The sequence below is a fragment of the Acomys minous genome, assembly GCF_964271855.1.
Source record: "Acomys minous genome assembly, chromosome: 2".
Lineage (NCBI taxonomy): Eukaryota > Metazoa > Chordata > Mammalia > Rodentia > Muridae > Acomys > Acomys minous.
In genome coordinates this window covers 68,668,760-68,812,938 of record NC_140484.1, presented here as the reverse complement: position 1 = coordinate 68,812,938, position 144,179 = coordinate 68,668,760, and the positions used below count along the sequence as shown (strand labels likewise).

Genomic DNA, 144,179 nt, shown 5'->3' with positions numbered 1-144,179 from the left:
TCCCCTGTAGCCAACCTGTCCTGCTTGCCTGTCACCTGTGGGGGCAGAATAAAGCCTGACCATGGAGTAGCTCCAAGCTCACACACCAAGGCACGCACACACACACACACACACACACACACACACACACACACACACACACACACACACTTCCCTCATGTTATCTTTCTCTGTCTCTGCCTCTCTCTCTCTCTCTCTCTCTCTCTCTCTCTCTCTCTCTCTCTCTCTCTCTCTCTCTCTCTCTCTCTCTCACCAAGTCAGAGTCAAAAGCACAGAAAATACGCTTCTTAAATGTGCTGGTTCCATCTCACAGGCCTGACTTCTGTGAATTCTCTCTTTTCCCTTTATCCTTTCTCTAGGGTGGTATCAAAGTTCCTAAATAGCCCATCCAGGCCTGGGCAGGAAGTGTAGATCAGGGTTATGACAGCCCATGACCCCCAAGGGCACTCTCTGCAGTGTAGCCATTAGTAAGGACTCTCTGCCTAAGGCCCTCTGGCACGTCATCTGTTCCTTTGTCACACTGGAACTCAGCACTACAAGGACTTAGTGTTTAGTACTATAATAACTAAACACTATGAAGCCTCAACACTGAACACAAACAAAGCTGTGCTTCGGCTTCTCGCTTTTTTAGACCCTAGTCGAACCCTGTAGCTGGATTTCCTTTTTGTGGCAGGGGTACAACACCATACCCAGCTACACACTTTTGTTCATTTGTTTTAAGACAATACTGTTAAGATTCATTTTTATTTTTAATTACCTCTCTCTTTCTCCCCCCCCCCCGCCCTCCCCCCGAGTGTGTGTGTGTGTGTGTGTGTGTGTGTGTGTGTGTGTGTGTGTGCATGTGTGTTCGCTCTTAATTACTAAGCTATCTCTCCAGACCCAAATAATGTCATTTTTCTTTTTGAGATCTAATTCACATGCCTTACCATGTATTCTTTTAAGCCTATCATAAGGGCACATACTCATAATCCCAGAACCTAAGAGGTAGAGACCATAGAATCAAAAGTTCAAGGCCAGTCTTGATTACTAGGGGAATTTTGAGAACCCAACCTACAGAGATCCTATCTCAAAAAAACAAATATAAAAAATAAATCACTTTTGGCAGATTTCTGTGAGTTCCTTGGCAGCCAGGGCTACATAGAAACTGTCTCAAACAAAAACAAAAACAACACACACATGCACGTACATGTACATACACACACACAAACACATCAGCCTTTTGCAGTACAACAGTAGTGGTTTTTCGCGCATGTGTAAAGGTGTATGATTGACCCAACCCCAGTGTATTTCATCAGCTGCAACAAAGTCCTGCTTTCTTCTTCTTCTTCATCTTCTTCTTCATCTTCTTCCTCTTCTTCTTCTTCTTCTTCTTCTTTTTTCTTCTTCCTTCTCCTGAAAGAAGATTCATTAAAGAAAAGAGTCTATACAAAGGGAGTGACCAAGGTTAGCTCCCTACACAGGGGAGAAAGGAAGGGAGCCAGTCAACTCCTAGTCCCTTCTGTGTCAACAAACGGGGGAGGAGGGCTGGGGTATGCCAATCTAAGTTTAAAGTCACCAGTAAAAGGTGATGATGGTGACTTGGTCAATAACCATGAGATTAGGCAGGTCCCCTGTACTACCTACAGCCACTGCCGAGTCATTTACATGCAGCTGTTGCCAGTCTCTGCAGAAGGGCAAGGCTACCATTTAGGAGATGAGGGGAACCCCGTTAGGGAGATTAAAAGGTTTTATCAGGGCCATACAACTAGATATTGAGAGTGGACAATTTTTACCCCATCTGGCTCTGGGCTCTGCTTTCCTAAAAGGGTTAAGGCATGGATAGACTGTCTGCACAGTGGTGCCTTCCCAGTCTGGACCAACCTGAAGTGGGTTTTAGCTAACCTTGGGCCAAAGCTAAGCTTACCCTGCTTTGTTTGAGGTGAGAAATGGTGGCTTTCTGACCTGATGTGCAACTACTTCGGTAGGACGCGGTGGCTCACCATGTCTGTAATCTCAGCACTCAGACTGAGGCGGGAAGATGCTCACCAGTTGGAGGCCTGCCAGCAGTAATGAGTTCTAGGTCAGTCAGGCTAGGCTACAGTGCGAGACCTTGTCTCCAAACGAAACAAACAGGGCAACTACTTCAATTATCTCACTGAGAAAATGTATCACGGCCTCATACTGTATTCCATCTGTAGCAACAGTGAAAATAGAGCATTGAAATCATAAGACTACAAGGCCAGGATGAAACAGCAGCAGTGCCGTGAAGGGCTCCTGTCACCTCAAAAGTCTTAACAGACCGGAACACTCCACAGATTACCTTTGTTCCTGTGAAGAAAAAAAAAACATTATTTAAGAAGCCAAAGGACAAATGAAAAACATATTATAGATACATACCTCCTTAACTTCATAAATATCTCCTATGAAATAAATACCAGACGTCCAACAGAACATACTGGTTACGGCGATGAAAGGGCCATAGTGAAGAAGTGATAAAAGTCTCTTGACAAAATTCCTAATGAAAGCAGACCATATAGTTGGCAAAGGCCTGCAAGGATTAGTAAGAATGTGGGCAAACACATCCCGAGCCAGAGCTGCAGGCCGTGCATGTCCCGTGAGCCTCCAGCGGGAGCCAATGCTTGACTCCACAATCCTGCTTTTAGAGACTTAATACACAGGTACTGACATATGTAGGAAGCAGTTATGTACACACATGATATTGTCTCATTGTTCTAAGTAAATAGAATAGTATAGGAAGAAAACTGATGGTGTGTGTGTGTGTGTGTGTGTGTGTGTGTGTGTGTGTGTGTGTGTGACGGGTTTGTATATGATGTAGTATGCTTGTATGTAGTACGTGTATGAGATGTGTGTACGATAATGCTTGTGCGTATTTGTGCTGTGCTTCTATATTATGTGTGTGAAACATGGCATGTGTATGTTGTCATGTGTATGATGTATTTCTGGGTGATGTGCTTGTGTGTGTGTTCTGTGTTTCTGTATGTTGTGATATGTGGTGCAGCTCTCTGTCGTGTCTATGAATATGATGTGCTTGTTTATGATGTGATGTGTGTACGAGGAGTGTGGGGTGTTTGTGTGTGATGTATATATGATGTGTGTATGTGGTGTGGTATGTGTACATGTGGATTGAGTGCTTGTGTGTGTGTATGTGTGTGTGTGTGTGTGTGTGTGTGTGTGTGTGTGTGTGTGTGTTATGTGATGTGCTGCATGTGTTTGGTGTGTGTGTTTGGTTTGGTGCAGTGTCTTAGTCAAGGTTTCTATTGCTGTGATAAAACACCATGACCAATAAAAGCAAGTCTGGGAGGAAAGGGCTTATTTGGCTGACACTTCCACGTCAGTGTTCATCATCAAATGAAGAAAGCCAGGACAGGAACTCAATCAGGGCAGAACCTGGAGGCAGGAGCTGATGCAGAGGCCACTGAGGGATGCTGCTTGCTGGATTGCTCCTCATGCCTGGCTCAGCCTGCTTCCTTGTAGACTCCAGGACTCCCAGCCCAGGGATGGCACCACCCACAATAGGCTGGGTCCTCTCCATCAATCTCTCATTCTGTACGGTAACAGGCAGGCACTCTACCACTGACCTGTTTCCCAGCCTCTGTGATACCATTTAAACATAATATGGAAGTAAAAGAAAGGTCTGCATCCTCTGGCAAAGCCACATCACGACTGCAGAGCAGGGTGCCTGGGCCTGCTGCACAGATGGAGTCTGAACATCATGGACCTTCCTTCCTCCTCACCCAAGGCTGGGCACCCCTTGCTGTCAGTCAAGACAATCCAATTCCATTAAGGGCTGGGCAGGCTCCTTCCTCATCTGTTGAAGGCCTAACCCCAGAAACATTAAGAGGTAGGGCCTTTGAGAGGTGATTAGATTTTAAATAAAGTCCTTGCATGCATTCTGAGAAGAATGTGTTCTACTTGAGTTTAAGGTAGCTCAGGTGTAGGCCTCCCAGCCTGTCTTCCCAGGATGTTGTCGGCAGCTGTTTTCAAACCAGGAAGAGCCCTCATCAGACACCAAGTCTACAGGGCTTGTTCCTAGATGGCTGGCTTCCACAACTGTGAGAAATGAAGTCTGTCCTTGAAGCCAGTCTATCTGCATGTCAGCTTTGCAATACTATGACAAAGAAACCGAGGTAAGCAATTTATAAAGCAGAAAGGTTCACTTTGGCTACCTGTCTCACTACATTATAGCACTGGGTCTATGGTGGGGATGAGACATCATAGCAAACATGTGTGACAGAAGAAGCTCTCGGTACATGCAGTCAGGAAGCAGGGAAGTTAGGGAAGGGGCCAGGGCACCTTCAAAAACACATCCTCCAGGAACCTTCTTTCCCTCTGTTAATCTCCTTGTCTTAAAAGTCCCACTACCTGCAACACATGGGGGAAATCAAACCACAGCACCATAGGTGGTGCCTTATGACAGACTGTTCAAGCCAAAGAGAGGGGAGGGAGGGGGAGGGGCAGGGAGAGAGAGGGAGCAGAGGGGGAGAAAAGGGGGAAAGGAGAGGGAGGGGAGGGGGAGGGAGGAAGATAGACATGGAGGGAGGAGGGAGAGGAGGAGGCAGGGGAAAGGAAGGGAGGGAGAGGAAGGGGAGAGGGGAGAAAAGGGGGGCAGGGAGAGGGACTGGAGGCAGAAGGAGAGGGGAGGAGGAGAGGGGAGGGAGAGAGGGGAGGGGATGAAGGAGAGAGAGGGAGATAGACAATAAAAGGTTTTCAAGTCTACCTGCCTAGCACAGGTACACAGCCAGCAGTTGGGAGCTTAGTTCTCTGCCTTTGGCTCTAGGGTACCCCCAACTGTCTCCCCCGCTGAGAGCATCCCACTGTTTATTTAAGGACCATTTTGTATTTTTAAAAAATTAAACATTATCATCTAGCATTACCCCAAAAAACACATCACCTGCCGTCCCTGGTGCTCAGCTCGGAGGAAGACCAACCCGTCGGTCAGCTGCAGCAAGGGAGGCTCACCAACTGAGAACTTCTCAAAGGACAGCATGGTACTCTATTTTGTGCATGATTTCTGGGATTTTTCAAGGGTTATATCAACCATAGGTTTCCTCTCAGGTCACGTGCCTGCGCCGGCTTTAGCCTCTCTCCTTCTGAGTCAACTATGACTGCACGGGCGGGCAACTTCTCTCTTCCAAAAGCAAGATCCACCATTACTAGGAGACTACTCTCCCAGCAAACCCCTCTCCCCCCACCCTCTGGCTCATACAGTCTGTCTCCTAGTGCTGTCAGAAGGACAGTCACAAAGCCTCAGCACTGAGGCCCCCTAAACAGGAGCTGAACAAGGACAGCAACAGCAGTCATGCACGGTAGAGCACTGGAGGGAAAGCCAGTGAAGCCTCAACCCTATGCCACAGGCAACTAAGAGATGAGGAGAGGAGGAGAAAACAGTCTTCCTGGGGGATGGCTGCACCTATTGGTCATCCAACACCAAATGGCACATATGAGTAATACAGACTGAGCAGGGATATTTATCTACATAGGAATATATGTGTATATATACACATGTGTGTGTGTGTACACATACATACATATACATATGTAACAACAATTAATGAAAAAAGAGGCAGTGAACTGGAAAGAAAGCAGGGGTGGGTATATGGGAGGGTTTGGAGAAAGGAAAAGGTAGGCAGAAATGATGTGATTATATTATAACATAATCTCAAAAATAAAAGAACCAATAGAAATAAAAGATGCAGGGTTAGTTGTATCACTCACTCCTATCCACAGTGCCCCCAGATGCCTCACCTTCCGCCCCCTAATGTCTGTGGCTCTATGTTTGTTACATGGCCATACAAGACGTACAGGTCCTCTGAGGATGACTGCACATCTCCCCCCAAACTGGGGCTTAGAAAAGCTACAATGATTAAGCCCTGTCACATGGATGAGATGGGGGGGCCTGGGTTGGGAGTGCGGCTGGACTCCACATCCCAAGTTTCACCCACTTCACCACAGAGGCTAAATCCCTCTCCTCAGCTTTCCTCACCCGACTCTGTTCCCCCAGTGCTAATTTACATCTTCAGTTTGCGTCCAATTTAGCCCCCTGTACTCAGGCATCTTCCTTGCAGGCAGATTCCCATGGGGAGGCCTTAAGATGACTCCTGCCCAGAAATGACTGCCTTCAGCCTGCACACACGTGCCCAAGGCATTCCTCTGGGTCCTGAATCCACCCCATAACAGCGCCAGGCACCTTTGCCAACAGCGTTTCACGGGTCCACTGACATTTCGAGCCCCTCTCTAGCCCCTCGGTGGCACAAACACGGCTTGCTTCTGTGGCTACCTGCAGCTCTAGTTATTTTCCTGTCATTGACTTCGTGCTGGGCTTCCTAACCACCCAATCCAACCGCCCTGCTTTCATTTCTTTTTCTGTCCTTGGAATCTGAAGCATCTCTCGATTTACTACCATCTGCTACCTTAATTAATAGGCTGTTTACCTCCTCTGTAGGACCTCGCAGAGATTCTCTTGGACGCCATCCCTGACTCTGTAGAGTCGCAGCCTCTCATTAGTCTTGGTTTATAATCCAGCCTTCAATCTATCTGACAGCTCGCATCTCCAAGCCAATTTGAATTACATTTTTCTCATAGGATTTCATAAAACACAAATACGCTTTATTCAAACCTGGAACAAATTACAGTTACAAGGTTCCCTCTGTCCAGTCCTTTTATAATTTGAAAGGAACCAGAAAAGTGGGGAGGGGTGCAGGCGGGAAGGGGGACAAAAAAGAGCATTAATCTAGTTTGTTTGAGATAAATTCACCAAGTTCTTCTCTGCACTGGAGTCTCAGGTTTTCTTGCAAGCAATTCTCTTTCTACATAACCCAGTTGGGAGTCTCCTGCCTCCGCCATCGGCACCCTCATGAGCAGATTGACACTATCCCCAGTGCAATCACACACAAGTGTATGGGCAAAGAAACAAATGAAGAAAGTGACCTTTTAACCCTGAACTGCCAACACTCTTCACACTCAAAGATGCTTGACTTGTCTGGAAGAGAGTACAACCTGCGATTGGTCCTCCTGGTTGTTGAGCTGAGGCGATGCCTTGGCAGATTAAACACTTACACACTAGGCAAGTTTGAGGCCCCATGTTTGGTCCCTAAGACCCATATAAAAGCCAAGCTTAGCGGCATGCATCTGGAGTCCCAGTCCACTTATGGCGAGATGGAAGGCAAGAGTCAAGGGGTTCTTGAGAAGCCTGCATACGCTAGAGAGAGGGAGAGAGCCTGTCACAAAGTGGAAGGTGAGGCCTGACACAGTGGTTATACCCTGATGGTCACAGGTGTGCCATGCTGTGGCATGCTCATGCCTACCCTTACACACACACACACACACACACACACACACACACACACACACACACACACACACTTAAAAACAATTTTTTGAAGAATTCCTGTCAGCCAGACAGTGGTGACACATACCTTTAATCCCAGCACAGGAAGCAGAGGCAAGCGGATCTCTGAGTTCTAGGCCAGCCTGGTCTACATAGTAAGTTCCAGGACAGCCAGGGCTACACAGAGAAAGCCCTGTCACAAAAAAAAAAAAAAAAAAAAAAAAAAAAAAAAAAAAAAACAAGCAAAAAAACCCCCACAAAAACAAAAAACAAAACAAAACAGAATTTGTTCTTGTTACGTGTCACACCATTAGTGCAAGTGTTTCTTAGCTTCTTGTCTGTGCTTTCCACAGATGAGCGAGGGGAAAGCGATGGTGTAGCATCTATAAATTCCTTCTGTGGGCCAAACCCTGAGGGAGGGGTTTCCTCCTCTGATCACAATGATGAGTTCAAGCCACCCTCATCCACGTCTCCTACAGACTCAGATCAAGCTGTGGGTCCCCAAGCCTCACTACTGCATGCTCTGGGTAGGAGTCTGAGAACGGAGCTCGAAGAGGTCTGCTGGGTATTTCTTTGGTGGCTAAACACATTTTTGGAAACATCAGAGTTTCAAACCACCCCCAGAAATAGCAATTCCAGCCGTTTTCTGTCCGCCGTTTGTCAGGTGTAATGCTCAAACAGCTTCAGTAATCTGCCCAGCAGATCTCAGAGCCTTGAAGCCATAAGCCCAGCGCTGAACCATAAACCCAGCACTCAAGAGAGGCCCATAGTTTTCTGGAGCCCATGGCTTCTTCGTGACACCACAGAGCCTGGACTGTGATGGAAAGCTTCCTTTTCTCTGTAGTTTTTTGTTGTTGTTGTTGTTGCTGCTGTTGATGGTTTTTGTTTTGTTGTTGTTTTTTATTTTGTTTTGGACATATCTCAGAATCGTTTTTATAAGAGGAAAAACTATTTTCAGCATGCCCAAAGATATTCGTGCACATCAAAGCTCACATTAGCTTTCCTTGTCATAGGCAAGGTGCTGGCCCACCCAACACCACAGCAAGTGAATGGATAAACAAAAGGAACATGTATATGCAGAGGAACATCGTTTATCTTTGAAAAAGAAGAAAGTTCTTTCTTTCTTTCTTTCTTTCTTTCTTTTTTCCTTTTTTTTTTTTTTTTTTTTTTTTTTTTTTTTTTTTTTTTTTTTTTGAGACAAGGTTTCTCTGTGTTAGCCTTGGCTGTCCTGGACCCGCTTTGTAGACCAGGCTGGCCTCAAACTCACAGCGATCCACCTGCCTCTGCCTCCCGAGTGCTGGGGTTATAGGCGTGCGCCAGAGGAAAGTTCTTATACACTCTACAGCACGGAGGAAATGTAAAGTAAGATGTAAAAGATAGCTATTGAATAACAGACAGCACTTTTGAGATGCCAGGGACAAGCAGGTCCATAGAGACTGAATATAGACCTGTTTCTGCCAGAGACTTGGAGGAGGTGAGATGAGGAGCGATTGTTTAATGGAGCCAGGGGTTTCTGTTTAGGGTAAAGGGAAAGTGCTAGAAATCGGTTATGATTCTAGAGCCCGTGCTATAAGGGCTTCTGACACCTGCCACACAGGGCTTGCCTGACTAATAAACCATGTCTGATGCTAACACATCTTCTGCCCCCAGGTTTTGTTTCAGAGAGACTCTTGCTACGTAGCCCTACCTAATATTCCTGCCTTGGCTTCCTAAGTGCTAAAGTTGCATGCACACACACCTTGCCTGCCTTCTGTTGCTGCTGTTGGTTTTTCTTGGTGGTGGTTTAAAAAAAATAATTACAGCCAGCAAGATGACTCAGTGAGCTAAAGTACTTGTCTTATAAGCCTGGTGATCAGGATTCAATCCTCAGAACACACATGAAGGTGGAAAGGATAAAACCAACCCTACAAAGTTGCCCTCTGACCTCCACATGCGCACTGCGGTATGTGTTTGCCCACATATGCACGTCAGGCTCACATCATGATGATGATGATGATGATGATGATGATGATGATGATGATGATGATTTTTTTTTCTGAGACAAGGTTTCTCTGTGTAGCCCTGGCTGTCCTGGACTCACTTTGTACACCAGACTGGCCTCGAACTCACAGCAATCCACCTGCCTCTGCCTCCCAAGTGCTGGGATTAAAGGTGTGAGCCACCACGCCCGGCCTGATGATAAATATTTTTAAAAGAAATGTTTGATGCAGAGAAAAAATGACTATAGGGAGCTCACCCCCAGTTGCTACATCTGCAGTACAGCCCCTACACTGAGGCTCGGAAACATAGTGGAAGAGGAAGCAGAAAGATTTTAGGGCCAGAAGACCAGAATAGCTACCTACCTTGAGACAGTGTCATCTAGCTATGACAGGGATCCTGAATCCATGAAGTCTCAACGGTATTGTTGCTTAAACAAGGCATGTATAACAGTGGCACCAGTCAACATGCCACCATGGATGGAGGAAGTGTCACAAGCCCGCCCGCCCCCCCCTCAGTGAAAAGATACAGGCAATCCATGGATGCTAAGGGAGGGAGAATCTGTTTTCTTCAAGCAAGAGTTTCTTGAACAGTAATCAAACCCCAAGTGGTTAGTCCTGAACACATACACACAGAAGCAATACTAGACAGACTCAGTAGGGTGGGTGTGTGTGTGTGTGTATATATAATAGTGTGTAATAACTATAGAAAAAGTCACAAATTCAAGAAGGTTTAGAGGGGGCACATAAGAGGAGTTTGAAGGAGAGGGGAAGGAGTAGAAATTATATAAATGCAGTAGTTATGTATGAAATACTCAAAAAACACATTAAATTTAAAAAGAAATATTTTTAAGAGTTATTTATTATTCTGTATACAGTGTTTTGCCTGCATGTACACCTGCAGGCCAGAAGAGGGCATTAGATCACATTATAGATGGTTGTGAGCCACCATGTGGTTGCTGGGAATTGAACTCAGGACCTCTAGAAGAGCAGTCAGTGCTCTTAACCTCTGAGCCACCTCTCCAGACTTTGGGTTTTTTTTTTTATTTTACTTCTGTGTATTGGTGCTTTGCTTGCATACATGTTTGTGCACCATGTACTTGCTGCAGAGCATCAGTTCCCAGTTGTAAACCTCAATGTAGGTGCTGGGAATTGAACCCAGGTCCTCGGGAGGAGCAGAGGGCTCTTAACCACTGAGCCCCAGAAATGATTTTTTAAAAAGAAGAATGAAAAAACAAATGCAAATGTAAATCTTTTGACCCTGAGACCATCATCCTAGACTACTTGGGCCAAATGAAAAATTTCCTTTTATGAACAAAGCCTCTCATCTGATAAACTAGTAGCTGGCTGACCAAGAAAATGCTAGAAATCTTTCAGGCTGTAGTCCTCACATTCAAAGAGCAGATGTGAACAGGAGATAGGGCAGAGAGAACCATGGAAATTTAAAATAATTAATGTATGCCTTAACTGTGGCTGGAGGAGTTATTTAAGAGCACTGTTGTCTCTGCTACGTGATCAGTATCTTCAAGAAAAATGTGACTTCTTTTTTTTTTTTTTTTTTTTTTATGCTTCAAATGAAAGCTGCTCCAGCGGGAGGCTATAAAAGCTGTAGGTACCCAAAGGTTAGGAGACATCACAAGAGAAAGATGTGGTAGGTCTGTTGTGTCTGAGAAGGGAAAGGAATGAGGTGTTCACGTGGTATTGAGTTCTGGCACAGGGAAGAAATGGAGACCATGATGGGGCTAGGGATGCAGCAGAGTCCGAAAGTTTTCCTATGCATAAGCACAAAGACCTGAGTTTAATCCCCAGCATCTGTGTAAAAAGCTGGGTGAGGTGACATGCACTTGTCATCCCAGTGCTGGGGAAGTGGAGACAGAAGCATTAGTTGCTGGGCCTCCCAGACCAGCCAGCCTAGCCTTCTTGGTGAGTTCTAGGCCGGTGAGAAACCTGAACTCAGAAAGCAAGGTGGATGATGCCAGAAAAATGGGAGCCGCCAAGGTTGTCCTCTGGCTTCTACATAGATGCACAAGCTCCTACCCACGCCTACCAGACTAGACTTTGATGATGTCCTATGGCTGAAAGCCTTCTGGGCCATTGCTTCTGGAAGGGATAGACATCCATTCCCCTGCAGAAAATGAGGCCATGCTTACCCATCACAAGTAAGAAAAAAATGCCACTAATCTTTGCCTGGAGTGAACTGGCAATAGCACTCCCGAGAGGCAGGAACAGACCTGGAGGCTGAGCGAGATGGACCCGAGGAAGAGGTGGAAGGGGCATGCCTTAAATAAACTGCAGGCTTTGTTAGACATACTTTCTGCCCTCTTTTAATAGTTAACCTGACCCCAGCTCAGGAATCCAAGATAGCAAGGCACCTATTGTGCCCCTGGAGAAAGCTTTGCAAACCTGAATGCCTTACAGTCTTGGCTACAGCCATTGTCCCTGTGCCTGGGGTACGGCCCTTCCCTACTTGGATCTTACAGCCCTCCCGAGCCACACAGGGCTTATCTCCAGCAGGAGACTCAAGGCTTTATGGTTTTAAACCATAGCTTGAGTATGTCTCCATCTTATCTCGGAATGCGTTTTCCCCTCTCACTCAGCGTCCCAGCTGCTTCTTGCCGCCCAGCCAGACTCCTGCGGAGATAAAAACACAACTCATTTAGGTAAATGATTAAATTGAAAGTTACAGTATTACCAATTAAGTTTGAACAAAGAAAGAGGGGGGGAAGAAAGCAAATTCTTTGAGAGGGTCAAGGGAGTGCCTGTCCTCCTATATGACCCCCCCACCCCCGCAGGCAACCCTCACCCTGAATGATAAGGCTCTCATGAAAGCTCTTGGGGTAACCTCCCTTCCCCCCCCCCCCCCCCCCCGTGTCACTAGGGTCTACCCTTTCAATCTCAGAACAACTACTTATTGTCTCCTAAGTGCGAGTACGTGTCTGTGAGTGTGTGTGTGTGTGTGTGTGTGTGTGTGTGTGTGTAGGGGGGGATGTGTGTGTGCATGTCTCTGTGTTCATTGGACTGTGGAAGGAACCTTTCAGAGTCAGACATATGAAGTTGATGGGGAAGAAGATGCAGGCTTTGGGTGATGATAACACACGGTGAATTATTTAGAGTAGTAAAACTGAATGCAATGAATACAGGTAGCAGACAAAGACACGTTAGCTACTCAGGTATTTGCTAGGACAGGTCTAGGATGGGGGACACACATGGGGTGAAGAAAGGTACTTTGAACACCAGGTCCCACATTTGCATAAACCCAAGCCCAAGAATCAGTGTTTTCTCTATACCAGAAATTCTGGATATCTCTTTACTATGTCCTCGTTCCAGCCCTCCTTCCAGATTCCCAAAGATTAAAAGTACTCTCCATCCCCTACCTGGATTTTGTATGGTAGGTGATAGAGGAACATTCTAGCAAGCTAAAACTCCTTTGTCCATCATGGTCATCCACCAACAGTCATCACAACTTCCTAGTCACAGGAAGCCCCAAGTAGCCAGGACAAGAAGCTCTGGGGCACCCTCCAGATCCCTACTGAGAATAGAAGAAGCCATGAAAGTGACATCCATTGTTCTTGCTTCATTTTGTCCTAGAGGCCAGCCCTGTGGTGCTGCCGGGGATGGGCAAAGAGACGTGCCTTTGTTGAACAAAGCCAGCAGCCAGCTGTCATTCAACACACCTCTAATAACTGGTCACACACTTTAACTTTCACCACTGTTGACTCTGGGACGCTAAGGCTGATGGGAGAAAAGATCTCAGAAGACATGGCTTCTGGGGGAACAATGCATGGCAACAATGATTTATCAGGAGAACGAGGTGCAAGCAGAGCCAGGGTTGGGAGTGGAACAGTTTCCTGTGCGGTCGCCCACTCAGAACACTGGGCCGGAGGGTTGCATTGGCCCACACAAGCCCTCAATCCACCCAGGGCCCCTGATCATGATCCAGCTTGACCTTAGCCTTGGGAATTTTGTTCGATTTTTTTTTTTTACAATGTTTTCTCAGGGCCTTTTGTTTCATTTTGCTCTTTATTTACAGAGAAAAAAAAAGTAGACAATACCAAGCTCTCTTAACATCCCATGTCCTCCATTGCATTGAAGGGGTATTTTTTTATAATGAATAAGACAATATAGAGTCATAACTATTAACTAAAGCCCATTGTTTAAACTGGAGTATATTCTCGGTCTTATATGTTCTACAGGTTTGACAAATGAATGATAACATATATCCACCATTATAAGATTGTATAGAAAACCCCCAAAACCTAAAATCCCCATGTTCTACCTTATCATCCTCCCTGCCCCTAAACTGTCTGAAGCACGTTATCGCCAACTTGCTGAACAAGTATATATGGTCTTCTTGTTCTTTCCTCTTTAAAAATGATGTTGGTTGACAGAGGTTACCCAAGTACAGCCAGGGGCATTCAGCCTTCATACTCCCTGAGTCTCTGAATAGAACGCAGCACTCACTGGTCCCTACTGCAGCTCTCTTCTAGGATCCTGCAGCAGAGCTGAGCACAGTGGGTGCGCTAGGGCGGCCAAAAAAGGATGAGGACGGAGGGTGGAGAAGCCATCATCTTGGACCCTTCGCTGTGACTGAATAGGTTGGGTACAGTTGCTATCCGTGTTATGCTGACCTGGATGGGACATAAGTGTGGACAAGTGATGAGAGCTCACGAGAAGACAGGGAGTAGCAATACCAAGCAACCATTCTCAAAGTGTCACCAAGACAGCCACTGGGGACTCCCAGGACCTTTTCCAGGGCTCATGAGTAGTTTATAATGGTTTTCATAGCAATACTGTGAAATACTGCCTTGTTCTCATTCTTGAAACAGCATATAACCAAGTATTCCTGTCTATAGGATATGCCGTCTTTCAACAGATTAAACACATAAGCAGTTATAAAACCCCAGCTGTCTTCTGTTAAAGCAGTTTTTAAAAGCCATTTTCCCTTTTCAATATACTTTATTATACTTATGTATCTTATATACACACATATGTATGTGAGTTGGCATGCACATGACAGGTGCCCAGGTGGAGATCAGACAACAAAGTGAGTTTGAGGGATTGAACTCGGGTTGTCAGGCTTGGTGGCAAGATCCTTCACCCACTGAGGCATCTTACCTGCCCCTCTTCTCTTTATAAGAGGCTGAATGAAGCGGAGAGGAAGCAGTGGGCAAAGTGTTTTGGACAGGCTACCAGCTGGCAAACATCAGGTGCACGCCGGACACAGCATGCACATGGGTCCACAGTGAGCAAGGGCTCACAGGGACAGGTGGTTTCCTTTGTATGTGAAAGCAATTACACCCAAAACGAAGCTACTCCAGTGATCATGCTATAATTAGCCAGAGTTGCGCATAGCACATAACTCACTGTTATCAAGCCCTTGCTGCTGGTCTCATCCCAGGCCCCACCCCGGGATCTGGGCTTCCACATAGCTGACACTAATGCTGGCCACCGTTCATTCATTGATTGCTCAAGTCATGCTTATTTCTTCAAGCCCTGTGTGACCAGAGGCGTAGAGGGCTCCACAGAGATACTGAGAGTCCAGGTTTCTTGCCCTGACAGATGTGCAGTACAGTGGAACATTCTAGAAGGTTGTTTCATCATAAGAAACGGTAAAGATTTCAATCCTACATCTCAAATGTGGTGGAAATAGTGGGAAGCCTAGTCTGAATGCTTTTCATCCACCTTCACACCAGCGGACGCAAAGCATGCATCCTTGCAGCCTCCTGGACTAGCCCTCCTGTTGCCTCTGCCTGCTTCAGCCTCCATCAGCCTTCTTTACAAACTCCAGCACTCGATAGCTGCTGGCCCCATCCTTGGGCCAGAGACCTGGAGTGACGCCACTTCTCACAACACTCTCTCTTCATGTGTTTGAAAGCACTATCATTTCTTTAGAAAAGAATCAGGTTAGGAACGAATTCTTCTTTCATTTATTTCTCTGACTCTGCATGCGTGTGCATATGCATGTGTATGTGTGTGTGTGTCTATGTTTTCTTTTGGTTTTTCAAGACATGGTCTCATCTATTCCAAGTTGGCCTCGAACTTACTATATAGGTGACCTTGCACTTCTGATCCTCCTGCCTCTGCCTCTCAAAATGCCAATATCACAGGGGTGCACCACCATTCCCGGTTTGTGCAGTGCTGGGGCTAGAACCTGGGCCTCCAGGCATGCATGCTAAGCATTCTCCCACTTACCCACTTATCCCACCCCCACCTCCCGAACGCCTCATCTTTTTCTGGGAAGGCAAAGTCCTTGGATCTCCCCTGACCCACTGGCCTCCTCAAGTCTCCCTGCACTGTTTCTGTCTCTGGGTCTGCTGTCCTGGCTGCAGGCCAAGGCTCCACAGTTTCACTTCTTGCCCTTGCAGCATGCATCACTGAGAGATAACAGGAGCCCTGGCAGTTCAGCTAGGTGGCCAGGCTGCTGTGGTTGGGGGGCACTTACCAGGAAAGGTCGCCGTGGCTTTGTTAGAACAGAGATAACTCTCCCAAGTAGGGACCATCCCAGCTATTTAATCAGTTGGTTTCCCAGGCCTTTCTCTTGGACTGTATATGCATTTGTAAAAGAAAACAGCCAAGAAAGGATACTACATTCCTTTCTTTATTTCCTTTTCCTTTTCTTCTTTTCATCCTAAGGATTACGTCTGGACATAGTGGATCCTTCATCTTTTTTTTTTTTAACCAAATAGATGTATCAACGATGTTCAGATTACGCAAAGTGGCCCAGGATGAGCCAATATCCTGAGCTGGCCCCAGGCTGCATTCTACACTATCTGTACCAGGGGCTCCTGGGACCTGTGTGGGAAAGGCGGCCAAAGTACGCATGATAGGGAGCAGAGCAGAGCAGGACTCCATGCTCTCCATGCTGGCGTGTGGAGGATAAAAACACAGCTAACAGGGCTGCAGGACAGCAGAGGACCTGGGCCCAGGTGAGAAAGCCATTCTGCTAAGACATTTTTGAAGTTTTACATACACACATACACACACACACACACACACACACACACACACACTCCTCTATGCACACATACACTCTGCTACCTTCTGAGGCTCTGTATTTCTGTTCCTCTACTATGACCTTTTGCTCTTCGCATCCCTAATTCTCAGGACACAGATGGAAGCGTGGGTCCAAAGAAAGGAGGAGACACCTGAGTCCCTGATGCAGAACCTTTCCCTTGCAGTCTTTGTGGTGTTTAATTCTTGCCTTTTCTTCTATTAGCTGTACATTCCCACAGCAAAGTGTTGGTCTCAAACCCAGGACAAATCTCACTCAGTCCCTGAAGCTCCTCTCAGCACTTCTTGCCCCCGCCCCCTACCCCTACCCCCAACCTCTCCTTCCCAGGTCCTGGGGTCTGTTTCCCTTTCCCCCCACATGATCACTGTATAACTCAGCCATCTTGGCCTGGCTGGCTCCCTTGGCCAATGGCTTCTCTCTTGCTCTCCCTCTCCTGGGCTGGGTTAGTCAGCCATGTTCAGCTTCTTCCCTTACATCTGCAATAAAAATCTCCAGTATGGTGGCGCACGCCTTTAATGCCAGCACTTGGGAGGCAGAAGCAGGCGGATCGTGGTGAGTTCAAGGCCAGCCTGGTCTACAAAGCGAGTCCAGGACAGCCAGGGCTACACAGAGAAACCCTGTCTCAAAAAACCAAGAAAAAAAAATCTTCTCCATACTTTTGAAGTAGTTGTGTCCTTTTCTTTCCCCCCTCCCCCCATTCAAGGAGTGTGTTGATTTCCTGGGTCCTGGTATGCTCACAGAACCGCACACACAGTAGATGCCTAGTAAATGGTGGTTAATAGTCTGCATATAAGGACAGGTGATGGAATGATGAGGGTAAGATGGTACACCTGCAGAAATACAGAGGTTCCATGTGTTCTTCCGGTCAGTGGGTTATCAATCCAAGGCACAGGTTCCCTCTCTAAACTAATAATTTGCTGAGAACTAGGACCTTGGGTTTCCTCTGCCCCTCCGCATCTCAGGACCACTTGCTGGCAGCCTCAGAGAGGACCTTGGTTGGCTCCTAATTTTTAACTGCAGCCTTTCCTGCCCCAGAGCATCAGTCAGAGTTTGGGAAGCAGGGAAGTTCTTAGAAGTGCTACCCACAGCTCCCCAAGACCAGCGCTGGGTGGTCCCTGGAGACCTCAGGTAAACAGGCCTGGGGTGTCAGAGGCCTCACTCCCAAGCTCTAGGAGATGGGATTCAGAACTGCAGTTTGTTTTCTCCGCATCTTTATCACCACCTGTGGAGCCAAGCCATGTCTCAGAAAGAGCCCTTAGCTCTGAACAGGCTAATGTTTTCAGGCCTGTGCCACTTAACACTGCATCCCTGGCTCTGAGATGTTCAAGAGAAGTGTACCACAGAGAGAAGCTCAGAAACCTCCAGACACCCGGGCAATTCCAGCACCACTGGCATGTCCGGTTTGGGGGCCCTTCAACCCACATGCCCTCTCCTCTCCTCTCTTTAAGCAGTGCTACCCTGATTTCCTTCTGCGGAATGAGCTCTTTGTCACTCGAACACAGTCTAATGGGATCGTCATTCAGGACATATGTCCTCCCCGAGTCCAGCCACAGACCCCTGAGCCCCAGCAGAAGGCCCACAGTCTCCCAGGGACCTGAGGCATAGGCAGAACCAAGGCACCGGTGGCTGCTGCTCCTATTCTTGCAGCAGCAACGTGGCCACCTTCTATCCCTGCCCATCAAGGGTACCCTTAGGGAAGCCACGCCTTCGCACATCTGCCCTGACACTTCAGCCTTCTCCATCATCCTTCCAGCTGTCCCCATGTTTTCAACTTTCTATTCTGTGGCACATAACCAGTGGGCCCTCACTGGCACGCCTGCATCCTAGAGCAAATGCAAGGAGCTCACACTTGGAGCCGCGGTGAGCGAGCTGAGCCATACTCACGCTACAGTGGCAGAGGTACAACTGTGGCACAGCCAGAACTGTGAACCTGATACCACCCCCAGCTGCACAGCCTTGGTCATGGGACTCCTCTGCCCTGAGCCTGTCTCCTCATCTCTAAAATGGCAATGTGTTCTTCCCTGTGGCACTGGAATGTCTATCGCTAAAACGCACAGAGGAAGCTTTGGGGTAGTGGCTGGTGGGTGGCCCGTGTATGGTCCTGATCTGCACATTCTCCCTGCTCCCCACCCTAGGAGGCATCTGGGAATTTCAATCAGCCCTGCTGCTGCTGATCCAAACACACCAGAGTCACCTCAGTGCTTTTTGGCTGTGCAGAAAGATGGGGTGGCCGAGCACAGTCCTCCAAAACCCCTTTCAGGAAAGAGCTTTTTGAAATAAGAAGAGATTGGCTGCCAAGTTGAAACAGCACATAAACCTTAGAACCCACAGATTTGAGGGAATTCTAATCTTGGCCCAAACTGGCAGAAGGAGGGGGTGGGGGAGGGGAGGATGAGTCAGAGATTCCACCCCTGTGAGGGGGCAGCCTAATATGGCGTTGGGGAGCCAAGGGAGCCGACTTAGGTATGCCTGGATTTTCAGACTGGAGCCATGACTCTGGCCAGGGACCAGCTGTGCACCCCCACATGCACTCACACACCTACCTCTCAGACAACACAGAGCAGAGCAGAGCTCAGGCTAGCAAATGAATCAAAAGCGAAGCCCGGATCAGCTTGGAAGAAGCCAGCTGACCTACTTGCCGCTTGACACATGAGGTAACAGCAGCCAGCCTTCACCCAGAATGCACTTGGGCTAGGCCTCGCGTGGTCCTGTGTCTTCAGGCATAGTAAAGTCCCTGGGTGATGCTAAGGTCTCCTAAATGAGGCTGCCTTTGGTACAATGCACATGCTATGGGTAAAGGAGGCTTCCTCCCAAAAGACTCTCAGCAAGGCCGGGCGATGGTGGCGCACGCCTTTAGTTCCAGTACTTGGGAGGCAGAGGTAAGTGAATCGCTGTGAGTTCGAGGCCAGCCTGGTCTACAAAGCAAGTCCAGAACAGCCAAGCCTACAGAGAGAAATCCTGTCTCAAACAAAACAAAACAAACAAAACCCCAAAGGACTCTCAGCATATATCAACACTAGGAGGGAGGGGCTTCCAGAGGTGAGAATTTTTTAGCTCCCACCATACTCTATGGCTTGTAAAAACACCACAAGTTCAAGATGGCTCTTGAAGGAATGGCTCGGGCACCAGCTTAGTCTGATGCTGACTAGGCTCCTCATATGACTGTAGGCACGTGCTTTGACCACCTATACACTGATGGATGTGGTCCTCACACCCAATATTACAAAGATTATCTGGAAGGGAGTTTTGCAGAGCCCGGCCTCAGCAGACTAGGGAGGAGCCTAAGAATCTGCATTTCCAACAAGTCTCTAGGGATAAATTAAGAGAGGGAAATTCGAGTGCTTATCTTGTGTCCACATCCCAAGTCCTCTAGTTAGACCAACTGAGATCATATGACCACTTCGGCCAACAGTATGTGGCCACCTGGCCTCCATCCCTGGTGTTGGGATTAATCAAGATCCCAGAAACACATCCAACAGGAGTAGGGTTGTTGGAATGAGTCACAGGAGGGAATCACACCAAAGAGGTGAGCAGTAATTGCCTGGAGGGAGGAGGCAGAGATGAAAGAGCCATGGTGGAGCCCAGTGAGGCTCTGTTCTCCCCAGCACACCTGAGTATTTCTGTTTGGATCCTCTGTTAAAGAGGTCAGATCTGGGTGGCGTTTGCTAGATGGAGGCCTCTGACAAGGGTGGGAAAGCTCTAGAACGACACTTTCTTCTTCCTCAATAGGGACAAGGCCTAAGTGATAGAGTCAGAGGAATGTATCCAAATTCTTCCAGGAGGGAGGTAATTACCTCCACTCCCATGAATGGTATTCCTGAAGAAAACCTCCATAACACTCCCTAGTCACCTGGGCACTCCAAGTACAAACCTGTGCTCTGCAACAAATGTTACAGACAACTGTAATTCAATCTTGGACACAAAGACATTCATTGTTTTTTTGGTTTTTTGGGGTTTTTTTTCCCTAAGAAAATGTAGATAAACATCTACCTTCCCCACAGAGGGCACCAAGAACAGACCAAAGTGCAACCACTAAAACCCACCTTAGCAAACCAGCAAGGTTATTTGGCCTACTTAAAGAGCATAGGTGAGGAGTTACTTCCAGGAGAATGGGTGACCCCCAAAGCAGTAGCACCAGTAAAGAGTCTTACCCAGCATGGATGACAACTTCTGCACAGCTGCAAAGATGGATGTTCCTCTTTAACTAACCTGTCATACTCGGTGCACACTATCCCCTCCTAGGACCACGAGACAGAGTACAGCTGGGGCAGAATTCCATATGGCTGGGTGGGACATGGAGGGAGTGGCTGGAATGTGTGGTGGGGATCTGATGCTGCTCTCTTAGCCTTTCCTTCCATGAGGGAGCATCAACAGGTATTGTCCTGAGAGCAGTCTCCAGGTAGTCATAGGAGGCCAGTGTTCTACAACAAGTTGAGGCGTAAAGTCTGATTCTCACCTCAGAGAAACTCCTGAATAATGAAGATAATAAAACAACAACAGCAACAATAACAACTAATAATAATAATAATAATAATAACAACAACAACAACAACATCATCATCATCATGATGGTGGTGGTGGTGGTGGTGATGTAGTTGTGGCTGATAGTGTTAATATGCCTCTCCCTTTGTCCTTGGGGCTTTAGGCACAAGGTGCCTACTGGGCTCAGAAGTTCAGGTTTGCAGTGATTTGCTCTAAAAGAGATCATCAATTTGTCCTCCTTCCAGACATAGCCTACACTGGCTCACCCAGATCCAGTAGCTGAGGAGATGAATAAAGATCACAGAGACTTAGCGTTTGGTCCACCGCCTGAGGTGTAATTCTTGAGCCAGGAGTGGCTCTCTGGCTTAAATCTCAATTGTATTCACAGATAATTGAGTGACTTGAGACTCATCTGCTGGAAAATGGACTAATGTTAGACTTCAACCAACTCGGAGGCTCTGTGCTCAAGAGGTCTGAATTCAATGAAACAAGACAAGGGACTTTGTGTAAGTCCTGTTCTCTCTCTCTCTGTGCTTCCATTTTCTCTGCACCAAACATAATTATAATCATTTATCTCTCTTAGGTGCTGCGAATATTAAGATGGATAACACACTCAAATGCTTGCAGATGTCTGACAAGTACAAATAGATATTAGCAATGATTATTTGATTCATATGACATTGATAAAGCTCTTCCTATGGGTCATGAGCTATCAGATCAGTTACACATCTACAACCTTGTCCTCCACGTGACCATAGTCTTGGAGAAGATAAGACTGAAAGAAGGCTAACCCACAATGTATGCTATCACTCAGCCTTGCATGAAATGGGAACTCTTCCTAGAAGAAACCAGGAAAGACTTCCAAGGGCCATGATGTCTGACAAAGGCCTTGGCTCGCTTGCCACAAAAGGGCAACTGGAGGGAGAAACAAAAGGTATGGTATGAGCAGGCCTGCCTGTCAGCAACAGAAATGTGAAGTGCCAAAGGGGAAAGCCTGGAAAATTGATTTTATAGCATACATTGTTTTGGGCTTTGCCCCGAAGCAGCAAGAGGCAAGAGAAGTTCTAAACAAGAGAATGGAATGGAAGTGTAGGATTTAAAACAAAACAAAAACAAACTGAAACTGGCAACAGAGTGGAAAGTGGGACAGAGAGGTCAATTGGAAAGCTGAACCCAGGCAGCGTACTACAAGGATGCAGGTGAGGCCTGACAGTGGAGATGGGAAGGGTAGCCCGGGCGTAGGACATTTCATAGAATCAGGTGGCCAAATGAATATTGAATATGAGAGAGAGAGATGGGGTGGGGGGGGGAGGGAGAAAGGGAGAGAGAGGGAGGGAAGAAGAAGAGGAGGAGGGAGAGAGGAGAGGGAGAGAGAGAAAGAGAAACACAGAGAGAGAGTCAGTCTCCACCTAAGGAGACTGGGTAGACATCTTGACAGATAAGAAAGTAGGAGCTCTGTGAACAGAGCTCATGGGCAAGTATCAGGCCTAGTCACATTCTCTGCAGGCCACCACTTCACACTCCCTGCTTCCTGTTTCTCCAAACTTTCAAAACTTCCCCCAAGAGACTACCTCCATGAGGCCTTGAGCTCCATTTTCAGATCCTGCCTTCCAGATCCTTCGAAGTGCATCCCTAGGCTCACTTAGAGAACAAACAAAGCACAGCCACAGAGGCAAGTCACTCCTCAGGGAGGGCTGAAGCATGCCCAGGTAGTCTCCTCAGCTACCATTAATCAGCACAAGAAACATTAGCTACTTTAGGATTCTGCGAAGTCCGGCGTCTGTCTCAGTTCAAACTGGAGTCCCTCCTCCTTTATGTAACCCCGTCCTCACTTGGAACAAAAGAGAAAATACCAATCTTAGCCACGGAATAAATATAGGGGATGATGGCTTTAAAATTAGAGGGTTGGAAGAATGGCGTACTGTGAAATCCCAAACCGCAGGCATGGTCCAGGGAGCCGCAAACCACATGGATCTGAACTTCAAGAGGAGATGAGGTTTTTCAAGGGCCTAGAAATAAAGAGTCCCAGGTTCTGCTGGGGAAAGGATGGATTCTCATCCAAAACGCATCTTTATGGCTGGGCTTTTGGGGCCGGAAAGTGTTCCTCATGGAAATGCTGAGCAGTCTCCCCACATCCTACACCAGCTCGGGCTTGGCGCTGAGAAAAATCAGACTTTCCCCAGCAACGAGGTCAACTGGATGGGCAGCAGGAGATTCCCTGGAAGTTTGCCTTTTCTAGGACTTTAAAGAAAGAATTCCGTTATGAACAGGAATGTCTTTTCTTTTTTCAATGTATCTATTCTTTCATCATCTCATACATACATGCGAGATGTGCTTTCATCATACCTTCCTCCCCATCATCCTCTCCTACAGCCCTTTCTTCCCAGCAAGTTCCTCCCACTTTCATGTCTTCGTTTTTGTGGCCCACTGCATTGAACTAGGGCTGCTTGCTTGAGCACGAGAGGTTATTTACGTGAGTAAGGACTGTTTACTAGTGGCTATGCCACTGAACACTATGGCCCACCTCCTCCATCAACTATTAACAATCAACGTAGCTCCTTGAGGAGCAACAGAGGCAGATGAGCTCTCCCTAATCTGTGACGAGATGTCGGTGATGGACTCAGCCTTGTGCAGATAACCGCTGCCTCTGTGGGTTTGTGTGTGCAGCAGCCTTGCCAGTGGGCTGAGATTTCTCACTGACTTTCCCTCTATCTGAATTGCTTGTGAGAATGAAGAGGCAACCAGACAAAAATCTAGTGTTGTCCAGAGGCATCGTTTGTGAGACCTGTATTATCAAAGACCCTGGACCACTAAGCTCTACTTGAGAGTCAAAGACTCAGGTGTCCACAAAGACTAGAAGTCACTTTCAGGATTGATGTTGGGTGGCCGGATGGGCACTAGTCACATGAGATTTTGTGCCCAGTCAAAAAGGAACAACGTCTTACACACACACACACACACACACACACACACACACACACGCATTATGGCTGTAAGGTAAATTGAGCCAATGGCACCAACATCGACATTTCTAAAAAGACTCATTGAAATATGCACAACTTCTTGAAACTCTCTCAATTTTAACATCGAGAACAAGTTCCAAAATATCTGAGACACAACGCGGGCCAAGCAAAGCACAGCACACTGGCGCCCTTCAAAATCTGGGCTCTGTTGCCTCCCAACTTTATCAAGACAGAATTTCACCACGTCAGTGGAAGGAGAAGGAGTCCTTGCAGCATGCAGAATTTAGGGTGCAGCAGTCCTCAGCCTGAGTCCCTTCCACAGCTCTTCCACCTACCAGCTCCTGCGTAGCTCAGGCTCAGCTCCCTCATCTGTGAGGAGAAGGGGAAGGGCAAGGTGAACGTCAAAGACTGTCTACAACCAGGATTCTCGACCTGTGGTCAGTAGAACCATCCGCTGAATTAAAGTATCGAGAAGCCCTTTAGCTGCTGATGGGTCAAGAATTAGGATAGGTGGGAGCCCTGGGTACAATGGGTACCACATTCCAGGTCTCAGGTGATGGCTGTTATCACCTGATGTATAGTTATCAAACCAAAGTCTCTTTTTCATCCTTATCTTTAAGGGAGGCTCAGAAGACAGGGACCTTATCAGCACCTCGGTCTACATTTGGACGATGAGGAACTGGAGGCTCAGAAGAGCTAAGGCAGGCAGGCCGGAACAAGAGAACCAAGGGAAACACAGGGAAACACAAGCCACTTATTTACAATTGAATGGTGTCTGGCTATTTTCCTCTACCAACAATGGCTAGTATACTCAGGAGACTTCCATTTTAAGATTGTCTTAGGTCACTAAACGGAAAGGGGGAGGAAGACCTTAATCAGGGAATAAATATAGAAGATAGCAGCTTCAAAAAGGTCAAGGCCAGCCTGGTCTACAAAAGGAGTCTAGGACAGTCAGGGAAACCATGACTGGAAAAACAAAACACAAAAACAAAAAAAAAAAGGCAGGTCTTAAGGAAAAGCCACCCTTTCTGTGCAATAGCTCCCAGCTTTTATTGGAAGAATGGGGCCCACTGTGGCCTACTGTTCCATTTCAGGCCCATCTACAACATCCAAGAGATGAGGAGCTCTGCATTCTAGTTCATGTACCAAACTCCGCCTCATCCTGGACTCCATCTCTGTTTGTTTGTTTTAAGTTCTCATACCATGTAGCACAGTCTTCTCCTACAGCTCAGTTTAAAAACAAATGAGTCAGGTCTAAAATGAGTGAGGTTCTCATTTCTCTCTCTCTCTCTCTCCTCTCTCTCTCTCTCTCTCTCTCTCTCTCTCTCTCTCTCTCTCTCTCTCTCTCTCTCTCTGAATGCAGAAAGGATGAAACTCTGCCGTGGTCTACTTGATATCTGTGGGAGACAGGTCTGCTGGACCACCCTTCCGCCTGGGTGTCCTGATATCAGGGAGGATGCAGTGGATGTGTTTTCCATTGCCTGCTCCCTGAAAGAACAAGGGTCCCTTACTCTGGCATTTACACTTGGGGAGCTCCTGTCTGCCTCCAGCATACGCACTGTCCCAGGAATCTAAGCTATTAAGCGAAGTCTTGGAAGGGAGCTTGGATCCGGGTCACAGTAGCCTTTCCATGCTCCATTGTTGGCAGCTTCTTTTATTGGTACAGGGCCTCATTCGGTAGCCCAGGCTAGCCTTGATCCTTCCATCTTCTTGCCTTCGAGTTAGAAAGTGCCGCAATTGCAGATGTGTGTCGCCACAGGCAGCCTATAAAGTTGTTTGTCACGTGTGTACATCTGTTTGTTTTTCATGCCTGGGGATGAACCCAGGACCTTGCAGCTGAGCCATGTCCCCAGCTGAGCTACTCGGGTTTCTTATTTGCACACACCTATGTTTGAGACTTGAATAGTGTTTTGCCTCTTCCCAGGCATTTCTCAAGGTTACCTGAGAGCAGGCATCTAGACAGCAGGACCAAGGGTTGTGAACTTGCCCTTATGCTATGCTTGAGAAACCTGGGAACACAGGGCCTGAGTGTTTCACCAGGGTCATCTGGATGGGGGGGGGGGCTATTGAGATAGGTTTGAAGTCCAGTTTCCAGACTTTATTGATGATGTTTCCTGGGCTACTGTACCATCTTTTCTCAGCCTTCCTTGACATCGAAGGGATTCCTTGTCCCCCGCAAAGCAAGTGTCAGACAGCGGAGGCAAATGCTGGCTTTGAAGCTACCCCCAAGGCCTGGGAGAACAAAGCTACACACACAGCTCCTGCCTTGGTCCACGAGGAGATCTAGTTTGTATAACTTCAGTGGATAATATATCTAGGACTAAATATGACAGCAGGACAGAGAGAGAGAGAGAGAGAGCGCACATTATAGCATCCTGTGTTATACTGATATGATAAATTGTCATTTGTTATTCAAGCACACTGAGAAGCTGGTTCTGCAGCTGGGGCTGTCCTCCTCCATTTCAGACCCAAGCATGTTTATCTCAAAGTGTCTTCCAAAACCTCTTGCCTAGAGATGGGCTTTTTCTCTAATTCTGTGACAGGAAGGAGAGAGAACAGCAAAGGAGCTTAGAGTGACAACACGGCATTGGCATCGTTAACAACAGCCAGAAGGTGAGCCCTTTCCCTTTCCAACAGGGGTTACTATTTTTGTTTTTGTTTTGTTTTGTTTTGTTGGTTTTGGTTTTTTGAGACAGGGTCTTTCTGTGTTAGCCTTGGCTGTCCTGGACTCACTTTGTAGACCAGGCTGGCCTCGAACTCACAGCGATCCGCCAGCCTCTGCCTCCCGAGTGCTGGGATTGAAGTCATGTGACACCACACCTGGCTCTTCTTTTCTTTCTTTCCTTCTTTCTTTCTTTTTTTCCTTTTTTCTTTTTTCTTTTCTTTTTTTTTTTTTAATGCAATCTAGGACCCTGGCCTAGGGAATGGTCCCACCCATTTTAGGGTGGGTCTTCCTACCTTAAGTCACGTAGTCAAGATAACCCCTTACAGGCATGTCTAGAGATTTGTCTCCTTGGTAATGTTAGATCCTGTCAGATTGATAATATTAGACATCACAGGCCTAATCCAGCAGGAGTGATGTCCCTATAGGAAGAGTCTCTCTCTCTCTCTCTCTCTCTCTCTCTCTCTCTCTCTCTCTCTCTCTCTCTCTCTCTCTCTCTCCCCTCCCCCCTCCCTCCCTCCCTCCTTCCCTCCCTCTCTCTCTCTGTCCCTCCCTCCTTTTATCTCTCATTCTCTATGTTCTTCCCTCCCTAACTTTATGTTTAAGCAGTATTAAAAAAAAAAAAAGACCCCATAAGGACTCAGAAGCACATGGCTATCTGTAAGCCATGAAGAGGCCTTGCCAGACCTCAGCAAACTGCTCCCTGAACTTGGACTTCTAGCCTACAGAACTATGAGGAAATAAGGTTCTATCACTTAAGCTTCCCAGTCTGAAGTATTTTTATCCTGGCAGCCAGAGCTAGAATTACAAGAACAAGCCTAGAACATGAGGATGAGAAAGGACAGACTTTGCAAAGGCCAGGCACCACCCAGGGGGCTCCCTGCCTAACACCTTTCTCCTCCCATGATCCCTTCAACCCTCATGCCTTTGTAGAAACAGGCTGCGGCTACCCATATACCAAGACCCTTGGCTCTGCCAAATGGCAAGGCATTCTCCTGGCAGGGGCTCCATTAAGCACACACCTAAGTCTCCCGTCACCTCTAACTCTGAGGTCGCTTTAGTTTTGCAAGCCTCATGCTATCTGTGTTCCCCTGTGGAAGCCCGCCAGACGCTCCCATAAGGCAATGCGAGGGATGGAAGCAGTGTGGGAAGAGCACCTCTTTTTTTCTTCGTATCTGCAAGAATGGAGAGAAAGGGTGGTCAGCACTTGGATGTGACCTGGGAGAAGGACTAAGGCCCAAACTACTCAGGCTAAGTTAGACTCCAACACATGGAAGGGTTAGAGTGGGTAGTCAGGGGAGCCATCCCGCTCCCTCTCAATCAACCCCAGCCTAAACTATGTGGTTTATCTAAAAACAGTGTGCTCTGAGTCAAACTTCCAACCCCCAAACCGCCTTTATTCAACTTATCCCTAAAGAAATTCTAGAACCATCCATGTCTCCCCTGATCCTGTACCCCCACCATCCTTTCTCCCTAGCTGCTCTGCTCTCCAAGCCCACCTGAACTCTCCTGCTCCTTAACAGGATCTTTAAGTAACCAGCTGGCCCTACATGGTGTGGCCACTGTAAGAATCTTGAATGTTCTTATTGTTCTGAGAAGCTGTCTACAAGAGGGCGTGAGCACACGCTCACACAGACAACTACAAATGCCCCTTCTCAGGTTCTTCCCGGGGTCTTTTCGCAGCCCACAGGTGCCCTGTAAATCAGGGCAGGCCAACAATGTATGCCTTCACTGCGCCCTCTACCTCATCACCTTCTCTCTTGAGCCCACCCAGTCTTTGAAAAGGGTCTAAGTTTCCACCCCGGGAGATCTGCACAGGGCTCAACTTCCCTAGAGCGGCTGTGCACCCAGCTTCCTTTATGAGGGGGTCACCCCTTCATCTCCTAACTCCTGCACTTGACTAAATTTACCCACTGTCCGGTCAGTAAAATAAGAGCTAAGGGCTCGATCGGCTTTCAGCCTCATTTGGAGGACAAGGAGTTGTTGAAACTGGATCTGATGATCAGTCCTCATCACCTGTACACATTTATAGCACATGGAGGCTTTTCTGTGGATCTGCTCACATGGGGGAGTTGCGTGGGGACTCACAGGGCAGCAGTTCTTGACTCATTTCAAGCCTTCAGCCTCTAGAGCTTTGTGCATACTTTAAAAAAAAAAACGTGGTTGTTGAGAAAAAACAGGAAAGAAAGAAAGAGAGAGAGAGAGAGAATAACAGGAGGAGGTGGTCCCTCTCAGTCACAGTCATAGGGGAGGGAAGTAAGGGGAAAATGGGAGGGAGGGAGGGAGGAATAGGAGGATACAAGAGATGGGATAACAATTGAGATGTAATATGAATAAATTAATAAAATATATTAAAAAAGAAAAGAAAAGAAAGAAAGGAAGGAAAGGAAAGGGAAACCACTCCTAGTGTCCAGGTGAACTGCAGTGGCTCCGATATAGCTCTATCCTGTGTGAGTTTTGCATTCTGAAGGGAAGGCAACAAAAGTCCTCTTAGTCACAGAACCCTGAGTGCACACAACAGCACCACAGTGATGGCAACCCCAAATGGGCCAGCAAGACCATGAGAGGACCATGCTAGTCCAGACCAGTCAAAGGAAGATGGTGTTACAGGACTAGGTGTTCCCTCAATGGACAGCCCTGGTTTACTTCTTGCCAAACAAGCATCCCTCACAGCTACAGGTGTACCGCTCTCGCCCTTTCTTCTTCTGGTAGGACACTATTTACTTAACCTTTGGATCGCTGTGACAACCCTATTTGGAAGAACAATGGCACGTTGCTGTGTGGCACTCCAAGGGCAGACCGGTGTCTCGAGAGCTGAGTTAGACATATGCATGGGCCTGCTGCTGTCTCCAAAGGACCTTAAAAACATTTGCTTGGTCAGACAGCATGCTTCTTGGAGTTCACCCCATACCCTAGCTCTCTCTCTCTCTTTTTTTAGACTTTTCTTTTTTATGTGTATGTATGTGGCCTGCATATATATATATGTACATCATATGTACATTGATCCCTATGGAGACCAGAAGAGGGCATAGGGTCCCCTGGAACTGGAGTTACAGACCGTTGTGAGCCATGTGATACGAGTACTAGGAACCAAACCAGGATTCTCTGCAAAAGCAGCAGCAAGTGCTCTTCAGCCACTGAGCCATCTCTTCCGCCCCACCAGCTCTCTCTCTTTCAATCAGATCACATTCTCGAAGCATCTTCCACTTTCAACAACATGGAACCGCTGAAGTCCTTGCCTACGAGCCACCTTCAAGAGCCCAGCAACTTACTGGCACATCCTACCTAAAGAAGGGCCATCATGGTATTCCCACACACACAAACAACAGTGGCTGGGTGGTAAGCATTCTCACGCTCAGCTTTGCAGATCATCTCCGCTCAACCGCTCCACACTGCCATTATCCCCCAAAGCGGCCTTAGATGTTATGTAAATGAAGGTGTATGGCTAGGTCCCAGTAAAACTTTAGTCATGAACACTGAAACTGGAGTTTTATATACTTTGTATGTATCACACATACATATTTTTTTCATCTGTTTAAAAAGTAAGTGTTTCTTAGCTTTCAGGAAACACAAAAGCAGGCAGGAGGTCCAATTGGGTCCGAGGGCCTTGCTTTGTCACTGTCTGATCTGAGCATGACCAAGTAAGCTCTTCCACCACACCCCCAGCCCTGTGATGTGCTGCAGGTTGTCTAGGCTAGTGTTTAGGATTCATCTTTTCCCCTCGCAGCCCTGGCTGCTCTCGGGTGACAACAGCAACACACGAGATGTCTTCTGCATTTTGGAGCTAGAGGAAGAGGGCAAAGGAGAAGGGAGGAGAGGAAAGAAAAGGTGCAAGAGAGAGGGAGAAAGGGTATTTGTCTCCGTTGGGGGTGGGGCACCAAAGGACCGCCTCTGGATAGAGAGGAGATGGATGTGGCCCCGTAGGAAAATGGCAGTCTATAAAAGTAAAAGAGAAAAACCCCATGTTAGGATGTGTGTTTAATTTCGACTGGGCATGTCAATTAGGTGAGCCAAAGGAGGCTTTTGGTTGTTGGACTTCAATGTTTTGATAGCTGAACCTTGGTTGTCAGCCTCAGAAGGAGGAAGTGGTCAAACAAGGGAACAAACCTTGGTGGCTAGCTTCAGGAATGCAATCTAATGGTTTTTAGCAAGGCCGAAGGACTCAGGGAGGAGGGCAAGGCCTGCCAAAGCCATATGCTCCAGTGGGCTGCTGCCCCTTCAGATGTGGGAGAGACGTCATCCTGGTCATACCCCCAACCAACTAGTGCTAATGATGACAATTATATATATGCTCTTTTAAAATCTGTGTATTTGTTTCAATGCATGTGGGGAAAGGGGACAGAGGGAGGGAGGGAGGGAGGGAGGAGAGCTCTAACGTTTGAGTGCCATGTAGCAGGGACATTTTGTTTCATCCCAGATTAAATCTCATTTAAACCAAATTTCACTTGACATGGGGACCTGTCATTTCACATCCCAAGGGAGCCTGGGCTTGGTCAGGTACTCTCCTAGGAAGCTCAGGCCCCTCAAGCACAAAAAACAGAAGTGCACATACATTTTCCAGAGCAGAAAACAGAGAAGCACAGGATTGAAGGAGCTCAGGGCTCTGAAACCTGAGCCAGGGGGCAACCAGGGCCCAACCTTAGTTGGGCAAGTCAGTGGCTGCTTCATGAGCAGCTGGTAATAGCGGGTCGCTCAGAGCTCTGAAACCAAGAGAGGCAGAGGAAAGAGTTTTTGGGGTTTTTTGTTTCGTTTTTTTTGTTGTTGTTGTTGTTGTTTTGTTTTGTTTTTGTTTTTGTTTTTGAGGCCCATTTATTTTGTGTGAAATGGGCTTACAAATCTTGGGCAATGGAAGGGGTTTTGAGGGTGGATGTGTTTGCTTTGCTGGGGCTAGGAGCACCAGGTATACTTGATTTACATGTAGCAACACAGCCCTATCATAAGAGGGGAAAGCAATGCTTAATTATCCTATGGGTGGGGAAAGAACTCCAGATATCTCATTAGCATAGGGTGGGTGTTTCAAGGAATCTCCAGGTGCCTGCTGAACCAGTTTATCAGGAAAGGGCTGGGTTTGTAATCTCTCCAGAGGGCTATGTGATGTTCCTTAGAAGATCTGGGGTTCCCAGGTCAGGTGGAGAGGGAACCCGGCTGAGGAAAAAGAAAAAAAATTCCATCATCTTATACTGAGCTCAGAGGCTAGTCGGAAATCCCAGACTTTGACCTTACAGCAGAGTCCCACATAGACCGCTTATTATACCATGTAGATATCAAGAAAACTTAATTCTTTTTTAATTTGGCTTAGTGTTTTTAACGTGTGTGTGTGTGTGTGTGTGTGTGTGTGTGTGTGTGTGTGTGTGTGTGCACGCGCGCATACCTGTGCCACACATCTGGAAGTCAGAGGACAACTTAAAGGAGTCGGCTCTCTCCTTTCACCATATAGGTCCTGAGGAATGAAGTCAGGTTGCCAGGCTTGGCGGCAGGCATCTTTACCCACCAAGCCATCTTGCCAACCTTGGGCTTGTTTCCTGTTTTGAGATAGGCTCTATGTGGGGTAGACTGACCTCACATTTGAGATAGTCCTACCTCCTGGATGCTGGGATTATCTCCTTCCTAAGCTTTTCCTTTATTTTTGATGTATCATCTGATGTGTTCTGACTATTTCCAAGCACATCATGATACAAACTTTCGACTTGCAAGGGATACAGGCAAAATTCACCTAAGTACCCCCAACAAAGGAACTACAAGAGGGCTAAGAGCCTGAACAGACATGCCCAAAAGAACGCAGGGTTCTTTGGGGGAGAAGCAGAGTCATTGCACCCACATATAATTTTAAACCAAATTTTATCTGTGAATGACTCCATAGCCTGAGGATTCACTTTGGAAATGATTGACATGAACTGTCTACAAGCTGACGGTCTGTGCTGTGCCTCTCGTGACTCCTGAGTCAGAACTGCAAAGCATTTTAAGGTGCCTGCCTGTTCAAAACTTTTCCCGAAGCCCCAGGAAAATGGGAACCAAAGGGACCCTATTGAGAATGCCATGTTTGCTGTGGAAAGCTCCTCCTGTCCTTGGCCAGAACAGACTGGCAGGTCCCATGAAGGATTCTTAGGGTGAAATGTGAAAAGAGATAAATTCTGCTTTGATCATTTGGAAACATCAAAATAATAAATGAATAAATAAAAACATCAAAATGCAGGCTCCGGTGTGCATACATAAGCAATGCCACCTTTATCAGTCCCCACAGGCTGCCCAAGGTTGCCAGTCTACATCTGGAAGAAAACTGGGCATTGGAGGGAGAGATGAAACCAGAAAATCTCTCCCCACTGTTGTCAAGTGCTGGCTTCTTCCTTCATCTCTCAGCCAAGACAAGAAGGATGGAATCACTTGACGTCTCAGGGTTGTGTGACTTTTCCCAGGAAGACACAGCCAATGCCTCCTTACCCCCAGAGACGCCACAAACAACATTCACACCCGAGTCTGGCCTGGCTAACCACAGTCTACTTATAGGAGCATTGGTAAAGGTTTACTTACAGAAAATTGGGTGACCCCCAAACAGCTAAATCACAGACGTCACTAAGAATGGATAGCGACTTCCCCATATCGGCAGAGTTCCCCCCCCTCCCTTCAGTTAACCTGCTATATGCTACCAAGACCATGCGCAGCTGGGGCGGAACTACACACAGCTGGGAGAGGAGCACAGGACAGAAGGGGGAGGCAGAAACTTAGGTGAGTCTCTGGGCAAGAGGGGTAAGCCACAGTCACTCTGGTTAAGGTGGTAAGGGCTGCTACATTCAGAGGACAAAGTCAGCAACACTCAGCCTTTCCATTCCATGAGAACTCACAAGACCGCTTCATTATTAAAGCTACTTTGCAAGGGTCCAAGGCAGGCCAAATCATGAGGAAGGCAGCACCGTTTTCTGAAAAGGCCAGTAAGGCAAAATATGCCTCTGACCCAAATGATGTGAGTGGTACCCAGCTTCTCAGCTATGAATTCCATAAAGCAGACAAAGCAGACCTATGAGAATGTGATAATAAAAATATAGACACAGCAAGTGTTAGTGAGGATGTGGAAAAATTAGGACATTGTTAGTGGGAACAGAAAACAGGGCAGCTGCTTAAGAAATGAGGTGATTAATTCCTCAAAAGTTCAGACATGGAGTTATCCTGTGACCCAGCAATTCTACCCCTAGGCATAAGCCCAAGAGCAATAAAAATATATGACATCCCCCCAAAAAAACCCTATAGATAGATCTTAAAAAGCAGTGATATTCATTCATAAGATCCATCAGCAGATGAATAATGCAAAATATCCACACAACAGGATATAATTTGGAAATAAAGATGTCGCATTGATACATGCTGTAATACGGATGAACCTTATATTACCTGAATGAAACCAGACACAGAAGGTCAGCTACTGTAGGACCCAATGTATGTGAATTGTCTCATCAGAGAACAGTTAGGTAGGGATCTGGAATTGGCTGCTGATGGATACTGGGCTTCTTTTTGGAGACTCAGAATTAAATTTGAAGACATTCAGGTATTATGGTAATAATGGTTGTATGACATTGTGAATATACTTTACAAAAACCACTAGCGTGTGTAAAGTCCTCACAGGAAGAGAGGAACCATCTGCCAGAGGCTAACCTCTACAGGTAATCCTTATGGTTAAGACCAATGGTGAAATGTACAGATAGAGCCTGGGACTTGCCCAGCACAACCAAAGCATCTCAATCCACTCCATCCCAGCTTGCCCGCCAGATCTTTCTATGGCACCAGGCAGGGCCACAGTCTTAGCTGTTTAGGCCATTTCCCACTTGGGTGATGCTTAGAAACTTGCAGTTCAGTTTTAAGTTTCTATCTGCACTAGCTAAGCCCTCTGGAATGTTGTAGAAACTTTCACTAGCCAAGGCAAGCGGGCAGCCCAGACTGCCGTTCTCAGAATGGCGCTGGGTCCTTAACCTAAAGCTGCACACATCTGTGCGGTACTCTACCGTGAACTCGGTTTCATTTCCTGGGTGTGAGGGTCAGGAACATTGCCCAACATCAGATGGTGAGAAGTTCCCAGAGGAACGAGGAGAGGCCGAGCAACGGATGGGAGACCCCTTTGTGCCTAAGAAGCCCACAGAACTCTCCCAAAGGGGCTGTCTTTGCAGCCCGACTGTCTACCTTTCTCGTCAGCATCACAGGCCACAATCAGCGAAGATGTAGAGGCAGCCTTCTGAATATGTACCTCTAACTGGAAACACCAGGGTTCAGGACACACCCAGGACACCTGCCATCTTTGGCTTCTTCACAGATAACACTGATTTCCTGACTCGCTGAACAATCCACATCCCAAAGCTTTCCTTTAGGCTGAGGGAGCTGCCCTATACTCCAGGATTATCATCAGGCTCTGTGTATTTCTTTAGGGTGGATTTTTAAAAAATATATTTTCTATATTTTTCATGAATTTCCTGTTTTCTTTCCCTCCATGGGGGGGCGGGGAATCTCTCAACATAATTCTACAATTAAAATCGCCAGTAACTGCTTTGGGATTCCTGCTGACCCAGCTTTCGAAATGGACAAGAAGCACGGCAAGTTCCTCCTCTCTAATCTTCATGGTGGAAGCCACCACGTCCTTTGCGATGTGCAAGGCTCATCTGCACGGAGAAGGAGGATTATTATTAGATCCTGCGTAAATGCACCTGTAACAGCAGCAGGTCCATTCCGCCCAAGCCAAGGACATCCAATAGATGGGGATGGCCAAACAGCAACATAATCACCCTGCACCCAGGTGACTGTTTTCACACCCTTCCTTAATGCTCTGCAGGAGATGGAACCCAGTGCCTAAAGCTTATAGAGCAAACACCCTACCACTGAGCTACAGCCCAGCCCGCATACTTTTTTTTTTTTTTACTCACATTCTTTCGGTGGGGTCATTACCTTGCTTTGCTAATAAGAAACAGAAGCATAGACCAGATGCCACCCTCCTGATGCCTAGTGAAAGCCTTGCTTCACCCACGACCCAAGCCCAACGGGGACAGAGGGACAGCACTGTTTCGTGACTATCAGTCCCGCACAACTGCAGCTCCAGTGGCCTCTTTGCATCTCCCTGTCTCGGCGAAGCTGCTTCTCCTCAGCAGACAGAACAGAGCCTTATAGGTCCTAGATCTGCATGTGCGGACAAGCAAAACACTCAAAGAGTTTTCATGGCAGGAAGTGAATTCTCTCATCACAAGGAGGGCAGCCTGGAAGGTGGCAGATTTCAGGACCCAGACAATCTGAGACTCTTGTCATTGAGACCTCCTCATTCATAAGTCACCTTTAAGGTCTGTTCCATGCTGCTCCAGGAAGGACCCAGGAAGAAAGGATGTGTCCCTCTGTTGAGATGTCAGCAAGGAAGCTACTCAGGGATGAAGCTACTTCTGATTCCCCACTGACCAACCTGTCCCCCAGGCACTGCTGTTCCCAAGCAACCCCTCTGGCAAATCACCCCACGTGTGGCCTTTCGGCTTTGCCGTTTGGGCATCCACACCGCCAAGTACCGTCCACACTTCCAAGCGCAGGAAACCATTTGGTAAGACACGAGTATTAAAAAAATAAGCTGCGTGACATTTATTTTGTCTTGTTAACATTAATATCTGTAGAAACATTTTTATTGTCAGTATAAAAATTAACACATTTTATTAAATACTTTCTCCAATTTCAAAAACACATAAAATCAGTGTAATCTGCATTCATGTCACATGACGGTAGCAAAGTGAGTGGCTGTATCCAAGGCAAAACACAGTACTTGAATACAGAGACGAACAATAAGCGTTATCTTGTCGGATGTAGGTATCAGGCCAGAGCTTTTGGTGAGGTCTTGTCAGAAGCCAGAAGCAAACCCTAAGATGAAAGGAGCCCCCTAAACTCTCAACAGCAGAATGCTGGGCTTTTGGTATTCTATGAGAGGACAGAGATTTCCCCCCCTCGAATAGTTTTTTGATGCTGCAGAGGCTGAAGCCAGGAGGAGAAGCAAGGCAAATGTGATGGATGTGTGGCTCAGGCAGAGGGCCAGCTGCCAGACAGAACCCACCCTGCTATCAGTCCAATGGAAGTCTGTCCCCAGAAGAGTGGATTAAGGCATCTTGGGATGAGGACGCTGGTACCATTTGTCTCGGAAGGTCTGGTTAAATGTTACACTCAGGTGACAGAGGTTAACAGATTTCTTGTAGGGTGGGTGTGAGGCGTCTAAACACAATCATCAGACAGCAGAGTTGAAACACAATAAATCAAAATATCATCCCCCCCAAATTAGTCATATATCGTAAATATTTCTCTTCCCAAAGGATCCGATAACCAGTTAAGTCCAAGCAATAGATTAACTAGTCCTCTGTGCTGCCTGCATAGAAACGCCACTTAAATTACAAAAAAAAAAAAAAAACCAAAACCAAAAAACTATAGAAGATTAATTGTTTCGTATATTACCAATTCGTTAATAAATTAATGTGACACCATTTTCCCTGAAAGCAAAAAATATTTTCCCACCTCTGCTCGGTGAAAATTAAGAAATTCTAAGAACAGCATTTAGCAAATATCTATTTAAAAAAAAAAAAGAGAGACCAATTTTCTAGGTGCATCAGGACATCCATTTAAAATCAATACAAAAAATAATTCCTTGTAAATATATAATATATATTTATACATAATTTGAATATATTTACATACATCCAGCACCTATATACTGCATTTGTGCTCTGTAAGTATGTGCTGACATATATTTTCTCCAATTATTACAAAATTAACAAGAAAAGGCAGGACACGTGTCTGCCTTGAGTCCGACTGGGGCACAGCCAGTACACACAGTGGGTCAGAGAGGGTGCCCAGGTAGCTTGCGGCTGTCCACTTATCAGGAAACATTCTTCTTTTCCTGGAATGGTGACATGTTTCCAACTGTATAAACCTTTACACGTGTGCCAAATATTTCTTGCCATTATTGATTGACTCCTCTGATCCATATATACAAGTGGAGGGGTATCGCGCGCTCTGGAGGCACAGCCTCTCTGCTCAGTGTAAATAGGTTCCCGGTGTTGTCCCGTTTGGGGACAGGAAGACACGTTTCGCTCATGTTTTAACACTGCCATTGTTATGTGGATACTGAGGCAGGCAGGGTTCATAAGGCATAGGGTCTGGAGAAAACACAGAATCGTCCCCTGAAGAACAAGAACTCCTTGTGTCGGGGTAACTAGGTGAATACTGTTCGAGAGGCTGGGTGAGGTCCAAGTATTCCTGCAAGAAGGGAAGAGAGACGTTTTATTTCATCATCTCGGTTCAGGATAACAAGGTGAATACGGTTCGAGAGGCTGACTGAGGTCCAAGTATTCCTGCAAGAAGGGAAGAGAAGAATCTCATTTTAAACCGAAGCCCCTGAGACATCGCCATCAGATTTGGGAAGGGACGGGGAACCCCCAGGAAGGTTTGCAGAGGCCCAGCTCACCCCACTGCACAAAGACCTCCCCGAGACCCCAACTCCATCCACTCCAGGCTGCCCTGAACTTTTCTCTTACGACGGAGCATCAAGGAGCAGACAGTAAAAACGTAGGGAACTGCTGGTCCTAGGCAGCCAGATCCGCCTGCTCTGCCCACCGGACCTAGGTGACCTACGACAGCCCTCCTCCCTGGAGCTCCCAGTTGGAGTGTAAGGCCCAGCGAAGTGAAAAAGACAACAGGACCCCTTTAAATAGCCAGGTCATGAATATGTATTTTTTCTGAATCACATTCTACAGTTGTTGTTTCTAGGATCATCTAAGAGGAAGGGCTTCTTCACCACTTGTTGCGTAATCTACCAGATGTAACTCATTACTCTCAGAAGCTCTTGGAGTTAACAGTGTAAACAGGTTGGGGAGAGGCTCGGGTGCCCTCGTGGATGTTAAATCCATAATGGGTTGTTAGAAGAAAGTCCCGGGAAAGGGAGGCTCGGTCTTGAAAACGTGAATGTCATAAAGTTACTCTGTCTTCCCAAAGCATCCCAGGCTGCTCTGAGGTCCTCCAGCTCAGGGCCCGGTGCAAGCCCATGTATGTTTCTGTTGGGACCACGAGCTAAGGCTACTTCTTAACATTTGTACATGGGTAGTAGAAAAATCAAATTAAGAGTCATATCTTACGGCAGCCAGGGACATGAAACGATATAAATTCATATGAAATTATATAAATTTCCCAATTTCAGAGTCCATAAAGTTTTAGTGGAACACAGACCCTCATCTATTTACATAGAGCTGTGGCTTTCTTCATGCTAGTATGGCAGTTTCGACAGAGACCATATGGCCTCGAAGCTGAAAATGTTTATGCTCTGGGTCTTACAGAAAGTACTGGCTGATCCTGGTCTGAAATAGGAAAAGGTTTTTCTCTGTGTCTCTGTGAGTCTCTCTCTGTGTATCTCTATTTGTGTCTGTCTCCTCCCTCCCTCCCTCCCTCCCTCCCTCCGTCCCTTCTTGTCAGGGTCTCAAGAATTCCAGCCTGGCCACCAAAGCTATGTAGCTGAGGATGACCTTGAACTTCTAACTCCTCCTGTGTCTACCTCCCTGAGTGCTGGGATTACAGGTGTGCACCACAATGCTCAGTTTATGTAGTTCAGGGGGACCGAACCCAGGGCTGTGTGCACACAAAACTCTTATAAACTGAGTTACATTCCCCAGCCCTGAAAAGACTTCTAAGCAGGGGCCTTTCTTGTCTCACTGCCTAACGGCACTGGCACAGTGGGGTGGCTGTGCTTACATACCCAGAAGCCAGCAACTCCTCTGTGACGTGCGGTTTTGCTGAGAGGGGGCAAAAAGAGCAGACTACAGCATAAACAGCCTCAGCGTTATCAGCAGAGAGCCCACAGAATGTTGGCGACCATACGGTTTAAAAGACAAAAAACCACTATAATTCATCACCAGAACTGGCAAGAGAAAGAGTCGCCATGCAAGAAGGGGGATGTGTCGGCTCCAACAACATCAGCACTAACCGCACAGCCAGAAACAAACACACCCACCACATCAAAAGAGGACTTTTTGCTTACAATGATAAAAATGAAATTTTGTCCTAAATGGAACCATTTTTCTTGAGCATGTGGTAATGATTTTAAGAAGGAAAGAAACTTCGATCTTTATATCCGTTAGACAATATGGCCTTCTGCTTTCTTATTTTAGGATATGCGTATAAAGTTCAGTAGGAATGGGTCCCCTCTTAAGCATAAATATATCAATTCGTAACATTGAGTGCGGACCTGGGATCATTAAATGGAAACCTTAGTGCCCTTCCCAGCTTCTAAATGAAGCTGTAACTTTCAGATCTGATGGAAGGGTGGGGGGGGGGGGGTGGAGGTCACTGGATTCCAAGCCCAGGGTTAAAGGAACTTAGGCTAGAAACAACAATTTTGGCAGGAGAAGAAAGTTGGCTTTTTTTCCCCCTTCCCCCCTTGAACTATTCCTTTCCTTTCAACTTCTGAAGGTCAGCTGTGTTCATTTAAATGCAAGCTCTCCCTTTATCCAGCACAAGCCACAGCCAACAACACAAGATAAAATTGCCACATTAAGGCTTTATATCTCTACGTTCGACTGGTTTTTTTTTTCTTTCTTTCTTTTTAATCACTCTATTTTTTTAAAAATCAGAAATGGACTGTATTCTTCTCCTTTTCTTTGTGAGGGGATGTTGCTTGGCATACTCAGAGAGACTATCTCAAAAGTAAAGTATGATTTTTTATCATGGTTTCCCCGAGCTGTGTGGGCCTATCAGGTTTTCTGCTCGCAGAATATCCTTTCTAAACCGTTAAAGGCCATTCAACTTATGTTGAAGCCAGAGACATGCCTGTATTTAGGAGAGCATGCAAAGAGTAACAGAAAATGGTATCTTTGGTTGGCATACATTATAAAATATTTTATGTATGTATTCACATGTGTGTGGGTTGGACATGCATGTGGAGGCCTTGTTTTATGAGACGGGAACTCTCACTGGGACTTGAAGCTGGCCACTGAGCTCCAAGGACTTCCCCCACCCCCAGTCTCTGTCTCCTCAGTCCTGGGATTACAAACACCATCCCACGAGGCTTTCTCTGTGAGTCCTGGATCTCAAACCCATGCTCGTGGGGCAAGCGCGCTACTGACAACCCACTCCCCACCCCCCAAGCCCGACCCTAAGATAAATACTTTAACTACAGGCACCAACTGTCACTTAACAATCCCGTCACTTGTAACAGAATTATATAATGTAAGTCATACATGATATGTGTGACACACATGTCACAGAGAAAGATCCAAGCCACCTGTCTTTCTAGGCAGGCTCACATAGGGCAAGTGACACATGGAAACCGCATAATGTCACTGCCTTCCATCAAGTTGCTCAGCCCCTGAGCACAAGCAGCATTCACACTAACCACCAGGACACAGAATCCAGGGCTCGTGTTACATGCCAGAGCCTTCCCACATACACCGAAGTGCTACCACAAAACATCCCCACCTCTGCCTCACTCTACACACACACCCTGGGATACAGCACTACCAATTGCCATAAGGGCAGCTCAGGAGGGCCTCAGCCTCCAACCTTATGAGTCAGAAGTCTCAAAATTCAGTTCTGAGGTGCGGGGGGGGGGGGGGGTTGGGGGGAGGACCTGGAATGGAAAGGAACACACAGGCTTAACCATGCCTAAGCCTTGTCTGAAAATGATAAGCATTACACCGACTCCAACAGCGGAGTTTGGGGCTAACGAATAGGGGTCTCCCAAGCCGAGCAGGGTCGCCAGGCTTCTGGAAGGAATCTTTTACCTCATTGGTGGTGAGAGTTAGAATTCGATCCAAGTCTTCGACCAACTGCTTGAACGTGGGTCTCTGCGAGGGTACAGCATGCCAACAGTCCCTCATCATCATATACCTGGGGAAAAGAATATCTCCGGTGAGTTGATGTCGTTACGCACTTTTTATACAGATGCGGTTGGTTTTAACAGGTGGCATGGAGACATGCCCTAAATAATGAAATATAACTACACTGACACTGATACTCCAGAAACTTCTCTGTAACCCAGAAGGCTTTAGGAGGGCGACTCTGGACCCAGAAAGATACAGCTATGTGTTTTACTATCCTCTCTGGGACAGTGTGACCTACCACGATGCCGGCACACTCTTCAGCTAGCTCAAGGGGATGGAATGAGACACATTTACAGCTTGCCTCTCTTCTCCTTCCCAGAACATTCCTGCCTGAACTACATTTAGAGTTTTGTCTTAAAAGTCGGTTGACAAACGTTTCTCAGTTAAAAAAAAAAAAAACTAAAAATTACACACACACACACCCCAAAACTTGAAGGTTTATACAAACTAATCTGCCACCACAGAGCTTTGCGCCCACTTCCTGATTAACTTCCCACCTTATCTTGGTTATGAGTTTCGACAGACCCTCCATGCTAGAAAAAGCAACAGGAACACGGGGCACACAATAAATGCCTTTATATAACGCGTTATAAAAAGTGGCCATTCATCAGCCCTCCACCGTACAGCACAAAGTGCTCATGGGATTACTGCTCTAAAATCCCCCTGAAGAAGCACACAATAGAAGGCAGTCTCTGGGACAATCGCTTTCTTAGTTTGCCCCAGAGGAGGGGCAGCACCTCACTGCACAGGGCACGCGTCATTAACACAACACAATTTCTCTTACAGTGTGAGGAAGGCATTCCTAGAAACCAGCTCACACTTTCATGCTCAGAAATGGTACCCTAATGACAGCACCAGGATAAACTTCGAGCCCCTAATTTGAGATATGGGTAACCAAACACACTAGTCCGTTCAATCTGACGGAATGGCACTTTTCTTTTCATGTGTGTGTGTGTTTGTGTGTGTATACAGGTAGGCATGTATGCACATTTGGAGATTGAAGGTCAACCGTGGGTATTGTTCCTCAGAAGCCATGCACCTTCTTCTTTGACACAGGGCCCCACAAGGAGACCTGAGGTTTGCTGGTTTAGGCTAGGCTGGTTGGTGAGCAAGCCACAAGGATGCCCCTACCTTCACCTCCGCAGTCTGTGGGATTACAGGCGCACACGCTCCTGTATCCAGCTTCTTAGGTGGGCGTTAGGAACAAACTCAGATCCTCATGCCTCCACAGTAAGCACTTTACCAAACGACCCACCGCTCCATCCCTATCACTTTTTAAAAGTTAACTTACTTTCATCTTATTTTATCGATAATAGGGTTTCATTCTGAGGCCCAGGCTGGCCTCAACCTTGTGGGAACCTTCCTGCTCCAGCCTGGGATTACAGGTGCGGGCTGCCCTGCCTGGTTGTCATGACAATTATTAACGATTGAAAGCGCTTTGGAAAGAGCCCATTTCCTAATTGTCACAGCTAGTGCTGTTGAGCAGCCTTGTGCATTCTTCAGAGGCAGCCCTGGAGCATCCTAGCTTGGTACCTGACCTCCAAGTGTTCATGTCACCATATGGCTCTCTCTTCCCATGGGCCCGCTCCATACACTTTGGCAGGCCGTACGTTCTTTTGGACCAGCCACAGTTGTCTGTGTAACTATCTATCCCAGTGCTGGGGTTTCTACCCAAACAGCTTCAACAATCCTTCTTCTTAGAGAATGTTTAGAAAATGAGGGGCCTGAGGAACCCAAGGCATGTCTGGAGAGACAGGACAGATCTGGCGAGCCCACCGCACTGTCAGTATGGGTGGCCACGGCCCTTACAGCTCATTGGTGCAGTTGGCAGGCTTGTCCATCCTGTGTCCCTCCTTGAGCAGCTTAAAAAGTTCCTCCACGGGAATCCCTGGGTAGGGGGAGCCCCCTAAAGTGAAGATCTCCCACATTAACACCCCGAAGGACCAGCTGCAAAGAAAAGAGAAACCGTAGCATTAACAATGCGCCCAGATCGCAGAAACCTAAACATGTCAGTTAAAAAAAAATAAACACCCACTCACTTCTTACATCCACAGATGAATGAGCCCTCCCGCAATCCATCCCACATGCCCTCTCCTGACCCTCAAGGAGCCTCCCTAAATGAGGACGACATGCGGACAGCCTGATGGAATTTTCCATTGATAGACAAAGAGCCACACTGCCAGTTCTTTGTCTTTCATGTGGTGATAGTAATGTGGGGGTGTGGGGAAGGGGGGTGTCTAGACTCCTTGACTTCAGGCTTCTTCTGTCTAAATCACCCATCTCCCTTTGTGGCTGACCCAAGAACATGGATCTACAGAGGACAGAATAAGGCCGGAAAGCTGACTCTGTGACAGGATGCCTGGCCTAGCTGGCCGGTGGAGCACCCCGTGAGGCAAAAATTCTGTGATTTAGTGTCTTATGAAGGGAGCCAGCACAGGGCTGGAAGAACTGCATGCCCCCAAGAGGAGCGACTCCTCTGGCAGAAAGTGAGGCGACCTCACAGGGTGCCTGCTGCCTAGACTTGATTTCTCAGAGAATCACATCTGGGTTTCCCCACTGAGTGTGGTGGACTCAAGTCTACAAGATAACCAAGCAGAGAATCACAGGTTACTAGTGTCCTGCAGTTCTGGAAAATCACGCACACCGACTCTACGAGGTCAGTGTCAGCACTGGAGCTCTCCCTGGTTTTTCTACCAGGTAGAGGCCACAATATAGGCGAAACCAGTCCAGAGGCCTGGTGTATTCACGCAAAAAGAACTGTGCCTCCTTCCTTCTAGGAAGGCTGATGGGAGCAGGCAATGCTGGTGCAGAAACAGCACGTCCATCAGAAAATTTAAAAAATACAAATACAAAAACAAATGAACAAAAACCCAGACCATTCAAATTAAAAACAATACAAAAAACCTTGTCTTTTGGAATAATCATTGACCCACAGGAACTGGCAAAAAGTAGCATCTTTCACCCAGTTTCTCATGGTTACATCTTTCAGATAAATTTCCCAATCTACAATATCAGTTGGAGCCTGGCTCTAACAGTAGTTTTCATGAGTCATCAGAAATATTATGTAATTTCTACTGTATTTCTAGAATGCTATTAGAGGCTAAGACAAGACTTAAAATATAATAATCACAGCTTCCAGATGTGGTGGTCAATGGAGCCAACCACGTCTCACCCACCATCAACCTCAGAGTGTGCATGTGCACTTCCAGGCCTAGCTAAGAAGTTCCTTTAAGGGTGTGAAGAGCGTGCTACCCACTTGACAGATGAGGCAACAGTGCGGTGAGTGAGCATCTGCCATTTGTGATGGGTGGAGGATGCTTCCACTGTGGCAGCAGGAGGCTGGCGTCTCCACCTCCCAAAGGCAGACAGATCAGTCACCAACACTGGGTACCAACCTACCACACATCCCTGCCATCAGAGACTCCTGGCTCCCATGTAGTCTATGAGCATGTGGGACTTGCAGTGTTTCTGAAACTCAACCCATGTAGGAACCAAGGACAGAAGTTACTTACACATCACTCTGATGAGTGTAAACTCTATCAAATAGGGCTTCAGGAGCCATCCACTTGACTGGAAGTCGCCCCTGTAAGGAAATATAAAAACCCGTAGGTCTTACAAGGGTACCGCCATGGATCCTATGGAGCCAAGCCCTATGTAATTGTACTGCCTTGTTTTTGTAGCCCACAACTTACAGTTAGGTCAGGGTAGGCCTGGTCTCTTGGCAGTCCTCCTGCCTCAGCTTTTGAGCTCCCACACCTGGCTTCCTAATCTTGTCAAAATTTAAAATAAAGGACCCAAGAACTACATGGACCGAGTACGTCCTGTAGGGCCTTCCTGCAATGTGGAGAGAAACTCTGAGTCCTGGGAGACAAGTCTGTGCATTTGATGGGAGGTAGAAGAAATGAGTGCAGTGACATGCTTAGGGCCCCTTGTTTGCTTGTTTATTAAAAACACTAAGGGGCTCTTTCCACCATCTTTCCGCACCGTCACCATGGTGCGCATGAACATCCTGGCAGATGCTCTCAAGAGCATCAATAACGCCGAGAAGAGAGGCAAACGCCAGGTGCTCATCAGGCCGTGCTCTAAAGTCATTGTCCGCTTCCTGACTGTGATGATGAAGCATGGCTACATCGGTGAATTTGAGATTATTGATGACCACAGAGCTGGGAAAATTGTTGTGAACCTCACAGGCAGGCTGAACAGGTGTGGCGTGATCAGCCCTAGATTTGATGTACAACTTAAGGACCTAGAAAAATGGCAGAACAATCTGCTCCCGACCCGTCAGTTTGGCTTCATTGTACTGACAACCTCAGCCGGCATCATGGACCATGAAGAAGCAAGACGAGAACACACAGGAGGGAAAATCCTGGGATTCTTTTTCTAGACATGTAACACATAAATAAAAAGCCTTTGTGGACAAAAAAACAAAACAAAACAAAACAAAAAAACACTAAGGGGCCAGATGAAGTCCCAGGACTTCCTGGATGGTTCAAAGAACCAGGTCTGGAAAGTAGATTTAGGTTCCTGTCCCTTCCTCATTTCCAGCCTGTCTTGAATTTGGGCTCCACACCTGCGCAACCATCCAGCACCCAGTGCTAGGCAGCCCAGGCTCCCTCCCACACCATCCCCAGATAACCACCTTACCCTCTGAGTGAAGTGATGGCTTTCTAATTGGTTTACCACTAGGGTAGGAATACGCTCCAACCAGCTCTGTGCATACTGGCTAAGATGCATAGATGTGGTTCTTTGACTAAAGTATCAAAGTGACACTTCTTTGTCCTCATTATCATCTATCTCCCTAGTTCCCAGATACACCCTGATCAGACTCTAGGCAAGAAAATGAACCCAGCAAATTTCCAAGTTCTAGTCCTTGCTACAAGAGCTGAGCCATCTAGCCATCCCCTCCCTAATTAGGAAGATTTTTAAAGAGAGCCTTGGAGGTCATTGATTGTTATTCTGTATAAAAGAATATTCCATATACACCTGACCTATCTCAGATATAGCTTACATTTGCCGATGAAGAGTTAAGCAAAAACAACACAATATAATGTGGAGGCGAGAAGGCCCATGGTTCTCCCACCGATAAACTTGTGTCATTCTGTAACCTCCTTAACCCCACCCCCCGCCCAGTGTTACATCACATACTCACATTTGTGGTCTTTTTGTAATAGTCTATGTTGTTGATATCCCTGGCCAGGCCAAAGTCTGCTATCTTCATCACATTGTTTTCCGTTACCAACACGTTTCTGGCTGCCAAATCTCGATGGATACACTGCAACCGAGGAAGAAGAGAGAGAGAGAGATAATCCCAACGTGTTTGGAGATGAGAAGACAAATAGACTCTTAAGAAAGAAGGCAAGACAGAAAATACACCCCCAAGTCGAAAACTAGGTGCAGAATTCTGCAAGAGCCATGCTGGGCTGTAAACTCAACCGGATGAGTAGCGTATACAAGAGCCCCAACCATGAAGCAATGATCACTCATTCTAACTTGAATAAATAAACAAAGGCCCTAGGCCTCTTAGAAAGTAAAGGTTGGTTGTATAACCACGTTCCATTATCTGCAAGTGTCAGTCTCCTGCAGCTTCACACGAAGTGGACATTAGATACCATATTCTTTAGAAACTTTGAGCTCAATCAACCCTTGCTCTTTCCCACCCACTAAAGCGCGACTTTAAGACAACTAAATTAAATTCCAGCTGTCTTCCTTATCTCACGGTCACTTCTCTCACAATGTGACCTCATGTCCTACAAACACTTGGTCTCAGCAAGGTCTAGTTCAGTCGTTCCTGTCTTTCCTTTCCCAGGCTTGCCTTCTAGGCTGTATGAGGACCCTCCTCACTTCCCCTCTCTGCAGTTATGGACACTCTTGATGTCTGTTTCTAGAAACGGTCCCTTCACTGAAGCCTCCCCCAGTCTTCTTTCTCTTGCTTTATTCTCTTGCAAGTCTTTTGGGCTGACTCCCTTCTTCCTGTATCCCTAAAAAGCAAAGAAGCTGCCACAGACGGTTTGTGTTGTCTCTTCTATCCTGTGGCACCAATTCTTAGATGCGGACAGCAGTTGCAAACCCCTCCCTCCAGCCTGGCCTGCGCTGAGACTCAGGTCACTCTGGGACATTCCTGCAGACAGCATCGCCCTCTTCACATCTCAAGGCCAATATCTGTACTCTGACCTCCTATCTTGTTTGGTCCTTAGTCTACACTCAAGTCCTGACCATTCATTCCAGCTTCAAGACGGCTCCAACATCTGTCCCTTAAGGCCAGGCCACGGTCACTGTCCTTCCCCCTGTCTCTGTGGACTGCTACATTGACTGTACAGATGCTTTCTTTGCTGTGAGTTTGAGGCCAGCCTGGTCTACAAAGCAAGTCCAGGACAGCCAAGGCTACACAGAGAAACCCTGTCTTGAAAAACAAAACAAAACAAAACCCACACACACACACTCTCTTGATTCCTCCTTTACACCTCACACACTATCTGCTTCAGACACAGCCCAGCATGTCCTCTCCTGGCACACTGCCCAGCCAGAGCTCTTCTGTCCACATTCTCAGCACAGCCTATTATGACACCCAGCCAGTGCAGGGACTACACTGTGTCTGCACATACATCAGTGCCTGGCATTGCTGGGCCTGTTAGGATGCACATGATGAAAGGATGCAATGTCCCAACAGTAACTATGGTCTTGGGAAGGTCTGGCCATTATTGTTTATAAAGGCTCTGCTTTCCCTAGCTATTGTGTTTCAGGGGTACTTTAGCAGCCTACGATTCCATTAAGGACACAGTAAACAGAACCCCTGATCACCCACCTCTATTTTTAGAAGAGCACTACCCTCAAATGCCTCCATGTAGGTTACGAACCAAGGTTAAGTTTTCACATGAAGCAGGGAAAGACTTCATCTACTGGATGAGCGAACTGCGAAATGACCTACTGTAAACTCTCCATGAAATGAAATGACCAAATAAAAATGGAACAAGCCTAATTGCTTCTGAAACATGAATAAGGAATTATTTTAACTCTGCCATCACCACACCCAAGCATCATCCCCTGTGTTCGCTTGCATGTGTGGGTGGGCCAAAATCAAAGACGAGGAAGCTGGCAAGCCACCCAAGTCTCTGTGTTCCTGGCCAGACTAGGAGTGGGAAATGTGAGAGCTCCCGGGGCTGCCTGCAGCTCGGCCTGTGCTGGAGTGCAACGCCAGTTTGGAGGCCTCTTCAAATTCAACTTCCAAGGCCCAGGCCAAGTTCTCCTGGTGGCGTGTTCCTGCTGACATGTGCTCTCTGTGTTTGGCAAGCTCAGCGGTCAGAAGAATCAAGCTTCCCCTGCAGGGGGCTCTGACCACACAATGAGGCTCAACTGGTACTGAGAGGCAGCCATAGGCCACTGCTACCATCTTCCTCACTCTATATCCTCGAGTGCTGGAAAATACCAGGCGCTAAACAGAAGACTCAGAACCATGCTGTGTCTGGCCGAGGCAGACCCTCAACAGGTGACTGGCAATTAGTAATAAGAGTAACTACAATGATCACCATGTTATTTGTAAAGATACTTCTGCTCCCCACCGTTTCTGCAACCCCCAAATATACTCATTCCCCTTTTTGCAAAATTCATGTGACAAGCCTAGCTAGCTCCACTGTACCTAGCAGCTGCAAACCATGAAGTTTCAAGTCCACAACACTAGGGTGGTTTGGAACCGCCACCAGTCCTGTGACCACATGGACCAGCATGCCCCTCCCCCGACTCTGAGCAGGGACACACAGCTGACCTCAACGTTGGCCCAGAAATCCTTCTAGTGGTGCCTAAGAGTGACATCCTGGTCTCCTTCATCTCAGCTTCTTCCCAGTTCACACCATATCAACAGCCACACCCTCCTCCTGTTTGGCCTCCTACTGATGTGTTTGGTTCAGGGCTGAGCTTCAGCCTATGGCTTCCTGGTAAAAGCCTTGCCTTAGCCGGCTCTCACACATGTTCAACGGGAGTGTTGCATTTTCTACAGAACTCCCTCCCTGCCCCACATCCTGGCTCCATGTCCTGGCTCCCAGTTCCTCCTCACTTTGGGAAGCCACACCACCACTCAACTTCTCCAGTCAAAAGTACGGAGCTGTCTTTGTCTTTTCTAACTCCGCTTCTCCTCACCTAATCAACAGTAGACCACGCCCAAATTCCAACTACCAACTTCTTTTAGTGTCTTAGGACCTGATAAAGTTTGTCCCAAAGAGTAACAATGCACCGCACAAGGGCAAATTGTAAGGCATCTGACCCTAACACTCACCCTTGATAGCTTTGCAGAGGCCCCGAGGGCCCAGGGTACCTGCCTGGCACTGTAAGGCCCTGAATGAGTAGGTGATTGTTTATATACTTATTTTTTTTAAATTCCACATCTACTGGCATTTTTTTCCTACTGTTACCACTCACAACTCCTGTTTTGAGAAATGAAGGGTGAGCCGGGTGTGGTGGCACACGCCTTTAATCCCAGCACTCGGGAGGCAGAGGCACTCGGATTGATGTGAGTTCAAGGCCAGCCTGGTCTACAAAGTTAGTCTAGGACAGCCAAGGCTACACAGAGAAACCCTGTCTCAAAAAACCAAAAACAAAAAAACAAAAAACAAAAAAAAAGAAAAGAAAAGAAAAGAAAAAAGAAAGAAAGAAAGAAATCCAGGGCGACACCTGTTCTGGCCAGCCCACTGAACAGCCCAGCCTAGAGAACAGGCATCTATCTGGTGAGCCTCGAGGATGGAAGAAAGGGAAGAGGCCGTTCTCCTACCCCTTTGGCATCAGCAGCATGCCCCGCGGCACACAAACACTTTTCCCCCATCTCCTACCAAGGAGGACTCCCCACAGCAACTGAGCCTAGAGAAATTAACAGGCTACCTACATGGCTGACTGCCTGGCCCAGCGTTCCATGTGAAACAGTTCAAACATTTCAAGATGAAAAAGTGCCATGGCTGTCCATATCTGCCAGATTTGTTTATGATGCTCATTCACTTAACCTATGTCTAGTATACACACGCCAAAACCAAACACACATATATATACACATACTCATGTGTGTACACATATAAATATGCATATACATATGCATGCATATACATACATATGTATATACGTGTGCACATACATGTATACAAAATGCACATGTGTACATATACAAATGTGTGTGCGCGCACATGCACACACACAGAATCAGCTTGTTTTTGTTATTGACCACTTCAGAAGTGAGTTGCAAGCATCATAGTTTCTTCACATCTTGATTCCTCAACATTTCCTAATCCAAAAATCTAAAACATTTCCACTGTTGATGGGCTGCCATGAGTGGAAAATTCCAGACCATAAAACTTTTTTGTATGCACAAATCATTAAAAATGCTATGTAAAGGTACCTTCCGGCTATGTGACTACAGTTCACGGAAAACAGTTGATTTTAACAGACTTGAGTTTCATTTGGATCACTTCTTGTTACATAGACAAATATTACACAAATATTACCCTAAAACCCTAACTCTGGTTTTGTTTCTTTGTTTGTTTGTTTAAGAATTTGGGGTAAGAAATTTCCCAACTATGCATTGTGATCTTAACACAATGACACAATTATCCTCGCCCAAACTCCCATCTTAACACAATGTCATAATTACTCCTGTCCAAATCCAACTTGAACATAGCAATGTTATTTAAGATACAGTCCATGTTCAAATATTAGCCATTTATAGTAAAAAAAAAAAAAAAAAAGACCATCAACTCTCACTGCAAAACCATCAGCTCTCACTGCAAAGAACCAGTCTAGGATTATCATACTTCAGTGTCTGATTGTTTGACTCTTTAGCCTCCTTTTAACCAATCTATCTATCATCTATCTATCTGCCTCTCTCTGTGTACACATCTCGCTATCTATCTGACTTTCATGTCCGGCAAGCTGGCTGCAAACTTGAGACTTAGCTGAAGATGACTTTGAGTTTCCAATCTCCTGCCTCCACTTCCTGAGTGCTCGGACTGTAAGTGTATACCCCCATGCTGCGAGATGGAACCCAGGGCTTCATGCACGATAGAAAATAGGACTCTACTGACAGCCCTAGCTCTCCCAAGCATGACGCAGATACTCTGAGGTGATGTCTTGTCAAACGTCCCACAGTCTAGATTTGTCTCTTTCTTTTGTTTTTTGTTTGTTTGTTTGTTTGTTTGTTTGGTGTTTTTTTTTCCTTTCTTGTTTGGTTGGTTTTTCAAGACAGGGTTTCTCTGGCTGTCCCGGCACTTGCTCTGTAGACCAAGCTGGCCTCAAACTCAGAGATCCGCCTGCCTCTGCCTCCCGAGTGCTGGGATTAAAGGCGTGTGCCAGGACTACCACAGCCTGGCCAATATCTGTCTGTTTCTTGATGCCAAAGATTTTCTCAGGGGCAACAGCCTTCCACTATATGTATACACACACACTACATGTACAAAATCAGAACTCAAAACTGTTAAACTTTGGCTTCTTAATCTATATCAAGAGGCTTTATAGTGGCTAAAAAACAGAAAAGAAAAAAAGAAAGAAAATATATAAGCTATATTAGTGTAAACTCTCCAGAAAATAGGAAAAAGAAAAGGAAACAAAGCAAAACAACTCCACACCAGTTCCCAGGTGATGGAGAGAAAGGCTGAGAAACAGCTGAAGGGCCTGCCACCTGTACCACCTGACACAGGTCACCTTTCACTCCTCACACTAGCAAAGCCCCTGGGGCAATTCAGATTTATGACCCTTCGGAGTAGCTCAGGCTGGAAGTGACAGAGGAGCACGCTCCAGGGGACCCTTTGTCCTTGGCAACCTGTGAGTTATGGGAAATGGAACTGTAGTCAGCTCCGCTCCAGGCAGGAGCAGCTGAGCCATCTCTGCCCACAGAGGACCCTGCCTCTAAGTGTGGGCTTGAGGAAGGGTCTTGTAGGTCCTCGGATAATACCCACGCAAACTCTGGGCACCTGCCTAAGCTTCTGGAATAGCTAGCATGCTTAGAGTTCCATTGTCAGTGGCGTGCTTGGAATGCCAACCATTCACCTCAGGGGACCTGGCCAACTTCTGACCACAGAGTCACCGAAGGAGACAAAATAAACAGCTATCCCAGACTCTCTATGTCAAAAATACTCAGTCTCCACTCTCCGATCATTTAATTCCACATCAAGACCATCATTCTAAAGTTAACACCCCCCAAGTCTGTGCCCCAAGCTCACTCGAATGAAGCCAGGTCACCCAGGAGCATCCCCCCCCCTCCCTTACCCTGCCCAGAGCAGGGTCTCTTCCTGTAGTTAACTTCTCTGGCCTCTCAAGAGCCCATTAAACTGGAATATGAATAGCACCACAAAAATATTTCCCAGGTTGTACAAGACATGCAAGGACTCGATCACAGTGAGCACATCGGAACTGCCCAGCTTTTTCCAAGACATTTAGCTGGCTTTTGCGTCCAACCAACCAAGCGAAGGGGAAACACTCACTTTCTGGGAAGCCAAGTACTCCATGCCTCTAGCCAGCTGGTAGGTGCAGGACACCAAGTCCTTGAAGGTCATCTGCTCCTCAGGAACTCGGTTAATGTCGTAGGAGTACTCCATGCCAGGCGGCCTCCGGGCTCGGAGGTATTCCCGAAGGTTGCCTTTCGACGCGTATTCAACTATGACGTAGAGAGGTCCTGTGACAGAGAGGAGAAGCTCCCTAAGGCAGCGAAGGCAGGGACCACCTGGGGTGACTCAGCAAAGGTGTGACACACACACACACACACACACACACACACACACACCGTTGGTTTTGTGGTGTGGAGGAACAAAACTAGAGCCACGAGCATGGCATGGAAGTACTTGATAAATATTACATCACATAGTGACAGCCCAGCCAGCCAACCTCCCTTCCTGTCTGTCTATCTCTTTTTTTTTTTAAACTTATTTATTTTTATTTTACGTGCATTGGTGTTTTGCCTGCGTATGTCTCAGATCTTGGAGTTACAGACAGTTGTGAGCTGCCATGTGGTTACTGGGAATTGAACCCGGGTGCTCTGGAAGAACAGCTGGTGCTCTTAACCGCTGAGCCATCTCTCCAGCCGCTCCGTCTGTCTAGATTTTGAAATTAGTTTTATCATGCAGAAAGGCATGGATTAAAGAGAATACCTCCATTTCTAGCCTTCCCAAATGATGATCAACACGATAACTTCTGATGGTTTAAAGAAACATACGGCATAGCTGTAACAACTCTGCTGTCGGTGCCGGTGCCCTATACCAGTGGCTCTCAGCCTCCCTAACGCTGCGACCCTTTAATACAGTTCCTCGTGTGGTGACCCGCAACCATAAAACTATTTCACTGCTGAGCCATAGCTGTGATTTTGCCACTGGTATGAATCGTAATGTAAATATCTGTATTTTCCAATGGGCTTCCGTGATCCCCTTTGGGGGCGGGGGTCGAACAACCAACAGGTTGAGAAACATTGCCTTGTCTTCCTGGAAAAGTAATTTCCGTCAGAAGCCTAGCCTTTCTAGCTCCCTTGAGCTATGTTTGTATGTGTGTGTGTGTGTTGGGGGGGGGGGGCGGTGCCCATGGACCTATGTGCATATGCATACACATATATTGTAAGGATAAGTAAATATTAAAATTCGTAGGATGACAATAAAAGATGGGAACTGAGATGGCTTCAAACAGCCAGAGTATGGCGCAGATTCAAGGGCTGGAGAGAATGGTCCCCAGTCCACATCCTGCCCAGTACCAGTTGGGGTCATCATATTTTACTGTCACACGGGCAAGCCATGTCCATTCATTTCTGTATCATATAGGCTGGGTGGTTTTTTCCCCCTTCCAATACAATGGCATTTGTATTGGAATATTTGTAACAGAGACCACAGGCCCACAAAAGTCTAAAATATCTACAGTTGCCCTTTGGAGAAGGTTCCAGTCCCTGCACACCTAAAAGAGAAGCTGCCCCAACACTTTTTCAAGTCTACTAATCGATTTCTAAAGTGCCAGTAGGCCCTCCTGGGAGCAGCCAGGGAACTATTCCCCCCTGGGGGAGACTGCTCTTTCCTCCCCGCCCCCCACCTCTCGCTCTCTGTGAAGCTATTCTTGAGGGCTCAGCCATCTGCTGCCTAGAGCAAGACAGGATTCCTCGGTCCCCACTTGAAGAGAAGAACTTCTCAAGCAAAGCATACTTACTGATCTTCTCCTGCAGCCCCTCACACAACAAAAGCATCAGAAGCAATCCCTTTCCAAAGCAGCTTCCCCCAGTCCCCAACCTCGCCCCCAGCAGCTTTCCATGCTGCCCCTCCACCCTGGGGGGGGGCAGCCACAGACCTGCTGTGAGCCCATGGCTGGTAACATCTTCCTAAGGGTAGAGTAAAAGTGACTTTAAAAAATTGTGTATGTGTGTGTGTGTATGTGTGTGTGTGTGTGTGTGTATGTGTGTGTGTGTGTGTATTTTTTGTATACAGGTAGGCATGCAGGTATCTGTGCTTGTGCGTTGGGCCAGGAGACAGCCTTGTCTTTTAGACACAGTCTCTCACTGACCAAGAACTCTCTAAGAAGGCTAACCTGGTGGGCCAGTGAACCCCAGGATCCACCTTTCTCCATCTTCCCAGAGCTCAATTTTAAATATGGAGTCTAGAGGTCAAACTCAGGTCCTCACGCTCGCAAGGCCAGCCCCCTATTGACTGAGCAACCTCCCCAGCTTCCACTTTTGTGTAGCTTTGAGACAGTCTTACTATAGAGCTTGGGCTGGTGTCAAACTCGTGAGCCCCCTTGTCTCAGCCCCTTGAGTGATAGGATAGGTTTGGACTACATGCCTGATGGGAAAATATGCCCTCAAGATGGTCTAAAAGCAGAAAGCCGGCAGCCCAGTTGTTTCAAATGAGGCCTGACGGCCCAGCAGTGCAGTGTGGACACAGAGAGCGCGCCCTCCTCCTACTCACCATCCTGGGTGCAGGCTCCCAGGAGGTTGATGATGTTCTTATGTTTGCCAATCATCTTCATCATCTCCATCTCTGACACCAGATCGGAAAGGTCCTTCTCCGTGGCGTCATCTACGGACATGGATCAGGGGAGTTACAAATAGCCTGGCTTCCCCCAGCTCCCACAGTTTCAACTCCCAGCCATCCAACTCTTACTTAGGACACCATGAACTTGAATTTTAGACCCCGAAACATTTACCCATCTGATCAGCGAAAGGATAAAGACAGAGGCAGTGGAGTGCCCTGCTCAGTATCAGAGAGGTCAGTGGAGGCCACATGGTCAAGAGTTGGGACCAAATCTTGACCCCCCAACACTAAGGCCAAGTCTTTTGAAGAGAAGTTCTTGATTGTGAACTACCTCCACCCTATGGTGTATCTAAGGTACCTTCTAAAGAACATGCCAGATTTCCTGATGCCCCCCCCCCAAACAATTCTGAGAGTGATGGGGAGGAAAACGTAGGAAAAACACTGGGAACCACTGGGAAATTGGTCTTTATAGAGCAAAAATTTGAAACACAGCCTTTAGCTGATTCAAAGTTAGACCCTGGAAGTAGCCCACAAGTGTGTCTGTAAATGTGTATGCTTACAGAGACAGTCTGAGAGAGCAAAAAGCTCTCTCAAAGGCTCCAATACCACTCCACCACTGAGAGAAGTACAAGTCATGTCTCACATGCATGGCACATGCATGGCAGAGGCCCAACACACATGGGCTCGCAGGGAGCTTCAAATAGGAGGTAAGGCCATTCACAGTGTGCCCTCCTTTAAGTTAATTCTTCTGCCGTCACTTTGATTCTTGCAGTGCTAGGATGCAAGCCCGCTGCCATTCACACGCCACTCAAACAGTCTACCACTGGCTAATTCAATACGGAAACTTCTTTTTTTTTTTTTTAAATTCTGAGCTAAAAGAAAAGAAAAGGGGCTGAATGCAGCTTTAAAAATGAAATAGGAGTGCGGACATCTAAGAATCTATCCCTTCCTATATGGAGAAGAGCATGCTGCCTTCCCTAGACCTCAGCCGTGCTCTCTGGCTGTCACAAAGCATGTTGAAAAGGCTTTGGGTGTCCTCTGACCAAGGACGGTGGATAATCTTGCTTAAAGAGGAAGGCCAACCCCTTAAACCTTCCTTTTGGCAACGGCCTTATGATCTCAAAACCAGAAGTCATATAGAAAGCAGTGTGATGCCCGGTCCTTCCCACACCAACACTCCCAGTGGGTACCAGTGGGTGCCTCTGTCCTGGTACCTGGATCCTTGCTATCTCCTCCCCGGTATCAACCTCAAAGCAAGGAATGTCTCAGGTCAATAACTAAAAAGAAAATGAACGATGCTCCAGGCTCTTTTTTTTTGTTGTTGTTGGTATGTTCTCAGCAGGGAGGGATGTGGTAGGCATCCCACCAAAGAAAGAGAAGGCCTGCCTGCTAAGTATGCTCAGCATCTTACACACCCAGAACAGACTTCTCTGCCTACAAGCTAGGGAAACATGGGGCATGGGATCCTCCTTTCTGAGACCCCCACAACAGGGTCCACACTGTGACCTTGTCCTTCAACTCTTCATGTAAAAGGATACCATGCAAGAATAAGTTAATAGTTGAAAGTAATTCAAGCTCCTTGGACTTGGGCATCAAGCTGGGTTGGAAGGGCTGTGTACAAATATTGAGGCTCCCAGCCCCCTCTAAAGAACATCCTGGGGTTATTGCTTACATTGTCCCTAAGACTCTGCATCAGTCCCAAGTTTGTTTGTTCCTTTTTGGCTTCTAGGTGACTCTTCAAGCCCACATCTTGACAGAATGTGGCACTCTGCTTCCTGGACTTCTCTCCTTGTTCCCACACCAATACCTACCTTTTCTTACTTGTATGTTAGAAGTTTGGGTGCCGAATTTACCAAAATCAAATCCTACCCAAACCCTAAGTCCCTAAGTCCAGGAAGGCACAGGAGAAGAGAATCGGCCTCTTACAAAAAGTCAGAGCGCAGCTCAGCCCAGCAAGCTACTATGTGCTCATAAACTGGCTTTTCTTCTTGAGAACACACAGCTCAAGGTAAATCCTCCTCTCTCTGACCCCACAGCACTGCAAAGTTCGCATGTCACCGAAGGAACACTCCTGATAAGAGCCTTTGCCCCCTGCCCGCCTGCCCACTCACCTTTCAACATCTTCACTGCCACGGTGACCGCCTCCTTGAGCTTGTCCTTATCGATTCCCACTGCTTCAGCCATGACTACTTGCCCGAAGCAACCTTCCCCCAGGGGCTTGCCCAGCGTCAGCCTAAATGTGTAAATAGGGGATTAGCACACAGTGTCTGGCTACGGGGCACAGGGAGGGAAATTCCAGAACTGAATATAAAAAAAAAAAATCTTCCAGAGGCATGCATATGGAACCAATGAGACTTCGTTGCACACGCAGGGTATTTTCTTTAGTGACGTTTTTTTTCCAGAATGTCAATTACTGTTGGCGCAGCTATTAAATTTCACATTTGTGCTCTCGATTTATTTTCTTTTTCTTTATGGAAGGTGTCCTTGCTAGCGAGGTGGTCAGGCTCCCTGCATGCCAACTGTGAGGAGTTTTTGGTTCTGGGCCAACTAAATATTTGTAATTTAAAGTGTCGCAAAGAGGGGAAAAAAAAAGAACCATGAAAGGCTGTTCTTATTTTCTGTCCCTGTAAAGTGGCAGCTTTCAAATCACTATTATTCAATACCAGTAAATTTTTACAGTTACATTGTTGGCCAAGTTACAGGATAGAAATCTTCAGCACATTTCAAAGAATCTGCAGTGTCTCATTGAAAGAAACTTCTAGAAAACAGGCAGAATATTTTTTTAAATTTAAATTTAGAAATTTTTATCTCTACCCAAAATAAACAAGGAAGAAAATAGAAAGCAAACAGCACAAATTCCAATTTTAAGCATAAAAGTTTTATGCACGTCAGACACATAACCTGACATTGTTGTAAGTGTTCTGGAAGCCAAAAGGACAGGAATGTCTTTGGAATATTTATGAGTGTGTGCGAGTGCGTGTGTGTGTTTTATGAATGCTTTTTATTTGTTTTAATTATGTGTACGTATGCTTCTGGGGAAGGGATATGTGCATGTGAACGCAGGTGCTCACTAGCCCAGATATATCAGATCCCCCAGATCTGGAGTTACAGGAAGTTGTGAGCCCTCCCCCATCATGGGTGCTGGGAACTGAACTCTAGTCCTTAACCAGAGCAGGTCCCGCTCTTAACCAGGGAGCTAGAGTTCCAGCCTGAGGGTGCTTTCTTTCCTTTCCTTTTTTTTTTTTTTAAACATAAGCACAAGCCTTGAGGTGTCCTCACTGTACAGCATTTACAGTAAGTACATAACGTTCTGAAAAGTTCAAAATAGAAAGGAAATAGAGAGCAGCACATGCTACGCTGAAGGCACCCCCTTCCCCTTTTTCAGTCAAGAACTAAAATCAAATTGAACATCTTGGCAGAAAATAAATATTTGCGTTGGAAAATGGCTAATTTATGTCCTATTGCCCAGCTACTACAAGCATAACAAACCTCTCTTTGTGTAGCTTTTGCCTCCAATCTAATAAACCGCTTCTAAATAGGCCTCATTCATTGGAAATCTGCTCCACCTACATTTGTGCTAAACACTGCTTGCAAATGCATGGCGCTCAGATTTTCCACACTCGGGTACCCGCGGGTGGGAGCCTCTGGGCAACACAGACTCACACTGTTGACTGCAGTGTCACAGGTGGCCCAAAGGACAGACTCAAACCTGAGAGCTGCAAGTTTTTAACATACGAGCACAACTCCCCAATTCAAGGCTTGTATATACAGGAATGTGCACACAATCCCAGCTATTTATATAATTACACACAGCTAGGAGTGCTGGCAAGGGTCAAGAGAAACATCCTTTCCTTTCTCAAAATTCTGGAGGTAAAGAAACCATTCTTTGTGTTTGCTCTGGTACCTCACCAGAAAAATGTCCAATAAACATTCTCTGAATGAGTGAAGGAGTGAATGGAAGCTCTTGTCACTGAGGTACACAAATAAACTGGAAATTGTTTCCACTGACATAAACTGAAGGCTGCACAGACAGTTCCTCGGCCCTGGATTAGGCATATATGAAGTAGATGTAAAGATCTCTAAATTGGGAACCAAAGTGCCTGGAATGGTGTGGATACAAACATCCAAGGGAGACCCAAGCTTCACACACACACACACACACACACACACACACACACACACACACACACACACACACACACCACCCGCCCCTTTCAACTAGAGCTGGCCATATCTAGTCTTGGGGAAACTTCATCCTACAGGAAGGAAGCTGCCAACCTTCCAGGGAACTCACCCCCCCCCCCCAGAGCTAAGGGTGGTCTTCTACCTAGAGGGCAGAAACTGGTAGCCCACTCTCCTCACCGCCAGCTGGGTTAAACACACCCTCTGGCGGGAGTTTGCAATTCAAAGGTCCTTGGTTAGCAAGACCCGAGTGGCAATGAGAGATTTTTCCCACAAGCAAGAACTGTGCTCGGCCTCAGGAGGTGCAGACCACCACCCTCATCTTACAGGAAGAAGTTCAGAGAATGGAGTGAGTCCCTCAGGCCTCCCCAGATACTGGCTGGCAGGACTGGGATTCAAATCCAGCTGTGCACAGGGCCAAATAACAGAGTTATTCAGGCTGGGCCAAGAGACAAAACGGCTCCTAGCGAGGCGCCGGTCCAAGCCTGCACAGCAACCTTGATATGGCTCTATCATCTGATAAGCAAAAGTATTGTAGATCAAAGAAATCAGGTATTGGGTTCAGATTTGAAACCTGCAGCCCACTATATATCACAGTAATGGCCATTAAAAAAGGAAACAACATTAAAACTAAACAACAACAACAACAAATTAGCTCTGTTTTAAGGGCTGCGTAACTTTTATTCCATCTGACTGGGTTTGAATTGTCTAGAAACTTAAACAGTGATAACCAGAGGCCATCTTGCAGCTCTGCTTTGAAGGAGCTATTTTTAAAAATATTTTCCCCCCAGGAGTTGGTTATTTAGAAACATACTCTCACTCCTGCTGACAATGTCCGCGTAAGACCTTCGCAGCTAAAGGCTATGAAAAGAAAAGGTCAATACAATATTCCCAATTTAAATCCCAGCATTCCCTGGGGCTACGCACAGAAAAGGACTCACTTGTCTCTGGGGAATTCCCACTTGGGATCCTCTGGCAACTCGTACTCGGAGACCCCTGCTAGCATCGGGGTGTCTGCCGTTGAGGACAGACGTGTTGTTATCCTCACCAGTGGGGTGTTGGAGTTCATGGAGGAGCTGGACTCGGCCGAAACCTGGATACAAAATGCAAAGAAGCAGATGTAATCCTGGCTCTACCTGGGGAGGCCAGAAGTGAGCTGGGACCCAGCCAGAACATTCCTTCTTACAAAGAATCGGGAAGAACCAGGCAAAAGAGCATGGACCAAAACGAAAAGTCACAGGATACCCTCTATCGTCCGAAGGCCAGGTGTCCCAAATAAAAGCGCTTAGGGAAGTTTAATCATAGTATTTCTTTCTTTCATCTTCAAATTTTTTTTTAATTAGGGTTTTGTTTTGGTATGTACATTGGTGTTTTGCCTATATGTATATGTGTGAGAGTGTCAGATCCCCTGGAACTGGGGTTACAGACAGTTGTGAGCTACCATGTGGGTGCTGGGAACTGAACCTGGGTCTTCTAGAAGAGCAACCAATGTTCTTAAATGGGTGAACCATCTCTCCAGCTCCTCATCTTAATATTCTAAAGACAGCCACTTAAGAACGTGCAGGCCGACCCCACTGGCTTCATTATAGTCTTTTGCCTTTCCTTGGTCAGATCTCTGAATGACCAAGGTCCTTTCAGTCATGCCCAGCCCACAGATTAATGCTGTGCTCCAGTGACTAATATGAAGGCTGGGCTCAGCTACAGGGCGCTGGCCAAGCGTGCACAAGGCCCCACCTTCAATTTCCAGGACCATAACATAAAAGCAAATCCAAATCGAATCAACAGGTAGGGATTCACAGACGTTTCGCAGATGAGCTCTTCCACATGGCCTTTGCCTCCAAAATGTAAAGGGTAGGCGAGGGGTTCTCAAGGAAAGAGCCATTGGGTGTGTCTGATGTGGTGCTCTGAACAGGAATGGCCCTCATAGACTCATGCCTTTGAATGCTTGGCCAATAAGGACTGGCACTATTAGGAGGTGTGGCATTGTTGGAGGAAGTGTGTCATCACCCTGGGGGGCCAGCTTTGAGGTCTCCTATGCTTAAGCTAGGCCCAGGGAGGCACACAGTCCCCTTCTGCTGCCTGTGGATCAAGATGAAGGACTCTCAGCTCCTTCTCCAGCACCATGTCTGCCTGCACACCGCCATGCTTCCCGCCATGATGACAATGGACTAAGCCTCTGAAACTGTAAGCCAGCCCCAATGAAATGTTTTCCTTTGTAAGAGTTGCTATGGTCACTGCAATAGAACCCTACAGACCCATGAGAAGGGCAGTCTGGTAACTCGAAGGTCCTTCATTCAAGGAAACCCAGGTCCTGGGCATTGGGAGGGCACTCTCCATGTCTCCCCAGTCCTTCCGAAACTTGATGGTGCCCAGGCCGGTTAGCGAAAGTGAGCTGGCTCTTGTCACGTTAGCTTCAGAAAGCAGGGCAGTGAACTCACGAGGCCAAGGGTTGAGGGAAAGGCCTTTGCACCCAGAACCACACAAGGCGTCACCACGTTATTCTCTCATTTACCTTGACCTACATCAGCCCAGGTCAGAGCCAGTGTTTATCTCTTAAACACAGTCTCTCCTCAGCGGGTTTCTGAGAGAAAATTGACGCAGAGCCCACACGAAGGCTGTACCTGGGTGTCACTATACAACCTTGGTCTGACTGTGGCCTGCTGGATACTGCTATTACTCTAGACCGCAACTGAGGCTTTGGTCCAAGACACACGAAATGTGAGGTTAGACAGGGACCAACCAGGCAGCGCACCAAGCCACCCTGGCTTCCATCTCCTGCATGGGTGACAATCCCCAGCTGAGCATACAAACACCTTCTCCATCCAGCTGGCAAAGAGGAATCCGAAGGCACTCCAACAGGTGGATCCTAGACTCTCAGAGGAGCCCGAGGACCTATGTTCTTCCCAGGACTGTCCCACTGGCAAGCCCTTCTGCTCTTTGTAAACCCAACTACCCTTAATGGAAGTAAGAAAAGTGTTCACAACATTAAAAGCAGTGATTTCCAAGGTTATCCTTAGCTACATAGTAAGGTCAATCCCAGAGACCCTACTATATCAACACACACATACACACACACACACACACAAATTAAAAAAAAATTCTAATATGAAATCTTACTATCATTTAAAATATGTACAAGGACATTTCTGAACCTTCTTCGTTATCTTTTGGGAAGGGGAAAGGTATTTTTTTAATGAAAAAAATCATCTGTGTCTGTGTGTCTGTGTCTTTGTATACATATCAGTGTGGTCAGAGGACAATTTATGAGAGTTAGTTCTCTCTCTCTACCATGTAGGACCTGGGCATTGAACTCAGATCATCAGGCAGCAAGTGCCTTTCCCCATTGAGCTTTTAACCCCCAAGGAAAGGCTATATTTAAATTTAAATTTAAATGCAGACAGGGCATTTACTCATTGTGGCACAATGAAAACTGCTTTAAAAAAAAAAGGAAGCAAAGGATTGATAATTTTGCAATAGAGAGCCACGCACTCAAAGGTCCCAATATCAAAGACAAATGCAGAAGCAAGCAGGAAAAAGATGAGCTAAGAAACATGTGGTTTCCTCTAGAATCCACTCCGCTTGCTCCCTACTGAAGCCACCAGCAGAGAAGGAGCCCCACCCAGGGCATAGCAAAGGATAACTCTCAAGCCCCTCCCACAGTCCACGTGGTGTCCAGCCTCAGACCAGAAGCTTCCTGACAACATCAAATGTCCACTTTCCACTGGCCACAAAAATTATCATGAGCTTCATCCACAGAGAAGGGACTCAGAACATTCCAGACTAGGGTTGGCCCACAGTGGAACCACCTACCTGGATCAATTCTGAATCAGGGTCATATGGTTAGCTTGCAAAAGGTGTTTTGTTTTGTTTGTTTTTAAGATCTTTCTGGAAGCCCTTCCACACAAGCAGGTGAAAATCGTCACCTAGTAGACGTATAGTAGGAATTCTCGCCAGAGGACCAGAGGCAAGAAAGTTACATCGAACTAGTAAAAGTCAGTCCAGTAATGAGACAACACAGGCCCCAGAGAGCAAAGAGCCAGCAGAGGTTGTGTGCAGCCAGGACACTCTTTACAGCGCCATCAGTTTGGCACTGCATCATTGGACCCTAAAGGTCCGGAACTAAACTGTCAGCGTCCGTGGTGTGCTAGGACCAGTGAAAAGGGGACACTGACTGGGAAATCTCAGGGGACCACAGTCAGCAAAGATGTTAATGTCCGGAAGCTCGTGGCACACTGCAGGCTCTGTGGCTTGCCCCTGGGAGCCAGTACTCACCCTGGGGAAGCTAACAGGATGGGTTTCAACCACAGACACTTTCTGGAAGGATATCTAAAGATTTAGTAGTGGTCACCTTTGGGGAGAGGGATCAAGAATTGGAAGCAAGGTAGGAAACAGGTCTTATTCCAAAACCTCATACACCATTTAGGTTTTACTACCCTGGCCTTGTGTTTCTCTTGTGCTTTAGAGGTAGGTTCTTTCCTTAACCAAAATATCTTTGTAACAAAATAAACAGGAACTAAGAGACAGGCAGGCACAGGCTTGAAATGTACAGACGTCAGTTAGACAATACCAAGACCCTGTTTTCGCTCCTCTCTGGGGCCACCAGGCTGTTTTGTGATGTTTCTACATCCTCCACTGTGCGTGCCCAGTGACCATCCAGGGCCAAGCTGCCCTGGTCTGCTGGACTATACATCCTGGTCAACGGGACTGTGAGCTGAAGGTCAGAAGACTCCAGGGTCTAAGTGCCAGTTAGAATCCACACTACATGCGGGTCTCAGGAAGTGTCAGCCCAGCTCACAGAGTTAGCAGACGGACAGAAATGAAGGCAGCAGACGTTAGGTGCTTGCTGCTGAGCTGGGTCAGCCATGGCTCCCCAGTGCTTTGCTGTGTGGCTTTGTTCTGATGTCATGGGGGATACACCTTAACTGCACGTCTGGCTGCATGCAAAATGGGACCCTCTGCTGTCAGCCAGGATGGCCTGGGGCTCCAGCAGGCAAGAATTTCATTTTTAAATGTAGGCATTGGGGGAAGAGGAAGGAAAGTTGTAGGGTAACCAACCGAGTCCTGATGGTGAATATGACTTAGGTGCTACCTCAAATCAGAGTGATTTACCATCTAGTCTTACATTAACTGCTCTGTGGAGAAGCTCTGAGCCAAAGGGAAGGAACAGCACAGCTTCCCCCCACCCCCCGGGGGGTGGGGCACAAGTTTACCATACAGGCACACACCCACAACAGAGGTTTTAATGTGAACATTTTCAAAATGGAAAACAAAAAGAAAGGAAAAACAAAACAAAACAAAAATTTAAAAACACCCTAAATTAATATAGAAGAAAAAAAAAACCGTGACAGTCTTTGCTATAGCCATTACTATCAAAATATAAAACTGTGTTTACTTGTGGGAATTCTGTTCAATATAAAGTGCAGATTCAGAGTCAATGTACAAGTCTGAAAAACATCTTTGTTAAAAAAAAAAAAGAAAAGAAAAAACAGAGAGAGAGAGAGAGAGAGAGAGAGAGAGAGAGAGAAATACCTTAAGTATCCGAGCATACAGAATCTGTTTTCCCTGTCTATAGAGGTATATCTTAGTTTCACCTCCATGCATTTTACTATATTTTTAAAATCCCCTCTGGGACTGTAAAGTATGACTGGCTTTCTCTTCACTCCCCTCTCCTCAGAAACTCAACCTGTCTAGAGGGCTTGGCAAAATCTCCGGCAGGGGTTCCCTGAGGAACCCCACGTTTCAGGGGCCCCTTCCCTCTGAATTGTGGCCCCGCCACCCACCTTGGAAGCCATTCAGAACCATCACCTGGCTCTTTTTCCTTTGGTCATTATACCTCCTCCTCCTCCTCCTCTTCCTCCTCCTCCTCCTCCTCCTCCTCAGACACTCTTCAGTACTTAATCTGGTAACATCAGTTATGGAGTTTCCCTTTCAACACACTTAAAAATACCCCACAGTTAGAAGTCACTTATAAACAGCCAACGCTAACACGCCAGTAAACTGTTCCCCCACCCACCCAACTCTTGGCAGTCGGCTTTTTAAAAAAGCCGCACGCTGCTCCTCAGTCTCCAGTTCGGCTGCCTTACATGCCGCGATCTCTTTACCACGTGCCATAAATCAAGCTTTTAACTAAATGTGCTTTTCATCTATTTCCACAGTACATATGGGAGATTAAAGGAGGAAGTGGGTTTTTCTCCCCTCTTCTTTTTAAAGGGCCACCAAGAAATAGCGGGCGGCATCTTTTTATTCTGGATTAAGCTGTGTATCCAAAGGGGACCTCACAGACGACACAGCAGGCAGAAGCGAAGATGCTGGGGAAGGTTGAGAGCCAAATTTTGCCTTTATTCCTGAGGGCTGATACGTACTCTCCGACCACAGCAGACTTGAGACTCCCTCTGGCCCCCAGACGGCAGATGGAGCCTTACATACCAGAATAGAAGACCATGGTGTAGGTAAAACTTCTGCCCCACATACCTCTACGCCCAAGCAGAAGGCCTGTACCACACCAAACTTCAGGGGACAGCTGTGGGTGGATTTTCCCCTCTTCCATAACAAAATCTAGGTAATTACTCACGCTTAAACGGCCTCTACCCAGCCCAGATGCTTGAACAGCCTGTCACAACCGTAAAAGCACCTAGTCCACGTGTAGCCATCAGTCAAAAAAGCATATCTGGCGGAGGCTAAGCTGGGGGAAAGGACAGCAAGAGAGCCTATGGAAGCGTAGATTCCACTTGGGTCACCCACTACTATCCAGTTGCCCAAATGTTTCCTGGACCAGTATATGACAACACGGGATCGACTATACCACGAAGGAGATCCCAGGTCATGGTGTTGAGCTGCTAAGCAGTAGTCCAGTTACTGAGCTTCATATACTCCATGACCATGAATATACTGCCCTGAGACTATGGACATTTTGTCCCGAGACTGGCTCTGGAATCAAGAATTCCTCCATCCCACCTTCATCACATGCGCCTCAAAGGCGATATGAAATGGCTCCCTGGTTTTCTCAGCAGCCCTCTGTCAGTGGCTGAAGCCGAGAACAAACCCACTGCAGTCCCCTGTGAGACTGGGGGATGGGTAAGCTACGGATTCATCTGGACACAGCCGGTCGACGAGCAGGTAAAGCTTGCCTTTTGCAAGCTTCTGGCTCCAGAGGAAGGGCTGACACATCCTGTGAAACTTTCTCAACAGACACAGCATCCCCTCCCCCCCAACCCTGGGACAAGGTTTCCTCTGCCCCTCTGTACACCCGTGCTCCACCTCCCCCCACCAAGGGACCTGTGGGGGGGAGGGAATCACAGAAGGCAAATCCCTCCATTTGGACTCAGGAGTACACAAAAACCACTTCTCAATGGCCACTAATGGTCCAGTTGGCTCACAAGGTGCCCTTCTCTGGGGTACCAGGAAGTAGAGGCAAGTGAGCAGGTACCTACAAAGTGTCCAGCCCTGGCAGTGGATGAGAGGGAGATTTCCCCCAAACTACCAGGAAGTAAACATGGAGGGGAGAGAGAGAGAGAGAGAGAGAGAGAGAGAGAGAGAGAGAGAGAGAGAGAAAGAGAGAAAGGCCAAGAAGGAGATATTGCAGTAAGTAAACAGTCAGCTTTCCTTGACCTGGAAAGTAATCTTCAGAACCTACATTAAATTTAAAAAGTCAGGCAGGGTAGCTGACACTTGGAATCCCAACCTAGTGAAGGAAGGGAACCCGGCCCTGGGGCTCATAGGCCAGACAGCCTGGCTTAATTGGCTAGTTCCAGGCCAGTGAGTGAGAAACTTTGCTGTACGGAAACGGAAAGGGATAGGGAGTGGACAGCACTGAGGAATGACACCTGGGGTTATCATTTGGCCTCAGCACACATCTCTCCACACCCACACACCTGCCGGCACACAGGCAGGCCCGCACGCGCACACGGAAAAACAACAGGAACAAACAAACTCTCCTTGTTCTAAAGCAAAAGACAAGGATGAAGCGAGAGCAGGGAGGCTGTGCACCTCCGTGCTGTGGGATCATGTGTGAAGAGCTCGGGCCAACACAAAATGAAGGCCAGCCGCTGAATGCCTCGGAGCACCCGTCCTCCAGACATCTGATGACAGGTTCATCTGTCGCCAGGTAAAGGCGTGCTTGGCATCTCTGTGGTATTCACTCTGTCATTAACCTATCTGCAGGCCTTTGTGGGGACTTTTCCCTCCAGCCAAAGGCCAATACCCTCTTTATCCAAATCCATGATAAGCATCTCCCCCTCAGGACAGTGGGCTGGGCTTTGGGAAGAACTTTGGGAAGAGGCATACCACGCTCCCCCCACCCCCTGACTTCTAGGAAATGCTGGGGCACATCCACACCTCTTCAGCCCACTTATCTCCCAGAGACTTACTCATCCAGAGGGCCTGGTACTCACACACTCCTCTTACGCGACGTGACTCTGAGGAGACATTGCTAAGGGACCTTCACTATTCACTAGCCTTGCAGCCAATGGCAAACAGGGAAGGCTTCTGTGACATGAAACTCCCTTAATAATTCCCTTAGGTGACAATGGGGATTGGACATGCTAGGCAAACATTCTAACACGTGCGCCACACACCCCTCCCCCAGCCCAACAATCCTGGTTTAGGCCTGTGCACTAAAATAAGCGCTTGGTTTACACTGTGCACTTAAGTAAATGGCAATGACTAAAAGAATAAAAAAAAGGAGGGGAGAAGAAAATGAACAAAAACCCAAATTTTCCCTTTAGTAACCCAGGGAATATGAGAAAAGTGGACAGTGGAGACGGAGACAGATAATGAAGAAAGGCAGTTGGCCAAAAAGAAAGGCAAACATGATGAACGTGTGTGTCAAGAAGGAACTCAAGGGCATCTGTCCTCTTCACAAGAAGCAAAGGGAAGGACACTTGTAGTAGATGTGACATTTGTTTTCTCTAAAAGATGATGGAGCCAACAAGACGGATCACCAGATAAGTGGTCAACACTGAGCCTGACCTATTTGACTCCTAGGAACCACATGGTGGAGGAAGGCACTGGCTCACGTGTAAGTTGTCCTCTGGCCACCACAGACATGCTGTGTCATGGGCATGCCCACGTGTACACACACACACACACACACACACACACACACACACACACACACCTGAACTACATAACTATACAAATGTTCCTCTTAAAAAGGGATGAGGACTGAAGAGATGGCTCAGTGGTTAGGAGCACCTGCTGCTCTTGCAGGGGACCCAAGTTTTAGCCCTAGCACCCACATCAGACAGCTCCCAACTCCCTGCAAGTCCAGCTCTGAGGGATCCAGTGGCCTCTTCTAGCTTTCCAAGCGCTTTCACTCACATGTATAAACATACACGCACAAAAATAAAGATCAGTCTTTTAAATGACGAAATAATTATGGGTCGATGGTCTAGCTGTATCAAGTGACAGATTTCACTTGTTTCCCCTAGTATTAAAACAAATAAATAGAGATGGGACATCGCTCCCTTTATTTAAACTCCTTATCCGAGAGTTCCACCGGGGAAGATGGAGGATAAGAATGTGGCCCAGAGGTAAGAGAAGAGCGGCTGTGGGGGAGTGGCTACTCAGCCTGAAGCCATCGCAGTATCTAGTAAGAATTTCACGGTTGGACACTCCTAGCAACTCATCAGCTACTAACCAATTTCAGCCTCATCTTGCTTCTCCGGTCCTACAAAGGACAGTGGTGCCACTCAAAGTAGCAACAGCATTCTCGGGGGCCAAAAGGAACCCACTGGGGCCCTTTGATCCCCCACACTCAACAGTTAGTTGGTCATCAGCTGCAGCTGACATATCCTAAGCCTCTGCAAGAAACACTTGTTGGAAATGAGGCTCCGAGGAGGTTGACAAGGGCCTGCTCAGCCTGTGGTATGAAGCTAGGTTTGAGAACAGCCCGGCCTGTGTCCAAGCTACTTCTGGCCAGCTGGTTCCCCGTCCCTCCCAGAACCTGGTCCACAGAAAGGGCCTTGCTAGCTAAAGGAGGGGAAAGACAGGGTTGGGTCAAACCCAGAGATTCTTAAAGTGTTACATAGCATCACCTGAGGGAGTGTTTAAAACACAAACTTTCAGATCCATTCAAGGCCTACTGAGAAAGAATCTCTGGGGCTGAGACTAATTAATATGCAATTTTAACAAACCCCTTCAGGTTCCATTATACTATGATGCACAGTGTAACGCAGCCAGTGTTGGTCATTTCAATTGCTAATTAAAATATAAGGACAATCTTATCAGAGTCAAATTCCAAGTCCTTTCATAAAGATTTACACCCACACATCCCTGGCCCTCGGTCACCAGAATAAGAGAGAAGAATTCAAGCATTTCCTTTCTCATCTACCCTTGAAGGGCTTTGTTTTATGGCACAGTAAAGGTTCTATCTTGCCTCACCTCCCCCAAAGCCAGCCATCAAAGACCAAGCTCAAGGCAAAAGGTAAGTTTATCCCTGCTCCATATAACAATCACCTTATCTGGAGGCTGGAGAACTGTCTCAGAAGTGTGCTTGCTGCTCCTCTTGAGGACCAGAGCTCAATCCCTACCACCCACACCAGGAAGCTCATAACTGCCTTAACTTCAGCACTAGGGGACATATGTGACACTCTCTCCTGGCCTCCATAAGCACCTGCACACATGTGCTTATCACACACACACACACACACACACACACACACACACACACACACACACACACACCCTACCACTGAATCCCTAGTCACATCTGCAATCTATGGTCAATAAAATACAAGCATACAATGTCAGTCCGAAAAACCAGACACATCTAGCCAAAACCCAGCTTAGAAGAAGCCACAGACTACTTTCATACAAGCAGTAGTTTCGTTGTCCCTCCAAGACTGTATGTTTCTGATCTCTACCTAAAAGAATAAATCAAATACATTTAGAGTCTCAGCCGGGCGTGGTGGCACACGCCTTTAATCCCAGCTCTCTTGGAGGCAGAGGCAGGCAGATCTCTGTGAGTTTGAGGCCAGCCTGGTCGACAAAGCGAGTCCAGGACAGCCAAGGCTACACAGAGATACCCTGACTTGAAACAAAACAAAACAAAACAAGCAAAAAACAGGGAAAAGAAACCTAGAATCTGCTTCCTATGGAGGGCAAAAGGCTCCCCCTGAACATCTGGTCTCATAGAGAAGCATAGACTCCAGTCAAAAATGCCTCTACTAGCAACAGAGCCCCACCCTTGAATCTTACCACAGACTCAGAGGGTCCAGCCTTGGGAGTAACTGCCTATCCCACTGAGCAGCTCTGATTTTCCTTTCTTCCTTTAAAAACTAGACCCCACCCACCAATCCCAGAGCAGCACGGCGGCTTCTGCCCTAAGTCCCAAACACTGACTGAACCTCTCTGTACAGTGGTAGGTTCTAACCACCTTTGGCACGAGCACTGAAGCTCACAGACATTAGAGGAGAAAGCAGAGGAAAAGACTTCAGAGCTGGCTGGGTGATGGACGGGAGTAAATTTCTTCAAACTCTTTATCTACTTTCTGTTACCTGTCTCCGCAGGGGGATGCGCTTGGTCAGCTTGTGCACAGCTGGCTGGCTGCTGAAGTCTGGCTTCTTGGTCGTGGTCTTCATTCGGCAAAAGATGACTGTCACCACCATGCAGGCGATTAAGAAGACCCCTATGCAGTAAATAGCTATCTCCAGGTAATCTGGGGAGGCTGTTATCTCCTTCTCTCTCACAGGCGCTAGATTGCAGATCACAGGAGAGGGACAAATGAGCAGGTCACGGAGTTAGGATGCCAGAGGGATGCGTCAGATCACACCCCAAGAAATCACTCCAAGGACAACAAGGGCTTCCCCATTCATACGACAAGGCAGAAAGAGACCCAGATGCAGAGCAGCCATGTGCCTCCTGCCTGGGCCTCTCAATGCTAACGAATAGCCAAGGGCTCCTCAGTTTAATCACTACGGCCCAGGCGGCCACCTTCTCTAGCCTTAGTGGACACCTGCCGCCAGTAAGCAGCTGACAGCACATTTTAATGGCAGCCCACAAAGTCACGTTCTGCTAGGCCCCTGGGCAGGGCAGGATGCCCAGTACACCTGCCACAGGAGGTCTTTCATGATAGCCACTCAACATGAACCAAACTGAGACTTGATAAAAAATGGAGTGCATCCATGCTCGTTTCTAAGGAGGAGGGGACAATTCTTTGCTGTTACTAGGGGGAGGCACCTCCAGGGGAAGGCTCAACAGGGCCCCCAGACAACCCCAGCTCTACATGGAGTTCACGTTCATCTTAGCAGTCTGGCCCAAAACACTTTGGCAAGCCCCTTCATACAGTCCAGAATATTATTCAGTTAAGCAAATAGATGCATCAACCATGAGGTAGTCGCATATATAATATGGAATATAATATCTAATAACCACTAAAAATGTTCATATATCCAGTTATACTAACTTGTTACTGAACCTTTAAAAAAAATATAATGGTACTGCATGTGAGCAGAAATATGACTAATTTGGCACGCTCTCCTGTCAATGACATTGGTCCCTCCTTAGGCCTCAAATGGTCTGTCTACAAGCAGTGTATTTCCAAATATGATTACTCTCCAGCTGCATCTCCTTAAGGGGGAACGCTGTCAGGCAAATGGCTTAAGAAGTGCCAGCTAGGCGCTTAGATAGCTCAGCATCACAAGGACAAGCAAGCTCAACAGAAAAGGCACCCCGGCCCCGCCCCGCCCCCCATTTCAAGAACAAATACTCACAGAGCAGATTCATAACCAAAGGGGAGGATGGATGCAATGGTTATTACTTTTAAAGCTTATACATTTTAATCAGAAAAACAAACACTCGCAAAGAGAGTCAAAACTCTTCAGCAGCACAGCACAAATTGAAACGATCGATTTACTTTTTTTTACGAGCTATAAAAACAAGCGTGCGGTAGGCATGGTACTCTAGAAGCGAGGCACTAATAACTGGGGTAGAATAGCATCAGGGGCTGCAAGGCACAGTCTACGCAGCTTTCCAAAGGAAACCGCGAGGCAAACGCATGAGAGAGGGCAGCATTTATCAAGAGAGTTGAAGCAGAACAGAGGCCTTGGTTAAAGACTTAGATAGCAGCGGGCTCCGTTGATGTTTATCTCTCTACAAGACAGAGAGATAACATCAAGCCCGAGATGGCATACGCATGCTCTGCAGTCAAAGCAAACTGAAAGCCCACTCTATCGAAGCATGCACAAGCCACCCGATTCCCAAGGCATCACACTGCTTCTGCACACCTACATTTAGAGGTGCTCCCCGGGCACCCCAGTATAAATCTATCTCCGCTCAAATGAGATGTGAGCAAGATGGACAGAAGGTATCAAACCACATATGGGATTTTAGCAAAGGTGGAATTTACAACGGGGCTGGCGGGGGGGGGGGGGGCAGGCGAGGAGAATTACATTAGATTTCACAAAGTAATTTTGACTTCCCCTGGGAGGGGGCGGGGATGAGCTAGCTCATCGAGTCGTCAGCTCAACGAGTCACTAAAATTATAAGATCCCTTTGGGTTTCAAAGGTGAAATTTTATTCAACCATAAACACTAGTATGGGATCTCCTTGTACATGAATTTCTACAGCAGTTTCTTGTGGCTGGGGTAGGGGGGGTGGGGGCGTCATTTTGAACGTTTTGGGCATCTTTATGCAATGGAATAAAATGGGGCTTTTTCTAAGAGCAGAAGCCGTGTTAATTTTTATAGCAATCAACCAGGGGAAAGAGAACGACCCACAAGGAGAAAAGAGCACTATGTACCTGGCAGAACTGTCAACCATGCAGAGTGAAAGGATATCCCGATAGAATTACCCGCCAAGCACGTATATTCCCCAGCATCCTCAAAAGTTACATTCCGAATATAGAGAACCTCAATCTCTTTGTCCGTGGTGTTAACACCGGCGGCCTAGAAAACAAAGGAAGCAAGAGAAAGGCTAGACATAGGAATGATTGTGGAGGGGGCCTTGGAACCAAGAGGCCTCGTCCCAGCAGCGGCTCCAGGGGGGGTTGCCGGCCGTCAGGAGATTCCAACTGCAGCCCGTCCACAAAGCCCACAACCGAGAGACGCGGAGAGACACCGGCCAGCTCACCTCTGCAGGCCCGTCACCACACCTGCGTCACCACCTAGACATGCATGCAATTAAACACATGGAAAAAGCAGCCCACAGGGTCCATTCGCTTTGAATGTGTTTTCGTTTTGGATTTTGGGGGGGGTAGGGGGTAGGGGGACCGCAGGGGGGATGGGAGGGGAGGCTCCAAAAAGTTTAATACCCAGAGACCTAATCTGGGTTCTGGTCCGGTCAGATGCAGACTTCCATTGTGAGAAAAAGGGGAAGTTCTATCTTCTGTGTGACAGAATGAAACATGGCAGGTGAGTCATGAGGTGGGTACCTCATGTATACATATATATCTCCCTTGGGCCTCATGGGAACGAGGGCGGGAGGTTATCTTGGTTACCAGGTTCTGCTTAATTTCACTGAGGCTGAAATCATCTCGCCTTACATGTCATTGACAGAACATGGCAGAAGGTATGATCCTGATAACAGACAACCTGGATCTCTTTGTTTCCTTTTTCAGTATGAATGTCTGAACATGGCTTAACGCTAAGGGACACTTCTGCTTTCAGTATCACCCGGTGACACGTCCACTAGAGGATGACCAGCCTCCAGGTTCGGATAGGACCAGGTATGGAACAGACAAACAAACAATAGGTGAATCCTAGCATGTCTCTACCTAACCAGTGCAGAAGGCAATGTGAGTTCTGCTTCATAACCAGATACTGCAGACTCAACAGGCGTGCAAACATGAGGTTCACGTGTGTGTACTCAGACACAGTGATCGCGGAACTATGCAGCCCAAACAAGACAGACCAGAAAGCAGGGCCTGAAAATGGGGTGGGGGTGGGGGGAGTAGAGGATAATCTTCAAGCACTTTGAACATTGTGGGCATTTTTCCATGGCCACTGGCATGACGCCAGCTGCACCACCAAAGAAAGATCATTATAAATTTACCAAGGCCACAAGAGTTATTCTAGAAGCTGCCTGCTGCCTCCCAAAGCACCGAGTCTTTTCGACTTCTATATCCAGTTTTCTTTAAAAAACAAAAAAACAAAAAACAAAAAAAACAAAACCACAAACACAAAAACATTGTTACCTTGCTGTTTGGGCAGGACAGTGAGCCAGGCAGACTGGTTGGCCTGCCCTATATAATTGGAGACCTTACATATATACTCCCCAGCATCCATCTCCGTCACATTGAACAGAGCCAGCACTTCTGCATTGGAGCTATTTATCCCCGAGTGCTAGAACAGACATAGGAAAACAATATAACGGCCAACCAGGAAGGGCTGGATGCTGCCTATGGTCCCACCACCAACACACCGCAAGAAAACAATCTCCATGAATCGTGTCTAAAGGGCTGTGGGTGGATGAAGAAGAAAACAAGTCAAGTGACGGAGAGCAGCAGTGACCTGCTAGAGGAGGGTGGAGGAAGGCAGTTGGTGGGATGGGTAAACAGCTCCTCGGGCTGGTCCCTCTTTCTCCAGTACTTTGGATCCTGGGTATTGCTGGCTAGAGAGAAGGCTTAATAGGCTGAGGGTTATTCATTAGCCGCCTGTTGCTCCCGTAGGAGCATAGGAAGACTGACTGACTGTTCTTTGTCAGTACACTCCTGGTGAGCATGATAGACGGGCAGGCAGTGGCTTACAATTGGCCACGTACACTTAGCTCGCCACACTGAAGAGGAAGCTTGAAGCCACCAAAATGGGAACGTGACAAAACGGAAGTATTTCTTTTAATGAGAAACACAAAGGGAAGGAAATTCTCCTCATTCATATTTCACAGGTGCAGGAACGTGCCCCCAAGTCTACTCTCTAGACAACACAACACACACACACACACAAAATATCATAAAAGGTGAGTTGTTTTTTTTTAAGAAGTTAAATTGTTTGTAAAAGATGGCTACTAAAATTTGATTCAAATGTTTTATCAATATGGCATTGAATATCATAAGACATAACACAACATCAGAAAAACAACATTAGTACAGTGTCTAGAGCTCTTGCTCTGTCCCACTTACTCTCCCTACTGCTTTGTAAAGCAGTACCTGATCCCAGCTTTAAAGATGTGCCCGGCCACTAACCAGCAGTAGCATCTCCTGTAATACCTCAGGGCTAGTAAACAGTGTAATCCTCTGACTCCAAGTGTAGTAGCATTTCCCCTACTCCAAAGCCCCCTTCAGAAAGGTTATTAGCAGCCTAATGGCTACTAATTCTTTAACATACTCTGCTGGCTAGTCCATAAAGGGAACCACCTCTGAAATCCAACAGGAAATCAAAGAATCTGGCCAAGTCTCCAAGGGAGCCCTCACTGTGGGGCCCCTTGAGATCCAGAAAGTTCTCACCTTCAGGACCTTCAGGTAGGGCAGCCCATCAGGCCCGTATTTACTGCCGTTCTTTTCCACGTGCTTGATCCACTGGATGTGGGGCTGGGCGTCACTGTAAACTTTGCAGACGAACTCCACATCCCCTCCGACCACCGTGGAGGCATTTGCAGGCAGTCCAGCTTGGAGGATGGGCCGGTGCGGTGATCGCTCTGAAGGAGAGAGGCGATGGGAGGGGGGGGGGGGAGAGAGAGAGAGCAATAAATAAGTTGCGTTGTCCAGAAGGGCTGTCGGAGGAACTCAAGCCAAAAGGGCCTCTGTCTGCTGGCTGACTCCTTTGGAATAACAAGGGGGCCCCATGCACAACACAAACGGACTTCAAAGCGGAGCGCTGGAGCACAACCCTTGTAAAGGATAACTTACTTAGAGAATCAGAAAAGAACGCCTTACACTGCGAGCTATGGACTACCCAAATGAACAAGGGGAAATTCTTTACTGCGTCAATCCGAGAGACAGACGGTGCTGGTAGAAGGCCACTTATTCACTTATTTGGCGTGAGATGATGCGCAGATTCACTTTAAACACGCCCTAGAGGGCACGGGCAAGTGACTCTGCTAACTCTTAAGGTCACCCTGAATAGCCAGGGAGGTCTGTCCAGGCATGATCTCTCCTAGGTAACTGGAAGATGATCTAGGAAGTCTTGTTTCCCCCTCTTCTTTAAAAAGGAAACTGGGAACAAAAGCCCCAAGTGAGGACAAAACCAAACTAAGTGGATCCCTCTTTTTATCATGACATAGATTCCATTTAGTGGCCCTTTCTTTAGTTCTTCATTCATTTTGGCAAGTCCCAAGTGTCACTGTGTGCCAGGCACCAGAACTAGATATTCTGTGGCTCATTCAGATGTGGCACCAAAGAAACATGGGGACAGATGCCTGTTTCCAGGCTAAGTTTCACAGTCTCAGAGGAGGCCCATGGGAGGGATGCTTGGCCATTCCTTGGCCTAGCCTCACTGATAACGTTCTCACAAAGCATAGTCCCTCTTTTATTATACCAGAAGGTTCCTCTACAAGTGAGAAGTGTCCTTGGTAGAAATCTATAGAGGGACTGGGTCAAGGTGTGCTTGCACCTACACATGAGGTCCCTAACGACTAAGTAATACCCAAATAAAAGTGGACTAAGGGCTTTCGCTAAAGACATACACATGGCTAACAAGCATCTGAGAAGATGCTTAGCATCGATAATCATTAGGAAAATGCAAATCAAAACTAGCATTGAAAAGACAATAAGACAAATACTACTGAGGGGCCTGGAGAGTGACCCCCCCTATACCATCGCTGGTGGAAAGACAATTGGCAGGGTAAGTACAGGAAGCCTGGAGTTAAAAAACAAAGTGATTCATCTGATTAAGCAACCCTCATTTCAGTGAAGATCTGAGATGCGTCTGTCACAGAGCTATTCACAACAGCCAGGATTTTAATTTAATCAACCCCTTCAATGCCCATCAACAGAAGAATGGTCTCTTTATACAATGGAAAAAACTAACTAGCTTTAAAAAGAAGAAAATCATGCAATCTGATGCCAACTGACAGTGGGGGTGGTTTATATGCCAGTAAACATTATGCTAGGCAAAATATGTCAGTCACAGGATAAATGCTGTGTGATCCTACTTACAGGGGGGAATCTAAACCTCTCAAATTCAGATATCAAAAGAACAGAATTGTGGTCGCCAGGAATGGAGAAGGGGAGAGACGAAGTGGCTAGTCACAGAATATAAACTTTCAGTTATGTATGATGAACTCATTCTAGAGATCTGGTCTACCTATAGTTGAAGCTAAAGTTCTGTACGTTTAAAACTACATTAAGAATACATCACATGTTACTGTTCTTACAACAATAAAATGACTGAGTGAACAAAGGAATAAATGATTGAAAGCAAGAAAGAATTAACAGATTAGGCTGCTTGTTTAATCTCAAAGACAAAAACAACGTAATATCCTGGAACCTCCCTCCCAACTATCCTGTCAATATCCACATGAGCTCCAGTTACGAACCCATTCACAAATACACGCTTATACACTGCTTTCTTCTTTCTCCAACTGTGAGTTCCACTGTCCCAGCTCAACAAATACAGTTCAGACAGAGCAGAGCACAGCACCACACATCTTTCATCTCACCATGTGGGAGGCAGAGTCAAGTGGATCTCTATGAGTTTGAGGCCAGCCTGGTCTACATGGTAAATTCCAGCCAAGGCTACATAGTGAGACCTTGTCTTTTAACAACAACAGTAAATAGTTAGTAGACGTAAGAAAAAACCCTGCACAACAGCTGCTGCCGCCCCCGCCCCCATCACCAAACCAGCCCAACATGGAAGGCCCCATGTTTGACATTCCTGTGCACTGGGCTGGAAGCAGCAAATTAGAATGATAGATCACTAAGCATTTCTGTATTGGAGCCTTTCTGATTAAAATATCCATCCTGTGGAATTTGCTGAGCCAGAGCCAGACTGTATACAAACTGACTCTACTCCGTGAGTCCGATGCTGGCCCTTAAGAAACTTTTTTAAAAAAGAGAGAAAAAAAAAAAGGTTGGGCACATTTCATTCTGGAATCTTCCATCACTTCATAGACACCTACATTTCCTGACAATAAAGATAAAAATTTCAAAGCCCCACAAAGAATCATCCATCGGCTCCTTTATCACCTATGTAGGTTGATCAAAGAACAGAGAAGTACAACTGTTCGTTTTTGTGATTGGGGGGAAAAAAGTCTCAAAGCTTCATTGCTTTGGACATCATAGGAGACTGTCTACTCCTTGGGATGACACGCTGCTTCTGGGATGGGTCAGAGGAACTTGGTTGCCATGCGAATGACCGAGGTTTGCTTTAATTCCAGCTGGACCCATTAATATGGGAAGGATAAAGCTAAGTCCCCATCTCTATGTCTCCTCTGTCTTTCCCAAGATCCTCTGGGCTGGTTGCTGCTGGCCAAATTCAAAATATGCTCGATTTTACTTGTCAAATCCCAAGAAGGTCAATTGTTTCCATAAAAGGAGGAGCTGTCGGGTCGAGACGATGGCCCTGTCAGCCAAGCACCTGCTACGTAAGCTCGCAGGCCTGAGTTCAATCCTCTAGACCACACGTTTGAAAAGCAAGGTGTGACAGCACACGTCTGGAACCTAAACCAGAGACGTGGAGAGAGAAGCGCCCTTGAAACTCACAGGCCACCCTAGATAAATTTGTGAGTTCCAGGTGCAATGGGAGTCCCTGTCTAAAAAATAAAGTGGAGGGTGACTAAGGCTCCATGAATTTATAGCCATGTGCACCTACACACACACGCACACACACACACACACACACAGACACACACACGGTATTTGTGCTTCAGGTGCAAGTGCGTGTGCGTGGTGTGTGTGTGTGTGTGTGTGTGTGTGTCTTGGAGGGCACCAGGTCCCCCGAAGCTGGAGTTACAGGCAGTTGTGAGCCCCCATCACGAGTTCTAGAAACTGAACTTGTCTTAGCCACCAAGCTCTCTCTCCAACCCCAAGGAAGAAATTTTAGGTATCAGTTTATTCCTTGCCTTGGTTTTCTAGTTTTGCACTCCCAAGCATGCTTTTGTGTGTGTGTGCATGCATGTGCGTGTGTGTGTGTGTGTGTGTGTGTGTGTGTTGTGTGTGTGTGTGTGTGTGTGTGTGCATGCGCACCGGCAGTAAAACTACTGACAGTCTTTCCTAGGAAGCAAAAGTACTACAAATCTCTAAGGTTTGGAGCCAGATCTACTGAATTCCATTGCAAACCTTGGCCATACTTGCTCCTAATAAACTGTCGCACATGCAAACACTACACACATAATCCCAAATAACACCGCCTGTGAACAAGGAGTGCTTTCAGAACACAACATCTCCGCCCGCGCCAGCCTTGGGCAGGGAACTGGTCGCTGGAGTAACACTGGCAAGGCCTGGTCCAGAGCTTGCAGTCTTGTTTTACTTGTGGTGGAAGGGCTGCTGGGCTCCGGTTATTAAGTTATTCCAAGCTATCTGGACTATTTTTCACCCAAAGGGGAAAAGGAGACCTTTGCAATGAATGGTTCAATGTTATTGCATTTGCAAATTACAGCATACCGAATGTTACGGCTCGCAGTCTTGAATTCATCTCTTCAGATTTTCTCACCTTATACAAAATAACCTCCTAAGTATCTCCTCTTCCCTCTCGGCTCTTTCTCACTTTGGGCAGGGGAAAAAAAAAAAACCTGCAAGTACGGAGGCTGTTTAATAGAAACCTTACACCGTCTCCCGAAACTTCTTACAGCTGCGCTCAGTATAAAATGAAACCTCAGAGAATGTTATTTAAAATGTTTTTAAAAAGTCAGTAGGCCTCATGTTTCATTTCTCCACATCAGGCTTTGATTTCCTTTGCAACCTTAGTCTCTGGCCTTAAACAAGTCAAGAATGAGGCCTGAAACGTCTTGGAAACGGTCCCAGGATGCCAACATCTGCCAAGCACCACGCTCCTCTTCTCGTCCTCCTCAACTATCGATCTTCAACTGGTGTCAGTGGACCCTGAGCAACAGCTAGTGGCCTGCTGGGGTGAGGGTGCACACCTGTGATCCCAGCACTCAGAAGCTGGAGACGGAAGGAACACAGGGTCAAGGTCAACATGGGCTACCTACAAAGTGAGACCTTGTCCCCCCCCAAAAAAAGAAAGAAAGAAAGAAAGAAAGAAAGAAAGAAAAGAAAAGAGAGTTGAAAGCAAACAACAACAAAAACCCAGCCACCATTAAGTTGGTGAAAGTGTGTAGAAAACTTCTGAAAAGCTGGGGTGCAAGCAAGTCCGATGGCAGATGAGGAAGCCTGGCACAGCAGGTTGCGCCGTGCCACTTTGCCAGTGGGCATAGGAGAAGAGGATGAGGGCCCCCAGAATGACAGTCCTCCAGAACACTCCCTTGAACCTCATCTACCCCCAGGCAAATCAAAGCCTACAGGTTTGCAACTTTTCACAGCACACTGAAATAAAAGGATTAGCCCCGTGAATTATTTCTGGATGAGAGACTGGAGCCCAGCGCTGGCTCAGCTCTTCAACGTGACAACAAGAATCACATCCCCTCCAGCAGGCAGGATTTACAGGGAGAGGCAAAGCTTCGCTTATAGCCTGTTGGACTCTCAGATATTATAGAAAACACATTTTTCTTTTTCCAGGGCAGTGAAAGAAATACTCGGAAGGCAGCTAGGCCGATGGGCAGCTGACCTCTATTTCCCCGGCTGCAATTTTAAAACAGTTACAAGTTGGATTTACAGGTCGCAGATACATGGACCCAGAGGGTGGGGGTGGGGGTAAGGGGGGGGCTTTCAAATAGCCTTTTCAGGCCCCTGTGTGAATTTCAAATTGAGACACAATGGAAAAGCAGCCCAAAGGGTGGGGCTGTGGCTGATGGGACAGTTGGCCGCAGCCCTGGAATGAGGTTCCTCTGAACAAATGCTTAGTAAATACAGCCGGAGTGCTTAAAAAAAAAAAAAAAAAAAGCCCCGCCGCCTGTGTCCCTCTCACTCTTGCTCTGGCCCCCTTGCTTCAAGTGTCCACTTCACTACAGCAGAAAGCCCAGCTCCTGAGACACTAAATAGACACATTAACCCTCTCAAGCCTTGTTCTGTAGGGGGAGGGAGAGTTCTGTAGCCAAAACTCAGCTAAAGAGGGTAGAGGGACAGGAGCCTGCTTCATTCCAAGGTAATTATGGAGCTGGGGGAAAGGGAGGAAGGGAATACTTGAGTGATGAAGAATAAATCTTTGTTAATTGACCATTGGAACTTCACAACATGTCAAGGCTCCTCTGGACATAATAATGTGTTTGCTTGTAACTTCTGCTACAACCTACAACGTCTGCTGTCTACAGATGCGCTGAACAGGTATCTCAGGGACCCGGGCTCTTAGATCACACCTATAAATTAATCAAGCCCAGGGTCCCCGGTTTCCCAGAATGCCTCAGTCTCCTGAGTTTTTCCCCCCTCAAAAGCTAAGTAACACTTAGCACCACCACCACCACCATGGCCCCAAAAAGTTGAAAGCAATTTCTCTGGCAACAAGACTGAGTTCCCAGGAAGGCCCTGGAAGCAGCCAGTGTCCCCTTAGACAACCCGTTCGTTTAAGGAGTGTAGATAACCTCACCCACTCTATCTTTAAATCGAAATCAAAACTTAACTGCCCTTCTTCCAAAACGGAAGATGCTTAGCAAACTGCAAACGGCTGAATAGAGAAAGGAAATTCTGCAGTTTGGAAGACAAGTGAAAACAAGAGAGAACTCTTGTCTAAAGCCAGCCTGGCTTTTTTGCTCAACAATAGGCGGTGGCAGGTTTGGCTGCATGAGAAAATACTAAACCAGTCTGTGAAGACCAGCTATTAGGGGAGGCGGCCATCAAAGCCACTGATGCTCAGGGGCCCAGTAACCTGCTAAAGGCCTCACACTCATTACAATTAGCAGAATGAGTTCATTGCCCAGTCAGGCCTCTGCTGACATACTCACACCTCAGCCAGGCTCAATCCAGTTGGATTCCGAGTTTCGCTTTGTTTTCCCTACCCTTTTTTCAGCCTCCGGATATCAGCACAAAAGACGGTCAGCAGAGGATGGCAGGGCTGTGCTGAGCTGGGACCAGGGTGCACTGCGCTTTCAGAATGAGTGATGGTGCCAAGGATATTAGTTCACAGCCTGTCCTCCCTCCCTCCTACCGCTTCCCGCTCCAACCCCACAACTCTCTCTTTCCCTTCCCTTTCCCTCCCTGTCCCTCACTCGCCCACCTGAGTAGCTCTAGCTGTCCTGGAACTCACCATGTAGACTAGGCTGGCCTTGAACTCAGAGATGTACCTGTCTCTCCCTCCTGAACTATTATTTTTTTTAATGCAGAGTCTTGCTCTGTAGCCCCAGCTAGGCTTAAACTCATAACCATCCTATCTTGGCTCCTCAAGTGATGGGTTATAGGCATGTACCACTAGGCCTGGGGCACTTTGTTTAGTTGGTTTTTTTGGTTTGTTTGTTTTTTCAAGACAGGGTTTCTCTGTGTAGCCTTGGCTGTCCTGGACTCACTTTTGCAGAACCAGGCTGGCCTCGAACTCAAAGTGATCCACCTGCCTCTGCCTCCTGAGTGCTGGGATTAAAGGTGTGAGCCACCACCGCCTGGCTGGCCCAGGGCACTTTAATACCTTTTTCTTTCTTCTCTTTCTCCTTACCCCACCCGTGTGTGTGTGTGTGTGTGTGTGTGTGTGTGTGTGTGCGCGCGCGCGCGCGCGTGCGCATGTCCGTGTATACAGGTGCAAAGCTCCATGAGGAGACCAGATCAATATTGGGTGTGTCTCCCTTGGCAATTCTGTCCCTTCGCTTTATCTTACTTGTTATTGTGTGTGTAATATATGTGGGGAGTACACCTGTGTCACAGCACTGCGTAGAGTTGGTTCCTTCCTTCTACATTAGGAAGGTTCCAAGAATCGACCTCAGGTCATCAGGATTGTAGGGCAAGTACTGTAACCACTGAGGCATCTCACCAGCCCCTCCCCTGTTGTTTTGAGCTGGGCTCTTCACTGAGCAGGAAAGCTCATCAACTGACTGGCTAAGCCAAGAGGTGCTCCTGCCTCTGCCTCCCCAGCTTTCTACATGGACACTGGGGATCTGAACTTACGTCCTTGTGTTCATACAACAGGCACTTTACCCGCTGAGCTATCTCCCAACCTCTCCTGCATAACTTCGTTTGTTTGTTTGTTTTGTTTTTCTAGACAGGGTTTCTCTGGGTAGCCCTGGCTGTCCTGGAACTTGTTCTGTAGCCCAGGTTGTCCTGGAACTCAGATCCTCCTGCCTCTACATCCCAAGCACTGGGATTAAAGGCGTGCACCACCACCATCTGGCTCCTGTATGGCTTTTCAAAAAGATTCACCTTTGTTATTTTTAATCGTGATTGTGTGTTAGGAAGGTATGAAGTGTGTGTGCACTTAAGCGCTCAGAGACACTAGATCTTACGGGGCTGGGGTACCAGGTGGTTGTGAGCCACCTGATGTGGGTGCTAGGAACCAAACTTGGGTCCTACGCAAGAGAAATATGCACTCTTAACCACTGCCGCTTTCTCTCCAGCCCCCGCCCAACAGAACTTGCACTGTAAGGGTGCCTGGCTTGCTGTCTTATCCTCTTCAGATCTCAACTGTCATTCCAGCAGGTAGCCGTAGCCATGCCTCCTGCTGGCACATCTGCAGAATGAGGCTGAGGCTCTGGCTGCCTCCAACTACCCCCCCACCCCAGACCCTCTCCCACACCTCATGCAGAGACAGCAGCTTCTCAGGAACAAGTTTGTTTAGGAAGAGATGCCGTGTCTCCCCTCTTAGCATCAAAGTCACAACATGGCTTATGAAGGGGTGCACCACGCAAAATGCTAGAAGCAAAACAGCACTGATTCCTTTGTGTTTGCTCGCTGGCGTGGACAGGCAGAGCAAAGGGCTGGCTCGTCTCAGGGTCTCAGGGCTGGGGAAGACCCAAGCAAGTAGAAGCAAAGTACCCTCCCTGACGAATGTCACAGGCGATGACGGCTCGCCTGGAATCAAGCACCTTCTACCTGCTGGGTTGTCAATTTAGATCTTCTTCGGCAAATTACAGGAGCTGAGCTTGGTCTCATTTCTACCAAATGTTTAAGACACCCCTGGGCTCTGTGGTTGGAGAGGTACCACAGCACTGACGGCTCTTATGCCCTGCTTCTCGTTAAAGAGGACTTGGTTGGCTCTGAGGAACAAACAAGTTCAGGAGACCAACAAGGGTGATTTTCTTTTATTTTCTTTCTTTTTCTTTTCTTTTTTTTTTTTTTCCTTTGGCTTTTTGAGACAGAGTTTCTTTGTGCAACAGCTCTGGCGGTCCTGGAACTCACAGAAATCCACCTGCCTCTGCCTCCCAAGTGCTGGGATTAAAGGCGAGCACCACCACCTCCGGGCTAAGGGCGATGTTTTGAGAGTGTTAAATATCACTAAACCGTACCTTCAAAACCAGCTTAAAATGGTCAGTTTTATGCTATACATGCAGCCCAGGCTGGCTTCAAACTGGCTGTGTTGCTGACAATGACCTTAAATTTCTGATCCTTTTGCCTCCACCTGGGATTACACGAGCAGACCACCACACCCAGCTTCTGTGGTACTGGGGATGAAAACCTGGGACTTCATGCAAACTAGGTAACCACTCTCCCAACTGAGCTACACCCCCAGCCCAGCCACAGCTTTTTTTTTTTTTAAAGAGACATAATAAATGTGACAATATTATTAAATCAATGCTGTTTATTCCTAGGGTCATGGAAAACCTGCACTCTTAGTGAAGTCTGCTACCTTGCTCAGTTTACTAAATGACAGGTGTTCTGTCAATGCCAAGTCTACACAAGCCCCCGCTACCACCATCCCACAACCCCCCCGCCCCCCCACCACCACTACTGGCCTTTGGTGTGGATGTTGATGTCAACTCAGACGTCAGATGTCCACAGGCTCCCTCCTGAGGAGCAGAGGAACACAGCTGAGAGCCACCCCACTGGGCAGGACGCACCAAAAAGCCCTGCACCTCACTTGCCTTGGGGGAGCAGCGCAATTCAGGAGTGTGTGATTTTAGCTGGTGTGCGAAGTGCCAGGCTGCCCTCACAGGAAAAGCGTGCTGGACCAGGTTTTTGTTTGTGTTAAATTGCACAGGCTTTAAATACACCCTCTTGTCAGAAAGGTTGAACTCCAAACTAAACTATATATTTCTCACATGACTTGTAAAGAAACAAAATACAAATTGCTAGAAAACCCCCAAAGCCAAAATGCTATGCCTTGGGTTTCAAATGCTATGCAAATCTCTATCTGAAAGGATCAAGTTAGCCTATTTTTAGAAATATGTCCTAGAAAAGTATTCACACAGGTGCCCGATAAATAGATGTGTACAAAGCTTCTTGTGGTCTAGTTTTAATGGGAAAAAAGGGCATACACGACCTAAAAATGACTCCATTCTATGGCTATGTCGGCAGCGTGTGGGCCACAAGGAAGACCGGAAGTGGATTGGTATGTGTAGACACAAGGCTGAGCTGGCTCCCATCATCAATTTTCACCATTTAAAAAGCCTTTCTTAGAGGAAGTCCAGAAAACCCCACGTTAATCCCTTGGACGCCTTGTTTTGTTCCTGGGGTGAATCGGACAGAAGGAAAAGCTCTCCAGCCATCTGAGCAAACAAGAAATGCCTCCCTCAGGTACAGACAACTGAGAAGTTGACCGAGCAACTGTTTGTTTTCTTGGAGCCAAAAAAAAAACGGGACTGGTGGAGATTACTTGTAGCTCAAGTTGTTACCTAAGAAGCAGATAGGCTAGGAATCATTGCTCAGACTCCAAATGATGCACTGTCGAGACAGAGGATTCTCCCACAATACAACACGGCCAGTGTTCTAACCCTCTCTCTCCAAACTATGACAGGGAACTTCCTCACTGCATCTTATCTCTTCACAGGAGAAACAGAACACCAACCCCATCATCCCCATGACAGCCTCAGTGTCCCCCGGCCACCTCCTCCCACAGCCTCCTGCTCTGGACCTGCTATATAAAAAATCCACACCAGTTAAAAACAAAAACCCTACACCCTTCCAAATTAAATCTACTATGTTAGAAGCCCATGCTGGCCACACTCTCCCTGCTCCTTGTCTGTGGACATAAAAACCAAGCAGGAAGATGGTAAACACAACAGCGATAGCAGGGAAAGCAAACCTAGCTGCTTCACTTACAAAGGGAAGAACATGGCGGCCTGGCCACCCTCCCTCCTAATGGGAGCTGGCATAAGACTCAACAATGGTACCCTCTCACTCACAAAGGCAAACACTGATTAAACTGTATGAGCACCACATAGAGTTAAGACTCCATAGTCCCCCTGCTTCAGAATCTGCAATACATTAAGAGGGCCCAAACTCCAAATAGAAATTACTCATGAACTAGTTTCTCTGTTACAGGGCAAATGGGTCTTCTCTGAAATGCTTGGGCCAGAGGGACTTCAGAGTAGAGCATTTCTTGGCTAGCAGGACATGCGCGCACCTGCTTTTCCGGCCGAACTTCGGTAATCCTGAAACCCCGAAATCCTAAATTCTCCAAAACCCGACTGGCAATACACACAGTGGGAGAATTAAGAAGTTTTGGGAGACTAGATTTGCAGATTAGGGATGTTCAACCAGAGAGGCCCATTACCACACCCAGTTGGCTGCCGTCCATGAACGCGTCCTTAAGCTATGCTTGCTCCCAAGTTGCCGTTAGGTAGCTCTCTATCTGCCTGCCCCTATCTACACTTCCTGTGCACAGTCCCAGGAAGAGACCATCTTCACACAGCACTGTAAGACATTAACCTGACCGTAACACCTCTACATCCTCCAAGCTCCTAACGGACTCCACGCCAAAGATCAGACAGCCACCCAAATATTAGCCCTCTCTGCCAGTCACCTTTCCCAGGACTCTTGCCAGAACCGAGGGGGAAAATCGATAACTGTCCTCCCTCCACTGTAGGTCAACGGGCTTCTGAAGGTCTGCAGGCAGGCGCAGAGCAAAGACAGACTATTACCGGAGCACTGCTGGGTCCCTACCACGTCAGGGCCCACCAGCCACCATCTGCTCTGAGAGCCGTCACAGAGTTAACTTCTTCAGGGCAAGCACTCATTTGCCAGCCGGTGCCTTTGCAGGAGCTGACCACCGCTGACCAGCCTTTGGCCCTGGAAGCCCTGTGGTAAGGCAGGAATGTGGAGCCTCTCTGGAGCAAAAGAGATCGCATTAAAGGGTTTTGGACCCCCCCCCCAGGGAGTTTTGAAATCCCCACCCTGAGGAAGGCACTAAGTGTCACCTCTCCCATGATGAGGAACAGCCTGGGTGTGTGTCTCCACAGCCTGGAGACAGGTCAAGGAGCACAGGGTTGCCTAGGAAGAGTGATAAGCAGTCATTCGGTGCCGTGACTTAAGAGGGTCCCTTCCCTCTAAACTCTTTCTCTGGCGGGCGCTACAAAGAAAGCAAGTTATTGCCCGTGGTGGTTTGAAACAGAAATGGCTCCCCCGTCAGCTCAGGTTTTGGAATGCTTGATTCCCAGCTGGTGGCACCATTTTGAGGGTTGTAAGGCCTTTAAGGGGGTGAGGCCTGGCTGCCCAAAGTTAAGTCTCTAAAGGCGAGCCTTTGAAAGATAGACCTGCCCGTGCCTGCTTTGATTTCTCATCCGCTCCACCTCATGCTCACACTGCAAAACCAACCCCAACCCACCTTCCCGCCACAGGGATGGACAGAGACACCTCTGAACCTGGGAGGCAAAAATAACCCTTTCTTCCCCGTAAGTGCTATAAGGTACATGATCACAGCAACACAAGATGAACGAGAATACCCACACAGCACAGTTAAGGACTCCACACACAGAGAGGCACTAGGTCTTCCCGCAGGCCACGGGGTTTGAATGCTTAGCCCATCTGACTCCCCAAAGGCCCGATTTGGCAAAGGAGACTCTCACAGCCTAACGGTTGCAGCCAGGGTTTAGAAAGGTAGAAACGGCTTCAGGGTGCCACAGATCAACAGGCACATGTTTCCTGCCAGCAGCTACTCTGGGGCTATAATTCGGTGGGGGTGGGGGTGGGGTACAAAAAGACTCTCCCCGTGACCTGCATCCATCCTTAACCCTCTGCCTGTTGACAGCAGAATGGGCTTTCTGCCGCTGCCGCCACCCTCCAGCTAGGCTTCCTAAGTCCAGAGCTGGCAGAGAGGGGCAGCTCCATCATAAAGCGGATATCAAGCTACAGCAAGACACGGGGACAGTGTCAGCTGGCAGCCAGATTGTAAATATAGACAAATCTAGGTGAGGGCTGGAGGCCATGAAAGCACTGTAGGGCCCCTCGGGGTCTCAGTGCTAGCTTACACTCAAAATTGAAAGGGAAATGGGCATTTGGTGGCTTGAAACCTCCAGATCTTGGTTCGGAGTCACTTAGACAATCTAACCAAGAGCTGCCCGTCCCCGTCACCCCCCCCAACCCCCCACATCAAGGTCTGAGAAGCCACCGTCAGGTGGAAACCAAGTCTCACACAAGGTCTTTCTCGGCAGAAACCAAGGAGATCCTACTAGTAGCAGTTTGTATCATGATCTCAATGGTTAAATGATTCACTATTAAACATACTATCCCCATTTCTTTATTTTCATTTTTGAGACAGGATCTCGCATAGCCCAGGCTGGCCTCAAACTCACTCTATAGCCAAAGATGACCACGGACTTCTAATCCTCTCCCTAATTACTATCATTGCAGGCATGCCATATCACACATGCAGTACTGGGGACCAGACTTCGTCATGGATGCTAAGCAAGCTCACTACCAACGAAGCCACACCCGAGCCCCAGCCCCAGACATCACATAGCATCAGTGACTTGAACACTCATAACGATCCACAAGTGGGTCCCGAACTGGACAGCCAGGCTCCTTCAACCCCTTCCTCGCTGCTCTGAGATCACACCGGAGCCTCTGTCATCCCAGCCTCCAAGTAGTAAACTGATGCTTCCTGCGACTTCTCTCTCTCCCACGGGACACTGCCAGAGGATCCGGGTCGGCCACAGAGCAGGGCTTAACATTCTGTGCCTGTAAAAAGCAAGACCTCACTTCTCTTGAATGCATTGCTGAGGTGCTCACTACATGCTGCCAGACTGTGTCCCATCATGTCTAGAGCCGTGCTGTGGAGGATTTGTGTCAAGGGCTGGCCGACGGTGTCATTCTGGCCTGGCCCAGTGACAAGTCAGGACTGGTGGTAAAAGGCTGGGCCACCTCCACCCAGCCAGAAGTGAAGGACAGCATATGACAGCCCCAACCATGCATACCTGGGGCGGGAGATGCCGGAGAATTAAACTAACGAGGGATCAGATACATTCTTACCCCCTATCTCCCCACCTCGCTCCCCATCAAACACCAGGAGAAAAAGGGTCACCAGTAAATATCCAATAGTGTCTGGGACCATAGATCTATAAGGGCAAGCAAGAAAAAAAAAAGCTCATAATTCAAAGCAAAAGGGCTACATGAGTGAGAAAGGGCTCCAGCCCCTCCCCCACCTCTTCATATGTGTGTGTGTGTGTGTGTGTGTGTGTGTGTGTGTGTGTGTGTGTATGCTTGCACGTGTGTGGGCCCAAGCGTGTATGTACCTGTGGAGGCCTGAGGTTCACATCAGGACTTTCCTTGCTCCCACTGCTCCTTTATTCTTTTGTCGAAGGGCTTTTCAAACTCAGAGCTCCCCCACCCCCACAGCTAACCTCACTAGCTAGCTTACTCGGGTGCGGGGTGCCGGGTGGGGGCTGAGGGGGAGGGGAGGGGTCCTGTCTCCACTCCTCAAGGCTGGAATTGCCACACTCATCCATAGAACCCAAACTCTCGTCCTCAAATCCATTTGCTTGACAAGCGCTTTTACCTATTGAGCGATTCCTCCCCGTCCCCCACCAACCCCCAGCCTGAGATGCCTGCTCTAGCGCCTTCTCCAAGTCCTTGTACAATCATTGACACCCCCTCCCCTTGCTGGGTCCAGATTTCCTCAGATGTGAGATGGGGTGAGGAGTAAGGAGGCGCTATGATCCCCTGTAAGCCCAGCAACCAAACCAGTCTACAGGTGCTCTGGAGGACATCATTACCCAAAGGTGCAAAGTCGGCAGGAAACAGAACTTCACCCACTGGTCCCCAGGTGGCACTCAGTTTACCTAGGTAAGACTTGTGGGGGCCCCAAAGATGGCTCAGTTAGTAAGATACCTGCCTTCCAGGTATGAGAACCTGGGTTTGATCCCCAAAACCCATGTAAAGAAGCCAAGCATGATGGTGTGTGCTTGCAATCCCAGTGCTGGGAAGGCACAGTGGTGCTGGTCAGCCAGCCTGACTAATTGGTGAACCCAAGGTCACAGTGACAGAGGAAGAGGAGAAGGAGGAGAGGGAGATGAGGAGGAGGAGGAGGGGAAGAAGGAGAAGAAGGGGGAGGAAGAGGGGGAGGAAGAGAGATAGAGGAGGAGGGAGGGGGGAGAAGGGGGGAGGGAGGAGGAGAAGGAATGAATGACTCCTAGGACCAGCACAGAAATTGTCCTCCAGCATCCACCCCACCCTAGACAGACAGACAGACAGACAGACAGACACACACACACACACCTGGTTGAGACTAACAAAAGTTATTAAAGAGTAATGGGACATTTGTTACAGCAGCTTTAGGGCACTAATACAGCCATCACATAAGCAAGATACACATCTTCTTCCCAATTTTACAGGTTATAAAGTGGGTTGAGACGAGCTCGGTAGCTCTCCTGGTGCCCAGATGTTCCTGCCACTGGGCTGGCTACTCTTGTCACTACACCAAGCTGTATTCTTTCCTAACATACCAGGACCTCAGCTCTTGGTCAGAACCAACAGATGGTGAAAAGAGTTCATGGCTTCAAGGTGCCACTTGGTGGTGGCAGGCATCTGTCAGATCAAGGACCTCAGCCCCTCACTGAGGAACCACGGTGAAGACTCACCACCTCCCGAAGCCATCTACTTGGCAGGCTGTTTTACGATCGCCACAATCACTGAGACATGGGGCTCCGTGCTAATTTTCCTTTGCTGTAAATGACTGAAAAGTAATGGTGTCAATTTTAATGAGGATCAAGCGAGGCTCCTAAATGGACCTCGTAAATGAAGAGTGATCCCCTCACACGCAACAATGACCCGCTGTTTTATTCCAGAACACAAGAGTGTCACTGAATTTACACGGCTTTTACAAGGACGTGCAGAGGCAGAGCCTTTCAGTTTGGATGCTTTCTCCCAACACCTGAACCACAGGCAGAGCTAGCACAGTGACAACCCAGCAGGAGCCAAGCCTCCTGTCCACTGGCAACAGTTTCTAGTTTTCTGTGAAACAGAGAGGCAACCGAGACCCTGTTACCACACAGCAAAGTACTGCATCTGGGCTCCAGGGCCACCAGGAGTTTGTTGCCTAAGCCTGAATCTTTTCTGTTTCCACTTGCCAAGATGTTCAGAATGACTGCCAACCCTGTAAGTCTCTACGAGGCTCTTCAGCTGAGTCCATTTCATTTTATTAGTACCTCTCCAAAGCAACTGCTGGGGTTTTCAGAAAAGAAAAAAAAAAGAGAGAGAGTATTTCACACCTCCATCTTTACTGAAAATGTCTTATATTCTACTGACTTTTGGCTTCTATTTATAAAGAAGGTTCAAGTCTTAGGGGGGAAAAAAAATCACTGGAGTTGTGCTTTAATGGATATTCCCAAGCAGCATTGTGTCATTATTGGCCCGGGTTGAGCTGGGCGATCTCCCAAACTTGTGACATAATCAGGCCTCTCTCTGCGTTACTCCATCCACTCCGCGCTCCCTCCACATCACACCACTGAATCATATGCTCTTTTCAGCAAGACTGATTGCCCGGGGATTAACATTAGACAGCCCAGTTCCATTATTCAGCAGCCCCATTCAAATCCCGGCCCTAAACTCTAAGAGAGATTTCAGAGCTTTCACAGGGATGAGCTGCCAGAGAGCTCAAAGGGGTGTGTGGGGGGTGTGGGGGGTGGGTGGGAGGGGGGGGAACTTTTGAATGTTTAACACAACAACTCAAGCTAAAACCTGCTGTAAGCAAGACCCTGGGGCAACGGCGGCCCTGCCTTGACTCCTCAATTCTTGGACCGGCCCCAATCATGAATAATTTGTAGACCTGTGCTAGGCTACAACCCCAAAGGGCTGCTACGGAACAACCCTTTTCTCCCCCTCATAATAAATTACTTAATTTTAAATTTAAGTATTCAGAACTTTTAGCCCCAAATCTAACGTGCTTTTCTTAATGCCAACAGTTCGTGTCGGATTTTGCCCATGTAGCAGAAGTAAATCCCAAGTCATGTGCTCTTTGATGAAAGGATTTAGAGCCATTTGTGACAAAAGAAATCCTCTCACACGTCACTCCTCTGTGTGTGTGTGTGTGTTTACTAAAATATCTGAGTTTAGCATAGCACAAATGTCTCTATGAAAAACAGGAACAGAGCCAGGCCTGGTGATACAGGTCTCAAGATGAGTTACTGCTCAGGATGGTGAGGCAGATGAAAAGATGGACGGCCAGGGCAACAGAGCAAGTTCAAGGCCAGCCTGGGCAACTTAACAAGATCTTGTCTCAATGTATAATATACATTTTTTTTTTTTTTACAAAAAATGTCTGGAAGACAGCTCAATGATAGAGCTCATGCCTAATTCCAGTCCTCAGTATTTGGGGATGGGGAAGTGGGGGACACAAGCCAGGTGTGGGGGTAGGCACCTATAATCTCCATACTAAGGAGTGAGAGATAGGAGGATCAGAAGTGCCCAAGGTCATCTTTAACTGCACAGCAAGTTCAAGGCTTGCCTGGGCTACAAGAGACTGTATCTCAAAAAAATATAAAAGTAAATAAAAAGTAAAAGAAGACCCCGACACTCTTTTGTGATTAGCTATAGGATAAATATTACATAACAACCTATCAAATCTCACAATTAGGCTTCTGAATAACTCCCTTACTCTCAGCATAGAAATACCCGTAAGGGCTGTTCACAGGAAATGACATAGGAGGGTCTGTGTTTACAGAGCGCAGTGGGTGGACACGTTTGTGCAGTCACCAAAGGCCATGAGAAGTCAAAATGGATCCCTATGAGCTCTGAGTGGAATCCTCCCTTGGTCAGCAACCAGCACAGGAAAGAGTAACCCCAGGAAACGACGGAGGACAGGGAAGAAGCCAAAGTGTCGCCATGCCTGACAAGTCAGAGCACAGGACGCTCCTATAGGAAGAGATCTCAGGCCACCATCCCCGCAGCACAGAAGAGCCCGAGCTGCAGACTCATGTCCGTAACTGCGGCAAACCCTGACCAGGAACTGGACAGGACCCCCGAGTCACCAGGAAGGCAAAGCTCTGCACACACTAAGATTACTCAGAGAAATCTTCCAGAATACCACCTGATAAAAGATAATGCTTAGGAACTAAGAATAGTCCCCTTCCCCCAAGCCCATAAAACCTGGCTACCCAGGAAACAGAACAAACACATCATATGACAGACGCGACCTTCTCAGAGGACATCTTACAAATACAAAATGGAGACAAGCCGCTTCTCCTTAAGTGTGAGGAGAAAACAGCCTCACTGTCATGGTTTTAAATGCGTCAAGCCAGAATAGACTGGAGGTGTGCTGCTGCCAAAAAAGGCAAACTCACCAACAACATCAAGGTGGTACGTGTGGTTGATAGAGCCGTACTCATTCTCCACGAGGCAGGTGTAATTGCCTTTGTCCGACGGGACCACACTCTCCATAATAAGGCTCCAGTGCTGGTTTCGTACCTGAAAGAGTCCAAGAAAAGGGGGTTATTTGTGACAGGGTAAGCGCCAAATACACGCAGGGGCAGACTGTGGTCAGCACACACGTGGCCTGGGTTCAACACCCAGGAAGTTGGTAGAAGCATACGATTAGAGCAATTGCAAACTGCCTTACAACTAATATTCAGAATGGTGGTGGATGAAAAGAAAGGCTTCCCAAGACTAGCCTAACCGGCTGGTATCGACATAGTCTACATACACACAAGGATATCCAGGAGTAAGCGAAGGTGTGTCCCCGTCTTGAATTTGAGGTTCCATTAGGAGAACCAACATGGCCAATGTTGGTATGACACAATGTCATACCTCACTGGCAGATAAACTACTAAGGTCTCCCTCCCACTGGGAGCCTGTGGTCCCCAGAGCACCACGGAACCATCTAGAACCAACACTGGTGACCACTGGCCGTATGCCATGCCTTCTGCCTTAGCTTATTTAATTACCCCCAAAAGCCCTTGGGTCAGATCTATTCTTGTTCCTGGAGCCTCTGGCTTCTTTCTCTGGCCCTCTAGATATATGGAAGTCTCAAGAAGTTTCAAATGAGACCATGGGTCTGCCCAAGCTGGGGGATAAATGGCACATGTTCCGGATATTCCCAGAATTTCAGACATGGGAGCCAGGGCTATTGTAACTCCACCACCTCCCACCCCCCCCACCCCACCCCCCCACACACACAGCCTGTCAGCACACAGGGGCTTCTAACAGTCTCACATTGTAAGAATCTAAATTAGAGAGCAGGGAAAGCCACCTCGATGTATCATGCCCTTCTAAGAACAGAGGGCAGGGGAGTTGTCCCATGATGCACCTGCGAACAGGGGCCTTGACTGTAACTGCAAAGTGGGGGCTCAACGGTAAGATCACTGGTCCCCACTAGGGTGCCACATGGTGTTCTTGGAGTGAGAGCTGGATCCCTCTTAACAGCACAAGCAAGCAGAGGGTTAGAAATGAGGCAGACGGTCACTTTGCTTAGATGCCCCTGACCCCAACCCTTGCACAACCGTGGAGTTGCCTCAGAGTCCAGCACAGGAAGGTGGTAAAGGAAAAGCTGGCTCATGGGTAAAATAGGTGGGGAGAGGGAATGCATCTGAGGACTTCAGACTGATAACAGGGAAGGCCTGTGCTCTACTCAAAGGACTCACATTGGTCTCCCAGGAGGACCTGCAAGACAGCCTGAGAGGAAGCCAGGTGGCCCCTTAACAGCTCCCTGCCTGCCCCATTCAGTCCGACTGTCCTGATGGGGGAAACCCATGCCAAATTCCACAGTTTCAGGGGGGAACCTATCAAATCCGTTCCCAAGGTGCTACCTGGAGCTGTCACAAGAAAGGAGAGGCAGTGAGTGACCAGCTCTTTTGCAGAACCCCGGGGCAGATGGGGACACGAGGAGACCCTCTGCACCCCAAGGCTCTCAGAGATATCAGGACTGGTTCTCTCTTTGCCAGTCACGGGGAGGATGGTTTAGAGAGGCAGCCACAGGCCCCAGAGCCACCACGCTTCTTCGTAATCCAGCTCTGAGCCCTGCTGTAAATATTCAGTTCTTTGAGCCCCCGTTCAAATGTCACGCCTGTAAAAGCCTTTAATCATGGCAGCGCCTCACTCTGGACCCCATCCAAACTGTCAATGTCTTTCTTGTGCCTGGATTTAGACTCGAGCACATGGCATTTTCCAAATGGACTTGTCCATGAAGTGCTAAGGGAGGGGACGCTGGCTGCCCAAGACATCAGAGTGTGGCTTGGGGCAGCACGGCCTGGAGGTTGCCTTTTTGGATTTACCCCCCCCTCCCGCCCCAAAATACACATACACACACTCACTCGGGGAGGACATGGTCAGCTAAGTGTTTCCTTGGGTCTATAGCATGCTAAAGAAAGAGCTCTTCTTAGAGACACACCACAAACATCACTAAGTTAATGTGAATAAAATGCTTTTGCAAAAAAAAAGCACATATACCACAGTGGGTATTTCCACCCTTCTAGAACCTTTTACTCAGTCAATACCAACCCCAACATGCAGCGTTGTTCACATTTTCTCTGACACCACTGCTTCCAATTGAATTCCTTGACACACCACCAGACCCCAAAATTTAAAGCTGTGGCACTTTCCAAATGAATACTCTAAGAAACTGCCAACCGTGAGACTTGGATACTTCTGTGGAGGAGAGCCTACTGTTCATTAGCAGATGCTTAACAGCAGGCCAAACAACTACAACAGCAACTCTGTAAAAAAAAAAAAAAATGGCAACCACCACAGGCTCTGGGTTTGGAAAGTCACTACATCAGTGTTTGCACACCAAGCTCATGACATGCACCTCGACCTTCAGTGTGCCCCCTAAGTGTCTCAGATCTGCAGGGCCACAATTATTTTGTCATCTGAGTCAAATGCGTATACATTGTGTTTGCTTTCGGAGAACAGGAGAGAAAAATAGCTTCTCCCCCCCACACACACACACACAAAAATCTGAGAAGCCGCTCAACCTCATTAGCAATCAGGGGGATGTAAATTAAAACAATAATGAGACGCTGGTTCGCCAGCTGATTAACAAAAATCAGGAAGATGAGCGTCAGTTCAGAACACGGTGAGTGAATACGAAGGAATACAGATACAACTGGACAAAAGTAGCATAAAGCCAGGGGAACTGGTCTGAGGAGTAAGCTGGTGGCACCCATTGAAACTAATGACACCTTTGTCAAGCCTCCTTAGTGCTACTTTTGGTTATCTCGTCCATAGAAAATAACTGGTCTAGCCAACCACCGAGGTCAAGCTTCGGTGAGAGACCCTGTGTCACAAAACAAGATAAAGCACGATTGAGGAAGACACTTGATGTCAACCTCCAGCCTCCAAACACGTGTGTGCACACATGAACACACAGGCACATGAACTAAAAGACAAAGGCTCCCCCCCCCCCATCTGCGGGGTCCTTAGATCTTACTCGGGGTGTGTGCGTGTATATACCTCATCTGGATCTCTCTATCCGACCGGGAACAAAAGGCCGGGCACAGGAGGGATCCTGCACCACGCAGCATTCCCGTAACTCCTATGTTCATCCCTGCCCACAGCCAAATCTGTGTGGAATTCATCGTTATTTTCCAGCTGCCAAGTAACAGAGTTGGCGAGCAGAGCTCCAAAACTATGTACACCAAGGTCTTTCTTGAAATAACATTTCAGTCCTGAAAACAAAGCAGACTGAAGCTAAGCCTTTGAGCTCTTTAACTTGAAGCACAAAGAACAGATTCCACAAACGTTCCCCCACCCCACCCATGCAGACTGGAAGGTGGCCCAGACAGGTTTTTGGGTTGTTTTTTTTTGTTTTGTTTTGTTTTGTTTTTGTTTGTTTTCAGACTCTTGTTGTCCCAAACCTCTGTGAAAGCCTCGGCTATGCTCAGGTAACAACTTGGAATGAAGACTTCATTTAGGCAGAGTCAAAAACTTTTCACAGAAAGTCAAAGGTCAGAGGCCCAAACTGTCATCTGGATGCTTGGCTTCCTCGTTGCAAAACAACCAAATAGTCAAAGATTTCCAAATACCTAGGTGTTCACTAACAAGTAGAATAAACATCTGGAAGCTGGACTCTTAGCCAGCTCAAAGGAGGTGTCCGTGTGACAACAGATGGTCCTGTGACTTCCCAGAAAACAGCAGTGCAGGGAAGCCTACAGGTAGCCTGGGCTTCAGAAGGTGATCTACCTAAAGACATCCTCCGTTGTTGTTAAGATGTACGGACTCTCACTGTTCTAGCCCATGCATCTTTTCCAGAAGGCTTCTAGGGTGCCAATCCACACCTTCTGAATGCACTTGTATACAAAGGCTCATACTTGTATGGAGGAGCCGGTACTTGGAGCTGTTTGTCATCAGCCAGATGTGAAGGCCAACACTTGTTAATGCTTAAACCCACATCAATAGAGAGAAGTTTGCTTTGCAGGGGGCTGTGCAGAGAACTGCACCTTCAGCCCCTCTACCACAGTGCTTCTCAACCTCTCTTGGGGGGAGGGGGAGGGTCAAACAACCCTTTGACAGGGGCGTCCCCTAAGACCATTTGCATCTCAGATATTTACAGTGAGTCACGGCAGTAGCAAAATCACAGTTATGAAGTAGCAATGAAAATAATTTTATGGTTGGGGGGGTCACTACAATATGAGGGACTGTATTAAAGGGTCGCAGCATTAGGGAGGTTCAGAACCACTGATTTACAACCACAGGTAGAAACTGCATCTTCTCAGCCTGTTGCCTGAAGGTGCTATCAAAGTGAGCAGCAACAGGGCATCTAACACCTTTTGAACTCAGCTCTTTAACAGCACTGACCTTCAAAAACCTAAACAAAGAACTGCCATGCGATCCAGCAAGTCCACTAACCGTATACCCCAAAGAACTGAAAGCAAGGACTTTGACAGGTGGACATAAATTATAACAGAAGGTAGAGGTTTACCCATTGGATAAACAATTATCCACTAATCAATCATAAAAATAATTTAAGTTTTGGTTCACCCTATAACATAAATGATCTCTGCGTGCCGAGAACTGAACCTGGATGCTCTGCCTGAGCAGCACACGGTTTGGTCCCATTTCTTAACTCTCTGACTTCAAGTGGCTTTGTGTTTCCCATTCTCCCTTCAACAACCCCAAGCACAAGTCACTCCAAAGCATGCTGGGGTATGGTGGCCAAGGGCCGCAAAGCCATAAACAAGTAAGAAGAGCTTGCAGGACTGGCCTGGCCATCAAAGCCTGTGTGGCCTCCAGAATGACAGATTAATGAAGAAACAAGAAAAAGTCACACAAATGACCAATGTTCCTTTACGGAAACTTCCAGGTCTCCTGGCTTGCTGGAAAAAACATACTGTGGAAAACTTGACACCTTGCTTCATTAAGAGGCAAACAGGAATCAGAGGGGTTGGCAGGCCCTATCTGTGGGATTTGAGTTAGGTAGGTCTCTTCAATTGGGCATCTCTTTGTCTGGTGACACGGCTCAGTGGGTAAAAGGCAATTGTCCCCAAGATTGATAGCTTGAGGGGTTGGGGATTTAGCTCAGTGGTAGAACGCAAGCTCATGGCCCTAGGTTCAGTCCTCAGCTCTGACAAAAAAAAAAAAAAAAAAAAAAAAATTGATAGCTTTAGTGTGATTCCTAGGACCCACCTGGTGGTGGAAGGGGAAACCAAGTCCCACCCACAGGTTGTCCTCTGGCTTCCTCATGATACGACACACAGCCCCCCCCCCCTCACTCCTCCCTGCCCCCTTCTCATAAAAGAGCTTTTGTTTGTTTTTTAAGTAGGTCTTTCATTTCCAGAGCAGAGAGATGCAAAGCAACACAGCACCTCAGGTCAAAGGTTTGTAGGTGCCTTTCTTTAGCAGTTCACATAGCAAGGAAGAAAATAGCAAAAGGAGAACCCAACACAGGGACTAAGAGACCCAACACTGCGCCATGAAGGCCCAGGTGAAGCCTAAAAGTAGAGAGGTTTCAGGCAGCAGGCAGCCACACCAGGAAGGGGGACCCAGCCCCCGGAGAGGCTGTTAGTTGAGGGACCTCCCATGCTTCACAGCCTAGGAGCCCTGGGCCGGCTTAATGCATCTCCAGCAAGGAGCATGCTCTCGGGAGCCATGTTTGCCAAGCTGAAAGCTGTGACTTTTCCAAATTCCCAGAAGCCCCCGGAGCTCCAAGGAATTTCTAAATTTCCAGTGTCACCAAAATGAATGTCCCACCGGTGTCGACTTTATTGCCCTGCTGTGGAAATCTCTATTGCACAATCATTTGCATTGGACAGGTCACCTCAGGGGCCACCAGGTCACATGCATGCACCTTCTGTACGCCCCAGAGAGGGATCAGAGGAGCAATGAGGCCAGGGCCATACATTCCTGATGCCAGCTTTCCCTTCATCTTTTTCACCCTCTTCCCTTTATTCATTTATTTTGTGTGTGTGTGTGTGTGTGTGTGTGTGTGTGTGTGTGTGTGTGTGTGTGTGTGTGAGGGCAGGGTGGCAGGCTTGCATAGGTATGTGTTTGTGTGTACATGTGTGTGGAGGCCAGACGTCAAAATTTGGGGTATCTCCCTCTCAACCTTATTTTTGAGACAGATTCTCTCATCAAACCTGGTGTTCATTGCCTTGGCAACACTAGCTGGGGTCACAGACACACACTGGCATGTCTGGCTTCTTCTACCTCCGAGGGCACCAGGCACACATGTGTGTGCAAACATACATGCAGGCGATACTCATACACATAAAACAATCACACATACATCTTTTTTAAAAAAAAACAGTCTAGGCATGTGTCCTCCTAAGCTACAACCACTCTTCGGGGTCCTCCTGAGTGCTCTTAATTAGCATAAGGTTGTCATGGGTAATTAAAGCTACCTGCACCTGCTAAAAAATCAAGGGCATTCCCTCATTAAGCCCCTGTGTCTAACAGCTCCGTAATCGTAATCACTCACTCACATTTGCAAAACGTTCCCTGCCCATAATAACGATGTACAACCCATTTATTTTAAGACCAGGAGCCTCTGGAGACTCACAGGCTCGCTTTGTACCTGCACGGAAGTTGTCTTCCTGAGCAGAATGGTTAACCACCAGGGTTCTGACGGCCGTTCTCACAGTAAAACTGCCCTTAAATTAACCATTGAAATTGCATCAATTCTGTGAGCTCCCCGCAAGCCAGAGTGGTAAGCTGATCCAGGTGCCAGAGTTCAGGTGATGTGACCCTCCTTTCCTAAGTGGCAACAGCTAATGAAATCCTTGTCTGTTTGTTAGTTTTAGTTACCTATTTTAGGGTCAGCCTTCCAATGTCATTGTCTAAGGGCTGAAATAAGAAGAAAAGGACAAAGACCGTCGCGGCTCCTGCTTCTAACAGCACACAGAGGTCGCAGCTGATGACTGAAGAGGTCCCATGTCTGACGTCCAGCAGACCTGCCCCTTTTTGGTCTTTTACTCAACTTCCCCAACCCAGAGAAAGACTTACAGGCTTTCTCCATCCTCCTCTGGGTTTGGGCCTAGACACGTTCATCTTTTAAGGTCAAAACCAAATGTCAAGAATTATTACAGAAACGAGTAAACCTTTCCAAGATAAAAGCCTGTTCAGGCAGCCCCAGGTACCTGACAGGTGGGAGGAAGCTCAGCGGGGTACCACAGCGCCAGGTTAAAGACAGGGGGAGACCATTCTTCCACACGCCTCTTCACGTGGCTCTTAAGAACTGGGCGTTGGTGCCTTCCATTTACCCACGCTGGGGATTTCTAAGATGGGTTCTTAGTGATCCCCGCACTCTTGGGAAGAGCAAAAGTGCTGGGACCCTGCCTCCACAATGAGGTTACAGAAGGCTGGGACATATTAGCTCTTCCACTCAGCCCCTTTTGCCTGCTTACCGTGAACCTGACAGCTGCTCTGCCTTTGCCCATGCAGCAAGGAGCAAGAAAGAAAATCCTAAAGACAAATGAACAGTTCCTTGCCCGGAGAATCTTTTGAGGGAGAACTCAGCCTTAACCAAAACCTTGGCACAGTTCTGGAAGAGGCCGAGAGAAAAGACCCCACTAGGCTGTGCTCGGGTTTGCAGTAAAACTGTGAGGTATCGACTGTAAGGCCACAACCTGAAGCAGCGTGTTACATGACAAGAGATAACTAACACACCCTCACCACTTTCATAACAAGGGTCCCGTCAGTCCTCCGCACATGCAGAGTTCTTACAATTCCATCGTACTAAATAATTTGAAAAGTTCATCTCTTTCTTTAAAAACAAAACAAACAAACAAACAAACAACTTTCCAACTAGCCCCCAATCCTTTCTCTTCTCTTTTTTTGTTTGTTTGGGGTTTGATGGTTGTTGTTGCTGTATTATATAGGTCTGGCTATCCTAAAGCTCACTATATAGACCAGGCTACCTTTGAACTCAAAGGGATCTGCCTGCCTCTGCCTCCTGAGTGCCCAGATGTGCAACCACACCTGGTTTCACTGGCTCTTCTTTATACATATTTTCCCTCTGTGCTGATCCCACAGTTCCTTGCCTTGGGACTTCATCCTTTAGCTATAACTGCCAGCTCTCAAGTTGGCCTCCCTGTCAAAGCAGAGTCCCTCTGACTCAAGGCCATATCCAGCCCTGTTCGCTTTAGCTTCCCCAGTGCCTAGAGAGTATCCTATATAAGGATACCTAATCGATGATGCTGAATAGATGGACAAAACCATACAGAATATCCCCAGGGATGTTCAATCAGTGATGCTGACTAGATGTGTAAAACCATACTTAGCATCCCAAGGAGCCATCCCAGGGATGTCACAGAGATGTTGTCACTCCACTCCCCAGACTAAATTTGAGGCCATTCTCTGATGGGCTCTTGAGCGTTTTTTTGAGGATGAAGGATGGGGGTAGGACACTTCTTCCATCATTTTCCAGTGTCTCCCCTTGTTAACAAATACCAGTTCATACTCCGTCCTCTAAGCCAAGCCGTTCACTCTTAATGCAATCCCATCCTCACAGGGCGCTGAGCCACCTCAAGTTTTACAGACCATAAAGCATATAGAAAACAGACCCTCAACTTTCAACCCCCCTGGCTATTAAACTCTCCTCATCTATAAACAGAACGCAAATGGGGGCTAACCTGAAAATTACAGGGGCGTCCAGGGTGATCCTTTAAAACATATCAAACGGTGATGTGATCAATTACAATAATTACGTCTTTTTAAAAACACATATTCCATCTGGTCCTGCCAACTCCGGAGGACTTTTAAAAAATAAAATAAACATTTCGGGAATACGGGGCTTTTGAAGTTCAGGCCTACCTTGTAGCCTCCAATGCGGTGCTCCTGTTTAAATTCCTTTCCATTTTTTAGCCACCTCATTGTGGGGGTTGGGTTCCCCCCAGCTGGACAGCGGAACTTCACAGTGTTGGCCGCAGGGACGGCGTGCAGACGTTTCTCCATCTTTTCTGTGTTGGTCCAGTATGGCGCTCCTGTGTCGGAAGACAGCGAGAGACACATATAGATGAAGGGACAGCCTCATCAACTCAAGAAACGAAGGGCCGCCTCGCTGCATGGGGACGGATCTGGTTTTCTTTTGACTCTCTGAATAATATTTATGTTCGGAAAATATTTTCAGAAGTCTGGTCCAGCTGGCCTAGCTGAAGGTCCCCAGAGGGCCCACTTATTGGGTTATGACTATTAACAGGGAGAAAAAAAGTTTTCGAAGCACCTTTCTCTCTTGTTCCTGTCTGGTGCCAAAAAATAATTCCATGTCAAATCATGCTTTAAAAGCTACTTTATATTCACAGAAACAGCCCATGTAATAACAAGCGCTCAGTCCTCCAAAAAATATATCATTTTAGATCACCACGCCTATTAAATGGTCATGTATGCACAGTGTAAAAATAAACTGCCCTCGGGGACCACAACGACATACCCATCAGAACTAACTCTCTGTGTGGGCATGGGTGGATGGGTGTTCGTGTGTGTACGTGAGCATGCCCATGTGTGTGAGGCCAGAGGTCAACCTCAGGCGCTGTTCTTCAAGTATCACACACACAAAAAAAACAAAAACAAAAAACAAAAAAAAACCCACCTTATTTTTTGAGGCAGGGTGTCTCACTGGCCTAGAAGTTAGCAGGTAAGCGAGGCCACCCCCCCCCCAACTGAGCTCCCAGGAATCCCTATGCCTCCATTTGCCCAGCATTACAATTACAATCATATGCCATCATGTCAGGGTTTTTCTAATATGGGTTCTGGGGCTCGAACTCAGGTCTTTATACTTACAGAGCAAGTACTTTACCCCCTGAGCTAACACTCTAGTCAGCCCTGCACAGACTTGTAGTTGGCATTCGATTGTATATATAAGTCATCATCTTAGCATGATAAAATGATCCAGGGAGCCATCATTAATTGCTTAGAACCTTATACAATAAACCAAAATACGGCATTGCTAAGTATATCTTCATTTTTTTTTTTTTTAACTAGAAGAGAGCTTTTTTTTTCTTTACCAGTAGTGGTATACAGTCCTATACTTCCTGTCTAAGCTTAATAGGAGGCAACGAATCAAATGCTAAGTAAAGTCACACCCCCTACATGGCCCTCACGGTCACAGGGACAAGTGATTTTCTTTAAGCTCAGAAAACGAGGTAGATCTTTCTATGACCAAGTAACAAGTAAAGTGCACCTTATAAGCAGGCGCTGGATCATCCATCCAGAATGCTGCTATAAATTCCTCACGTCTGTAATAGCTCGAGGCTGTTGGTGACCCAAGGTTTGCTTGCCAATTGCTGTTCTAAGAGCTTGTACATGCTTAGCACGTGACTCCTCACAACTCAACAAGAAGGGGCTGTTATTATCCCTGTTGCAGGCCAAGGAAACTGAGGTAAAACATTACCTGCCAATAGCCACAGCACCAAAAGACAAGCAACTGACATTTAACCAAGATCAGTCTGATGCCGGAATCCCGGTCTTCAGCCGGTTCTCCGTCGTAATACCAATCAAGAAGCCATGGCTTCCATCCCACCTTCTAAACACTGAAAGCTAGAAGCCCAAGACAGTCAGGCAGAGTGACCACTTCAGCCTTCAGTGTCGTCCAGAGTTTCCACTGCAATACTGGGCAACAATTATACCTTCCACATGATGAGGCACAGTAGGAGCAGCTCTCACACTCCTCCACAAACCAGAGGCAAAATGGTCGCAGCCAGGGACCATATTTGGCAGTCTCCCTTTTAGCATATTCTAGGTGGGGTGGGTGGGGGTAGGGGAGTTCACGCTGAACAGCCAGCTTTCCTGGTACAATCACTTTCTGGAATAACTGCCCCTGCCCCCTGGCTGCCTCGCCCTTGCTCTTGACACCTGCTACAAGATCAGAGATGAGATTTCTTATCAAGGGCACAACGTATCTCCTTCGTGCTAATGCATTCCCAAGTGTCAAGGTGGTGGGATTTAGGTGGCAACCTCATGACTCCAACCAATACTGTGCAAAAACACAGCTGCTCACCCATTTGGAGCAGAGGGAAAGCGAGGAAGGGAGGGGAGGGGAGGGGAGGGGAGGGGAGGGGAGGGGAGGGGAGGGGAGGGGAGGGGAGGGGAGGGGAAGCCAAGAGAAAAGAAAAGTGGCTTCACCATTTCCCATCCATCCAGTCACATCTGTGACATGCATCTTGAGGACCTTGTAGCTCGAGTATTGAATGCTTGTAAACACATCAATTCTTTTGAGGGTTCACCAGGGGACCACCAGGACTCCCACTTATCACAAGACCCCAAGGACCTGGCATACCCTGAACCAATTTCAATCATCTTTCATTTTAAAAGCTTCTACTTGGAAAAATCCATCCAAAGCCACTGAAAGCAGCCATTGAGATCCCAAAATAAATAACGAGCTTTGTCCCTACACAAAGACTTCAACAAATCTGACCTAAATGACAAGCATACCTCATGCTGTCAGGTGTCCGGACTCAGGGCATTTGTTTAAGTAAACACAATGGCCTATTCACATGAATTAGCTAAATATTAATGCAGCCACCCTTTCAGATAGCTTCAATTACTGCTGGCTGAGCTCTGGAATGTCCCTTTTAACATAGAAAGAAATCAACAAATAGGTGCTTACCAACTGTCAGGCATGATTTTCACGTTTTCTGAGATCAAAAAGTAGCGACTGGCCCCAGGAACTAGGAATGGTCTTTTCCACCCTAAGCCATCATTGAGGCTGCACCTCGCGGCACCCCCAGGACTGTCCCTCCCCGCCACCCAAAGCCACACGCAATGCACTGCCCTGACTTGTGTCTGCAGCACACGGGCAACCAATGCCTTTGTCCTGGGCAACCAAACAATGACCTAAGGAATAGGATAAAAGAACACTGCTGGGATTTCTAGCAGGTAGTGGCTTCCCTGGAGTGAAACTGTATGTAGAAACTCCGCTCACACAGGACAGACACTGGCCACACACCACACTGTGGGCACCACTGCTTCTCACCTCAGTCACAGAGACCCACAGTGGTGGGGGGCGGGTGGGGGCGTGGGGGGGAGGGGCGCGGGGCGCACTGTGAAACCCAATCACCACAGGGCTGCAGCTGGGACCGAATTTCACAGCAATCCTCCAGGAGCTGAAAGGTCACTGGGCTAAGTTGTTCGAGATACCTGTGCTCGGATACAGTGCCACTCTGCAGAGCGCTACATCAGGACAGCAGCCTTTGCGTCGGAGCCTCCCACTCAGATGGCAAGTGTGCATTTTTTTTTAAACTAAAGCGATGCTTGAAGGAGAGATGAAACTATTTTATTATTTATAACCATAGCACGATATCTTCATTTTATGGCTCTCCCCAAAATGAACTTAAAGGAGCTACATAAGCTAGAAAAATAGCACCGCTACACGACCATGGGCTTTCAGACAGTCTTGTTACGCAGCCCAGGCTGGCATCAAACTCAAGATCCTGCCTCGTCCTCCCTAGTGCTAGAATCGTAAGTCCAACACTCTGGACTCTCCGCAGACTCTTCTCCTTAACGTTTCGTGCCGTTTGCACAAAGTAACCACACACAAATGTCCAGACACCAAAGAATGACTACATACAGCCAGAGAAACAAGGGCCAGGCATCTCAGAGAAGCCAAGACGGCCTCTTCCCTACCACAGCCTTAGAGCATTTCAACCATTGCATATGGAGCAGGAACTGCTGCAAGAGAGCAAAAAAAAAAAAAAAAAAAAAAAAAAACACCTCTGCAGCAGCAGAGATGATCCTCCTGCCTGCCTAGCAGATGGTGGCGCGCGGGTTACTCAACAGCCTTACTGGAGATGAATCTGCAAGCTGAGCACACATAAGGTTGTCTGGAACCAGGACCCTGAGCAGCTGGTTTCTATGTATCTCCCCTCCCCCACCCTCCACACCCCTCCACACTCCTCCCCCCCCCCATAGCATCACCTTAGGAACATGCAGAACACACTCAAAGTCACTTGACTCATAAGAGCGGCCTGTGGTGTAGACCTCCAAAGGCATAAAAAGTGAAGTGTACCAAGTTACTCGTGAAGTGAATGAGTGGACCCCCCCCCCGTTCCCCCCCACCCCCGGCCCTGACATTCACTATTTCCTCACGGCATACACAGCAAACCAAAACCGTCCTGTTAGTCACAAAATATGGACACGAAGAAGCAAATTAAAAGGGCAGTGAGATGCACATAGCAAGCAAATAAAATCCCATCACGAAGATGTGGCCAACCTACTGAGAACCGGTCTCCTCTGTACCAGCACCTATCACCTTTTTGTGATCAGCTCAAGTAGCTTTCCATTCTCTTAAAACGCAGCTGGGTAAAGAGTGACCCGAACCCCACACAAAGTCCCTCCAAGTGCCCCATGGCCATCCTTAACCACTCTGTCCCACCTAGGAGGACCACACTTCCTCCTCTAGAAGGTTGCTTCTCTGTCGCTGATGCCAGCTTCCACACTGAGTGACTGTCCATCCTTGAAAGTGCGCCTGCTGACGGCTGCCCAGCTAGCAAGCACAGAAGGAAGCAGGCCACAGCTTGAGTGGCAGCTGGTCCTCTAAGGCAAGGTGAAAGGATGGATGACTGGGAAGACCGTCACTAAAAACAAGGACGCTGCTATGATAAGGTTCTAATAGTCTTTCCAGGCATCTGTGTGCTACGCAGGTATTGATTTTTGTCAACAAATGGTATATGACTACAGGGCTTTTTAACCCTGCCATTTAAACTTGGTGATAAAACATAAGCTGCTAGGCCTGCTCCCATAAAAATCCTTACACACACACACACACACACACACACACACACACACACACACACACACACCCCTTACACAGCCAAGTATTGACATCTTAGGTTAACACACTGTTCTCTGCCCAGACCCAAACACAGGCATAGCCCGATGATATTTTAGAGGAAAAACAGAGAATCATGTTACAATGTTCCTCCATCTGGCTTGATGACCCACAGGATCAATGTCACCCAGAAAGGTTAAGTGATTTGATCAAGGTCACAAAGCCAGAAGCCGGGGCCAAGGCTAGCCCGGAGTTTCCAGCCCCCTCACCAGTGCTCTTCAAGCACAGCAGGCCGCCCTGTGAACTCTCCCACAGTAATTAAGTCAAAAGTTCAAGATTTATGTGAGCCGGGGACTCTGACGACTGCCAACTGTATTTTTATTGATGCAGAAATGTTAAAACGCACAGGCTGTTTCGGGTCTTAGATCAAGTCTCTCCGGCTCCCTAAAGCCCCACTAAGGCCCCGGCCTTAAGTCTATAATTAGGGCTTTTAAAAATATCACCAATCGGGACATCTGAAGGCTGTGCCCCCTGGTGTGTTTGGGGTTTTTTTTTTTAATGTCACTATCCTTGCAATATACTGTCATTTATCTGCTTTGGTTTGCTATGAACTGAGAGAAACCAAATCTAGCAGAGCTGGAGACAGACTCAGCAGTGTAATGTAGACTGTCTTAGTCAGTCCTCTATTGCTGTGAAGAGACACCATGACCAAAAAGAAAGCATTTCCCTGGGGGCTGGCTTACAGTTTCAGAGGTTAGTCCACTAGCATCGTGGCGGGAAGAAGCGTGGCTGCATGCAGGCAGACATGGCGTGCTGAGAAGGAGGCTGAGAGTTTTACATACTGATCCACAGACAAGAGAAGAAGACAAGGCCTGGCCTGGCCATCCCCATGGTGCACTTCTTCCAACAAGGCCACGCCTCCTAATTCTTCCCAAATAGTGCTACTCCCTGGTGACTAAGTGTTCAAATAGATGAGCCTTTGGGGGCCATTCTGATTTAAACCACCACAGGTACAGTCTGGCTTCCAGAAATCTCTATCAAACATCCCACTGACCAGTGAGGTATTTAATCAGAAACATATGCCTCTGTGTGTGTGTGTGTGTGTGTGTGTGTGTGTGTGTGTGTGTGTGTGTGTATGTGTGTGTGTGTGTGTGTGTATAAGTCACTTACAAGAGAAATGACTAGTTTCTGGGAGGCTCCATGGAATTCCCAGGATCTGCTGCAGGACAAGGTATCCCAGCCAGCACCAGCGCACTGGCCAGGGTGAGGCTAAGAAGGAAAGGCTGTTCCAGGATCACCACCAGCATCTTCTGTGATAAGGCACCTGAACCGACCTACTGATGACGTTTCTCATTTGGAGGAACTGCCAGAGTGTCTCACTGCCCTACGCACTTTGTCTTTCTCATTCTTTTCTATTCCTACACTCACCAACTTGGATGCCGTCTGTACCAAGTTAAAAAAAAAATCATTAAATAATGGCGATTCGGAACTGTTAGCAGCACCAGGGAGGTCATTAAAGAATCGAGGATCTCAGACCATATACTTTTGTTTTCCCTACTTCCTCCCAGCCCTTCTCCCAGGAAAAAGAAGAAAATAAGACTGTCTGATGTGGAGCCCATGGCATCTGCAGGTCTCAACAGAGATGAAACCGAATTGGAAAACCTCTCTCACTAGAAAGGACCGCTCACTCCCACAGTGGGAATCTTGATACTGTTGTCCTGCTGTCGACCGACTTCAGTTAAGCCGCGGCGCCAAACTTTTGCTCAAACATGATCTACCCAAGAACTAACTCTCAGAATCTCCAGAAACAATCACTTTAAACACAGGCTTGAGGAAATAACTTTTCTTATAAAAAATAAAAAATAAAAAACCTCCACGAATCTGCTGCCAGATGATCTATGGAGACAAGTTCCCGAGCAAGGTAACCAGGTCAGTTACCTTTTCCACACTGTAGAACCTTCTACAGCCCTCAGCCTGCTTACAACTCAAAAATCAGCATCTGAATTAGTAACATTTGGTCCAGAGGAAACAAGTTGAGCCTACACTTAAGATGACATAATTGCTGTGCTCAGGGGACCGAGCTAGTGCTGGCAAGGTGGGAGGTGATCAGCTTGTCTGTGCTAAAATGTGACCTAGTGACCCCCTTCACACTTGCTGTAGAAGGACTTGACTTAAAAAGGTCCATGCAGGAATGCACCGTGTGTGTGTGTGTGTGTGTGTGTGTGTGTGTGTGTGTGTGTGTATGTGTAAAACAGGATGTTAAAGAGATGCTAGATGTTAAAGAGGCCTTATGGCCATAGGTTTGGGGAATCCTAGGAAAGAGCATTAAATCTATGTGTTACTAGAGGATCCCTCTGAGCGAGAATGGAGCTGTTGGACTCAGTCTCTAAGCAGGGCTCACAACACAACAAGTCTAAGTGTTTCCTAAACTTATTACAAGACTCAGGTCCCCTTCAGCAGAGACTTATTCTGAATTAGGGTTCCAGATAATATCCTCCAAGACCCAGTGGCTTGGTTTCTTCATATACGGAACAGATCTGAACACCGCTCTGTTTCAGATGAGACCCACAAAAGACACTTGGGAAGCCCGGAAAGCCAAAACACATTCATTCTACACCAGGCTGGCTCTTGTTCTCAAGAAGCCAATGGGTTCCTGGAAAAAAGAAGTCCACAATGTGGGCTCACACGGCGGACAGTGGCACAAAGTAGAACAGGTGAGTTCCCAAAGCGTATGCAAGCAAGGAAACCTTCTACAGAACAAGCCATCGCTGAGGAAAATCAACAAGAGGAGTTAAAAGCTAGGAGCAGCCCAAACACTCAGGAACACCCACCTAAAAATCAAACGACCATGTCACCAACGACACCGACTTCTTAACCAAAACTGCATCGTTCAGCCTTGTTTCATTTGTTGTCTTTTTTACTGCATTGGTGATCATCAATCCTGTGGCTTTCTTAATTCTTTTTCTTTTTCAAGACATGGTTTCTCTATGTAGCCCTGGCTGTCCTGGAACGGCTGTCCTGGAACTCACTCTATAGACCACGACGGCCTTGAACTCACAGAGATCCACCTGTCTCTGCCTCCTAAGTGCTGGCACTAAACGTGTGTGCCACTACAGCCCAGATTAATTCTTTTTCTTAAACATGTATTTGTGTGTGTGTGTGTGTGTGTGTGTGTGTGTGTGTGTGTGTGTACATACATGCAGACTGTGCTAGATAGTTTTATATCAACTTGACATAAGCTACAGTCATCTGAGAGGAGGGAACCTATGCCTCCGTAAGAGCCCCACTGTGGGCAAGCCTGTAAGGTATTTTCTTAATTAGTGACTGATGGGGGAGGGTGCAGCACATCGCCTGTGGTCCCACTCCTGGGCTGGTGGTCCTGGGTTCTATAAGAAAGCAGGGAAGCAAGCCAGTAAGCAGCATCCCTCCATGGCTCCTGCATCCGCTCCTGCCTCCAGGGTCCCGCCTTCACTTCTTTTGATGATAAACTGTGATATGGACCTGTGAGCCGAATAAACACTTTCCTCCTCGGGTTGCTGTTAGTCATGGCGTTTTATCACAGCAATAGTGACCCTAAGACATTGATTGTAGGAATCTAATCTCTCTTTCCATCAAGTGGGTACCAGGAATAACTCAGGCCATCAAAGCTTAGTGGCAAGCACCTTTCTGCCCAGTGAACCCTCTTCTTAATTCTTGGGTTGTTGTTTTGTGCTTATACTTGGCTACCATGTTTTCTGTACTCTACACAGGACTAAAGATCTCTGCTGGTCAGGAAATCTTGCTGCATTAAGCCAACAAAACCAGATAAAGGACCCATCCGGCAGAAGCAGTTGCCTGTATGGCATTTTTCAAGCTGGAAGATACAAACTTAAAACATGAGGTGACCCAAAGGGAATCGGGGTGGCACGGAAGGGGACGCTGATGCTCACAAAACCCAAATCGCCCACACTCAGCCCAGTCATGGGACCACAGCTGGCTAACTTTCCTCAAGGAGAATATTCAAACACACCCATGTGGCATCTCCAGACAACAGAAGCACCAGGGGAGAATCAGTGTGGACACAGATGTTTCCAGGTGGCTGGAAATGCAAAGAATTCAGAACTCCTGCATTTTCTCTAGGAATCAGGTCAGGTATTTGACACTTGAGGTGGCAAGGAGAGAAGAAAAAAAAAATGGTTTGGACAGTAACATCCCCTTTCCCGCCTTGCCAAGTGTCCTAGGCCCAGCATTCTTCGTCCACACACACAGGCCACAGCTGCTTGATCTCAGCTGCCCCAGGCTGCACCTGTGAATCAGACCGGCCTAATCACACTAACAGATGGCAGCGGCCAAGTAGCCAGCTAAGAACTGCTATCACTTTAAATAGCATCTAATGTTTCACAGGCCCCTCCCTGCAGCAGTAGCTCCCTGGTACAGCTAACACCAGCCTTTAATCGCCACACAGCACCCATCTCGGGGACAGGGCTGGTGTCATTCGAGAGGTAATTACCAAAAGTCCCAGTAGCAAAGTGAAAGTGCGGTGACCTATCTATGGGATGGCACCCATTACACAGTGCTCTGCTGCTGGCCCTCCTGCGCAGAGGCTGGGCCACTACACTACTAGTCACCACAAAGAGCCGCCCGCCGTGCGCTCTTCCCCCCCAGAAGTCCCCATCAGGCAAACTCTGACCCACCAGGAGATTGTGATCACTCAGCCTTGGTTGTTACGTAACTTATACCTGCTCTTACACGACATGACACCACGTGGACTGCTGGCGATGTTGTCAGGCAGCATGCTTGACCCGGCACAGAATGGTTCCCAGGTGTGCCAGCAATACCAAGTGGGTGGAACCTGATGCCTCAGTCGGTCGTGGAGGCACCTACATGTGGTTTCACTTGAGAACCGTAAACAACTACACAAACACATCATTCCACTCCCGTGGGGGACCTGGAAGGCCCACAGGTACCAGGCTTCGGGTGGCTGGACGTTGTCCCTTCGCTCCCTGAGAGAGTTTTCCAGTCACTATAACAAGACTTGCTGTTTTCTGCATTAAGGGTTACTGGAGGCAGTGCTTGAGCCAGCAGCCGGCACCAGTGCCCTCCAGAGCCGGTTCGGGAGGGTACCGCCTCCTGCTTCAGGCAGAGCCAAAGACTGGCAACTATGAACAACACATTCCGCTGAGTCCTCATGTGGTCAGAGGACAGCAAGAACGGTGGCAAGCCTTCGCAAGGCTGTCACAACTCACAGTAGCGCACACTTCCATGGCATTCTCAGTGTTTATGAACGTGGCTGCTGGTATGTGCCTGTTTGAAGCAAGTGTGTGTGTGTGTGTGTGTGTGTGTGTGTGTGTATGTGTGTGTGTGTGTGTCCCTAAGCCAGCAGTTCTCACACCTTAATGTGACATGAAACACACATACATACTCCATATCTCTAACTAGCTAGGTTTGAGGACAAGCTTAAGGCATGTGCATCTCTAGGGAGATCCCAGGTAATGCTAATACTGCTGGCTCAGGCACACTTCGAAAACCACTTTCCTAAGTGTTCACTCCGCACTAAGGTAAAAACGATATTAGCCAAATTACTTCTCTATACACCCAAACTGTTGGGACTTAAGACAGGCCAAATATTCCTTGGAGTGACAGTATTTATTCCGAGACCTAACAACAGTCCCTCTCTTAGGTAACCCAGGCTAAGTGATGGTATTTTTCAGTAAATGATACAGGAATAGCCAAACATTCAGAGGCAACAGAATGTAAGTCTAGACACAGACTTTGCAAATAGCCCACAGCTGGAATATAAATGTAAAACACAAAGCTCTAATACCCACAAGGCGCAAGAAGACTGCCCTCACGTCTGCTCCTGACTTCTTAGAGACAACACCAAAGGCATGATGGGACCCATCAGAAAGCTGACAAGGGAGACTTCCTGTGAACTTAAAAATGCCTGCTCTTCGAGACACTGTTGAAACAAACAGACCAGGAGAATTCGGGAAAAAAAAAAAAAGAGGAGTAGAGGATTGCTTCCCAAAACATACAAAGAACTCTTGAAACTCAACAATAAGAAAACAAACAACTCAATTGAAAATGAAGCCAAAGCCTTGGACTGGCACTCACCAAAGACCAAGCAGACGGAGATGACAATCAGGCACAGAAAAAAGTGCTTCCCGCCCCTGGTCATGAGGAAAACATACTCCAGAAAGGCAGAAATCTACAGCAGCAGCAGCAACAACAACAAATGCTGGGAAGGACGCCGGGCAAGGGGAGCCCTCCTGCATGGACAGTGACAATGCCAAGTGTTGTGGAGAGTGGTTTGGCAAACTTCCAATGAATCTGAACATACCACAGCATCTAACTGCCATGTTCCAGGGAAAAAAAGAGGAAACGTGTATCTAAGCAAACCCACACCTAGCTTATGGCATCTCTACTGGTGATTGCCAAACCTAGGTAGGCAGCAACCAAGATGTCTTTCAATGGCGGTGGGGGTAGGCGAAGAGCACCATGGTGCATAAACCGTGTACATAAGAACTAGAGGGTGCTGCTCAACGCTAAGAAAAACTTAGCTGAAGTCTATGGAAGATTCAGAAAAGATTTAATAATGTATATCACTAGAGGGAAGACGCCAATCTGAAAAGTCTACATGGTATATGAATCTAATATATGGCATTTCTGAACTGGCAAAGCTATGGAAAGATTGGTGGTTGCTATGGAAAGACGGGCGGTTGCTAAGGGCTGGGCAAGGGTGTGTGTGAATAAGTGATGCGCAACAATGCTTGGGATAATAAAATGTGTGTGGTACCCCAATGACAGAGACATGTCGTTATTCATTTGCCTAAGTTCCAGGGCCTGCAATGAACCTTGAGGACCACAGCCCTTGGGCTCTAAGGCGGAGTCAACGTGTGTCTAATGTTGCTGACAGCGGGAGATGCTGCACTTGGGGGACGGCTCTTCATTTTGCTGTAAGCTGTTCTAATTGTACCTGTTTTCTTTCTGATCCTCCTGCCCTCTATCTCTGGAGTGCTGAGACTGCAGGTGTGTGCCATGACGCTCAGTTTATGCAGTGTTTGGGGTAGAAAGCATGGCTCTATATGTGCTAGGTAAGCACTTTACCAATCAGGGTACGCCACCATAGGCTCATTTTAATAACCAATTGCTATTATTTATGACTTACTTAAATTTACTTGTGGCCCTAAAAGTAAATCCTTTCACTATAACACTGAGTGTACACCAGGTTTAAAAAAAAAACAAAAACAAAAAAACAGCAAAAAAGCAATACAAAACAAAACAAACAAGAAAACCTAGTTATGAATACAATTCTCTCCAAGACAGTGCAGCCCTGCCTGGAGGATGTAACTGAGTCTGTGTTTTGCTTCTTGGTGGAACAAACGTTCACAAGCCCTCAGTCTGTGAAGCACATTCTCTCCTTTAATCCCGCTAACTTCCCAGAAGAGATGACTGCCATTTCCATGTGAGGCACAGAGAGCAACTGAGCGACTGAGAAGTAGTAAATCAAGACTGGACCTTCGGCTGCCCAGCTCCAGGAAGCTGGCCACGTTCTCACTCAGCAAGTGAGTGACCTCCACAGTGACTGCCCAGTGCCCGCTGCCTTAAAACATGCCAGCACTCACCCCCTCCTCACCACCATCCTCAGAGTAAGGCGTACTTCCTTCCCCTCAGCAGGAGGCTCTCAGCCTCAGAAAACTTATATTCTGCACCAGATAATTCTTTGTTAAGCTATGTACTATGTATAAGGAGCATTCCTAACCTCCAACACACACAGCCATCAGGCCCCTTGGAGGACTTTCCAAAATAGATCAGTCAGGCAAGGTGGCCCACAGCTGCGGGCCCAGTACTCAAAGGTTAGGATCACATGAGCCCAGGGTTCAAGTGCAGCCTGGGCAACCAAGTTCAGACCTCGTCTCCATAAGTGAATAAGACAATAATAACACTGAGATACCCCAGGGAGGCGGAGGAAGGCAATCACCCCTAAGTCAGGAAAGATATAATGGGGGTTATGAAGAAAACCAAGGTTCTGCAAGTGGTCACAGTTCTACAAGTGGTCTATCTACGAACACTGAGAGACCAGAGAAGAAAGTAAAATCAGACAGTAGTGTTGGTTTGGAAGAGAGAGCTGTTGACACAAGAAGAAAGGACAAGTGGCGAGAGGGTGGACAGCAACATAAGTTTATTCTCAAGTTGGAAAATAGGGACAGCAGACACAGTGGGGAACAGTGAGGGCCAACGGACACAGCATGGCGATTGGGAGGAGTCGACAGAAGACAGGTGACAGGCAGGGCTCCCCTTGTCACTCCTCTCTCGGGGACCTTCTGAGGCAGGTTACTTACTCTGGTTGTTCCTGTTCTCACTGACAAAGTCTTCGGAGCTATCTGTGTCGTCCTCGTCATCTCCAGATGAGATGGCATCTGCATTCAAAAGAACATATCTATGGATGTGTTTGCAAAGGCAAAAGTCACCATCACCTGCGGCTGAGCCCTTCTCAGAGTGAGCTCAACCACCCAGGAGCCCAGGGGAACGTCAGAGACCTCATATAGTTGCGATGGTTTTAGTGGCTTAAAGTGTCCCTCTGTGATGAGTTGGCCTTTAATTCTCAGGGTTTCTGCTTTCTCGTTTCTATACTATACTAAACTATAAAACTGAGATGATTTTAAGCCTCAAACAATATTCCAGTCCCCAATAATGTTCTAGACTTATTTATTTCTATTCTATGTGCATTGGTGTTTTGCTTGCATATATTTCTGTGTGAGGGTGTTGGATTCCTTGAAGCTGTAGTTACAGACAGTTCTGAGTTGCCACGTGGGTGCTGGGAATTAAATTCAGGGCCTCTGGAAGAACAGCCAGTGCTCTCAACTGCTGAGCCATCTCCCCAGCCCACCTCCAACAAACTTTGACTCTATAATAGCCAAACATTGGTTTTGTTTCCCCTTTTCAGCATTTGGGGTTCTCTGCAAGACAGAAAGGATTCCCTAAAAAAAAAAAAAACAAAACTCAGTTTCCTGTGTGGGCTTTCTGACTGTTAACTAGCTTTCTGAAGGCAGAATTCTCAACTTGGTCACAAAGGATGCCTGCTGCTCCCCATCTCTTTACTATAAGGGAGGAGGTAACAAGGAAAGGAACTCAAGAGTTTAACAAAGGAACTAAAACCTAGATCCCCACATTTCAACTCTATCCTGTAAATGCCAAGAATGCTGGGGAGTGTGTTGGTGAAGAAGACTGTGTCCTGCTGCTGCTTATAAAACCTCTGTCACTTGAGAAATTTATGGTACACCAGGTCCCAGTGAGGAATTTCAGAAACAAATCAGCCAGGCACAGTAGCCTAGACCTGAGATCTCAGCTCTTAGGAGGAGGTTGGGAGGCAATGTGAGGCCAGGAGTTCAAGTCCAGCCTGGACAACAGAGGGAGACTTTGTCCCAAGTAAATGAATATACAAATTGACATGGTATGTGCCTGGCAGTCAATGAGTACAGTTCACTTGGCCAAAAATAATAATAATAAATTTCAATCGGAAAACAACTACAGAAGAGACAGAGTATCACCCTCGCAAGCCAACTCACCTGTGACATTCACCATGAAGTACCAAGTCTCACTGTCTACCGTCCTAGCTGCAGTACAAGCATAGAGGCCGGAGTCTCTAGATGTGGCACCTTTTATCTGCAAGTACTCCCCAATAAGCACTGTCCTATTGTTGGGCCCCAAGTGCACCCCATCCTTAGTCCAACTGATCATGGCGGCATCTTTCAACATGCAGTGCAACTCTAGCGACTCCCCGGGGGCGACCACGTATGCTTCTGGTTGGGAGATTTGGTATTTGGTTGGTGTCTCTGCAGAACAGGAGGGAGAGAGAGAGAAGACAGAAGCAGATGGGAAGAAGGGAGAAGAGAGAAGGTCCAACAAAGGTCAGTGGAGGCCAGTTCTTTCCCAGGAGACGCTGTGCTTGTTTTACAAATGGCGCCAGGGGGGTGTCCATCTCTCCCCGAGGCGCCCTAGATGCCAGGAAGCAGCCCCCACTTAGACTTGACTGACAGCACTAGAAACAACGGCCACGGAAGCATCCAGCAGAAGCCGTCCTGGGTGGGTTCCTTTCCACGTTACTGTAAATAGGGTTTGCAAAACCAACCCAGCCCTGAAGTGGAAGGGAAATCCACAAGAAAAACTTCAAGTTGATTGCTAAGCTAGCGACTCAGCATGACTGTGTTTGGTGCACGCACACACACACACACACACACACACACACACACACACACCCCTTTTCATACTGGCTCAACTACCTACTCATGTTCCTGTTGTCACAAAACCAATCTTTTTAAAACCAAATGGCTCAAGTTCAAGGGGCAAATAGGCCCATCTACAAAACTCTTTGCCATCTGGGAAGTGGCAGCTTTTTGGCTTGCTCCTTTTTATGAGCTCTCAAGGTCAAATCAGTACTGAGCTGGTTCTGTACTGGGTGAGCTGGGACATGCTATCTTCCTCCAAGTGATGGATGCCAGGGGGCCTTTCACACCACAAGAAAGAAAAGTAGAGTCCCTGGCAATTAATGGCCCTAAACTATAGTGTATCCGTATACTGGATAAGGACGCTGCCTACACAGTTTGCCTCCCATGCTACTTGCAAAGCCAGATCTATCCTGCCCACCAACCCACCCACCGACCCAGGGTCCCCATCTCCCTCAAGATCTTTATCTTCTTTATTAAGTCAATGTCTTCCTTCTCGCTCCTGATTAGCACACTCCTCCTTAGATGCTCAGATCAATCATGGCCGCCCATGATCCATCACCCCGCATCAGTCACCCGACTTCCAGGTGGGGTCTCTTCTCTCACTCTAAAGTCCATCTGCCTACCCCCCTCTCCCCCCCCCCCCCCCCCCGCCAAACTACTAGAATAAACCCATTGCCTGTGACTGTCCTGACTTCCTGAGGAAACTTTCAAGTGGCAGACGGGAAGTTCAGTTCTGACAGGTCTTTGTAGCACACTCCCATCTCCACCCTGGGGCATCTTTGCTATACACAGAGAAGGCAGACATATTGAACACCATCCCAATCCTCTAAGAGACAGGGCAGGATGAGACCCACCAGGATCCAACCCCCCAACTGCTCCCCAAAAAAATAAATGAGAGGAAGCCACTGGCCCTGTTCCCGGGGCCAGGGTAGCCACAAGGCCCATGAAGTAAGCTTTCATCCCTACAGTGAGAGCTGTGAATGGTACCCAGAGTCCCAAGCCTAGAAAACACAATGCTTCCTTCCCCCATGCTGGGCCAGGTCCAGATCTGGGCATCACAAGGCAATTATTCTGCCCAGAGCCCACTGAAAAGAACAAATCTCCCACATGACTAAGCTACAGTCAATTCATGTTTCAGTCCCGCTATTTAACAAACATCTGGTCCAAGAAATACCAACAGCAGCAGCCAGCACAAGGGGCCTGAGGCTTTTCACAGGGGACCCCCTTCAAATGCACACAGCCAAGAGGGGTACAGGCATGAAAGAGTACGTGAACACAGAGAGGGAAACCCACATAAGGAAGAAAATAAAAGTTGATTAAACATGGAAAAACACCTCCCCCCCCAAAAAAAGGAGAAGGGGGGAGGGCATAGAAAGTAAGCCCCAACTGACAACCAGGTAAGGCTTATTTTTCTCACTCAGCACTGTTTATTGAACACCTTACCACTAGCCAAGTTTCGTTCTGTAGGCTCAGGAAGCCACAGAAGGCTAGGTGGAGTCCCTTGCCCTGGTGGACCTTCCATTGTGGCGGAGCAAACGAAAAGTATATAGAAATGTCACAGAAAATAGAAAGCATATGAGGTGGTCTTAAGGGTGAGGCAGCTAGGTAGCAGTCCACACAGATATGGTAGGCAAAGGCCCCGTGGGCGGCAGGAGCCAGCGAAGCATGGCCTGAGGGCCAAGTCAACGCTTGCGTTGGTAAACAAAGACTTCTTGGCCCAGAGCCATACTCCTTCGGGCACGTATTGTCTAGGGCTGCTTTTGTGTGACGAGGGCAGACTAGAGTCGTTGCAAAAGAGATCTCATGGCCTACAAGCCCCAAGCACTGATAGTGTCGCCCTCACAGAAGGTGTTTCAGCTTCTGTTCTTGGAAGTGATTGGGAGGGGCTTTCTGCAAGGAGTAGCAGTGGCTCTGTAGCCGACGGGCAGTGCACAGAGCCAAGTGTGAAAGATGTTGAGAATTCAGTTGGAAGGTTCTCAGATCAGGTCCCCCAGGCCTGTTTAAACAGAGGCAGCCGACCTGGGCGGCCAAGAGAATGAGAGAGAAGTGGGTCTGGCAAAATGGCTCAGTGGATGAAGGCAATGCTTGCCTAAAGCCAAGTTTGGTCCCCAAAACCCATAAAAAGGTGTAAGGACGGGAGAGAACTGACTCCACAAAACTGCACTCTGACTTCTACATACACATTGTGGCACACGTGCCCCCATACACTCACACATCACACACACACACACACACACACACACACACACACACACACACACGCACACGCTGATAACATTAACAAGTAGAATAAAGGGTTTACATATGATTAAGGACAAGGAACAGAAATATGGAAAGGAAAGGGGATTCAATTTGACCCCAAGTCTCACACCATCTGCCAAGGTGGTCCAGCATCTCTGGACCAAAGATCATACAATGTTAGAAAATGACAGAGGAGCCCTTCCTCCACACGGCATCAACAAAGGACCAAGACTCACTGAAATCAGGCTGCACTGCTGGACCATGCTGGACCAATTCTACTGCACTGCACTGCCATTTCTACTTCGGCCATGAGGAACACATGAGGATGAGGAAGGGCCCTTGGGTAGAACAGGACACTGGATGTTTGGTTAAAGGGGCACTGCCCTGGGTACAAGGACACCTGAGTTCATTTCCTTTCTGCCTCACATAGCCTCTCAGCCACAGGATCCCCAACCACCAAGATACAGGAATGCTCAGGCAGTATAGACGAGGCTCCTGGGAGCCACCCACTACATACTTGATCTTCTAGCCATAACCAAGCGAGTTGATGTCAGTCACCCCACTGCTGCTCTGAAGCTGTGACTATGGCACTACAGTGCGCTCAGAAACAGCTGGGTTTTTCAATCTCAAGACTTCACTCAGGGGCGTCCATCTCAGGGAATGGTTGAGGACAGCTTGGCATGCCCCAAGTGGGTTCTGAGTGCTGGTAAAACCGAGTGGAAAGTCTAGTTTCCCAGGACAATGGCTGGCTTTCCGAGGTAGTCATGCACCACCCGGAAGTACATTAGCAAGATAAGTATGGACCGGAGCCATCCTAATGTCAAGGCAGGAAACACAACTCGGTGAATACAAGCAAAAGGAAGAGGTAGAAGGTCAAACACCACAGAGTGAGAGAATAAACAATACAGAGAGAAGGATATTGAGGGACCATAATAAAGGGGGGGGGCAAAAGTCAAACCAATGGCATCCCAGGCCATCCAGTGTCCCCACTGAACCAGTTCAGAGGTCCCTGCAAATGGAGCACACATGAGCTACATCATGAGCCAGGCTACTAAGAACATGGAACCCAAGTGGCATGCTGGGAAGAAGCCATCTGTTCCTGCCTAGCCCTGAAGACTTGCTTGACAGGTGAAGGTTTCCCCTTCTGTGCTTCAGGACTTTGGGGCTGCTTCCTCACAATCATCGCTTGCTCCTAGAGTCCTGTGGTATCTCAGCTCTATACCGTAACCACTCCTAGCGGCCTATAAAGGGACAAGACATCAAGGACACTGTGCTTACCTCTACCCCCACCCCACACGTGTTTCTCCCACTCGGATGGCCTTCTGACACAGGCCGCTCCTTGCCTGATGCCACCACTCGGCTCCGTGTGACACGTGACAACGGACACAGGGCGAGGAACTCACTCCCTGAGAAATCCAAACAGTCTCTTTTATAGCAATATCAACATTTCCTGCATTTATCATTTCTGGTGCCACAGCTTCCACGTTCTCTCCTCTGCACTCTCCCCAGAACAATGGGCAGAAAGTTCCAGAAGCTACATTTCTCTGCACCAAATGCTTTCAGAAGTTTCCACAGACAGACAGCATGTCCGCATGCACCTTCCATAATTAAATGGAAACTTGGAAAGAAGCATGGGAGCTGGGCCATACATTGTCATTTTACCTAAACTCTCTGAACAAACAAGGCGACATGTTTACTTTCTGGGCAGGCTCCACTCAGCTGTTTCTACCTGCTGCAAACACAACAGTAGCTGGAGGCTCTCCCGTGTGGAGGCTTAGCTGTGTTTCTACACATAAGTTACCAACTCCTGAGACGTGCCAGCAGTTTCCTGCATACTGGGCACATTTCCGGTGAGTTGGCTACTCTAACACTCAGAAAACAAACAAACAAACAAAAAAAACAAAACAAAGAGGGCCCTTCACGGCATCAAAAGCCAATAATGAAAGTATCAACGGTATTGGGGCATGGTGGCACTCCATGGGTGGTTAGGAGGGACATAAGTTCAAAGCCTGCATCAGGCCTACCTAAGTGACTGAGGGCAGTCAAGGCCAGCCTGGGCTACGGAGTAAGATTCTAAAGAAAAAGTACATATGAGGCTCTCATCCTGCCATGAGCCTCCTTCCTTTCCCAAGACATCCCTAGAGTCACTCTCCCTTGGGAGGTAAGAGGAATTCAGAAATGAGAGGCTTCTGACCCAGGTGAAAGAGAAACTGAGGCAGAATCTTCCTGATACCACCACCTCCCCCCCCTTTCTTGGTGAGGAGCTTGTTGGGGAGTCGGGGGTGGGTACAGGACACCTCACTGTGTATGAAGCCACCCTAGGAAGGGATACTTAGTGAGGCTGAGACTAAGCCCGGCGAAGGCACAGAACTCTTCGTCAGCACCATCAGGATGGCCAGCTTGAGGCGCCCCAACAGCCAGGGCGCCTGGAAGTGGGAAGCCGCTTCTTCAGGTAGTGCTGTGCGCTGCCAAGCCTGCGATAGCAGCACTTCAGACTGTCACTCTTTATAATGTTTGCCTATAAACTTTTCCCGTGTGGTTTCTGAAATGGCGCCCGAGTGCAAACAGAGAACAGATGGGAGCCCAAGGCCTGCCCTGGCCAATCATCTCCCGCAGAGCGCCATGGCAGATTCCCACCACTCAGGGGATAGGAGGCACTTCTGCCAACCGCCTCTGGGGCAGCTGACCACACCGCATTTCACACCAAGCCACTTCCAGGGTGTCCCCAGGGTGACGTCTCTTCCAGTGTCTAAAGGTTCTGAGTTAAAGATACAGCAGGGTGCCTCAAACAGTCTCACTTTTAGGGGGGGCTCCCCACAATGGTATCTGACCCCAAAACACATTCCTCTAGAAAACAGAGAAAGAGAACTCAGAGTAGATTCACCTAGAAGAAGGAAATACAAAGAGAAAGGGAAGAGATGGGGAGAGAAGAGGAGAGAGGAGGCAGGGAGAAAACCCAGGAGGAAGGTGGAGAAGAAGAGGCCATCCCAGCAGGCATGTCCTGTCAAGGGACTGCCCGGCTAAGCTGACTCCACCATCCATCCCATCTCTAGACCAGCACCAGCAGACTGCACCAGGAACACTGGGGCGAGGACAATAACACGGTTTGGTGCTTTCCCAGACGGTGCCATCTAGCACAAGTCAAATAAACACCACAGCCGCGGGACTGCCAAAGGTCTCGACGGAGAATGGGGAATCAAGCTGCCAAATGTCACTGCAAAGTCACAGGACACCAGGTTCACAACAGGTTGAAAGGCAGCGGAGTTGGTCCACTCTGCCTTCCGAGCCATAAAGTTACCCTGCGGGGACCGCTCTGCAGTCCTGGTGAGCCACAGAACAATGCACACAACCGGAAATGCTCTTTGTAACTGTGAAGCAAGGACATTTCCAAAGCAGGGCAGATGACCCCTGGAATGTCCACCTGGGGTTTTGGAGACCTGTGACACTTGGCCAGGTTGGGACCTTGGGAGAAGCCCGCCTGAACTTTTTTTTTTTTTTTTGGCATGGTATGGTTGGCACAGAGCTGGCACAAGAGCTCAGGATAAAGATATTAAGGCCAATGGGGTCCTTGGGTGGAGTCAGGAACACCCACCTCTGGTGGCTGGTCCTCCCACACAAAGATGACATACTGGAGCTGGCTGCTGCAGCTCCTACTTTAAAAGCTTCCCTTTTACAAGAACCAACTCGCACATCCTGATATCAAACCCGGGCCTTATAAGGCCTTGGTACAACTCATCCTTAAAAGGGGGGGGGGGGTGCAGAGGAGCAGTCAACACCCACACAGGACAAAGATGGAAGTTCTCAACCTCAAAAAATATTGCGGAAAAAAAAAAAAATTGGGGGTGGGAGGAAAAAGAGATGTAATTGCCTGACTCGGAAAGGAGATAGGTGAACAGGCTGCCAAGGCATTCTGTTTACAACCAATAGCTAGCTGGAGCAACTATTCAGACATGCAAACTCCTTGTGTCGTGTCAGCAGCACCCCCACTAATAGCTACCTCAAGCCTCAGTAACCTGACAGCCCCCAAAAACTCTGGACTGGCTCAAGCTGCCTCATCAGAGAAAACCAGTAGGTAGTAAATGTTTCCAATATGGGAACCATTCTACACATTACGCACACCCCTCATCATTCAGCTTTGGCTTTTGAGAAACGGAGTGAACAGCCCTCCGCATTTGAAAGAAATTATGCTGAGCTCAGGAGAAAATAAAAAATACAGAAGGGGCAAAAGGGCCTAAGAATGCCCTCGCTGGAGAATGAGTCACTGTGTCAGGCAACATCTGAACTCAGAGGCAGCTCTGAGGCAACTCACCCCCTATCCATCTGCGTACCCCCCCCCAATCCTGACATGTGCAGATAGTGTCCGAGTGACAGAGGTTGATTTCACTCCCCGTCACAACATATATACTCAATTCATATATTTACCCCAAGGGTGAAATTCCCACTGGGCCACCAAGACATGAGTAGAGAGCAAATCAGTGCAGTCCCCACAAATGCCCTAGCTATTGATGCTTTGCTTGAGCAGGAACTGCAAAATAGACCCTTTTGTTCGGAGAGTGTGTCCCAGAGAACTCAGCCATTAGACTCCATAGCACCCAGGAAGTAGAAACTGGCATTGCAAGTTATGTCAAAGCACCCAGCACTCGTGGCTCAGAGGTACAAAGAAGAGTCTGTACCCACAGTCCAGCCAGCCAGGCCCCCGGCCTCCCGTGTCCTGAAGACGCACTTGCAGAGAAAGCACAGGCTTCCTAAGCTCTGCAGGACTCTTTGGGATATGCTATTTCAAAAAAAAAAAAAAAAACCTTGCCACCTAGGGCTGGATCCATAGACAGACAAACGCCACTGGGAAACCTTGCTGAATCTCAGCTGTGGGGCCAGGCTTGCTGTGTTCCCTGTAGCTACAACGTCAAGGAATGGGATAAGGGCTTCTAGAAAGGTGAAGGACTGAATGGAATGTATCCAACCTACAGATCCAGTCATAAGATCCACCATAGTGTCTCTTCAGAAACATTCACGTCATCACCCTGATCCCGGCTTCTTCCCTCTCTCCCTCTCTTCTTTCATTCACATGCTGGCTTGCCTAGCCAGAGGGTACTCCACCTGAGAGGCTCCTTTGTAGCTTTCAAAATCTAACACAAATGCTGCCTCTATAAGATTTGCTGATTTCCCACTATGACACATGCCATCACCCTGTCCCCATGACATCACAGCCTTTGTTTTATCCATGTAGTATGTACAACAGGTAGACATTTTCACCCCTTACGCCACAGTCACGTGGGGGAGATTCTGAGAAGGTCAAAGGTGGGAAAATGACTGCAATGATCTCAGTTTGTTGTGTATAAAAAAAAAAAACTTTCCAGGGTCAGCCTCGGGCATGGGCTGGGTTCTCACAGGCTCCCATGTCTCAAGACCAGAGCTTAAAACTAACTGCTGTCAGGGATGAACGTGGTCATTCAGCCTCCTCAGTTCCTGAGACACCAGCAAAGCCAGCTGCTGGCAAATGGTGGCTCAAAGAGAGAACCCAAGGCTTTCTGGGAAGTCCCCCACAGAGGAAGGGCTCTGTGCATGGGAGAGGACTGGTGGGTGGGTAGGGGACACAAGTGCCCTCCCTATCTGCAGCCCTGCACCAGCCAGGGGCCACATGGGGCTTGGGTTATGGGTCACAAGCTGATTCCAACAGGCCAGCAGGTGTGTGAGCAGAGGGTTTCTACAGCCCAGTGAGAAAGCCCACTTGCATTGTTCTGACTCCAAACCAGGGTTTTCTTGCAAATGAACAAATCTGTCACATCTTATATACGCTGCTTTCCTAAGTGGGGATTCCTGCAAGGTTCCCAAGTGGAAGCAAACATCTGAAGGTCTTGGAAGGCTCTCCTCATCAAGGCCATGCCTAATACCTGCTCAAGAAGCTAATGAGCCAAAAACCCTAAAGCCCTCTGTAACTTCGGGGGGCTGGTGACTGATAGCTCAGTCCATAAAGTGCCTACCTTGTGAGCTTGATTTTGATTCCTCAGAACCCACACTTTAAAAAAATAAAATAAAATATAAAAAAAATTTTAAAAACTAGTTGTGGTGGGAGGCAGAGACACATACATCTCTAGGGCCGGCTGGCCAGCCAGCTTAACCTATAAGGTGAGTTCCAGGTCAGTAAGAGACCCGAACACTAAATCCAAGGGTGGACAACACCTCAAGAAAAATAACTGAGGTCACCTTCTGGACTCCACACAAACACAGACACACATATGGGGGGGGGGTGAGCATACGCGTGCACACAAAGCACACAAACAGCCCACAGCACACCTGCTATCCATCCATTCAACGAGTGCGTGTACACACACACACACACACACACACACACACACATCCCACTTACACATCCCCTAGGAAGTCCTTACAGTCAAGGATCCCTATCAGGCTCAGCTGGTAGAGGGCCATTATCATAACACACACCCCCTGATGCTGGGAATAAGGGCTCTAACAGCAAACTACAGTCAACAGCCCCCACCCCACCCCAAATCACAGAGCCTAAAGCAGCCACAGCTTCAGGGCCTGCTTGCAGTGAGGGTAATTGGCAGGTGTTCCTGAGGCCAAGCTACATTCCAGAGGCAAGTTTGCACGGACTTCATGTTGCCTGTGGCTCTTCAGAAGCTGCCTCTGAAACAAGCCTCTGAACAAGCCTGCCTCTCCAAGACGGAGATAAATATTCAATAAATGGCATACACTCAAGAGGAGATATTTGCCCTCTAATTCCCTTGAGGGGCAGATCAATGCCCAAATCCCATGGGACATTTTCCTAGTTCAGAGCAGGCCCTCCCTCCTCCCCTTGGGAAGCACTTTCTGAATGAGAGAGTAGTTCTAAAGTGGCCAGGCCACAAAAGGCAAGGTTAAGAGTTAGCCCCAGAGGGCAAGGCTGCCTCCTGCTTCCCTAACTCCAGACCTTTAGGGGGGTATTGTTCAGCGAGTTTATTTAAAGGGCTTGGCCTTTCTTTTCTCAGCAGGGACCCCAGTTACAACACCATTCAGAGGCTGCAGATGTGTCCCCAGGACCAGTCCCCTCCAGCAGCATCCCAGCCAATTGCAAATGAAGGGCCAGCAGCTGGAGGCTGAGAAACAGATGGCCTGCCCCACGGAATGGGTTTGATCCTGTAGCTGAACCTCCTCAACTAGCTCAGAAGCCCCTCAGCTAGAGGTTCGGTCAGCAAGCAGCTGGCTGGACAGCAATGGCTTCATAGAACGCTGCTCTTCACAAGAGGCCAGGGATCATCCTGGAGCTGAGGATGGCAGCTCTTCCCAGCTGGGTTAACACTGACAGGACCTAAAAAGGCAGGCCAGAGCCATAAGGATCACTTTTCCGCAGTGTTTTCCAGGGAAAAGCGATGACTCTCTGTCTGGTGACGCTAGATACCCACATTTGCTGGGGAGTTCCAAATTAGGATGGCACCACCATGGTTAATCTTTGTCTCCTGCCCTACAGACCTCAGATTTGCCTGGAGGGGAAGGCTTTCAGAAAGCAAACAAATCTGAAGAGTGGCTACCTTCAGACTTCACCACTGAGTCTAGGAGGATCCGGGCAAGGCGCCCAAACATTGTGGCTTTCCGAGGACAAGGTATGTCACTGTGCCAGGCAAGGAAGGAGCAGTCACTACTTTGCCCAAGACCAACAGGGCTTTTCTGACTTCTCAGCCTTGCCATTTCCTTGCCTCCGTGATGACTGGGCAAGACACCAATCTGAGAGATGCAGAGCCAGGAAAGAGACATCAAGGGACAGAGCAAAATAACTGGCTACTGCATGGTGCAGCCTCCTCGGACTCTTCAAGGGTGAACATCTTTCTACAACAGAGATGAGATGGGAACTGGGTATAGTGGTGCCTGCCTGTAATCCCAGCACTCAGGAGGTAGAGACGGGAAAATCAGAAGTTCAAGACCCTAGTTCGACCAATCAACCAATGAGTTGGGAAACTAACTCAAGGGGAATTAATTACCCTGAGCCTGGAAAAGCACACCTATAGCATTCTCTCTCTCTCTCTCTCTCTCTCTCTCTCTCTCTCTCTCTCTCTCTCTCTCTCTCTCTCTCTCTCTCTCTCTCCCCTAGCTTGGGAAGTGGTCATTATACCCAAGGGATGTGCAGTTCTGAGGGAAAGCTGCCGTGAGTGCTTCTTGCCAACAGGGCCCCTGACTCACTTCATACCTGCAACCTCTGAGGCCCACTCACTGCACCAGTGACCTCTACAAGACCTGTATGCCAGCCGGTCCCACTCACCTCCACACCTGGCTGGGACCAGAGTTCACTTTTCTTTTTCTTTCTTTCTTTTTCTTTTCTTTTTTTTTTTTTTTTTAAGGCCACCAAAGTGAACTTTGCTTTTTTTTTAAAAAAAAAAAAAAAAAGGGCTTCATTTCCTGGCTTCTTTTGGCCCTAGGGAGGAGGGGTGGGTTCTTGGAATTTTTTTCTTTCTTTTTTCCCCTGGGGCAGAGGAGAGGAGACAGAAGGTGGATAGAAGACGATGGAGAGTTCCTAATCTCTGGAGAGAAGTGACACGGAAGGGCCTCCACACCTGTCATTTCCATAATCACAGGCTGGAGGACTTCCAGATAGTCTTCGTGCAGGTGGCCTTTTGCAAGGCAGGAATGCTGGGAAGAAAAGTCTGAAATGCTATCAAGCCAGCTACGTACTCAGACTAAGGATTGGCAGGATCTGGACCACGCACAGAAGGGTCTGGAGCAAGGAAGACCTAGGGATGACTTAGGGACAAATGGGCAACAGCAGGACGGCCTTCCTTGTCCTGAGCGCCTGTTCAGTGACTCAGTGTGAGGCATCACCTTGGGGCTCTGTGTCATCTGCCACTGGTCCCCCTGGCAGCAGAGGGTACAGGCTTCTCACCAGCTCCCGATGCCAGAGGCCGTTATAGAAGAATCATAGAGCCTAACTGTTGAAAATGTTTTGCTGCCTGAAACTCTTTTTCAAACGACCTAAGGAAGAGGTGTGGATACAGGAGGAAGAAACACAACCAGCCAGCCTGTCCTCTGAAGTTTAATGCTCAAGCAGAGGTGAGCAAAAAAACAAGAAGGATGCCCAACATCTCACCAAATGTCCTCTTGCTGAGGAAGGTGGAATCAGCTGGGAAATGCATCTTCCAACAGAATTTAAATTTAAATTCACCTAAGGCTGGGTGTGTGTGCTCACTGTGAAGTTCAGAAATCACAGCCTCTCTAAGAAGTGCAGAGATCTTGTTCATGAAACAGGATCCCGGGGATCTGCCTGTTCATTGGAAAGGGGCAATTTGTTGTATACCTAGCACAGAGGAGACACCACAGGCTCTTCATAAATGCCTGGCTGCTCCTGTCATCGCCACCTTCACCTTCATTATCACAAACAGTGGTGTGAGGACCATGACATCATCCGTCCTCATGGTAACCATCATTATCCCAAGGACTGAACTGAAGGGCATGATCTCATCCTGAACCTGTCACCACTCTGGATTCCATACCCATTTCTTTCTTTCTTTCTTTCTTTCTTTCTTTCTTTCTTTCTCTTTCCTTCCTTCCTTCTTACTTTCTTACATATACATTTATATTATTACACATATATAAGATAAACTGCATACAAAATTTCTTGAGCTCCCTTCTATGCAGATGACTAGAAGCACCCAGCTACCCTGGCAGACTAATGGGGGACAGCATTGAAGGAGAAGGTGGCAAAAGGCAACCACCACCCACTGTTGGGGGGGGGGGGATGGGGCAGGTTCCTCATTGGCCCAGAGAGAGCAGAGCACACCCAACACACCCCACCAAGCTCACCCCAACCTCTCCACTGCCCTTCACTGGCCTACAGTGATCCTTTGGAAACCTCAAACAGAAGGCTCTCCAGCCAAAACACACCATGCCTGTGACATGCCCGTGACTACGTGCTGTGTAGCTACAATTGACTTTCTAAAAGAAAAAGGAAAGAAAGAAAGAAAGAAAGAAAGAAAGAAAGAAAGAAAGAAAGAAAGAAAGACCAACCTCAAACACCTGGACTGTAAGCAGCAAAAGAGTCACATGTCTGGACTCCAGGGGACTTGCAAAAGGGCAGTAAGAGTTGGAGAAAGGAAGGCCTAGCATTTTTTTCTATTTAAATGTCTGTAAATTTGTCATTTATCATTATAGATTACAAGGCAGGCATCCTACCATGTCTCTGAAATACGGGTTTTATTTACTCTGACAAGGGTGTGGGACAGGAAGAAATCAGCATTTACCGAGCACCTGCGCTGAGCCAGGAACTATGGTCCAGTTTGTATTCAATCTGTACATTTTAGAGAGATATTATCTTGATGTTTCAGAGGGTTATCTCACTTGGCTGAGGTCAAGAGATAGCAGAGACTTTCAAACTCAGCTCCCAAGGGCAGTTTCCTCCACAGCACATCACACACCATTCAAAACAACTTTACTAGTTTCTACTTAAAGTGTTGAGTCAAATGTTGGATCAGGATTCCTTAGTCTTTAAAGACCCGAGCGGTTTTAAATTGGAAATACTTATCCATATAGGCCAAACACTCAGCAGTGTACTTGTTACAGCCGGCTAAGCAACAGTCTTAGTGGAAATCTAAAGGGTTGGGTGGAACAGGAAAGAGTCCACATGACTCTAGCTAGGGCTAGCCAACTGTCAGCTCTCAAATGTGCACTTGAAGGGTGTCCAAAGAGAATCAACTTTACAAAGATCTCCAGTCCCAAAGATCTCTTTTTCAACCAGTAACAAACAACGCCAAGTTGGCCATTCACAGTGTCTGGAGTACCTTTAAAACACTTGGTCACATACGGGAGGGGTGGGGTGGGGAGAACCACGGTATTTGTAAACTGTAAACTGTCAGGCGTAACAACACCCTACTGTGTAGTAAAAGACAAGTTCCGGGGTCAGGAAACAGTTGTGGAGTTTCTATGAGTTTACGTAGTTAGTGCTCAGGATTGAGATGTTTTGGGATAGGTGCTGCATAAATGACACAAATAAACACGCCAGCCTGGCTCTCACTCCCGAATCAATCAGCATTCTCCTTATGAGCTATTTTTAACACCCTCATAAAACACGATCACCATAACCTGAAATTCTCTCTGTCCAGAAACACCTTGGGATTCATGATTCTTCAGTTGGACAAAAAAGTCAAAGGAGAGGGTATGCGACGGGTTAGCTCCTTGACTTGGCCCAGTCAAAAGCAAGCAGTAGATTTCCTTTTACTCTCATAGTGCAAAAAAAATAAAAGTCCACAAAGAGCATCATTACTTATGGTAGCCTCAAGCAAAAACAAAAACAAAAACAAAACAAAAAACAAAAAACAAAAAAACAAAAGAGGCATTCCACATTGAATCATAGGGCTGGCGAGATGGCTCAGCAGTGAAGACCACTGGGTTCTATTTTAGGACCCACATGGCAATTCACAAGCATCTGGAACTCTAATTCAGGGGATTGGAAGCCCTCTTCTGGCTTCTGCAGGAATCAGACACGTACATGGCGTATATACATACATGCAGGCAAAATGCTTGCATATAAAAATAGAGTGTAAAAAAAATCATAGTCATAATATTTCCAAACTTACTGAAAATCAAGACACATGCTCTTCAAGGATGATGGATAGCTAGGTGTGGAAGTTGAGGTAGGATTAAGGTTCTAGGCCAATCTGGGCTACAAGAACAAATCCCAAACCAGTATGGGTTACATAGCAAGACCCTATCTCAAATAAACAAACAAACTACCAGCACAAAGAATGGTCATGGTTTGTCCTGATGATTAAATATACTTTTACAAAACTACAACTTCAAGCTTTCATTCTGTGTGTGTGTGCGTGTGCGTGTGCGTGTGCGTGTGCGTGTGTGTGTGTGTGTGTGTGTGTGTGTGTGTGTGTTGTGTTTTTGTTTGTTTTGAGACATGGTTTCTCTTTGTAGTCCTGGCTGTGCTAGAACTCTGTAGACCAGGCTAGCCTCGAACTCAGAGATCAGCCTGCCTCTTGCCTCCCTAACGCTAGGATTAAAGGCGTAGGCCACCACTGCCTGGCTTGCCAACTGTATGTTAAGAAGAGACTTATATGAGGCACCTTTGGCTATCACTCATGGACTACCATCTTGGAATTTTCTATCCTTCTCTACAAAGCAATAATGTCAGTAAGGGCAAGGGAAACACTCGTGTAAAAAGAGCATGTGCAGGCAGCTATAGGTCAGAGGCAGCAGATCCCCCTGGAGCTGGAGATAAAGACAATTATGAGCCATTCCCTGTGGGTGTTGGGGACCCAACACCAGTCCTCCGCAAAAGCAGGAAGTGCTGTTAATCACAGAGTCATTGCTCCAGCCCCTACAGAGACATTTGTGCACAGGAAACCCATAATTATCTGTAAAATAGCCCGCAGCACCCCCTCCCCCAAAATAATTCCTGAGCTGCCAACCAAGACAAGACACCCAGCTGGACCAATCCCAGGAACTCAAATCAGAAATGGAAAAGTAAAACAGACCCTGATGAAAGGAGCATGCTTGTCTTTTAACGACCACCCTAACTATGTAAGCAGCCAAACAGTCTGCAAGTGTGAGGGCTACTGCACGCGCAGGGCTACTGCATGCGCTCCACAGAAAATCTGAACATTAACCATCCCCTTCCTGTTTAAACACTATCCCAGTTATTTCATAACCATGTAATTACTCATTAAATCTGATATTGGAAACATCTTATATTGGAACGCTTGGTTATTTGAATTCTTACCTTCAACAGAGGGGAAAAAAAAAAAAAAAGAAAACCAAAATTTGAAATTTCTTGGAGCAGAAGAGATGGCTCAGTGGTTATGAGCACATAATGCTCTTGCAGAAGACCCATATTCACTTCCAGACCAAGCTCCTGGGCATCCAAATCCTCTGGCCTCCATAGGCACCTGCACTCATGCACACATACCCACACAAACACACACACACACGCACACACACACACACACACAAACACACACACACACGCCTAATTTAAAAATGAATCTTAAAAACAACAACAAAAAGGGTTTGGGTGCTGGCTGGGAAGGGAGAGAGTTTTGGTTTTTTGGGTGGTTTTTTTTTTTTTGGGTTTTTTGTTTTGTTTTGTTTTGTTTTTTGGGTTTTGGGGGGTTGTTTTTTTTTTTAAGTAAATAATTAGTCTTTTAACTAAAATAAACAGGCAGGCAGACAGACAGACAGACAGACAGACACATACTCTCTATCCCAATCAGCGGAAGCCAGCAAGAGAGTTATATAAGTGCCAATTTTCTGGGCTGGCCAGATTTTTGCTCTAGAAGTAATATTAAACACAGCTCTTTGTCCACGAATTGTGAAATACGTTATATACTAATGAAGAATGTGTACTCCATTGTGTGTTTAACAGCATGCGCCTGCATTTGGTTTAATTGACCAAGAATAAGCCCTTGTTCCTCGGCGGACTATCAAGTTACAGTCAACTGTTAAATATTCACACTCATACTGAGGAACGAGAAATGCAGATAATAGGAACCACAAGACTTGTTTTAAATCATCCACTTGCACCATGTAGATATTTCTCTTCTCTTCTTGTAACTGGCAATTAAATGTGGAAGGCTGAGACCACAGCGAGCAGGGTACTCTGGGGGAAAGGACTCGAACCACCCTGGAAAAAGTCTGACTTCAGCAGGTCTCCCTCTCGCCTGACACCACTGCTGGGGAACTTTATAAAGGCTCACTTCTATCCAGAAGAGCATCACCCCCAGAAGACTGCCTAATATACTGTTGGGTTGGTTTGGGTTTTTTTTAAGGTATGCAAATTACTCCCCACCCCCACCCCACCCCACCCCCACCCCCGCAAGGCTGTTCCTTTGCAGAATTTCACTTTGCTAGGGTGGGAAAGTAATTAAGGGTTTGGGCTTGGAAAAGCCCTTTTATTTTAGCTCCTACTGGGCCTGGGGTAAACAGATTCCCTTAATGTCAACAACGACTTAATTAACCAGAGCAGGTGACAATGTCAGGGGGAATATCTGAAAGTAAGAGCTCAGACCCGCAGTAATAAAGCCTGACTACGTTGGGAACATTCAGAGTATGAAGCAACAGAACAGCACCCCCCCCCCCCCGACCAACCGGCAACTGTTGACACTGTTGTCCTTTGTCCCAAGGAGTGACCAGTTGGACCCAATGACTCCTATTCTGAAACACTGAGTAAAATCATATAGCGGTTACTTTCTTCTTGGGTCAACTGACTTGACCCAAGACTGCCTCTGCCACTTAAGAAGATGTCCAGAGGCACACCGGCAGGACAGGATGGGGGAAGAGGCATTCTCTAAACGGAGCCTCCAAGTTAGCAAGCCAGTGTCTTCCATGATGCTTCAGACTACGGAAGCTGAAGTTACCTAAAGCTCTGGTTGCGGCTAATCTGGCGGCTGAGGGGATGCGCATGCACACATCTTCCAGTAGGAGTGAGGAAACATCAGAGCCTAGAGCATGGAGCCCCGTCTCCAGCTTCATTACCTCCTAGTCAAGTGAACGTCAACGGCAACGTTGGTCTAACAGACAGGGCGAGCGAGCGCGGGCCCTGCAGAGATCCAGCACAGCCGTCTCCTCTACACAAAAAGCAACTTTCATCAAGATATACTTGATATCTTCCTTGCTGCAGTGAGAACGGGCACCGCCTTGAGCCCGGCTGCTGGGGATGGGGATACTAGGGGCTGTGTTGCTGCTCTTCCTGTCCAGGTCACTGGTGAAAACTAAGCCTCCTGAGGTGGTCGTCAGAAGGCACCTGGGGACGTTACTGTTCAATGCCTATCGATAAAGATGTTCCCCCATACCCATTAGATTGGACCCTCAGTAGCAGAAGGGGAAACTGAGGCCCTGAGATTTCTCTGCTTCCCCCCTGCCCCTCCCCCATCCTGTTCTGGTGAAGCCCCACACCTTAAGACTTCCCCCCCCAACTTTCTCTCAATATCTCTCCCTCTCTCTCTCTCAATCTCTCCCCCCCTCTCTCTTTCTCTCTCTCTCTTTCTTTTCCTTAGCATCTCCCAACTCTAGATGTGACTCGAATCTCATGCAAAATATGAACCTAGCCGAGTGTACCCACAACGTCCAGGACTTTGTGGCCTTCCTCCCTACCCTTACATGCACCTACAGGTCCCCAGGTGGTGGGATCTGCTTTCAACAATGCTCACATTGTTAGTTATCAGTTCTTACACAAAGAGCCATTTGGGGGACTCCATCCGTCTGTCCTTCCTTCCTCTCCCCCCACCTGTCTTCCGCCTGCACGTACAAGCATCTTATAACCTTCCTTAAGTAATTAGATGCAGTCCAGGAACCCTCCAGGACCATTTTACACTCTACACTGAAAGCAACTCACAGCCACACTGCCCCGAGAGCCCAGATGAAAAATGACAGTTCTTTCCTAGCTAGGGCTGTTTCTGAAGCCCACACCGTAGGAAATCCCAGCTCAGCTTCCTCGCTTTGTGCTGAACCACACACTCCAGGGAAAACCAGCAATTAGGGGAACATCCATTTTAATTATTAGCAAAATTAAAGAAGTACAGACCAGACTTTCAGAAACCCAATCCTTTCCCCCTCACATTAAGCCCTTTGAAAACACGTCACTGTTGCAAATTACACTCTCCCTGATGTCACAGGGTAAGTCACAAAGAGGCGCTTCCAAAAGCGGGTGTGAGGGGGCTACACGTTGAACAAGCCTCACACACAAACTCCTACCATACTTCCTTTCCAAAGACGCCTGGGAATTTACAGCATTTCCAGGCATCTGCACGGCCCACTGTCCCCCCCCCCCAACCCCCCCCAGGCTCATTCAGACAGAGTAGTTAGTGCCTGGATGGAGCACCGAGCCCTCCTCGGGGGGATATGCTTGGGGGTTCTGCCCCGCCCCTCTCACCATTCCCCTCTGAATGAGCACACTGCTCCTCAGGACCCTGGTTCAGGGCTCGTAACCACAGCAAATCAGCTGACCTGCCAGCACTCAGGACCGTGACGGACTCCAAAGCCCAGCCGGCACCAGGTGGGCCCTCGGCAAACACGTTCATTAAGCGGTGATGAGTGCTACGACCTGCAGCGTCACGCTCGGATTACCACTCAAAAAATAACTCGCCTACCAATATTCCCTCCCGATGACAGATTTCCACGCTGCACCAAGCAGAGAGGTTTGGCTATCTACCCCCGTCTCGGAAGGGCCTGGGAGAAGGACTAGATCTTTACCCAGCTCTGTATTTCAGCCATATCCCCCTCACAGTAGCTTTTCACATTTGCAATCAAGTAGCCAAAGGCAAAAACACTAGCGAAACCTGGCCTTTCCTTGGATCCAAAAAGACTCCTTGGCATATTCACTTCCGAGTCTTGCCCACCATTGAACCTGCCCCTCTGTGATGCTGGGCTCAAGTACAAAGAGCTTACAACAGCTTACAAACCACCCAGCATGGCAAAGCTCAGGGCTCAACTTCAGAACCTCAGAGGCTGCCTATTTCCTTTAGCCAAAAGGTAGCAAGTCAAGGAAGGCTCTTCCTCCACCCAGAAAGCAATTGCAGAAGGCAACAGTCATCTTGCCAAAGGACATCTCCTCCACAGTGCTGCAAGGTACTGGTGCCTCCCTCACCCAGCACAGAAGACAGAGCAAACCAAACCACTCCACTCATGCCTAGGAGCCAAGACACCCCCCTCTTCCCGCAAGCTCTGCTGTGTAACATGTGGAGAGAGGCCACCCTCCTTAGGCAACTGGCTTTAATGACCACTTGCCCTCCTCCCCAGAAACATCCCCCAAAACAACCTGGTATCCTAAAAAAAAATGACACGCAGGAACTTACCTTCTGGTTCTAAAGTGGTATCCTCAACTAAACTGAAGGAGGGCCGGGCCAGGGACAAGGTTGCCATGGTGACCAAGACCAGGCAGATGAAGCGCCCCCAGCTGACCATGGTCACGGTGCCAATCCCTGGTCCTCTTCCATATCTCCATGTGGACGGTAATCCCATCTGCACACCTCCTCTAGGACCATGGGCTACCTGCAATGCCTTCAGCCCACAGGGGGCTCAGGAGCCAGGGCACTGTGGCGGTGGCTGTGCTCAGGCTGCTTGCTGCTGCTGCTGCTGCTGCTGCTGCTGCCGCTGCCGCTGCCGCTGCCGCTGCCACTGAAAGAGATTCAGCCGGTTAGTGCAGTCTTTGCCCTGTGCCAACTCGCTTAAACCCAAATGGGATAAAACCGTTTCTCAGCCTCTCAATATGTGCGCAAACACATTCTTTCTCATTATCGGAAAAGCCTTCCATCTTCACCTCGGCGTCCCAGGTGTTTGCAGACGGGTCCACAAGCTGGGGTAGGCTGATCTTTTAAAAAGCTTACTTTTAAGAGACACATAGATAAACCATTGCTGCAGAACCCAGCCACCCAGCTACATAGTGTGTGCCCGTCCACCCACCATCAAAGCTACTAGGATGCCGAAGCAACTTGACCTTCCTTCCTCTCAAGGGCAACTGCAAAAAAAAAAAAAAAGAGTTTAAAACTGCTGGGCTTGGCACAAGCAGCCTCATTAACTTCTCTTATTCCAGCTGGCCTTTACAAGGCTGACTGGAGGGAGGGTCTGCTCGGAGAACCGTATTTCAGCTGGACTGGAGCTGAGAGGCATATCCCTTCCGTGTGGTTCTCAGGAAGAAAGGGAGACCAACAAACAAAATGAAAGAATCCCAGGAAGGCTACGAGAAATTCCCACCAGTTTACACTTGTCAGGATTCATTTTCAAATGCAGGCGTGTGTTTCAATCTTTCGACAAGCAGCCACTTACAAAGGATGAGTTTGAACCAAACGGGGAGGAGCTCATCGCCTGTATTCCCTTCCTCTGACTACAAGGCAGAGGACAGGCATGCTAACTAAACATCTTCGACCTACGTCAAGGGATACGGAGCAGATGCACACCTTGATGAACAATGCAAGCGTTCATTAGTAGCGGTGCTGGTACCTGCAAGTCCTCCTGGTATGCGATTGGCCTGGGGACTTTCAATATGCTAACCTATTGGCTAAGCTTCCCAAGGATCAGTTACCAGAGGGCACTCAACTTACTGGATCCAGGGCAGGGAGAACTTCCCAAGAAAGCTTGCCACAGTCCAAATAACTTTAAGTTTGTTCAGTGTCCTCGGTGACTAAGCCTTGAGTCAGAATGCACAAGCTTGAGAGAATCTGCTTTAAAAAAAACGAGGGCAGGGAAGGACCAGACAAAACCTTGGGCACTGGGTTCTGTGGTGCACGTTTTATGAGACTGGGGATGGGTGAGAGTTTTAATGAAAAAAGAAAAAGAAAGAGAGAAAGAAAGAAAGGAGGGAAAAGTCTAATGCTTTCAATTATGACAGGAATTTCGACGACGCCAGAACCTCCCTGAAGTGCTCCCTGTCCTAGATCTACTCCTTTTGCTCCTCACTGGGAAGTAAGAGGAGCAATGGCAAAGCGGCTGAGCCATTTCCAAGGGGAAAAATAGGCTATTGTGGCTTTAGTTTGTTTGTTTTTGTTTTTAGGCACAGGTGAAATGGTATTGCTACCAACAAAAGCCAGGAAAGTAAGTGTGTGTGTGTGCGTGTGTGTGTGTGTGTGTGTGTGTGTGTGTGTGTGTGTGTGTGTGTGTGTATGTCCCCACATGCAGGTTTTAGATGGCTTGAAAGATTTCTCTCCCCCAAAAGATAATTAATTCCCTGTCTATTTCTATACACCTGTCCGGGGGTTGGGATGGGGGGAGTACAGAGCATTCTCACTGACTTACTAAGAACTTCCAGAATGCCTCTCTAGCAGCTTTACAAACAATTTCAGATCTTAGTAGGTCTTTCAGCGGGGTGCTCAGGCCACCTTCCCCACTGGGAGCGCCTCAGCTGCAGTTAGAGGCGGGAGATGGCCAGTGCCCTGGAGTGACTCAAACTTGAACGTAGGCTCTTCGCAGGCCCAGGCCCACAGCAACCCCCTCCTCAAACCACTGTAAGGCGAGAAGTGAGGGCATCAGGTCTGCACAGCTCCTCACCGGTGTGGACAAAAGTGCTGAGCGACCTCCTAGGCAGGATAATTAGGTCCCAAGGCTCCGTGTTGGGAACACAGGCCCAGCATGCTCCTGGCGGCCACAATCCCAGCTTCCTGCCTTCAATACCATAATCCTTCCTGGAGGCTGAGCCCCGGTGAAAGCCTCAGCGTGTTTATTTTTCCTCCTGAAAGGGAACTCTCTTCTCAGCCTTCGAGGGAGGAGTCCTCACCGTCGCTCTGACGGATGGCTCTTCACCATCACCCGCCCCTTGGGGTCACCTCCGCACACACACGTCTGCCTCCAAAGACAGGCAAAATGACCAGCAGAAAGGGTCCGGCTGGTGAACTTGCTCAGTGCTTTACAAGTTTAGACACTCTCCTCTGTCCTGCAAGAAGGCAGACTAATTGAGAACCAGCCGTGTGTGTGTGTGTGTGTGTGTGTGTGTGTGTGTGTGTGTGTGTGTGTGTACCTTAAAGGGCCACTGAATCCCAGGATGCCTCAGCGGGCTGAGCAATTGGCGTTTTGTTCCCAAGTGGATTTCTCATGGGAGAAATCACACTACCAGGCTAAATACTAAATGTTGACCCCTATTCTGGCTGAGGGTTAAATAGAGAAGGGAGCTGTCACAGGCTGGGGTCGGGGTGTTCCTAAACACAACGAAATCCCAAAAAAATACAAGCTGCCATCCATAAAACCGTAATCCCTACCCTAATGTTTTAGTGGGCACTTGGAGCAGCGTGGGGTGCACATCACCACCACTATCCTACTTCATTGTAGCATTTCTTTCATTTGTCAGCCTGGAATATCCTGTTTTGTCCTTCTTCTTGGGGCGCTAAAGAGCTCTGAGAAATCTGCATTTTAATTGACATTCCAACGAGAAGGAAAGGGGCGCCTGATTGCTTTTCTATTCAAACTAAACAGGCTTTTCAGATGAAAATGAGTCGAGGCTGGTGGAAGATTTACAGGGATTTGGGACGCTGGGGACAATAGAGTTTTAAATGTTGATAGCGTTTCACACCAAACACATAATGGGTGCCCAGAGTTTGAAAGCAAGTCTGCCTTTAAGGGTAGGTTTTTATTGAACTGGGGGGTGAGGAAGGAAGGTCTTGGGAAGTTTGTAGGGGCGCAGAGAAAGCTCCGCGCCTGGAGCGGGCCTCCCGCGCCTGCCCCCTGGCCGCGAAGGTGGAAGCCAGCGCCATGCAGGGCCCTCAGCCGATTCCCCCGCGCAGAAAGAATGAGCGCGCGAGTTAGAACTCGCCTGCGCTTTCAACATCTCGGCGCGGCTGCGGTCGGAGCAACTAAGAAAACTAGGAAAAGTCGGTCCAGTTCGCCCCCTAGCCCCAGGCGCGCTGCGATCCTTCCTACGCCAACTGCTGTGGCGGGCGAGGGACGGCCAGCACCGGAATGCGGGACCCGAGCCGCTGCCTCCTTAAAGGTGTCACCTGGGCATCTCCATCCCTCTGGGGATGTTGCCAGACACACTCCAGCAGTTTCTTCCCAGGAAAGAACCTCTCCCAAGGGCCTGTGTAGTACCAGGCTGAAGCTTCGAGAACCCAAGGACCAGGCACCCTGAAGATGCCCTTCCCGGGCCCCCGCCTGTGGGTCGTGCCACTGGCAGGCGGCCCCAAGGCGCGCCAGCTCTGAGCTCAAAGGAACTCGCCCAGTCGGCAGGACTGTGCCTGCCGGAGTCTGACAGGGAAGAGGTACGGGCGGCAAAAGCAGATGTCAGCATCTGGATGAAGGTGCTGAAAGAAAACTCCCCCAAAGCCAGCTATCCGCAAGCACCCACTCCCTCATCACCAATACAGCCAGAGACTGACAGGGCGCGTCCCCAATTCCTTTCCCGGCGCCCTCCTCCCAGGGATCCTGTGCCCCGCATGCTCCCACGGCGCCCACTTTCCCGGCTGGCGAAGCTCCCGGAGGCGTTCGACACGACGATTACCTTGAATGGCAGCGCTCTTCTGCGCTCGGTGCTGCGCCGGAGTCCGGAGTGGGTCGCGATGGAGCAGGCGAGGAGGTCGGAGAAAAAACTCCAAAACGAGAATGATCCCTTGGGTCGCAGCTGGCGCCAAGGCTCCTAGGCTTCACGCGCGCTCGGGATCGCAGAACAGCGCGGACATGACGCCGGGGCTGCCCTCGGATCTGGGCTGCAGTAGAAGAAAGGACTAGGGCTTGGCGTTGCCTACTCCAAACTTTGCTGGCGAGTGGTGAACACTCGCAGCTCGCAGGAACGCTGAGGCCGGGGGGCTCACGCCCGGCCCCCGCCAGCCCGGAGAGCAGTCACCACGCCGGGGCAGGGACACACAGGCAGCCCCCGCGCCGGAGCTCTGGCGGCCGCGCGCTCGATCGTCCGTGCGCCCGTTCCGCGCCCGCCGCCGCCGCCGCTCGCCTCTCCCGGCGCTCTCCCCGCGCCGCCCGCGCCGCCGCCGCAGCCTCCTCGGGCGGGTCACGCCCCCCCGCTGAAACCCGAGCCGTTTCCTGGACGGCGGCGCCCGCTCTGCCAATCAGAGCCGCGCGCTGGGGCAGTCCCGAGCCTCGCACGGCTCCCGACGCCTAGCAGCCGCAAAGAGACACCCGCCAGGGAGGCGAGGGGCCCCGCCGCGTTGCCCGTAGGGGTGCAAAGATGACCTCTCAGAAACCCGCTGGTGATCGGCCCTGTGTGCCGCTGCCCGTTTCCCTAGAGTGAGTGGATGGATACATTCGGTTGTCTTATATCAAGTTAGGAAACGAATGACAGAATGCTGTGCCATTTCAGACACCTTAGAACACGTCTAGAGGATACTAGGTATTTCATGCCACTGAAGCTTTGAATGTAGAAGCAACTAATGTTCGTGGGGGGTGTTGGGTTATCTTGCGCTTCTGAACAACAGAAGGGAGAAGGTGCGTGTGTTTGGGAAGCCCTCCTTTAGGAAGGGAAGGAGCGAACAGGTAACTGTACGTAATCAGCACATCCGCCTGCAGAGTAACATACCTAGATTCTGAGCAGAAAACGGAAGATCAGGTTGGTTAACACAACTAGCTGCTGGTTGCGCCCTTTAATGTGGCTATCTTCGAAAAAGCCAAAATCTACCACAGAATATATCGTGTTTAATGGTATCAATATAGATTAGCGTAAAGAAATCCAAAGGAGGGCTGAAGAGATGGATTCAGAGCGTTTCCTGCTCTTCTAGAGGACCAGAGGGCATTTCCTGGCGGAGTATCAGGCACTCACAATGGCCTGTAACTCCAGCTATATGGGCATCCAAAGCCTCTGGCCTCCTTAAGAAAGTGCACTCGTGGGTATATGCCCATACAAAGAAACAGACACATAATTTAAAAATAAAAATATATCTCTAAAAGAAAAGAAAGGGACTGGAGAGATGGCTCAGTGGTTAAGAGCACTGCCCGAGACGGGTTCAATTCCCAGCATCAACGTGCTGGCTCATAACCACGTCTAACTCAAGTTCCAGGGAGCCCGAAGCCCTCTTCTGGCCTCCAGGGGTACTGCAGTTTTCTCAGAAGAAAACTGTTTATTTACATGGTGTGCAAACACACAAGCAGGGAAACATCCATACCCATTAAATAAAATGAAAAAATAATAATAATAAAGGGAAGAAATCCGAAAGAGTCTGGGGGAGTTCGAAGACGTAGTACAGGGGTGCGTCACTTGCCTAGCATGTGCAAGGCCCTGTGCTTGATCGAGCCCCAAAAAGAAAAGAACTTACACACTCACCTCTATCAAAAAACGAGCCATCTGATTTTGAGCAAATTGGATTACCTCCCTCTGAATCTTATATTCTTCGGTTGTAAATCAGGCCAGGTTGTAAGTGATGGGCATCTCCCACTTATCTCTTCCACTAGACCATATTGGGATCATTTATCTTTTTAATATATAATTCCCTCTCACTCATTGAACTTTTGACCGATTGTGATTAAATTCAAGACCACATAAACTGTAATCCTAGCACTCAGAAATGTGATGCAGGAGGATTGCCTTGAGTTCAGGGCCAACTTGGTCTACATAGCAAATTTGAAGCCAATCTGGTTTACTTAGCTACATTTTGTCTAAATAAATGAATAACTTTTTTTTTTTTAAAGTCTTAATTTTTGAGGCAAACATGGTACCATGCTGGATTCCCAGAACTCCCAGATAAAGAGAAGTTTGGGAGTTTGAAACCAGCCTTGGGTACATGATGAGACCCTGGCTCAAAAAATGTCAGTAAATTCAGAAAAGGCTTAGACTTCATCTGGTGCCTGAAAACAAGCAGGCAGAGGGTAAAAGCCCACCTGGGAAACAGGCTTGAAGGGGAATGGCACCCAGAATCCCTAATATTTAGACAATGCCATTTACATACATGGATTCCTCAGACCCCCACATGATTAGAAGATCATTTCTATTCACAGCACAGCCTGGGAAACTTTTATGCAAATCACTTACAAGTTCTGGGAGTAACAAATCCATTTTCAAAGCCTCAGGCGAATAGCTATGAAGTTATAGTTTCAGGATTCAACCAAAACAGCAGCCTGACTCTCAAACAAAACGATCTGTTTATATGTTTTAGTGGCAACAGGGTGTGTTATGGATGAGTTCTCTGGCCTGGATCAGAGAAGCTCAGCCAGGTGACACTGACCCATTCACTGGAAGTTGGGGGGGGATGGGGGGATGGAGAGGAAGGGGTCCAATGTGTGTTCATTCTGTGGCCTGGGATCAGAAAGGAAAGGCTATGGTCCTGCCCCAAGCTGGCACTTCTATCTCTATGCTCCCCAGTGATGGGAAACTCCACGTCTCAGGATAGAGCCCTTTCCCATACTGCAGTGGGTCCACCAGCCATTGAAAACGAGGTTAACACATTCTCACATAAATTAATGGTCCAGGAAGCCGCTGTCCCTGTCCCCCATTCATCCATAGCTTTATGGATGCTGAATGGGAGGGAAGCCTTCCGCTGAAAACAAAA

The 144,179-nt window shown here is 47.8% G+C and overlaps 2 protein-coding genes across 14 annotated transcripts; one reads left to right on the top strand and one right to left on the bottom strand.

Moving 5' to 3' along the window:
• Nucleotides 1–35,992: 35,992 nt before the first annotated feature.
• FGFR2 (fibroblast growth factor receptor 2) lies at nucleotides 35,993–141,525 on the bottom strand. 13 transcript variants are annotated; one of them, XM_084772683.1, is made up of 18 exons: nucleotides 141,188–141,525; nucleotides 137,061–137,382; nucleotides 117,382–117,648; nucleotides 116,155–116,232; nucleotides 102,883–103,052; nucleotides 93,984–94,107; nucleotides 75,808–75,998; nucleotides 74,560–74,707; nucleotides 70,919–71,121; nucleotides 60,371–60,522; nucleotides 57,359–57,480; nucleotides 55,182–55,292; nucleotides 52,734–52,924; nucleotides 46,433–46,555; nucleotides 44,796–44,866; nucleotides 43,093–43,230; nucleotides 41,185–41,290; nucleotides 35,993–37,672 (listed from the first exon to the last, which is right to left on the bottom strand). In XM_084772683.1, exons 2-18 carry the CDS (start codon nucleotides 137,224–137,226, stop codon nucleotides 37,508–37,510), a joined length of 2,526 nt encoding a protein of 841 aa, XP_084628809.1. In that variant the 5' UTR covers nucleotides 137,227–137,382; nucleotides 141,188–141,525; the 3' UTR covers nucleotides 35,993–37,507. The 13 variants fall into 13 exon arrangements, with proteins under 13 accessions (XP_084628809.1, XP_084628798.1, XP_084628806.1 ...); XM_084772672.1 differs by having other exon boundaries at nucleotides 137,061–137,376; nucleotides 141,188–141,309; XM_084772680.1 differs by having other exon boundaries at nucleotides 70,925–71,121; nucleotides 137,061–137,376; nucleotides 141,188–141,309.
• Nucleotides 44,942–46,403, top strand: LOC311592385 (small ribosomal subunit protein uS8-like). Its single transcript, XM_084772741.1, has one exon. It carries the CDS (start codon nucleotides 45,185–45,187, stop codon nucleotides 45,665–45,667), a length of 483 nt encoding a protein of 160 aa, XP_084628867.1. The 5' UTR covers nucleotides 44,942–45,184; the 3' UTR covers nucleotides 45,668–46,403.
• Nucleotides 141,526–144,179: the final 2,654 nt, after the last annotated feature.

Bases quoted from the DNA above. Each gene is read 5' to 3' on its own strand.
- LOC311592385 (XM_084772741.1), top strand. From the start codon at position 45,185: ATGAGTGCAGTGACATGCTTAGGGCCCCTTGTTTGCTTGTTTATTAAA.
- FGFR2 (XM_084772683.1), bottom strand. From the start codon at position 137,226: ATGGGATTACCGTCCACATGGAGATATGGAAGAGGACCAGGGATTGGC. The intron at 46,556-52,733 runs GTGAGTGTTTCC...CCTCGGTTGCAG, and splicing joins AGTACTTGGCTTCCCAGAAA to TGTATCCATCGAGATTTGGC. The intron at 37,673-41,184 runs GTAAAAGATTCC...CCCTTCTTGCAG, and splicing joins TAACTCTCACCACCAATGAG to GAATACTTGGACCTCACCCA.